Consider the following 144179-nt stretch of genomic DNA (forward strand, 5'->3'; position numbering starts at 1 on the left):
TGACGTAACCGACTTGAGTGGGCAAATGCTCAACTTCGATGGCCACTGGCACACTGGAGAAGTGTGCTGTTCATGGATGAATCCCGGTTTCAACTGTACCGGGCAGATGGCAGACATCGTGTATGGTGTCGTGTGTGCGAGCGGTTTGCTGATGTCAACGTTGTGAACAGAGTGCCCCATGGTGGTGGTGGGGTTATGGTATGGGCGGGCATAAGCTACAGACAATGAGCACACTTGCATTTTTCTGATGGCAATTTGAATGCACAGAGATACTGTGACGAGATCCTGAGGCCCATTGTCGTGCCATTCATCCGCCGCCATCACCTCATGTTTCAGCATGATAATGCATAGCCCCATGTCGCAAGGATCTGTACACAATTCCTGGAGGCTGAAAATGTCCCAGTTCTTCCATGGCATGCATACTCACCAGACATGTCACCCATTCAGCATGTTTGGGATGCTCTGGACCGACAGCGTGTTCCAGTTCCCATCAATATCCAGCAACTTCGTACAGCCATTGAAGAGGAGTGGGACAACATTCACAGGCCACAATCAACAGCCTGATCAACTCTATGCGAAGGAGATGTGTCACGTTGCATGAGACAAATGGTGGTCACACCAGGTACTGACTGGTTTTCTGATCCACGCCCCTACTTTAAAAAAAGGGTATCTGTGATCAACAGATGCATATCTGTATTTCCCAATCGTGAAATCCATAGATTAGAGCCTAATTTATTTATTTCAATGGACTTTTTTCCTTATATGAACTGTAACTCTAAAATCTTTGAAATGGTTGCATGTTGCGTTTATATTTTTGTTCAGAGTAATATATCTGGCTCAGTCCTCATCCTTTCAATTGTTGTATCTCACAATCATTCCACAAAATATCTGTAGCCATGAACAATATTCATACACTTTTACAATGATTACTCACAATCATAATTAATCGTGACATATTCCATGATGCTTAGTTATAGTAGCACAGTTTTTCTTTATTTCAATATCAACATATTGGCAAAGACTAATCCATACACAGCCATCATCACTAACACATAGACAATACAAAATAAATATACACCAACATCTCCATTTACTTTGTTCTTCATTATCAAATGAATATTAAAAACGTACACATTTCTCCCAGTTCATTGCAAGGTGTCTCAAAATACTTTATGGAATAAAATAAATAATATAAACAAAAGAAAAATCTTTACAAAATTATCAAAACTTGTCGGTTACAAAATATTTGCACTTAAAAAAGATCCCAGTATTTCAAATAAATAATAAGATATATAAAACAATTTATAGTTGATATTTTAAAATATTTCCTCTTTTTCAACAATGCAGAAGAAAACTCCTCTTAATCGCTGTTTAAAAATGTCTTCAGTATCATTTTGTTTGGTAAAAATAAATAAATAGGTCAATAAATAAATGCTGAATAAATAAGCTAAATTAACACAACATGAATAAATAATATATTAAACAGACATTTTTAAGACTCAAATTCATACACAACAATAATAATGAAACTAAAAACGATTCCTGGAAGTGCAACATCTATGCTCATAAATACTATCAACATTACTCAATGGGGTTGGAATAGACTATTTAGGAGAGTATTGTATGATGGGGTATTGGAGCCAGTATACTGCATTCTTAGTCCGTTCTGTACCATTAAAGTGGCTCTCTTTTTTTTGTATTATACCCCTCCAAACGTTCCTAAACAACCACACTAACACAGTTTTACTCCAATGCACTCAAGAACACTCAAGACATAATTGAAACTTCTGTACTCATCCATACACAAGTGTGTCCATTGATCCTGATAACCTTCATGCAAACAGGGAGGGGGAGCAACGTGAAATGGACACATTTTCTCCAAAACTAATAAGAGAAAAATCAAGTCTACAGTATATTCCAAAAGCAATGGATTTATGGATAGTTTCTGGGTTTTGTATACCCACACACCATGTCACCCCGCTCTCTTTCCTCTTCTCCCTCTCTCTTTCGTATGTTCCATTTAGCCTCTTCATCTCTCTTTTAGAGACTACACTTCGATACCTTTTACCGCTTGGTTGATGGACTCCAACAGAGCGCGGTTCTCCGGGTTTTGGTAGCAATCTTTATTGGAGAACATATGGGTCAAGGTGTCCACATATGTATCAATGTTCTGCTCCGACATAGGTTCCTGCTGAAGTAAACACAAGTAACGCGTTAGAGAAAGACAAGCTTGTATGCGTTAATCTGTGCATTTGTGGAGATTTGTGTTAGATCATTTGTAATTAGAAAATGTGCATTTATGCATGTAGGTGTGTAAAACTGAGGTTATGTCAAAATGTTCTCTCTAAGATAAAGTGTTTGTGTGTGCGTGCGTGTGTGTGTGCATGCTCTGAGTGATCCATCCCTGTGTGTAACTCACAATGTGTGGCAGCTGGATGTTGGACAAGCTGCGGATCAGAGCTTGGCTCAGGCCAGACAGCTCCATGTACAGGGCATCGTTTCTCTCCTCGATCTGCTTGTTCTCCTCCTCCATACTCTTCAGGTTCTTCTCCATGGACGAGATCTGAAGCAGAGAACCACAAACCAATCAACAACAGCTTATCAGTCAGCCACAAACTCTCTATACAATCAATGTTTTTATTTCTAATTGAATTAGGAACATCAAGACAGTATTTAGTGGTTATTGTTAACAAGTGGCAGACTCACCTGTGTGTGCAGGTTCATCATGTCATCCTCCATCTCTGAGTTGGACTCGCTCAGTTCACTGATCTCATTGTTCAGCTGCTTGATATCTTCATCATTATCCAGAACTGAATAAATAATAGCAAACCAGATAGAACCAATAAAACAACTAGCAACAGTCAAACATAATTGAAGATCATCCAGTTTTACTGGACCAGACTTGACCCACCTTTTCATGTTGGGACAAATCCTAACTTCCACTTAAGTCGAATTTTCACTTAGTCTCCCATTGACATCAATGCATGACTACGTGAAAATTTGATTTAATGGAAATTAGGATTTGTCCCATTATGGACAAACTGTCACATTAATTATTATTATTGAAAACACTACATATATTGTATGTGGACACCTGCTCATCGAACATCTCATTCCAAAAGCATGGGTATTAATATGGAGTTGGTCCCCCTTTTGCTGCTATAACAGCCTCCACTCTTCTGGGAAGGCTTTCCACTAGATGTTGGAACAATGCTGCGGGGTCTTGCTTCCATTCAGCCACAAGGGCATTAGTGAGGTCAGGCATGGATGTTGGGCAATTAGGCCTGGCTCGCAGTCTGCTTCCAATTTATCCCAAAGGTGTTCGATGGAGTTGAGGTCAGGGCTCTGCAGGCCAGTCAAGTTCTTCCACACCGATCTCGACAAACCCTTTTTGTATGGACCTCGCTTTGTGCACGGGGACATTGTCATGCTGAAACAGGAAAGGGCCTTCCCCAAACTATTGCCACAAAGTTGGAAGCACAGAATCGTCTTGAATGTCATTGTATGCTGTAGCGTTAAGATTTCCTTTCACTGGAACTAAGGGGCCTACTAGCCCGAACCATGAAAAACAGCCCCAAACCATTATTCCTCCTCCACCAAACTTTACAGTTGGCACTATGCATTGGGGCAGGTAGCGTTCTCCTGGCATCCGCCAAACCCAGATTCATCCATCGGACTGCCAGATGGTGAAGCGTGATTCATCACTCCAGAGAACGCGTTTCCACTGCTCCAGAGTCCAATGGCTGCAAGCTTTACACCACTCCAGCCGACGCTTGGCACTGCGCATGGTGATCTTAGGCTTGTGTGCGGCTGCTCGGCCATGGAAACCCATTTCATGAAGCTCCCAACGAACAGTTATTGTGCTGACGTTGCTTCCAGAGAGTTTGGAACTCGGTAGTGAGTGTCGCAACCGAGGAGAGACGATTTTTACACGCTACGCGCTTCAGCACTCGGTGGTCCCGTTCTGTGAGCTTGTGTGGCCTACCACTTCGCGGCTGAGCCATTGTTGCTCCTAGACGTTTCCACTTCACAATAACAGCACTTACAGTTGACAGGGGCAGTTCTAGCAGGGCAGAAGTTTGACGAACTGACTTGTTGGAAAGGTGGCATCCTATGACAGTGCCACGTTGAAAGTCACTGAGCTCTTCAGTAAGGCCATTCTACTGTCAATGTTTGTCTATGGAGATTGCATGGCTGTGTGCTCGATTTTATACAGGTGTGGCTGAAATAGCCAAATCCACTAATTTGAAGGGGTGTCCACGTACTTTTGTGTGTGTGTATCTATATATATACACAACCCAGTCAAAAGTTTGGACATACCTACTCATTCAAGGGGTTTTCTTTATTTTTACTATTTTTTACATTGTAGAATAATAATATAATAATAATAATATGCCATTTAGCAGACGCTTTTATCCAAAGCGACTTACAGTCATGCGTGCATAATTTTTTTTTTTTGTGTATTTGATTTAATGGAAATTAGGATTTGTCCCATTATGGACAAACTGTCACATTAATTATTATTATTGAAAACACTACATATATTGTATGTGGACACCTGCTCATCGAACATCTCATTCCAAAAGCATGGGTATTAATATGGAGTTGGAATAATAGTGAAGACATGAAAACTATGAAATAACACATGTGGAATCATGTAGTAACCAAAAAAGTGTTAAACAAATCAAAATATATTTTGTATTTGAGATTCTTCAAATACACAGAGTTCAAGTCACAGACACATCTCAACATCAACTGTTCAGAGGAGACTGTATGAATCAGGCCTTCATGGTCGAATTGCTGCAAAGAAACCACTACACCAATAATAAGAAGAGACCTGCTTGGGCCAAGAAACACGAGCAATGGACATAAGACCGGTGGAAATGTGTCCTTTGGTCTGGAGTCTAAATTTGAGTTTTTTGGTTCCAACCGCCGTGTCTTTGTGAGACGCGGTGTGGGTGAACGGATGATCTCTGCATGTGTAGTTCCCACCATAAAGCATGGAGGAGGAGGTGTTATGGTGTGGGGGTGCTTTGCTGGTGATTTATTTAGAATTCAAGGCACACTTAACCAGCATGGCTACCACAGCATTCTGCAGCGATACGCCATCCCATCTGGTTTGGGCTTAGTGGGACTATTATTTGTTTTTCAACAGGACAATGACCCAACACACCTGCAAGCTGTGTAAGGGCTATTTTACCAAGGAGAGTGATGGAGTGCTGCATCAAATGATCTGGCCTCCACAATCCCCCGACCTCAACCAAATTGAGATGGTTTGGGATGAGTCGGACCGCAGAGTGAAGGAAAAGCAGCCAACAAGTGCTCAGCATATGTGGGAACTACTTCAAGACTGCTGGAAAAGCATTCCAGGTGAAGCTGGTTGAGAGAATGCCAAGAGTGTGCAAAGCTATCATCAAGGCAAAGGGTGGCATTTGAAGAATCTCAAATATAAAATATATTTTGATTTGTTTAACACTTTTTTGGTTCCATTTGTGTTATTTAATAGTTTTGATGTATTCTACAATGTAGAAAATAGTAAAAATAAAGAAAAACCCTTGACTGAGTAGGGGTGTCCAAACTTTTGACTGGTACTGTATATATATATATATATATATATATATATATATATATATATATATATATATATATATATATATATATATATATATATATATATATATATATATACACAGCATTCACCTGACAAAGATATAAATATCTTTATATAAATATCTTTGTCAGGTGAATGCTGTATATTAAAGTACCATTTATGTAGTATGTAAAATATATGTATACGTAACAAAAAAGCTGTATAAAAAAAGCTATTTTTGTCCTCCGAAGAGGATGGATTGATTTGTTTTAGATTTGTTGTTTTACTGTCAGATGAAACATTTAAGTTATGTCCAGACTTACCATCGCTGGCCCTGAACTTTGCTGTAATGTACTCATCTCCAGGAAACCTGGTTCTCTTCTTATTAGCGGAGGCTCTGGGACAACCAGAGAGACTGGGAACAACAGAAGAGGAAAAGAGAAATAAGGCTAGTGATGGAGCGCTGCTAGAATAGGGCCAATGTGACTAGATACTAGTTAGTTTAGTTTATTTTAATATGCCATCAGTTTTCTTTACACAGCATGTTTTGCCATGCTTTAAAAACCTGTCTAGATGTAAACATCTGCTTAGAGCTGTCCGTCCGACCAAACTGAGCAACCGGGCAAGAAGGACCTTGGTCTGGGAGGTGACCAAGAACCCAGTGACCACTCTGAGAGAACTACAGAGTTCCTTGGCTGAGATGGGAGAACCTGCCAGAAGGACAACAGTCTCTACAGCACTTTACCAATCTGGACTTTATAGGAGAGTGGCCAGACGGAAGCCACTACTGAGAAAAAGGCACATGACAGCACGCCTGGAGTTTGCAAAAAGGCACGTGAAAGCATAAGGCAAAATATTATGTGGTCTGATGAGAAAAGAATTGGCCAAAACTTTTTGGCCTGAATGCAAAGCACTATGTCTGGAAAGAACCAGGCACAGCTCATTACCCGTCTAACACCATCCCTACTGTGAAGCATGGTGGTGACGTCATGCTATGGGGATGCTTTTCAGTGGCAGGGACTGGGAGACTGGTAAGGATAAAGGAAACAATGAATGGAGCCAAATACAGGCAAATCCTTGATGAGAATCTGCTTCAGAGTGCAAATGACCTTAGACTTGGGGCAAAGATTTACATTCCAACAGGACAATGACCCGAAGCATACAGCCAAAGCAACGCTGGACTGGCTTCAGAACCAGAATGTGTAAGTCCTTGAATGGCCCAGCCAAAGCCCAGACTTGAATCTCATTGAAAATCAGTGGAAAGACTTGAAGATTGCTGTTCACCTCCGCTCCCCATCTATTTTAACAGAGCTAAAGAAAATCTGCAAGGAAGAATGGGAGAAAATCCCCAAATCCAGATTTTCAAAGCTGATACAGACATACCCAAGTCACGGGGTATGAATACTTTCTGAAGGCACTGTAGGTTAATAATATTTCAGGTTTAGGCCCAGCTGTTTGTATTATGTTTGTAAGAACACAAACAAAAACCTTTTTTTGAATTTGATGAAGTGTAATACCTGCGGTGTGTGAGGAAGCTGCCATTGGCGTGTCCTGATCCGTCACAGCCGGGGGTGGGACAGGTGGGTCCCTCAGTCTTAAAGGCCTTCCAGGAGAAAGGAGAGCCGTTAAGGAGCCCCTCCTTCTGACGCCGCGCTGCCAGGGGGCACCCGTAGGCACTGCGGTGGGTGGCATACTTCCCACTGATGTGGCCTAGGCTGTCACAGCCGGGCACCGGGCATCTACTAATGGAGGGAGGGAAGCCAGGGTCAACGGTGGAGGAGAGGGGAACGAGAGAGAGAGAGGAAAGCAATCAGTATTCGTTTGAGAGCTAGAGGCGTTTGAGAGCTAGAGGGCCGAATAAAGGGCAATCCGTTGTGTGGATCGTAAAGAAAAGCAAACAAATGGTTTGCCGCGGACCAACCTTAGAAGCTCAGAGTCTTCCTTGTCATCCTTGGTGGGTGTTGTCTTGACAGCACCTTTCTTAGCACGAGGGCATCCAGACAAACTGACAGAGACATAGAGAGGAAAATAAGGATTCTAATACAGTCCTTTTTAGACTATCTTCCAGTAGGAATGACTAGGATGAAATAAAAATAGAAACAAAAGCAATAAACTATCTGTGTATACCTTCTATGGGAGGCGTAGTTTCCAGTGATGTGACCTGATCCATCGCATCCAGGGGTCGGACACCTGGGGGTCAACCAGACAGAGGTCAGAGGTCAGCACAAGTCATGTCAGCATAGCATAGCAAATGTAAAGATCATATGAACGTTTTTTCTCATAAAAGTAGCTAACATTCTTTCTCTATAGGATAGCAATTTGTTTGATACAGGAGATCGCAGCAGAGGGAAGACTCATCCCTGCACATTGCAGTGACAATACAAAGATCAGCAGGGTTCAGTCATGTCAGTATAAAGTAGGGTTAGAACAGGGATAGGGATCTCTGGTCCAGGAGGCCCACAGTGTGTGCAGGCTTTTATTTCAGCCCAGCACTAACACACCTAATTCAAATCCTTGACTAATCATGATCTTCAAGTCAGACAACTGTTAGGTTTGTAGATGTGTTGGAGCTGAACTGGAACCAATGCCTGCACACACATGCAGCTCTCCATGAGCAGAGTTGCCCCTGGGTTGGAAGGAAGGATGGAAGGGGGAATACAAGCACAGACATACTTTAGTTCAGCAGAGTGGGCAGCCATGAGGGTCCGAAGAGACTTATCAGCAAGAGGACAGCCTGACAGACTGGAAGATATGGAAAATATAGAGAGAGAAGGAGGGAGAGAGAGAGAGAGAGAGGGAAGGAGAGCGATGGAGAGGATATTGTGAAGTAATTTAATAAGGGGCAGAATAAAGGAAAGGGCTCGATCCCAATCACAACAATGAATATTGTTTACAGGATTCATCGTAGCACAGGATAAGAGAGCAATAGAGTATAGTAATTATTGAAAGTTCTGGATTTGTAATGCAGATTTGTAGATTAGTTGACATTCAGTATCAGTGCCTGAAAAACACTATAAATGCAGTTGTATGCAGTTGTAAGACGGAAAATGTGAAACAGCGCTACCGACTGCATTGGTTGAAATGCAGGGGAGTGGGGCTGTGTCATACCTCCGATGTGACGCGTAGTTTCCAGTGATGTGCCCACTGCCATCACAACCTGGGGTGGGACATCTGGAGATAATTGGAAATTAATTAATTAATTGAAAACATAGTGACGGTGGATGGCAGTACTACTTTGAACTATGTCCTTTATAATAGTTATGTGTCAGCCTTGTGATTAGAGTACTCCATAGATAGAAAATTTAAAATTGGGATTATTTATCTCTTATAATGTTGTTATGAATGCTGGACTGAAGTTATTTTATAGCAGACTTACAGTAGAACTTCTTTTTTGCAGTCTTTGGGCGAGAACTGAACCTTGAAGCTGGACGTGGTGACCTCGCCTGGGTACTTCCTGTCCTCCATGCTCTCCTGAGTGATGTCATCATCCTCTGCATCAGAGGAGGTGTAGGAGTGGGCCACAAAGTCCATCTGGGGGAAGGTCAAACAAACACAGGTAAGGATGGAGAGAGATTATACCTTATAATTTCATCCATCCCTTATTCAAACCAGGATGTCCCATTGAGACAAAAAAGCAATTTTACAAAGAAGACCTGGCAAAGATGGCAGCTCCAGCATAAAAAATCATGCAATCAGAACATAGTCACACAAGTCTCGCCTTAGCATATTTCCAATTGTTGTTCATCACTGGAAGCTGGGGCTAGAACACACACTACCCACTGGGCACACCACATCATTTCAACGTGGAGAATTGGGTAATAGTTAGTAGATATGTTGATCAATGAGATTCCAGCCTATTTTCACCCACTCAAAAAGACAGCCAAACGTTTGTTGAATTCCCAATGTGTTATCACTATGCTTTCAACCATCTAAAAGCACAACCAAAGTTCAAATGGGAATACAATGTCAGATATTTTGTTTATTTATACAACTTAATGTGTTATCACTGTGCTTAACTAATCTAATAGCACAACTAAATGACCTGGATTGCAGTTAGTTGAGGTTACATTAAAGTACATGGTGCAAGTGATCAATGCTGTTTGAGATTCTGTGCAGATTATTATAGCAATTGTGAAGATTTCCACAGACCTGCAACCCTGAACATGCACACTTTCTATGATTACATAAGAATACATGTATTGTTACAGTAACCTCAAAATGTGGCCATGGATGTGTTACTAATTTTAAGGTTTAATAAATACTGTTACATTAGTTCGTAAGATAGCCTTAACATTAGGTTATTTACTGTCTTACAAAAGTAATATTGAATTGTGTTTGGTTGACAACGCAACCAAATATCAACTTTTGAAGGAGATGAACAATGCCTTGCAAAAGTATTCTTCCCCGTTGCCGTTTTTTTCCTATTTTGTTGCATTACAACCTGTAATTTAAATTGATTTTTATTTGGATTTCATGTAATGGACATACACAAAATTGGTGAAGTGAAATAAAAAAGATTAATTGTTTCAAAAAATCTAAAAAATAAATAACAGAAAAGTGGTGCGTGCATATGTATTCACCCCCTTTGCTATGTAGCCCCTAAATAAAATCTGGTGCAACCAATTACCTTCAGAAGTGACATAATTAGTTAAATAAAGTCCACCTGTGTGCAATCCAAGTGTCACATGATCTGTCACATGATCTCAGTATATATGTACACCTGTTCTGAAAGGCCCCAGAGTCTGCAACACCACTAAGCAAGGGGCACCACCAAGCAAGAGGCACCATGAAGACCAAGGAGCTCTCCAAACAGGTCAGGGACAAAGATGTGGAGAAGTACAGATCAGGGTTGGGTTATAAAAAAATATCCAAAACTTTGAACATCCCACGGAGCACCATTAAATCCATTATTAAAAAATGGAAAGAATATGGCACCACAACAAACCTGCCAAGAGAGGGCCGCCCACCAAAACTCACGGACCAGGAAAGGAGGGCATTAATCAGAGAGGCAACAAAGAGACCAAAGATAACCTTGAAGGAGCTGTAAAGCTCCACAGCGGAGATTGGAGTATCTGTCCATAGGACCACTTTAAGCCGTACACTCCACAGAGCTGGGCTTTACGGAAGAGTTGCCAGAAAAAAGCCATTGCTTAAAGAAAAAAATAAGCAAATACGTTTGGTGTTCGCCAAAAGGCATGTGGGAGACTCCCCAAACATATGGAAGAAGGTACTCTGGTCAGATGAGACTAAAATTTAGCTTTTTGGCCATCAATGAAAACGCTATGTCTGGTGCAAACCCAACACCTCTCATCACCCCGAGAACACCATCCACACAGTGAAGCATGGTGGTGGCAGCATCATGCTGTGGGGATGTTTTTCATCGGCAGGGACTGGGAAACTGGTCAGAATTGAAGGAATGATGGATGGCGCTAAATTCAGGGAAATTCTTGAAGAAAACCTGTTTCAGTCTTCCAGAGATTTGAGACTGGGACGGAGGTTCACCTTCCAGCAGGACAATGACCCTAAGCATACTGCTAAAGCAACACTCGAGTGGTTTAAGGGGAAGCATTTAAATGTCTTAGAATGGCCTTGTCAAAGCTCAGACCTCAATTCAATTGAGAATCTGTGGTATGACATAAAGATTGCTGTACACCAGCGGAACCCATCCACCTTGAAGGAGCTGGAGCAGTTTTGCCTTGAAGAATGGGCCAAATTCCCAGTGGCTAGATGTGTCAAGCTTATAGAGACATACCCCAAGAGACTTGCAGCTGTAATTGCTGCAAAAGGTGGCTCTACAAAGTATTGACTTTGGGGGGGTGAATAGTTATGCACGCTCAAGTTTTCAGGTTGTAAGGCAAGCCACTGTATCTTCTGCTTAGATAGATCCATCTGTGCCACTGAGTCTGGCTTAATTCCAGTTTGTCTATATATTAATAATTTACATGTTTGATTCACGTCTCCATTTCAACCAAAAATCTAAGTTAGAGAATAGGACTAAATCAAATCAAACTTGAAATGCACTTTAAATACAGTTTGATTTGATTTAATCACAATCTTTAACTTTTATTTTTGGTTGAGATGGAGACGTGAATCAAACATATTTTTTTATCAACTTGTAGATTACATTTGAAATCAACCAAAGCTTGAAACCCTAGGCCTATATATATTGTCTATTTAAAAAAAATCCTGTGCTGAATTTAAACAATAGCTGTTGATGACTTCCCAAATGCTATATAGGCCTAAATACAGTGGGGAAAAAAAGTATTTAGTCAGCCACCAATTGTGTAAGTTCTCCCACTTAAAAAGATGAGAGAGGCCTGTAATTTTCATCATAGGTACACGTCAACTATGACAAACAAAATGAGAAAAAAATATCCAGAAAAACACATTGTAGGATTTTTAATGAATTTATTTGCAAATTATGGTGGAAAATAAGTATTTGGTCAATAACAAAAGTTTCTCAATACTTTGTTATATACCCTTTGTTGGCAATGACACAGGTCAAACGTTTTCTGTAAGTCTTCACAAGGTTTTCACACACTGTTACTGGTATTTTGGCCCATTCCTCCACGCAGATCTCCTCTAGAGCAGTGATGTTTTGGGGCTGTCGCTGGGCAACACAGACTTTCAACTCCCTCCAAAGATTTTCTATGGGGTTGAGATCTGGAGACTGGCTAGGCCACTCCAGGACCTTGAAATGCTTCTTACGAAGCCACTCCTTCGTTGCCCGGGCGGTGTGTTTGGGATCATTGTCATGCTGAAAGACCCAGCCACGTTTCATCTTCAATGCCCTTGCTGATGGAAGGAGGTTTTCACTCAAAATCTCACGATACATGGCCCCATTCATTCTTTCCTTTACACGGATCAGTTGTCCTGGTCCCTTTGCAGAAAAACAGCCCCAAAGCCTGATGTTTCCACCCCCATGCTTCACAGTAGGTATGGTGTTCTTTGGATTCAACTCAGCATTCTTTGTCCTCCAAACACGACGAGTTGAGTTTTTACCAAAAAGTTCTATTTTGGTTTCATCTGACCATATGACATTCTCCCAATCCTCTTCTGGATCATCCAAATGCACTCTAGCAAACTTCAGACGGGCCTGGACATGTACTGGCTTAAGCAGGGGGACACGTCTGGTACTGCAGGATTTGAGTCCCTGGCGGCGTAGTGTGTTACTGATGGTAGGCTTTGTTACATTGGTCCCAGCTCTCTGCAGGTCATTCACTAGGTCCCCCCGTGTGGTTCTGGGATTTTTGCTCACCGTTCTTGTGATCATTTTGACCCCACGGGGTGAGATCTTGCGTGGAGCCCCAGATCGAGGGAGATTATCAGTGGTCTTGTATGTCTTCCATTTCCTAATAATTTCTCCCACAGTTGATTTCTTCAAACCAAGCTGCTTACCTATTGCAGATTCAGTCTTCCCAGCCTGGTGCAGGTCTACAATTTTGTTTCTGGTGTCCTTTGACAGCTCTTTGGTCTTGGCCATAGTGGAGTTTGGAGTGTGACTGTTTGAGGTTGTGGACAGGTGTCTTTTATACTGATAACAAGTTCAAACAGGTGCCATTAATACAGGTAACGAGTGGAGGACAGAGGAGCCTCTTAAAGAAGAAGTTACAGGTCTGTGAGAGCCAGAAATCTTGCTTGTTTGTAGGTGACCAAATACTTATTTTCCACCATAATTTGCAAATAAATTCATTAAAAATCCTACAATGTGATTTTCTGGATTTTTTTTCTCTCAATTTGTCTGTCATAGTTGACGTGTACCTATGATGAAAATTACAGGCCTCTCTCATCTTTTTAAGTGGGAGAACTTGCACAATTGGTGGCTGACTAAATACTTTTTTCCCCCACTGTAGCATCATTGATGATATATGATTGATAAAGTATGGTTACATTTTATTTGTTCTGTTGAACCAACCTTTTGGAATGACTTCGATAATCATTCTCACGATAGCACAACACGATAGCAACAATCATTCTTGCGATAAGACATTGGTACTAGTCAGTGACAAAATCAAAGCTAAGCAAGGTTGGACTTCGTTAAAACCCTGGATGGGAGACCGAAGAGATAGCTGTAGATAGATCAACTCTCCAGTAGGAGGTGCTGTCCAGCATATAGTTTTTTCTTATAGTGGATATTACATTGAAGATCTGACATTCTTTCAAAGGTACAACTTCAACATATTTTATACAAGGTTTGTCTATGTTGAAAATTGGTTACCATGATGATATAATCCTGTGGTTGAAATGTTTTCCTCAAAACAACAGTTTAGGTTGATAATTTTTTTCGAATCCAATGTATTTTCCACGTAGATTCCACATCACAATACGTTGACAGATTACGTTGAAACAACGTTGATTTAACCTCTCTCAAGACTATAACATTATCATAATTCCAATGGTTTGGTGTTATTCACGGACATGGCGTAATGCAGTTACCTCATCTTGCTCCTCCTCCTCTTTGGGACAGTTTGGCTTGGTGAAGTCCAGAGGCCCTTCCCACTCCTCCTGCAGGTGGGCCTGGGACAAGGGAACACCTCCCGGTTGCTGCGAGGAAGAGGAGGAGGATGAAGAGGGGTCTGGTGATTGCATCCCTTCCCTCTTGATGGGCTTCTTCATGCTCAGGTCCAGTGTCCCATTCTCATCCACTTCAATATCAATTTCCTGAAGGTACAAGGACTATGTTAGCGTGAGTGTGAGTGTGATTGTGTGTGTGTGTGTGTACCAGTGGAGGCTGCTGAGGGGAGGACAGCTCATAATGTCTGGAATGGAGTAAATGGAATGGCATCAAACCCATGGAAACCATGTGTTTGATGTATTTGATAACATTCCACTGATTCCGCCCCAGCCATTACCACGAGCCCATCCTCCTCAATTAAGGTGCCACCAACCTCCTGTGGTGTATACATATGTAGGATCCTAATTTGATCACTATTTTGCAGATTAGCTTCTTGATTTACATAAATTCACACACAAAAAAACACTAACATACGGTTATATTAGCAGTATTGCACTTTTCATGTAGCCTACTTTTGGCCAGCTAATAGCCTAACAACAGATCAAGCAACATTATGGACTAAACGTTCAAATCCTGTTATTATTTTTGCTGTGACAATATAGGTCAAATTAAGATACTACACCTGTATATTTGTGTACATTGATGATAAAAGTTAGAAGCTCTATCAAGATCAGATTGATTCACCAGAAAGTGCATGGTCAAGTAATGCAGTGTGTCCAATAAATACTTTAAGAGGGAAAGACATTGTAAAGTCAACTACTAAAGCATGGCGCTTGCAACGCCAGGGTTGTGGGTTCGATTCCCACAGGGGGCCAGTATGGTAAATGTATGCACTCACTAACTGTAAGTCGCTCTGGATAAGAACGTCTGCTAAATGACTAAAATGTAAACTACCAACACCAAAAGGATAGGCTGGGCTGAGCTGGGTAGCAGAGAGGCCTACCTTGCCGGCTGGGTCCTGCTGTTTGGTGCTAAGGTTCTCGGGCCTTTCCCAGCAGCGAGTGGACAGGTTCAGGATGGCAGTGGCAGCCATGTGAGCAGCCTCGGCATCATGGGAGTAATCGTAGCCGCTGGAGGACGAGGAGGAGCTGCTCTTTGCATATCCCCCTGACAAGCTATGGCTTGGGGACGAGGCCTTAGGGAATGGTTTAGCTGTGGAGGAAAGAGAGGGTGGGAGTCCAAATGAGAATTCATCCTCCCAGTAGAACATGCACCAAGATACTATTACAGATCTCCCTATTACCAGCAGGGTTGTGATCCAAGACTACCGACCAATTTCTCTCATGAACACTAACGTGACAAGTGTAAGTTATGTTTTGGTAAGAATGGTTTCCAACAGAAATTCAACAAATGCCAAGATCATATTTTCTTTATATAGGGGATTGATCAGCTATGAAATTAGCAGATAGAATTGGATTCTATCAAATAACATTACTTGCATCATTTCTAATCCCCTGGTTGGTGGACTTGGTGGAAACATAAAAATTAAATATACAGTGCCTTCTGAAAGTATTCATACCCCTTGACTTATTCCACATTTTGTTGTTTTACAGCCTGAATTCGAAATGGTTTAGATTTTTTTTTGTCACCCATCAACACACAATACCCCATAATGACAAAGTTAACTTTTTTTGTTGTTGAAATTTTAGCAAATGTATTGAAAATGAAATACAGAAATATCTTATTTACATAAGTATTCAGACCCCTGAGTCAATACTTTGTAGAAGCACCTTTGGCAGCGATTACAGCTGTGAGTCTTTCTGGATATGTCTCTAAGAGCTTTCCACACCTGGATTGTGCAACATTTGCCCATTATTCTTTTCAAAATTCTTGTGTTTTAGGTTATTGTCCTGCTGAAAGGTGAATTAATCTCAGTGTCTGGTGGAAAGCAGACTGAACCAGGTTTTCCTCTAGGATTTTGCCTGTGCTTAGCTCTATTCTGTTTAGTTTTTTTATCCTGAAAAACTCCCCAGTCCTTAACGATTACGAGCATACCCATAACATGATGCAGTCACCATTATGCTTTTGACAATATATAGAGAGTGGTACTCAGTAATGTGTTGTATTGGATTTGCCCCAGACATAACACTTTGTATTCAGGACAAAAAGTTAATTGCTTTGCCACATTTTTTGCATTATTACTTTAGTGCCTTGTTGAAAACAGGATGCATGTTTTGGAATATTTTTATTATGTACAGGCTTCTTTCCTTTCACTCTGTCAATTAAGTTAGTATTGTGGAGTAACTACAATGTTGTTGATCCATCCTCAGTTTTCTCCTATCGCAGCCATTCAACTCTGTAACTGTTTTAATGTCACCATTGGCCTCATGGTGAAATCCCTGAGCGGTTTCCTTCCTCTCCGGCAACTGAGATAGGAAGGACGCCTGTATCTTTGTAGTGACTGGGTGTATTGATACACCATCCAAAGTGTAATTAATAACTTCACCATGCTCAAAGGGATATTCAATGTCTACTTTATATTTTTACCCATCTACCAATAGGTGCCCTTCTTTGCGAGGCATTGGAAAACCTCCCTGGTCTTTGTGGTTGAATCTGTGTTTGAAATTCACTGCTCGACTGAGGGACCTTACAGATAATTGTATGTGTGGGGTACAGAGATGAGGTAGTCATTAAAAAAATTATGTTAATCACTATTATTACACACAGAGTAAGTCCATGCAACATATTATGTGACTTGTTAAGCAAATTTCTACTCCTGAACGTATTTAGGCTTGCCATAACAAAGGGGTTGAATACTTATTGACTCAAGACATTTCAGCTCTTCAAATTAATTTGTAAAAATGTCTAAAAACATAATTCCACTTTGACATTATGGGGTATTGTGTGTAGGCCAGTGACATAAAAAAAAATATATATTTTAAATGTAGGCTTTAACACAACAAAATATGGAAAAAGTCAACGGGTGTGAATACGTTCTGAAGGCACTGTGTGTGTGTGTGTGTGTGTGTGTGTGTATGTGTATGTGTGTGTATATGTACAGTGGGGAGAACAAGTATTTGATACACTGCCGATTTTGCAGGTTTTCCTACTTACAAAGCATGTAGAGGTCTGTAATTTTCAGAAAATCCAGAAAATCACATTGTATGATTTTTAAGTAATTAATTTGCATTTTATTGCATGACATAAGTATTTGATCACCTACCAACCAGTAAGAATTCCGGCTCTCACAGACCTGTAAGTTTTTCTTTAAGAAGCCCTCCTGTTCTCCACTCATTACCTGTTAACTGCACCTGTTTTAACTCGTTACCTGTATAAAAGACACCTGTCCACACACTCAATCAAACAGACTCCAACCTCTCCACAATGGCCAAGACCAGAGAGCTGTGTAAGGACATCAGAGATACAATTGTAGACCTGCACAAGGCTGGGATGGGCTACAGGACAATAGGCAAGCAGCTTGGTGAGAAGGCAACAACTGTTGGCGCAATTATTAGAAAATTGAAGAAGTTCAAGATGACGGTCAATCACCCTCAGTCTGGGGCTCCATGCAAGATCTCACCTCGTGGGGCATCAATGATCATGAGGAAGGTGAGGGATCAGCCCCGAACTACACGGCAGGACCTGGTCAATGACCTGAAGAGAGCTGGGACCACAGTCTCAAAGAAAACCATTAGTAACACACTACGCCGTCATGGATTAAAATCCTGCAGCGCACGCAAGGTCCCCCTGCTCAAGCCAGCGCATGTCCAGGCCTGTCTGAAGTTTGCCAATGACCATCTGGATGATCCAGAGGAGGAATGGGAGAAGGTCATGTGGTCTGATGAGACAAAAATAGAGCTTTTTGGTCTAAACTCCACTCGCCGTGTTTGGAGGAAGAAGAAGAATGAGTACAACCCCAAGAACACCATCCCAACCGTTAAGCATGGAGGTGGAAACATCATTCTTTGGGGATGCTTTTCTGCAAAGGGGACAGGACGACTGCACCGTATTGAGGGGAGGATGGATGGGGCCATGTATTGCAAGATCTTGGCCAACAACCTCCTTCCCTCAGTAAGAGCATTGAAGATGGGTCGTGGCTGGGTCTTCCAGCATGACAACGACCCGAAACACACAGCCAGGGCAACTAAGGAGTGGCTCCGTAAGAAGCATCTCAAGGTCCTGGAGTGGCCTAGCCAGTCTCCAGACCTGAACCCAATAGAAAATCTTTGGAGGGAGCTGAAAGTCCGTATTGCCCAGCGACAGCCCCGAAACCTGAAGGATCTGGAGAAGGTCTGTATGGAGGAGTGGGCCAAAATCCCTGCTGCAGTGTGTGCAAACCTGGTCAAGACCTACAGGAAACGTATGATCTCTGTAATTGCAAACAAAGGTTGCTGTACCAAATATTAAGTTCTGCTTTTCTGATGTATCAAATACTTATGTCATGCAATAAAATGCAAATTAATTACTTAAAAATCATACAATGTGATTTTCTGGATTTCGTCTCTCACAGTTGAAGTGCACCTATGATAAAAATTACAGACCTCTACATGCTTTGTAAGTAGGAAAACCTGCAAAATCGGCAGTGTATGAAATACTTGTTCTCCCCACTGTATATTATTTTAAAATCATACTGGATTCCAAGTGTATGGGCCAATCACTATTCTTAATTACAACCCTAAGATGTCGACAGACTAACTAATCTTTCCCAGTACACTACCATTTTACTATTTACTTCTGCAATACATCCTTCTATTTTACTGTGATGTCTTACGAGGGTCTTGAACCTCTCTATTTGTACCATTTCTACCGAGATTGCCCTAAAAATAAATACCTTTACCTAAGAGTATAATTATATTTCCCATTGATTGATTGATCGTGGTTTTTCAGATCTCCTAACAGTACTGTTTGTAGGTCCATCTGAACAGACATTATGACTTAACAACCACTCATGGACCTGACTCCAAAAGCGAGCCACCGAAAGACCATCCCAAAAGAGATGATCTATTGATTCTGGTTCCTCGAGTCCGCAGAGGGCTGACTGTTCAATTCCCCATATATTAAACATGATTTTTGTAGCGAGAATTTTATATAATAGTTTACATAGAAAATCATTAATTGATGTGTAAATTGTTGTTTTGTATATCAGTTCATAAACCCGATGCCATGGAATTGGGACATTGAAAATCTGTTTGCAACTATCTTGAATTTTACGCGGTATAGTTTTCAAACCTCTCGACCTTAAGTGAAACTGATACATTTTACTATTTATACTAGTCATACTAGGCCATGCATGGTTTTTCATTGGAGGCAGACAAACATGCATTCCTTTCTCTTTTGAGTAATTGCCTCTTCCATTTTTGAGGCAGAGCTGCAATGAGTTGATTATACTTTTGTATTGAGCATACATCTCCATACAACTTTGTTCATTGCTTGCGCAACATAATTTTACTGTCCTTATTTACAATATCAGTCATAAACATGATACCTTCCTTATACGTTCCCTCTATCAGTACATTGGAGTTCAGCCATATTATTTACTGTAATATTTATTCTGACTCTTCTGGAGGATGAAATTGGAATTGTAACCAACTCTGTATGGCTTCAATTAAAAAGGAGGATACTTTAAACAGGGTTCCATTGTCAATCCACTGGAAATGGTTGGCTTTAATCTGTATAACGGCAAAAAGCCCCCTTTTGAACATTGGATGTGCCTCTCTTAGTAGCCTGCTGGAAAACCAGTTTGGATTTAGATATAACGGAGGCTTTAAAAGGTTAATGCCTTAATATTTAATCGTTTTAACCCTCCACACTTTCTATCAAAGTTAATAGTTGCAAGATCGTTCAACGTTTCCAGGATATGTACACCAAGTACATCAACTTCACCATCCGCCCATTTCATCGCTAAACCACATCGCAATTTAAAGTTTGTATCTTTTAAAGACCCAATCAGTAATATAGTAAGTACACTTATTGTGGTTGGGTTTTAGTTCAGAGAAACTGGAGAAATTATCCAGGTCCTCTGATGGTGACATAGACCTTCTATCCAACAGCGTTGCTGACTATATCAACTTCTGTGTGGACAATGTTGTTCCACAGAGAGCTGTGAAGTGCTTCCCCAATAACAAACCATGGATTACAAGAGACATTCCTGAGACAAGAAACATTCCACCCATACGTAAAAATGTATGCGCACATGACTGTAAGTCGCTTTGAATAAAAGCGTCTGCTAAATGGCATATTATTATTATTACATTAAGAGCACGCTCAATATGAAAAAACAAGCATTCCTGAGGGGTGACATGGTCAGTGTGAAAGGGATACAGAAGGAATTAAAACAAATGATCCAGGCTGGTAAAAGGGACTACAAGAACAAGATTGAGCAACAGTTTGCTCGCAACAACATCAGGGAGGTGTGGAAGGGGATGCAGCTCATTGATATGGTGGGCATTCAGCTGAGGGAACTGTGGAGGCACCAGCTAATGAGCTCAACCAGTTCTTCGCACGCTTTGACAACTGTGATTTCTCCACAGAACGACAGGTGGTCTATGGAGAGGTTACAGCAGCGGGGTCTGGGACCAGTCCTGCTATTACTCTGACTGTTGGTGAGGAAACAGATAAAACTGACCAATGCCAGGAAGGCTGCAGGACCGGCTGGATTCAGACCCTGGGTGCTCAAGGACTGTGCTGAGCAGCTGTGCAGGATCCTGCACTTTATCTTCATGCAGTCACTGTCTACCTCTACTGTACCTACACTATGGAAATCCTCCTGCATTGTGCCTGTTCCCAAAAACACCAAGGGGCAGGGCCTAAACAACTTCAGGCCTGTTGCACTCACTTCCCAGCTGACAAAGTGGTCCTGGCGCAACTAAAGCAGCAGGTGCAGGGGTTTCTTGACCCCCTGCAGTTTGCCTACCAGGCCAAGATAGGTGTGGAAGATGCACTGCTATTCATGTTGCACAAAGCGTATGAGCACTTGGAGAGAGCAGGGAGTGAGTGCAGTCCGCATCATGTTCTTTGACCTTCCTAGTGCCTTCAACAACATCCAGTCCCATCTTCTAGCCTGCAAACTCCAGGTCATACAGTTACATCCTTCTACCATCACCTGGGTCATGGACTACCTCACTGACAGGCCGCAGCGGGTCAGACTACAGAACCATTCAGTCTCAGACACCATCATCACGAACACAGATGCCCTACAAGGGACAGTTTTGTCACCATTCCCCTTCACCCTCTACACAGCAGACTGCTGGCACGCCCAAGCCTCCTGTCACCTACAAATGTTTTCAGATGATTCAGCCATTGTAGGCTGCATCACGAAGAATGATGATTCCCTATACAGGGAGGCAATATCCTCATTTGTGGCATGGTGCAGCCAAAACCACCTGGAGCTGAATAGGTCTAAAACCGAAGAGCTGGTGATAGACTTCAGGAGCAAGAAGGAGAGCGCATCTGCTGTGGTCATCAATGGGGTCACACTGAAAAGGGTGGACTCGTACAAATACCTGGGGGTGGTGATTGATGATAAGCTGCAGTGGAAAGAGAACACCATGGTTTTTAAAAAGGCTCAGCAAAGGCTATTATTTTTAAGGAAGCGCAGATCCTTCAATGTCTGGGGGGGTAACATCACTAGGGAGGATGCAAACAGGCTAAACAAAATCATCAAGAAGGCTGGCTCTACCATCGGCACCAACCAGGACAAACTAGAGCCCATCCTAGATAAGCGGAACCTCAAGAAGCTCAGGAGTATAGAGGCCAACACTAGCCAGGTATCTACCTGGAGCAGACAGATTTATTTTTCCTAAAACAGAACGTTTCCGCTGATCCTTTTTACCATATGCTATGAGGCTTTTAACACAAACACTTAGTTTTTTATATCCATTGATGATGTGCTGGTTTAGTGTGTGTCTGTTGTGTTTTTATGGCGTATTTATTGGTAATGTATGTATTGGCTGATGCAATCAAATTTCTACTCTGGGGGATTAATAAAGTACTATCTTATCTTAAGGCCCTTCAAGGTTGAAGATTGAGGACTCGAGAACTTGAATCATCAGCATATATTGATACTTTTGTCTCTGATCCATACATTTTTAGCCCCTTATTGTTATCAGATCTGATGACAGTTCAATGGCCATAATAAATAACCTTGTTATTAATCTGCTATAAAGATTATAACTGGTTTCCCTGCATTCTCATAGTTTTTCATTATTTCTGCTAAGATCGTCTTACATTTGATGGCTTTGGGTGAGGGTTGACTGGTGGCGGGCATCTTTGGAACCAGCATAGGCTTCCCAAACACCTGGACGTCGAAGCTTGCATAGTCAAAGGAAACCTTGGAGTATTTCTCCAGCTCTTTGGCCAGGTTGGCGCGGGGTGTGGCAGGCACCATGTTGGGTCTGTAGCCATACTGAGGGATCTCCAGCTGCTTCACAAAACACATAGGTCTGTAGGAGAGAGCAAGAGAGAGTCAGAACATTTTGTGCAAGAGAAAGGGTAAAATATGAGTAAAATGCATCAGAGATGGACAGCTTTTGTAGTAAGGGGAGAATGGGAGGAGGAGAGAGGGCTCACCTGAGAACTCTGTCTGAGTGGGGGCTCCCAGTTGGGGGCTCGCTGACTGAAGGCTGGGGGTGACTGGGGGTGAATTGGCCCCCCTTGGCGAGCTTCTCTGCAGCTGCGATGGGACAACCAGACAGACTGAGATGGACAAAGAGAGATAATTAATCAATTGTTTCCCTTTTGATTGACTAACTTTGTGACTAGAACTACAGCTCATTAACAGCTCATTTCCCATATACTCAATTAAGTGTAGGGATAAAATGTAAATGTGAGGTTATAATCATTGGACAGTATAATACCTGCGGTGTGTGTTGCGATTGCTGTTGACGTGACCTTGGCCTGTGCATCCTGGAGTTGGACACTTCAGCACGTTCTCGTGCATGGCCAGGACTAGGGAGATGGCGGGAGAGAGACATAGACAGAGAGATATATGTTTGTGTGACAGGTCTGAATATTGTTCAAAGCAGTAATGTTTCCCTGTTAGCACTTTGGTAGTACCGTGTTAGTACTCTGCTAGTACTACAAACAAGTACTCACTCTCAGGTGGGATCCTGTCTTTGTGAGGGCATCCAGAGAGGCTGCGGTGGTGGGGGTAGAGCCCAGTCACATGGCCCGTCCCATCACACCCAGGGGTGGGGCATTTCACCTCTTTCTTGTCTGGATGGAAAGGGGAGAGAAGTTGAGTGAGCAGGATAATAATTGGAAGATTAACCTATGGTGGGTTAAAAGATATCCTGATAAACCATAAACTGTCCTACCTTTGCTGTGGTGTCCTCTGTGTCGAATGGCTGGGTCCATGGGTTTGCTGGCCCTGTCGTCGGGGCTTTGGTAGCGCTGGTCCTCAGGAGACTGTTGGTCGTCGTGCGGCCCTCTCACCTGCTTGGCCTTTAGTGCGATGGCTTGCTCCAGCAGCCCTAAGTTCCCCCGGGTCATATCCCAGGTCTCCGAGTCATCTGTCACGCCCGAACCCTGTGAGAGACAGTCATCTTCCTCCTCCTCTTCCTCCTCCTCAGATCGTATCTCAATGACCACTGTGGTAGGTGAGGCTTTGTGAGAATATTGGTCTTCTTCTTCCACCTCCCCTGCTTCTGTCTCCTCCTCTCCTTCCTCCTCCTCTTCCTCCTCTTCTGTCAACAGGGTACAAATGTTTATCTCCTCCGGGGCCACTTCTTTATCCTCACATTTCTGAGCAAGCGTACTAGAGGCAAGAGAGATGGCAGGCTCCACGTGGATCACCTCCTCCTCCTCCTCCTTTTCCTCCTCTTCCTCCTCCTCCTCTTCCTCCTCATTATCTTCCTCCTCCTTCTCTTCCACTACCTTCTTCTCCTTCTCCTCTCCCTCCTTCTCTTCCTCTTCTTCTTCCTCATCTCCTTCCTCTTTTGCCTGATGCCTGCTGTAGTCGCCACTGGAGTACTGATGATCTGAGTTCTCCTGACTCACACATTGCCTCTCCTCTTCTTTCTCTTCCTCCACTCCCTCCTCCTCCTCTTCTTCCTCGTCTCCTACCTCCTCCTTTTGCTTCTCCTCAATCTCTGCTCTCCCTGTTTTATCGTTGCCTTTGGGCTGCTCTGTTGTTCTGTCTTCATCAACTGTCCCCTCATCTTCCTCCTCCTTCTCCTCCTCAGCGGCCTGTATCTCTGCCACTACTTGCACCTCCTCTTCGCGTCTGTATGTATCTGTCTCTGCCTCTGTTTCTGCTTCTGCCTCTGTTTCTGCTTCTGCCTCTGTGGAAGCCTGCTGTTGGGTTGTGGTGGCTGCTTCTGTGTCCTCCTGCGGAGCCTCTACTTCAGGTGCAGCTATGGTGTCGAACTCGACAGACGTCACTTTTTCTGTGTCTTCGGGTACCACCTGTGTGCAATCGGCTGTGTACAGTGCAGAGTTGATAGGTTATTGCTAAAGAAAGAGCTGTTCCCTGTATTTGTCTTTCCATCATTACTTACTTTAGTATCATTATCAATATTTACCACTGTAATAGCCAATAACAATCCATGATAAATGTGATATTTTCCTTGGATTCTAGTCTTCTCTTGACTCACCTTTCATGGACTCCAGTGGGTTTGGCGTTTTGTTATTTTCTTTATCCTCCTGCTCCTCCTCCTCTGACTCCTCCTCCTCCTTATGCTCCGCCTCACTGCCAGCATCACTGTCTGCTGCGTTGAAACCCTCGTCCATGGCCAACTTCAGGGACGGGGTCTTTTTCTTAGGGGCAGGCTGATTCTCTTCTGCCTCTGCCTCCGCCTCCGCAAGTTTCCTCTTCTTCACTATTGGGCATCCGAGAACGCTGTGGGTGCAAGGTGAGGAGATGGGTGTTATTAAGACACTATTGAATTCCCCTTCAAATGTATATTTTACACTATACGTTGTATTTGTAATGGAGCTTTTTTTCAATGACCCAAAGTTGAGATGTATTTTACAAACTGTGTTAGCATAGGAACTTGAGCGCTAATAGTTGGCGGTGGTTAGTATAGTTAGTATGTCGTACCTTTTGTGTCGTGAATATCTCCCACTGACATGGCCTGAACCATCGCATCCGTGGGTGGGGCAGCTACTTAGTGATACAAACAGAAAACAAACATGTGTTTTCTTCATGTTGCACAATGGATACGTTCAAACTCTGTATGTGCTTTTCAGTTCATCGTCAGCCCAGTTTATTTGCTCTGAATATCTGCATGCTCTGGTTTTAGTGTACTGGACCCATATTGCAGTTATCAGGAAAGGGCTACATGTATACAGTAATAGGAAAAGTGTGTGGGTGGATTTATACAGAAAACATCATCCTCTCTCACCTTAACTCTGTTCCCACCAGTTCAATGGGTACTGGGGAGTAAAATGACAGACAGTGAACATCAAAAGACACACTTATCCTAAATACACGCCAAATGAAGCTGTTTCCATTAATATCACGTGTTTGTGTGTGCATGTGTGTGGCCCCAGCTCACCTCGGATGCCTTTTGAGCGGGTCCGTGTTCTTGTGTCTGATGCTTCCTGACTCATCTGAAACACACAGTGTCATGACAGTGAACTCACTATCTCTCTTTCTCGCTCTCGCTCTCTCTCTCTCACACACACACACACACACAAACATATACTGCATAGACGCACAGGTACACATATTGATGCTCATACACACACACATACACAGCTTCACTTTTTGAGTGACAATTATTCTGCATCATCAATGCATACAGTGCCTCATTGCAAGTACCATAGCACTATCAATGTATATTTCCCCCTGTCTTCCTCTTCCCACACACAGATACACCCATAACCTAACACATACGCATAACATTCATACTGATTTCAAAGTGAGGTGGAACCTTCCCTCATCCTCAATGGAGCAAGATCTGGTTACAAAAGCAGAGCCCTTATCAAATCTAATAGAATCTTTTAAAAGGAAAAATGAATGACCTCCTTCCGTTTAGGGAGGGAAGGAAGAGAGAGAGGAGAGTGAGATAGATTTTGTGTGAAATGGGAGGGTCACTGTTTCTGACACTACTCATCGGTATCACGAAGCATTAACTCTCTATTTCTCTCTCGCTCTTTCTCACACGGACACAGGTACATGTGTGCGTGCACACACACACACACACACACACACACAACCACACACACAACCACAAACACAGCTTCTCACTTTGATTCGCAGGCTCCTCTTGACCTCACAGAATCTGCTTATTCTGTCCCCTCGTGTCCACCTCTGGTTCAGCAGCTGGCCTCTGAACTCATTTTCTATTGGAGAGGAGAGACATTGGACACAAAGTCATGGTTATACATCACTACCTATATTGTCTGCACTGGTGACATCCTAACCCGTTAGTGATTTAAGTAATGACTGTGTTACGTACTATATTTTTTCCATGTATGGCAAGTTCATTTTATTACATCATGTAATTTTGTTTGTTGGTGTTGTTAATCTTATTTGTGTACAGAATGTTTATTTTTTTTAAACGTGTACCCAGAAATCATTTCATGTTCAATCTGGACAGAGCTACAGGTAAAACAGGTTGATGGTTCATAAATAACCATGACTGTTATTATATTATTATACCCATTAGGCTATAGAACTGTATTCTAATTCTACAATGACACAGCGTTTCACCCGTGAACAATGTATAGCATGAGCGCGTGACCCAGCTGTTTCATTTTAGGCCTACTATACATTACGAACTACATCCACACAGCTATTGCCTCATGTGGGCACCTGGTCCCTTACATTTTTTACATTTTTTGTCATTTAGCAGACGCTCTTATCCAGAGCGACTTACAGGAGCAATTAGGGCTAAGTGCCTTGCTCAAGGGCACATCGACAGATTTTTCACCTAGTCGGCTCGGGGATTAGAACCAGCGACCTTTCGGTTACTGGCACAACGCTCTTAACCACTAAGCTACCTGCCGCCCTAGACCCTTGGAGCTCCCCATACATTAGGACTCTCCAACCCTGTTCCTGGAGAGCTACCTCCTGTAGGTTTTCACTCCAACCCTAATCTAGCGCACCCGATTCTAATAATTAGCTGGTTGATAAACTGAATCAGGTTAGTTACAACTGTTAGTTACAACCGTGTGGCTCAGTTGGTAGAGCATGCTGCTTGCAACACCAGGGTTGTGGGTTCGATTCCCACGGGCGACCAGTATGAGAAAGTACGAAAATGTATGCATTCACTACTGTAAGTCGCGTCTGATAAATGAATGAAATGTAACGGGAAAAAAATGTCTAAACTACAGGAGGGTAGCTCTCCAGGAACAGGGTTGGAGAGCCCTGCCATAGACAATCGGGTTGTGTGTGGGATTCTCCCAGAGAAATATAAGAGAACAATACACAAGGCCTGCCCGTGTGTTATCACTAGAGCTCTCAATTAAGCAATGATGTTGAGGCAACGCGTACAGTGTTCATGTTGTGTAAAACATTCAGCAATGTGCAAAAATAATGTATCATTTTATACCATATTAGGCCTACCTATGATTACGCCTACTATATGGATGGACGGTTAGCCCTATAACTGGTGGTAATTGTATTATTTGAGGAATAGCCTTTAATAAACTAGCCATGAATCATATATCCTGAAATATTAAACTGTACAACAGAAATGCATATCTGCTCACCAGAGCAGCTAGCCTACCCAAAGCAAAGGCCTCGACCATGCTATTTTTATAATGTATTACACATAATGGAATTAGACCTAAAGGCATACTGTAGGACACATTTGAATAGATTCAAATGATTTATGATTGTGGGTTTAAAGAGAACGTGCTTCGTGTCTTTGTTTATCGGCTTTGCACAAAAACACCACGGCGCTCGCTGTCCATGGTGCTAACACGACCTAACACACTCACTCTGTATGAGAGGCTATGGCACCACGCCTTCGATTTAATCAGTCCTTGCTGTAGAGAGAGAGAGAGCCTTCAAATATCAAGCTTGGGTGGGTTTTTCTAGTGCTACTATATTAATAAACTCGTTATAAATGGCACTCTGAGCGCACATAGCCCCGGGAGATGGTGACATTTGAGGGGCGCATTGGCTCTCGGAAATGTAGCTCCACCCCCCCCCCACACACACACAGACTCCTACCGACACACTTTACAGTCATCGACACACAACCTCCTGCGAGCCGAGTAGCAAAGCACTAGGCAAATTATTTAGTAACGCAGCAGTAGGCCCATTGCAAAGCCACTTTGTAACAAAATAAACGTGCAGGTTTAGGCCTTAATTGGTCATCGAGTGAACATCCACAACTGAACTACAAAGACAAAAAACATAGAAGACGAGATAGGAACAAGAAAAGTAGGCAACATTGCGTTTATTAAAGGCCTATGCCTCTCTTGGTTGCAAAAACATAAAGGACTTTCACAATAGCACCCTAAATCGAAACAAATATCCCTAGCTTCAAATATTATCTGATATCTCCTACTTTTTCTATAGGCTCTTCATAATGTAAAGAAAGGGTAAACCATAAAATACAATGACATAGGCTACTGTACAAGGCCTAAAGCTTTCAAACTTATCAACATTATGCTTTTCTTCAAGTTTCAGTAACCCTAAGCAACACTAAATCGGCTACAAATCACACATTCATGTTTTTACAAACTGTGAACATTAGAGCTTATTCTGAAACTCATATCAAAACGATAAACGTTTTTTTCAAGGGGAATATACAAAAGAGTTCCGTCATTTGTCCGAATTGACATTCTCTGGTCGTTTGGATTACCTTTGGATTACCTTTGGATTAACAGAACTGTGTGTTCTGCTTTTTCAGTCCATAATGTCTATGATACTGAAGGTTATGTGAAATAAGATTAAATTGTGTTTTATATGAATGAGCAGCCTAAAGAGACTGCATCTTTAAGAATTAAGACCGGGACGTCCATTATAGAAACCAAAAGATATTCGCGAAAGGATAGGTTTACAATCTGATTTCAAACGAATTTGGGGAACAAAATAATGTAACTATATACTGCAGAATTGTAAACGTAATATGATTTATAAATAGCCTACCATTCTTGAATGGCTCTGGTTGCTTCGTTGTTTTCAAGTAGGTAAGACGGGCTTCCTGATCCCTATTTCAACAACTTCTGCTCAGCATTGAATACAACGTACACAATATCCCCGCACCGCCCTCATTGACCGTTAGAGACATCAAACATAATCCAGAGCTGAGTGCTCTTCCGCCAGTCTCCAGTTTACAAAAGCGGCATTACTCCAACTTTAAATTTAGAATAGCCTACTCCAAAATGCATAAGCAAAAAAACATGGCTTCATTTGCCTTTGTCAGCCAGAATACGTAATATTGCCTTACCTTTCGCTCATGGGCCATTGTTCACCCCTCCCCCATACTCTGACATCACCATAGCAAACCCCACAACATAGGCTAAGAGGGGCAGGGCTTCGGGTACTCCGGTAATTTTTTTAAATCAGTTATCATGCTACATCAATCATAAAATATCTGTAGACTCGACACCCTCAATCAACATCAGCATCGAGGTAAATCTAAGCACAGTGCAAGGATCTTGAAGAGTTCAGCGTCCCGGACAGCGCTCGGGTGGCGCGTGCCTTAGTTTCAGCACCATGGACAGTAGCTAGACCACTGCTAAAACGGCCGTCCATGAACATGACATTTGGCCTTATAAATGTGGTAATTACTCTCACAGCTCAATATAAACCACTTTCCAATGCACACCGATAGAAAACTCTTCAAAGTTAACTTCAAAAGCCGATGTTTTGTTCATTTAACAATTTATTCGAATTGCATGGCGTCTGTTGTAAACAAACTCTTCGTAGCACTTTGTGTAGGCCTACATCATCCAAAGTATCAAACGAAAAACTTTTGTTTTGATGAAAATAATATAATGTAACGCAAAAAAATAATAAATTAGAACAAGGTTTAAATATTTGTTAATAAATGCTAACATAACCATGAATATATGACCATAATCTAATTCTAATAATTAAATCATGCAGCCTATGCCTATACAAATGTGGAAACCCAATCAGTAACTTAAACAAAACGAATAGGCTATAATAAATGACTAGTATACACTTTTGAGTGAATGTAACTAAATGTTTTTACTTATTGGGCATAGGTCTATAGCCTAGCAGGCCTAGTCTATACCCATCAGACGTCCGGTTGCAAAACTAGAAACAATTATCCAAATTTTGGCACTGTTAAAGCTGGAGCAACTTCGAAAGAGTTTTGCATATTTAAAGAGACACCTCCTCTTCGGTTACCAGCTGGGACCTTTTTCTCCCCCATCTAATCTCAGGCACTTCTTAAAGCCCCAGTGCAGATGGACAGCCCTGCTCTGGAATACAATTAGCTTCGGATCTGCTGTGACTGGGACGGGCTGTATAAATATTACATAGGGGGCGACCGACGAGAGGGTAGGCTACACTTTCGACTCCCCACCAACAGATGGACCAATCTGACAGACTCCCCCACCCCGCACAAAACTTTTTTAATACGCCTGCAGCCTGACGTCTCCTATACAGAGTTAAGAACCACTAATCCCTGAAGGGACACAACTTTCCTTTGTCTAACAAAGTGTCTGGACGGAATGTGAGTTCAGGAAATCTTTGGTCAGCACAAAGGGCCTTGTGTGGTTAGGATTCAACATTGTTTTTCTGTTGATATCATTTCGGTCATGCAGGCTACAGAAACACTTTTCATAAACAACTGAAAATCAGCAACTGTGCAATAAAAAATAAAAACATTTCATTGACCTTGTCGACTAGTTTATAGAGTGGTGAGGAGACGTAGCTCAGTTGGTAGAGCATGGCTCTTGCAACGTCAGGGTTGTGGGTTCGATTCCCACGGGGGCCAGTATGAAAAATATGATAGTCAGTTTAAAAAAGGTTAAGGGTACAAGCAGTGGTGTAGTGCAATTTTTATTTATTTATTACATCATCATTTCTCAATCAAAGTTTGTACTGACAGATGTAGCATTGAATATTATCAGCCTATAGAATATGCATAAAATGTATCCTCCAATTGCAATGTCTGCCTATACCCCCACATATTGTCTCAAGAAATGTTCTATGTTTAATACCCTCAAACACCAAGTTAGGCATACCTACCTAATTTCAAAATAGGACATCATCACTGTCAATTATAATTATTCACGTTTGCCCAAACTGCGTCTGCACCATCAGTTTCATGGGAATATGAATTTACATTACTGTTTCGTGAGCAAGTTAGAGAAGATGGTGTTAACAAACAAATCAAAGCATGTATCTTATCTACTGGCGTGCGCTGTTGAGCTTTGGCCGCATGAGAAAAGAAACTCAGCTTCAGTTAACTATCCTAAAATCTCACTAGAAACGAGGAGGTGCTTTTGGTGTAACAGTAATGTTACAGGCCTCCTATGCTATTATTATATTCGGTTCTGTTATGTAAAATACTAATTCATCATTAGCCTACGTGATCAAGCGGGACATTGATTCAGCTTCAGAAATAGGCTAATTTTCCAGATTTTTTTTTTACCAGCTCGGGGTATTGTCAAATTGAAAAAGGTGAGGGTCGCGCTCTGGCCGCGCTTCATCCCTGGGTACAAGACTGTGTAGGCATACATAGATGGATGTGTTGGCAAAATCACTACATATCCCATCGAGCCAAGCGGGGAGAGGTTGCCCGTTCTCACAGTTCCTACAGTCAGAAACGCCGGTGGATGTCAAAACTGAACTTGGATCCGCTTTAAGTACCAACGATATCCTTCGCCACCGTCGTTTTACAACAAACAATACAACAATAAATAATTTAAGTTTACTTCCAGCGAATTTTTTTGTTACATGACTGTATAAGTGTATGAAGTTTGGCAATGAGGACGAAAACTAGCATAGTTCAGCTAGCCAGCTAGTTTAGCCAGGGAAAACGGACGTCACTAGTTACCACAGCCACAAAGTCATAAACCCTATTTACAATGTATCTTCTTAAAATCTGATTTCAAACCTAACCCCAACTTTAACACTAAACTCACTGCGTGTTAACCGTATACCTAACCCTAACCTTAAATTAAGACCAAAAAGCAAATTTTTGTTTTCCTGAATATTTACGATAGAGCCAAATTTGATTTTGTGGCTGTGGTAACTATTGGAAACCAGGGAAAAGCAGAGAAATGGCTCGGCCTTAGTGCACATGTGTGCCTAGCTGGGCTAATTCAGGAGACAGATTGTAGTTGTTATGCCCTGATATCAGGAGCTGGAGGCGAAAAGTTTGATTAAACAATTCAGACACTGAAACAAATATATCAGATTACTTATATTATTTAAGGCAAGTGAATCAATATACAATCCTGAACTGTAACTGTCAATACTAAAACAAAGCTTAAAACATGTTTGAGTGAACCCTGAATACAGAAACTATAAGGTCAAGTCGCTTCCTGACATGGTAGACTCCTCCTCCTCACTACTCTATTGCTGCCATACATTTTGGGTGAAAATTACATTGTGTAAATAGAGTTCATGAGTTATTGCAAATAAAATACAAAGCAGTCACCTGGACATAATTAGACTATGTTTAAATAAAGTTGATGCCACCTGTTTGTGTCTAGTATGCCTAGTGGCTGGAAGATGCTAGCCTATAGATGGGTTAGCTGACAACATCACGAAATTGATGTGCAGGCTTCCATGGGGCAGAAGTCAGCATGTTGTTGTGATTCTTGGATGGCCAAATTGCTAGCAAGAATGACAAACTGCCATGTGGGGAATTGGCTCGTTTCCTCTTGTTCTTGATATCATCATGTCTTGTTTTGAGGTGTTATGACTGAAAATCGCTAGGTAGCTAACCAACAGCTGTAACGTATTCGTGAGACTACAAGTGCCCATTGTGCAAATGTATTTAGGTTTTCAATAAATATTGGAGACTAAATATAGGCTAGTTTACATGTTGCCAACATTCTAAGCCAACCCCGTCTTTTTTTCCCCCATAGTTCCTCACAAGTCGGTTTTGTTGCTAAACAACCAACCCGTTTATCTATCCTAGTGATAAGCCAATGCAAATACTGACACTTTCCTTACAATCAATGGGCTACTGTGTCTTTAAATTAGGCACTTGGCTACACAGTTTACGAAATTAACAAATTAGTATAGGTTTAAACATCTATAGCCTATATCAAATAATGCAGCATAAACAGACTATAACATAATTCAAATTCTTGAATAAAAGACATGCAAAAGAGCAAGTCCTATCCTAACAGACAAATAAGTGAACGATGCTCAGACCGTCACTTCTGCTCCTAACCTGAGTTCAGTTAGCCATCAACACATAGTTTACCGAAGAGAGAGAGAGAAACAGATAATCCATAGGCTACTCACCTAAAAACGTTTTACACAGCTTCATCTTCATCTTTGCGGTGAAATGTCGCTTTGCACACCGCTTCCAAACACAAGCAACTTTACTTCATACTAGATAAAGTTGGGTAGAGAAACGTATCAGTCGGAGAGGGGGTATTGGGTAGCTGTCGGGTTGAACCAATCAGAGGCCACCGGTCCTGTTATTGTTTCCTAAAACAGCCAATGAGAGCGGCGCACACTGTCAGCGTTCCAAAACAATGCTCATTGAAAAGGAACACAAAGGGGTCGCGGACCACATCAAGTCACAAATCTAATCCAACTTCTTCCCTTTCTCTCATTGCAACTCCTCAAATATGCTTGAGCTTTCAAAGTGTCACTGAAAACAGTGGTGTAAAGTACTTAAGTAAAAATACTTTAAAGTACTACTTAAGTAGTGTTTTGGGGTATCTGTACTTTACTATTTATATTTTTGACTACTTTTACTTTTACTCCACTACATACCAAAATAAAATTGCATACATTTTACCTGACACGCAAAAGTACTCGTTACATTTGCAATGCTTAGCAGGACAGGGAAATGGTCCAATTCATACACTTATCAAGATAACATCCCTCCCTGGTCATCCCTACTGCCTCTGATCTGGCAGACTTACTAAACACACATGCTTCTTTTGTAAATTATGTCTAAGTGTTGGAGTGTGCCCCTTGCTATCCGTAAATTTAAAAAAACTACCAAAATGGTGCTGTCTGGTTTGCTTAATATAAGGAATTTGAAATGTATACTTTTACTTATGATACTTAAGTATATTTTAGCAATTACATTTACTTTTGATACTTAAGTATATTTAAAGCTAAATACTTTTAGACTTTTACTCAAGTAGTATTTTACTGGGTGACTTTCACTTTTACTTGAGTCATTTTCTATTAAGGTATCTTTACTTTTACTCAAGTATGACAATTGTGTACTTTTTCCACCACTGACTGAAAGGAAGCTTTCATTTCTTAGAATGCCTTCCTCAGAATCGTATTAGCAGGTGACCCTACCAATTTTTTTGCAATATGTAATGAAACTGATGAATATACTGTAGTGTGCAAAAATGCACAATCAGATTAATTTAGTCAATAAAATAATGTTGGTAGCACTTGTGGTTATAACATGGCAATAGTGTGGAACAAGTTATAGGTAAAGTAGGCCTACTCATAGGTTAATACAAATTCAGATAGCCTGCCCTATACCCTTAAATTCAGTGTAGTTATGTTCTTCTTTCAAGGTTGTTGAAATTAGGGATGACAAACCTCAATCACTGAGTTCTAGTCAAGGTTTGAAAGGTATATCAATCAGTTACTGACAAATCAATCAAGGACCTTTCTCAGACACATGCCTACCATTTGAAACACTGTAGCCTGACTGTCATCTACAAACGCCATCTCTTTCTTACTTGCTTTCCATTCTCTCGTTGTTTTCAACTCTCTCCACACACCTCTGTCTGTCATCTCTGTGTCTTTTTGGTCCTTCTCCTCTCCCTGTAGGTGCAACATATGTCCTTCTTCTGTGAGTTGAGACAGAGCGCCCCCCCCCCATAGACCCCTATGACAGATGGCCTGCAGATATTGATGACTGCAGGTTGCAGCCCCCCTTCCCCCACCTCCTTTCTGACAGGGCTTCTGGTTGTTATCAAGGCATTCTGCCGGCTCAAACTTTTGAGAGTTGAGACATGTATTGCTGAGACCTGATTATGATTACCTTGAAATCAACTTTTTAATATTTAGCGTTTTTCATAAATTGTTTTATTTTGTAGTAAATAAACTGTATTTATGTTTTTCATTAATATACTTTTTTTTTTTTAAACCTGATGCTGTATGGGCTTATGGATGGGAGCTGTGAGGAGGCTTGATGACTGATGGCCAAGTCCTGTTGTACTGCACGCACATGCACCCCCTGCCCCATGCACACACACTCATGTTAGAGTCTGATTACAATAACAAAGGCTGCTCACACTTTGGGGTGGAGCCAGCAGGATGGTTTCCAGGCCATTGAGCATGAGGCTGCTTAATGAGCACCCTGTGTGTTTGTGTGTGTGTGTGCGTGTGTATGTGAATAGTGATAAAAAGGCCCTTTGCCACAGCTGTCACTCTTCAGAGTAATATCATTCTAGTCTTTCTAAATTTACTGTAAAAAGAAGGACTGCATCAATATCCCTGCAACAATTCAATAATTATTTTTAAAAAAATAAAACAGAGTATTTTAAAATGTCTGTTTTTGGATTTTGTGCATAGGAATCTATGAAGTGACTCAAAGTTGGAAGACTGTTCAAAAAGGTACCATGTGGTAAACACAAACCTACATTCGGATAAGAATATAACAAGAATGTCAAATGTTCTGTTCGTAAAAAATGCATCACACTTAAAATGCCAAAATATTGATGACATATTTGGAGTTGTTAGAGAACCACAATCAAGAGGAGTGTTCACCTATGGTTTTGCTCTCAAAGCTTTAGTAGTGTGTGGATAGTATTTTGCCAAGCCTTGCCAAATAAGCTTAGCAGATGTCCAAAAGTATAGGTTCACTTTTTTGGGGGCCATGAATATGACAACGTGCCAATAGTCCTCTTTTTTTTTATTTTTATTCATCCCTCAACTTCCCAATAAGACAATTTGCCTTCTTCTCTAGTCTAGATGTTCATGCCACCTGCCCTCATACACCCTTCCACCCAGCTCAGTACCCCCCTCCCCCGACCCCACTCTGCACCCCAATTCACACCCCCCTACTCACTTTCTGTTCTCCTGATCATTTTTGTTTCTTGCCCCCGGCAATACAGCAGCCCCCATTCCCCCCCTTAAGGAAAAATATAAAATCTACCTGCAGACTGCTCAAGCCCAGACATTATGACTGTTGGACTAGACATCCTCAAAGATTGATTGACACCGGCCCACCCTCCGAAGTATCCATGGTAATTTGAATTCCACATTCCTGTCGCCATGGCGCAGGACCAAATTACTGGGTGTATAGGCCATCAGGCACCCGTAGCTCGGTAACCAGGGGTGCTGATACACCCCCCCCCCCCCCCCCCCCCCTCTCATCCAACTAGCTGGGCTGAGTTGGCATCTGTATGTATCCAAATAACCTTAATGGTATATAGATCATGTATGGAGGGTGAGGGGATGTATGGACTCCCCCATACTTATGCACTAAGAGGTCAATTGTGTGACATTATAACCAGCTTTCTATGGCTGTCATCCAGAGTGGCAAAGCCCTTGCAATTGAAATTTTTAAGATATTGATTATGAAATTGTTACAAATGAAAAAAATACTTAAATGAGTCAATCTGCGTACATTACCCAGTGAGAACATCTTTGAAACAGTAGTTCATAACTGGAATTTCTGTGCGTTTGTTATTAAGTTGTTTCGACAGCAGGTAGCCTAGCGGTTAAGAGCGTCGGACCAGTAACCGAAAGGTTTCTGGTTTAAATCCCCAAGCCGACTAAGTGAAAAATCTGTCGATGTGCCCTTGAGCAAGGCACTTAACCAAAATTGCTCCTGTAAGTCGCTCTGGATAAGAGCTTCTGCTACATGAATAACATTTATGTTTCCCCATGCATGTTCCGAATTTTTTATAAATAACACAATAAAACAACACAGTATTGCATACAATGTTTTCATATACAGGATTATAATGGGTGGACAAATGTTTGTCTAGACTCGCACAGATTGAGGAAATTAATTAATGCTTTCAAAAATGTTTAATGTTATACAATAATGTACCATTTGAAACACTGTAGCCTGTCTTCTGATCATAACTCACTTTCCACAATTTCCTGATGTAGTTTTTCCTCTGGTTTGACCCCTTGAGGTTACAGGGAAACAGTACACTTCTCCCAGAGTGCTGGGGGCACTGGGCAGCACTTCCAGGTCATGCTCTGGTTGAGTAGAGAGAAGCACTGTCACGAAGGGCAGCCGCACTGGTATTTCTTTGAAACCTGCCTGACCACACAGAGGTGCATGGTAACAGAGGTTGCCACCCCGGGGGGCTTTTCTTTCTCCTCCAGTGTGAGCTCAGGTGTTGGAACAGGGCTGACCTCTTGAAGAGAATGAAAGGGCTGCTTGATTATTTACTGGAGTTGAATGTGCCACATGTGCCTCTCTCCCAAGGGGTGAGGGAGACACTGCCAACATAGAACAACTCAATTAAACAACCCTAATAATCACATATGGCCTGCTTATAATTGATTACATATTGCATGAGCAACAGGCTTAAAGATATATTATTTCAGTATACACTACCGGTCAAAACTTTTAGAACACCTACTCATTCAAGGGTTTTTCTTTATTTTTACTATTTTCTACATTGTAGAATAATAGTGAAGACATCAACACTATGAAATAACACATATGGAATCATGTAGTAACCAAAGAAGTGTTAAACAAATCAAAATATAATATATTTGAGATTCTTCAAATAGCCACCCTTTGCCTTGATGGCAGCTTTGCACACTCTCTCAACCAGCTTCACCTGGAATACTTTTCCAACAGTCTTGAAGGAGTTCCCACCTAGTGCTGCTTGAAAGTATGTGAACCCTACAGGGCTGGTCATTATTTTGCTATAAAATATAAAAAAATAAACATATAAAATCCTTATCTAAACCCCAATTCGTAATAAAGACATTCCAAGTAAATGACAGAAACAAAAAAATATGATTTTGTCATTGTTTATTTAACAAAAGTGGTTTATTTAACAGAAACTCAGATTTGATATTGTCACGATCGTCGACTGAAGACACCATACGAACAAAACAAACGATACGTGAAGTCCTAGGTTAATACAAAACAAACCTTATGGAACAAGATCCCACAAAGACTAGTGCAAAACAGGCTGCCTAAGTATGGTCCCCAATCAGAGACAACGAGCTACAGCTGCCTCTGATTGGGAACCACCCTGGCCAACATAGATCTAAACGATCTAGAACAAAACATAGAAAACTATAACATAGAAAATCCACACCCTGGCTCAACATTTAATAGTCCCCAGAGCCAGGGCGTGACAGTACCCCCCCCCCCCCCCCAAAGGCGCGGACTGCGACCGCGCCACACAAACACAAGAGGGTAGGGGCCGGGTGGGCGTGACCACCACTCTCTCTCCACCCCCCCGTTGCGCCCCTGGTCTGGTCTGGCCCCGCTGGCCGGAGCTGGACTGGACACCGGTGGAGCGGATTGCTCTGGCTCCGGAGTGGAGCAGCTGACCGGTGCCGGACCAGGCACTGGTGGAACAGGCACGGGCCGTGCCGGACTGGACACACGCACCACTGGCTTGGTGCGGGGAGCAGGAACGGGCTGGACCGGGCTGACGACGCGCACCACTGGCTTGGTGCTGGGAGCAGGAACAGGCCGGACCGGGCTGACGACGCGCACCACTGGCTTGGTGCGGGGAGCAGGAACGGGCCGGACCGGGCTGACGACGCACACCACTGTCTTGGTGCGGGGAGCAGGAACGGGCCGGACCGGGCTGACGACGCGCACCACTGGCTTGGTGCGGGGAGCAGGAACGGGCCGGACCGGGCTGGCGACGCGCACCACTGGCTTGGTGCGGGGAGCAGGAACGGGCCGGACCGGGCTGACGACGCGCACCACTGGTTTGGTGCGAGGGGCAGGAACAGGCCGGACCGGGCTGGCGACGCGCACCACTGGCTTGGTGCGGGGAGCAGGAACAGGCCGGACCGGGCTGGCGACGCGCACCACTGGCTTGGTGCGAGGAACAGGAACAGGCCGGACCGGGCTGGCGACGCGCACCACTGGCTTGGTGCGAGGGACAGGCACAGGCCGGACCGGGCTGGCGACGCGCACCACTGGCTTGGTGCGAGGGACAGGAACAGGCCGGACCGGGCTGGCGACGCGCACCACTGGCTTGGTGCGAGGGACAGGAACAGGCCGGACCGGGCTGGCGACGCGCACCACTGGCTTGGTGCGAGGGACAGGAACAGGCCGGACCGGGCTGGCGACGCGCACCACTGGCTTGGTGCGTGGGACAGGAACAGGCCGGACCGGGCTGGCGACGCGCACCACAGGCTTGGTGCGAGGGACAGGAACAGGCCGGACCGGGCTGGCGACGCGCACCACAGGCTTGGTGCGAGGGGCAGGAACAGGCCGGGCTGGCGACGCGCACCACTGGCTTGGTGCGAGGAGCAGCAACAGGCCGGACCGGGCTGGCGACGCGCACCACTGGCTTGGTAAGTGGGACAGGAACAGGCCGGGCCGGACTGTGGAGGCGGACTGGAGGTCTGGAGCGGAGAGCTGACACAGCCCGTCCTGGCTGAATGCCTATTTCCACACAATATGTGTGAGGCATCAGCACAGGACGTACAGGGCTGTGCACTCGTACTGGCGCTACAGCACGTGGCACTGGCGCAGGATATCCGGGACCGAGGAGGGGTACTGGAGGCCACGATCGTTGAGCCGGCACACCCCGTCCTGGCTGCATGCCCACCTTAGCACGACACGTGCGTGGTGCTAGCACAGGACGTACAGGACTGTGCCGGAACACTCGCGGCACAGTACGTGGCTCCGCATAACACGGAGCCTGCCCACTCTCACGCTTCCTAGCCTGAGTACGGGGAGTTGGCTCTGCTCTACCTCTAGGCTCCGCCAACCACCCTTTTAGCCCCCCCAAAAACATTTCTTGGGGCTGTCTCTCTGGCTTCCTCCTCGGCCGGTACCCTCTGCGTTGCCGCTGCTCCTCTCTGTAGCGCGCCTCCACAGTCTCCTATCCTGCCTGGGCATTCACCTTTGCCCATGGCCCTTTGCCCGCGAATATCTCCTCCCAAGACCACCATTTGCCCACCTGCGACATCGCCATCTTCTCCTCCTGGGCACGCTGCTTGGTCCTCTTATGGTGGGATCTTCTGTCACGATCGTCGACTGAAGACACGGACCAAGGCGCAGCGTGATAAGCGTACATTTTATTTGTAGTACACCACACGAACAAAACAACAAACCAAACGATACGTGAAGTCCTAGGTTAATACAAAACAAACCTTACGGAACAAGATCCCACAAAGACTAGTGCAAAACAGGCTGCCTAAGTATGGACCCCAATCAGAGACATCGAGCTACAGCTGCCTCTGATTGGGAACCACCCTGGCCAACATAGATCTAAACGATCTAGAACAAAACATAGAAAACTATAACATAGAAAATCCACACCCTGGCTCAACATTTAATAGTCCCCAGAGCCAGGGCGTGACAGATATGTGCAAAAATATGTGAACCCCTTCACTCAATAGCTTGTGGCACCTCCATTAGCAGCGATAACTTGGACTAAACATCTCCTATAGCCAGTAATCAGTCTCTGACATCTGTTTTGAGGGATTTTTGCCCACTCCTCCTTACAGAACTCGGCCAATTGAGTAAAGTTTGAGGAGTGTCTGGCATGAACTGCTTCAGGTCCTGCCACAGCATCTCAATTGGATTTAAGTCAGGACTTTGACTTGGCCAATCCAAAACACAAATCGTCTTTCTCCTGAGCCATTCTTTGGTAGATTTGCTTGAATGCATTGGGTCGTTGTCTTGTTGGAAGACCCATTTTCGGCCCAGCTTTAGCTCCTTGACTGATGGCCTGACGTTCTGTTCAAGAATCTCCTGGTATACCTCAGAATTCATGGTTTGCTTAATGATGTGGAGTCGTCCAGGTCTAGAGGAGGAAAAGCAACCCCAGATCTTGACATTCCCACCACAATGCTTGACTGTTGGGATAAGGTTATTTTGGTGGTAGGCAGTGTTGGGTTTTCGCCAAACATAGTGGTGTTGATTGTGACCAAAAAGGTCAATTTTGGACTCCTCGGTCCAGAGAATGGACTTCCAGAAACCTTCAGGTTTGTCCAGGTTGTCTCTGGCAAAGTTAACAGCAGAGGCTTCTTCCTAGCAACCCTCCCATGAATGGCATTTCGATTCAGTGTTCTTCTTATTGTTGAAGCATGCACAGTTACCTGAGATGCATCAAGTGAGGTCTGCAAACCTCTAGATGTTATGTTTGGGTTGGCTTTTACCTGATGTATTATTGTTCTTGTGGCTGTTGAGGATATTTTGGAAGGGTGTCCACTTCTAGGCCGAGTTGCTGTCATGTTAAATGCTCTCCATTTTTAAATTAAGTGCATCACAGTGGACTGATGGAGCTACATTTTTTTGGAGATGATTTTACAGCCTTTCCCAGACTGATGTGCTCTCACTACCCTCGTCCTGAGGTCCTTTGAGATCTCCTTTCCTCTCGGCACGGTGTGATTGCATTCTCCTGGATGGGTAACGCCAAACTATATGTGTTCCAACCGCGTCTCACAAAGACATGGCGGTTGGAACCCAAAATGACAAATTTCCACTGGTCTAATGTCCATTGCTCATGTTTCTTGGCCCAAGCAAGTCTCTTCTTCTTATTGGTGTCCTTTAGTAGTGGTTTCTTTGCAGCAATTCGACCATGAAGGCCTGATTCACACAGTCTCCTCTGAACAGTTGATGTTGAGATGTGTCTGTTACTTGAACTCTGTGAAGCATTTATTTGGGCTGCAATTTCTGAGGCTGGTAACTCTAATGAACTTATCCTCTGCAGCAGAGGTAACTCTGGGTGTTCCATTCCTGTGGCGGTCCTCATGAGAGCCAGTTTCATCACAGCGCTTGATGGTTTTTGCGACTGCACTTGAAGAAACGTTCATAGTTCTTGAAATGTTCCGTATTGACTGACCTTCATGTCTTAAAGTAATGATGGACTGTCGTTTCCATTTGCTTATTTGAGCTGTTCTTGCCATAATATGGACTTGGTCTTTTACCAAATATGGCTATCTTCTGTATACCCAGCCTACCTTGTCACAACACAACTGATAATTGAAATGCATTCCAGGTGACTACCTCATGAAGCTGGTTGAGAGAATGCCAAGAGTACGCAAAGCTGTCATCAAGGAAAAGGGTGGCTGTTTGAAAAATCTCAAATATTTTGATTTGTTTGACACTGTTTTGGTTAATACATGATTCCATGTGTTATTTCATAGTTTTGATGTCTTCACTATTATTCTACAATGTAGAAAATAGTACAAATAAAGAAAAACCCTTGAATGAGTAGGTGTAACTTTTGACCAGTAGTGTATATTGAATGTATATTATATACAAGTGCATCTGTGTGAATTTGAAGTATTCATGACAAGGTTACATGTCCATGTTCCCTCTTAACTCTCACTGACAAACTTCTCTCACCAGGAAAGAGGTGGTAAAAGGTGAAATGTGGACCTCTTCAGGGCCTGACTGTTCTCAACACAGAACAAACAAACGTGCAAAGGAGTGGGTCTACAGGGCTGACCACCCGGAGGTAAACTCATTAAGAGTCCTATAAAAACCTTCTGCCAGCACAGCAAGCCTTGCACTGTTCCCCCACCAACACAATTATAACAAACACTACTACTGCAGTGAAAAGAGAAACCTGCCACAATAGGAGCCTCTAATTAGTAGAGCACTGCCTAGTCTCAGTGACATATGCTCCTAGAATAAGAAGAAAAAGAAAGAAAGAGGAAGGAGAGAGAAGAGGAGGATCGGCCCCTGGGCATTAAGACAGAAGGCCTGGTGAATTACTCCTGAGACAGAAAAACGACAAAACAAAAAAAAGGGGAAAACAAACCAATACTGCCCAGGGCTCAAAGAAGGAAAGAGGAGATGATGGGGACATTTGTATTCTCTCCTCTTCTGTATCAGTTCCAATCTAATTTCTCTATGACAAAAAAAAAGTCTGAAGCTTACAGTGGTGAACACTGGTATAGAAATGATGCATTTACAGTCATCTTTGTTAACATACTAACAATATTGTTTTTCATTGTTTCTTAGGTTGGTAGTGCAGTGCACAATTGAATAGAATATTTCATGCAAAAACATTTCATAAATCTGTCATGAAGGGAAGAACGTGAGTTAAGAGAGAATGGTTTTATTTCAATAAGGCAACATTACCTAGTATCAATAGCAGCTAAGACTGAATTATTTGAAACAAATTTAGAATTTTCATTAAAACACAACACACAATAATTATCCATCAACAAAATGAAATCTACACATTTAAAATGCATATTTTCTGGAAAGACCGCCAGTGCTGTGGGTATGGTACACACAGGTAAAATGGTACATACAGGTAAAGGTAACATTAGTTCGAAAAAAGTGGCAGTCCATAGCTCACAGGTTGAGCAGCCTTGTCATGTAGGGCAGGGATGGGCAACTGGCGGCACGGCCCCACTTTTGTAGGCCCGCGGACCAATTCCCCCAGACTCAGTCTGGGTCTCAACTTACTGTTGGGAGTTAGAATAGTAGAATAAACAAATTTGGTTGTGCATCAGCAGTTTTTCTCTTGTTATGTCAGTCACTGACAGTCACTCACCCATGTCAGCAAAAAAAAAAAAAGATTGGTAAATTAGTCTAGCCAGCTATCTAAACTTGTAGTAATCATGGTCGAATTACCGACCGGGGGGCCCCCATTGATTTTGTTAGTCACTCTCACTTAGATATCATATTAAAAACTGCAAAAAAAATTCTCCACCCTATGGCAAAATGTGTAGAATTGTAGCAAACTTGCTTTAAAACTGCAACAATTTCTCTACGCCCCATGGCAAAAATGTGTAGAATTGAAGGAAATGAACTCTTAAAATTCCATTTTTGTTTAGGGCCCCCAAAAGTCTAGGGCCTGCTCTGACTGCATGTGTGGGTATGGATGTAGGTATGCAGACCCGCGAGCCACTGCGGCCCCATCAAAGTTGCCCATCCCTGATGTAGGGTGTGTCACGATCGTCGTAATGAGTGGACCAAGGCGCAGCGTGAAATGCGTACATATTTTATTGAGTACTATTAACAATAACAAAACAACAAAACGAAACGTGAAGTCCTCGGTCATAAACACAAACCTACACGGAACAAGATCCCACAAAAGACAAGTGCACAACAGGCTGCCTAAGTATGGTTCCCAATCAGAGACAACGAGCCACAGCTGTCTCTAATTGGGAACCACCCCGGCCAACATAGAAACACATAAACTAGAACAAGAACATAGAAAACGAAACATAGAACCTAACACCCAGAAACTAACACATAGAAACTAACACCCAGGCTCAACATATAAAAGTCCCCAGAGCCAGGGCGTGACAGGGTGTTATGCTGTTTTGATCAAAAGTAGGCTCAAAGGTTTTGGTGCTGATGCAAGGAGGGATAATATTAATCCTAATGTATTTCTGTTTATCAGAGCAAATTTGTTTTTTTGCACTGTGGGCCATGTATTTTCTCAGAAAGCAAAATCTCTAAATCATAAAAATGGCAGTTCACACAATGTGTTATCATGGCAAAGCATGAAATCCAATCCCTGTTCAAAGTGTTAGTTGCATCTTAACCCCCTCATAACCTAATTAAAGCAGCAATCTGCAGTTTAAACAATAACAAAGCTTATTCCCCGCCCCTCTTTCGGTAAAAAGCTGAGGAATGGGGCTGGAGATATGTAACCAGTCTCAAATTCATAGACAGAGCTATGGATACAAGAACAGACCAGCCATAAAAAATAAAATAAAGGAAAGTGTATTTTTTCTGTATCTCTCTAAATTCATAACACTCCAAATGCCTCTGTAGCAAAAATAGAAAAGGCCTATTTACAGTGGGGAAAAAAGTATTTAGTCAGCCACCAATTGTGCAAGTTCTCCCACTTAAAAAGATGAGAGAGGCCTGTAATTTTCATCATAGGTACACGTCAACTATGACAGACAAAATGAGGAAAAAAAATCCAGAAAATCACATTGTAGGATTTTTAATGAATTTATTTGCAAATTATGGTGGAAAATAAGTATTTGGTCAATAACAAAAGTTTCTCAATACTTTGTTAAATACCCTTTGTTGGCAATGACACAGGTCAAACGTTTTCTGTAAGTCTTCACAAGGTTTTCACACACTGTTGCTGGTATTTTGGCCCATTCCTCCATGCAGATCTCCTCTAGAGCAGTGATGTTTTGGGGCTGTCGCTGGGCAACACAGACTTTCAACTCCCTCCAAAGATTTTCTATGGGGTTGAGATCTGGAGACTGGCTAGGCCACTCCAGGACCTTGAAATGCTTCTTACGAAGCCACTCCTTCGTTGCCCGGGCGGTGTGTTTGGGATCATTGTCATGCTGAAAGACCCAGCCACGTTTCATCTTCAATGCCCTTGCTGATGGAAGGAGGTTTTCACTCAAAATCTCACGATACATGGCCCCATTCATTCTTTCCTTTACACGGATCAGTCGCCCTGGTCCCTTTGCAGAAAAACAGCCCCAAAGCATGATGTTTCCACCCCCATGCTTCACAGTAGGTATGGTGTCTTTGGATGCAACTCAGCATTCTTTGTCCTCCAAACACGACGAGTTGAGTTTTTACCAAAAAGTTCTATTTTGGTTTCATCTGACCATCTCCCAATCCTCTTCTGGATCATCCAAATGCACTCTAGCAAACTTCAGACGGGCCTGGACATGTACTGGCTTAAGCAGGGGGACACGTCTCGCACTGCAGGATTTGAGTCCCTGGCGGCGTAGTGTGTTACTGATGGTAGGCTTTGTTACTTTGGTCCCAGCTCTCTGCAGGTCATTCACTAGGTCCCCCCGTGTGGTTCTGGGATTTTTGCTCACCGTTCTTGTGATCATTTTGACCCCACGGGGTGAGATCTTGCGTGGAGCCCCAGATCGAGGGAGATTATCAGTGGTCTTGTATGTCTTCCATTTCCTAATAATTGCTCCCACAGTTGATTTCTTCAAAACAAGCTGCTTACCTATTGTAGATTCAGTCTTCCCAGCCTGGTGCAGGTCTACAATTTTGTTTCTGGTGTCCTTTGACAGCTCTTTGGTCTTGGCCATAGTGGAGTTTGGAGTGTGACTGTTTGAGGTTGTGGACAGGTGTCTTTTATACTGATAACAAGTTCAAACAGGTGCCATTAATACAGGTAACGAGTGGAGGACAGAGGAGCCTCTTAAAGAAGAAGTTTCAGGTCTGTGAGAGCCAGAAATCTTGCTTGTTTGTAGGTGACCAAATACTTATTTTCCACCATAATTTGCAAATAAATTCATTAAAAATCCTACAATGTGATTTTCTGGATTTTTTTTCCTCAATTTGTCTGTCATAGTTGACGTGTACCTATGATGATTACAGGCCTCTCTCATCTTTTTAAGTGGGAGAACTTGCACAATTGGTGGCTGACTAAATACATTTTTTCCCCACTGTAATTGATTTGTTATGTTGTCCGTCCTTACGTGAGACAGTGTAGTTAACAAAAAATCTCCAATAACACCCGACAGGGCCCTCATCCCCGTCATTCGCATTAGAAAGAAAATAAGATATTGCGGAAGGAGATCTGGGTGCCTGGTAAGGAGGTTTTGCTTGCCTGAGGTAGAGTATATCATGATAAGCTGTAGACCACACTATCTACCAAGATAGTTTTCATCTATATTCTTCGTAGCTGTCTATTTACCACCACAAACCACTAAGACCGCACTCAATTAACTGTATACGGCCATAAGCAAACAGGAAAACACTCATCCAGAGGCGGCGCTTCTAGTGGCCGGGGACTTTAACGCAGGGAAACTTAAATCCGTTTTACCTCATTTCTACCAGCATGTTTAAATGTGCAACCAGAGGGATAAAAACTCTAGACCACCTTTACTCCACACACAGAGACGCGTACAAAGCTCTCCCTCACCCTCCATTTGGCAAATCTGACCATAATGATATCCTCCTGATTCCTGCTTACAAGCAAAAACTAAAGCAGGAAGCACCAGTGCCTCGGTCAATAAAAAAGTGGTCAGATGAAGCAGATGCTAAGCTACAGGACTGTTTTGCCAGCACAGACTGGAATATGTTCAGGGATTCTTCCGATGGCTTTGAGGAGTACACCACATCAGTCACTGGCTTCATCTATAAGTGCATCGATGATGTCGTCCCCACAGTGACTGTACGTACATACCCCAAATAGAAGCCATGGATTACAGGCAACATCCGCACTGAGCTAAAGGGTAGAGCTGCCGCTTTCAAGGAGCAGGACTCTAACCCGGAAGCTTATAAGAAATCCTGCTATGCCCTCCGACGAACCATCAAACAGGCAAAGCGTCAATACAGGACTAAGATCGAATCGTACTACACCGGCTCTGATGCTCGTCGGATGTGGCAGGGCTTGCAAACTATTACAGACATCAAAGGGAAGCACAGCCGCGAGCTGCCCAGTGACACAAGCCTACCAGATGAGCTAAATTACTTCTATGCTTGCGTCGAGGCAAGTAACACTGAAACATGCATGAGAGCATTAGCTGTTCCGGACGACTGTGTGATCACGCTCTCCGTAGCCTATGTGAGTAAGGCCGTTAAACAGGTCAACATTCACAAGGCCGTAGGGCCAGATGGATTACCAGGACGTGTACTCCGAGCATGCGCTGACTAACTGGCAAGTGTCTTCACTGACATTTTCAACCTCTCCCTGTCTGAGTCTGTAATACCAACATGTTTCAAGCAGACCACCATAGTTCCTGTTCCCAATAACACTAAGGTAACCTGCCTAAATGACTACCGACCTGTAGCACTCACGTCTGTAGCCATGAAGTGCTTTGAAAGGCTGGTCATGGCTCACATCAACACCATTATCCCAGAAACCCTAGACCCACTCCAATTTGCATACCACCCCAACAGATCCACAGATGATGCAATCTCTATTGCGCTCCACACTGCCCTTTCACACCTGGACAAAAGGGGCCAGTATGAAAAATGTATGCACTCACTAATTGGAAGTCGCTCTGGATAAGAGCGTCTGCTAAATGACTAAAATGTAAATGTAAATTTGAGAATGCTATTCATTGTCTACAGCTCAGCGTTCAACCCCATAGTGCCCTCAAAGCTCATCACTAAGCTAAGGACCCTGGGACTAAACACCTCCCTCTACAACTGGATCCTGGACTTCCCGACGGGCCGCCCCCAGGTGGTAAGGGTAGGTAACAACACATCCGCCATGCTGATCCTCAACACGGGGGCCCCTCAGGGTTGCGTGCTCAGTCCCCTCCTGTACTCCCTGTTCACTCATAACTGCATGGCCAGGCACGACTCCAACACCATCATTAAGTTTGCAGATGACACAACAGTGGTAGGCCTGATCACCGACAACGACGAGACAGCCTATAGGGAGGAGGTCAGAGACCTGGCCGTGTGGTGCCAGGACAACAACCTCTCCCTTAACGTGATCAAGACAAAGGAGATGATTGTGGACTACAGGAAAAAGAAGACGACTGAGCATGCCCCCATTCTCATCGATGGGGCTGTAGTGGAGCAGGTTGAGAGCTTTAAGTTCCTTGGTGTCCACATCACCAACAAACTAACATGGTCCAAGCACACCAAGACAGTCGTGAAGAGGGCACGACAAAACCTATTCCCCCTAAGGAGACTAAAAAGATTTGGCATGGGTCCTCAGATCCTCAAAAGGTTCTACAGCTGCACCATAGAGAGCATCCTGATTGGTTGCATCACTGCCTGGTATGGCAACTGTTCGGCCTCCGACCGCAAGGCACTACAGAGGGTAGTGCGTACGGCCCAGTAGTACATCACTGGGGCCAAGATTCCTGCCATCCAGGACCTCTATACCAGGCGGTGTCAGAGGAATGCCCTAAAAATTGTCAAAGACTCCAGCCACCCTAGTCATAGACTGTTCTCTCTGCTACCGCACAGCAAGCGGTACCGAAGCGCCAAGTCTAGGTCCAAGAGGCTTCTAAACAGCTTCTACCCCCAAGCCATAAGACTCCTGAACATCTAATCAAATGGCTACCCAGACTATTTGCATTGACCCCCCTTTTACGCTGCTGCTACTCTCTGTTTATTATCTATGCATAGTCACTTTAATAACTCTACCTACATGTACATATTACCTCAATTACCTCGACTAACCGGTGCCCCTGCACATTGACTCGGTACCGGTACCCCCTGTATATAGCCTCGCTATTGTTATTTTACTGCTGCTCTTTAATTATTTGTTACTTTTATTTCTTATTATTTTTGTATTTAATGTTTTTTGTGTATTTTTTGGGGGGTATTCTTTCTTAAAATTGGATTGTTGGTTAAGGGCTTGTAAGTAAGCATTTCACTGTAAGGTCTACACCTGTTGTATTCGGCAAATGTGACAAATAAAATGTGATTTGATTTAGTAGCTCATATCCCACTCATGTGTATCCCTTTACCATGAATAAACAGAATATTCCTCAATGAAGTTCATATGGGTTAAATGGAATAGTAACTGAAATATGGACACTGACTATAAGCCTTTAACCTCTACGGGATCAGTGTTCGATACACGGGACGGTTGAGCTAACGTGCGCTAATGTGATTAGCATGACTGTTGTAAGTAACGGCAAACTTTCCAGGACATAGACATGTCTTATATTGGCAGAAAGCTTAAATTCTTGTTAATCTAACTGCACTGTCCAATTTACAGTAGCTATTACAGTGAAAAAATACCATGCTATTGTTTGAGGAGAGTGCACAACAACAAAAAAACGTATCACGGCAACTGGTTTGATACATTCACCTCTGAAGGTAAATAATGTACTTACATTCAGTAATCTTGCTCTGATTTGTCATCCTGATGGTCCCAGAGATAAAATGTAGCATAGTTTTCTTTGATAAAATCAATTTTCACATTCAAATGTAGGAACTGGGTTCTACAGTTTGAACCCTTGCTGTCTCTGGCTCCACACCCACCCCGCCCGGCCATATAGATGTGTTAAAGTTATAATAATAATAATAATAATATCATGTATGACATTCCTGGGAGTGTGTAAACTTACATTTTGTATTACCATATCATTTTTGTATGTTCTCTATAGTTATGTACTTGAAAATGTATCAATTGACCAATTCGGCACATTTGGGCAGACTTGATACAAAATAGTCTAGTCTTGCAATGCTTCACTGGATCATTCTGAAACTTTGCACACACACTGCTGCCATCTAGTGGCCCAAGTCTAAATTGCGCCTAAACTGCAATATTATATTGTGGTCTTTCTCTTGCATTTTAGTCATTTAGCGGACGCTCTTATCCAGAGCGACTTACAGTTAGTGAGTGCATAATTTTTTTTTCTCTTTTTTTCCATACTGGCCCCCCGTGGGAATCGAACCCACAACCCTGGCATTGCATGCTCTACCAACTGAGCTACACGGGGCCCATTTCAAAGATGATGGAAAAATAGAAAACGCATGTTTTTTTTTTTTTATTATCTTTTACCAGATCTAATATGTTATATTCTCCTACATTAATTTCACATTTCCACAAACTTCAAAGTGTTTCCTTTGAAATGGTATCAAGAATATGCATATCCTTGCTTCAGGTCCTGAGCTACAGGCAGTTAGATTTGGGTATGTCATTTTAGGCGAAAATTGAAAAAAAGGGTCCAACCCTTAAGAGGTAACCTCTCACATGTAGCGTAATATAACATTAACTATTGCAGTGAAATTATACAACAAATGTTAATTTTGTCTCGGGAACAGGAGTGGAGAAATATATATATATTTTTTTCAGCATCTCTTGAGAAAGTGGGAATAAGCATGTAATGTGTTATTTTTGACACTGTTGTGCAAACAGATAGTATTTCAACCACATAAAATGTGCACCCATGACTAACTGAAGTCTTATCAGAAATGTGTTTCATGGTTTTCTCAGCTTTTCATTTCCTTAAAATTGTCAAACTGATGACATTTGGACATTTTGCACAGGACCAATCTTTCCACTGTTGTGGAGTTATTTCATTTTGTCCCCGGTCCCTAAACGAAACAGACAACTTTACAGGTGTTAACTAGATTACTAATGCATTCATTCTATCGATTAAATACATTATTCTGGTGAGCACTACTTTATTTAGTATTCTGGGGCAACAAGTTATGACAGAATAGAAGCTGCATGTATTAAACTATAGTTGACAAAGATGAAAACATCATCACACAACACCCATGATATGCGAAACAGCCTGTGCAGACCGCAAAAACAGTAAACGGGATAATATGTTTACATGCCACAGTATCCCGTCTTAGATCAGCATATCCCAGGCATTTTATCAGGGTTTCTCATAACCAGCATACAAGCTTTTCGGGGTATTGTAAACGGGATATGACGTTTATATGCGTCAACTCAAAAACCACGTGCATTTGCTTATGTCTGATTTCGAGACATGTAACAGATGAAATACCTCCCAAATTAACTGTTACTGAGGTTTATATATTGTAAAACAAGAGGGGGGATTTGTTCATTTGACACTCGTTTTATTATTTAAAAGTTGAACATAAATTGCATCATTCAAGTCACGAGTGAAGTTTATGAGTTTATTGATCCCTTAGGATTTATTGATCCCCTCGCCACTCCATGGAAGTCGCCTTCAGAGTTTTGTGAGCAACACGTGACAACGGAGGGCCCTCGGAGCGAGTTAGTAGGGGCAGTTTGGGATTCAAAAAGCATGTTGCTGTTCTGTAATTTGTGACACTGTCCCCTGGTGGACAATGTAGCCAGTGTACGGTAAATGATTATGAAGAGTCGAAAAACAAATGTCTTTCAAGGTGATGCTTTGCACGAAATGTTCCATTTCAAAACATGTTTTTGAAGATATTTATTCTAAAATAGCTTCATGTTCAGAAGGAGACGAGTGAACGCGGACATTGCTGGCTTAGTACATAGCCTACAGGACACGAATCAGACAAGTGAAAACCTTTCAGGTGAACTCTGGCTGGCTAGCTACGCTAGCATTCCACTGCGTCTGCATGTTTTATAGCCAATGTAGTGGTAAATATATTATGTTAAAGCTTGGTCTGACTAAAATCTTGTGCATAACCCATCTTGTGTTGGGGCCTTGGGACTTAATACAATGCACAAAGACTTGTATCCTGTCGGCCTTATCAGCAGGTGGCCATGAGCAACACCCAGGCCATAAGTCTCTCAAGTCCTCCCAAACTCACGAGATATCTCCTGAGGACACACACACACACACACATACACACACACACACACACACACATACACACACACACACACACACATACACACACACTTACACACATACACACACTCACACACATACACACACATACACACACATACACACACATCATCATTGTTAAGCACACACACACAAAAAACCCCTTCTCTTAGGCCGGAGACAGAGAACCTGACTCAGAGCCAATGAAATGGAGATGACCTCGACCAACTCATCAGGACCAATGGGGAGATCGGAACTACTAGAATCAACCTACTTTATTTTATTGTATAAAATGTCAGCACACAATGGTTAGGGGCGCGCTCTCAGATATCTCCCTATGAGGTTGACGAAACGCGTCCGTGCACGCTGTTTTCAGATATCTTTACCTCTGAATAAACTGCCTTATATCATACAATCATCCACCTTGTCCGAAAGTCTCTACTTGGTCTCCGTTCTCCAGTAAACTTGTTTTATCAACACCAACCGCCAGCCATGTTAGACAACTCATTCAAGGTTAAAGTTGGCGATTTTTAAACTTGTGTTCAGATATCGAGAGTTGGCTGGTGCACCCCATACAGAACCAATCAGTCGATATAATCGAGAACAATCATCAGAAATCACGCGATATGAATCAGACAGTGGGGCGCCGCCTGACCCACTAGTTGGTCAGAAGGTTCAAATCAACGTTTCATATTGTGGTGTACATGTACTGTATTGACAATGACACAATAACGCGAGATCACATTTCCAGCATGGCCGACAACCAGACCTCCCTTGCCCGCCATAGGAAGCAAAATGGCAATTAATAAATATAAGAATTTGTTCTTAACTGACTTGCCTAGTGACGATCACCACATCGCTAGCCCGCGGACGCGTTGCAGGTCGACACGGGTGCGTTCATTGCTAGGCTGCGGTTGCAGGTCGACACGGGTGCGTTCCAGGTAGACTTCATGGCTTCTTAATTTATGGGTGTATTACAACGTGTGATAGTTAACATAACATATTAGCATAACTAGTTCAGATTATTTGGTGATTTATTGGCCTCTAATTTAATTATATTTTGTACAAGTCCCAAATCACTATTGGAGGGCTTACCACCTCTGTTCCTGTAGAGCTACCATCCTGTAGGTTTTCGCTCCAAACCCAGTAGTAACTAACGTGATTCAGCTTATCAACCAGTTAGTTAGGTGCGCTAGATAAGGGTTTGAAGAAAAAACCTACACTCCCATTCAAACCCAGAAGCCTATACTGGATTTCTCAAGATTTCCAACATGATTCAACGAGACAAGATTTGGAAGGATGGCCACATGAGGCTAGTGTTGAACATATCAGCTAACCACATATTGGTGGTGTTCCTGACTGATTACGTTGAAGACGTTGCATTGCATCAACCAATGGTTGTGCGCCACGTCATCGACTGTCAGACATTACATTGCTATATCATATGATGTGGTTAGCTGATATGTTAAACACCTATCCAAGCTTTGCGAGATCTGGCAGCTGTCTGCAATGTAGTCAAGCAGGAATGCGACCCATATGATATAGCGGTATAGCAATCTAATGCCCGACTGCGCAGTCGATGGCGTGGCATGCAAATGACGTGCTATGCAACTATTGGTTGATACAATGCATTATCTGCAATTTGGTCAGGGCCTGGAACATGACCCTCAACTAGCTGAATCAGGTACAGTTGAAGTCGGAGGTTTACATACACCTTAGCCAAATATATTTAAACTCAGTTTTTCGCAATTCCTGATATTTAATCCTAGTAAACATTCCCTGGTTTAGGTCAGTTAGGATCACCACTTTATTTTAAGAATGTGAAATGTCAGAATAATAGTAGAGAGAATTATTTCTTTCAGCTTTTATTTCTTTCATCACATTCCCAGTGGGTCAGAAGTTTACATACACTCAATTAGTATTTGGTAGCATTGCCTTTAAATTGTTTAACTTGGGTCAAACGTTTCGGGTAGCCTTCCACAAGCTTCCCACAATAAGTTGGGTGAATTTTGTCCCCTTCCTCCTGACAGAGCTGGTGTAACTGAGTCAGGTTTGTAGGCCTCCTTGCTCGCACACGCTATTTCAGTTCTGCCCACACATTTTCTATAGGATTGAGGTCAGGGCTTTGTGATGGCCACTCCAATACCTTGACTTAAGCCATTTTGCCACAACTTTGGAAGTATGCTTGGGGTCATTGTCCATTTGGAAGACCAATTTGCGACCAAGCTTTAAATTCCTGACTGATACCTTGAGATGTTGCTTCAATATATCCACATAATTTTCCTTCCTCATGATGCCATCTATTTTGTGAAGTGCACCAGTCCCTCCTGCAGCAAAGCACCTCCACAGCATGATGCTGCCACCCCCGTGCTTCACGGTTGGGATGGTGTTCTTCGGCTTGCAAGCAACTCCCTTTTTCCTCCAAACATAACAATGGTCATTATGGCCAAACAGTTCTATTTTTGTTTCAGACCAGAGGACATTTCTCAAAAAAGTACGATCTTTGTCCCCATGTGCAGTTGCAAATCGTAGTCTGGCTTTTTTATGGCGGTTTTGGAGCAGTGGCTTCTTCCTTGCTGAGCGGCCTTTCAGGTTATGTCGATATAGGACTCGTTTTACTGTGGAAATAGATACTTTTGTACCTGTTTCCTCCAGCATCTTCACAAGGTCCTTTGCTGTTGTTCTGGGATTGATTTGCACTTCTCGCACCAAAGTACGTTCATCTCTAAGAGACAGAACGCGTCTCCTCCCTGAGCGGTATGACGGCTGCGTGGTCCCATGGTGTTTCTACTTGCGTACTATTGTTTGTACAGATGAACGTGGTACCTTCAGGCGTTTGGAAATTGCTCCCAAGGATGAACCAGACTTTTGGAGGTCTACACATTTTTTTCTGCGGCCTTGGCTGATTTCTTTTGATTTTCCCATGATGTCAAGCAAAGAGGCACTGAGTTTGAAGGTAGGCCTTGAAATACATCCACAGCTACACCTCCAATTGAGTCAAATGATGTATGAGTCCCCTGTAGCTCAGTTGGTAGAGCATGGCGCTTACAACGCCAGGGTTGTGGGTTCGTTTCCCACGGGGGGCCAGTATGAAAATGTATGCACTCACTAACTGTAAGTCGCTCTGGATAAGAGCGTCTGCTAAAATGACTAAAATGTAAATGTAAAATTAGCCTATCAGAAGCTTCGAAAGCCATGACATAATTTTCTGGAATTTCCCAAGCTGTTTAAAGGCACAGTCAATTTAGTGTATGTAAACTTCTGACCCACTGGAATTGTGATACAGTGAATTATAAGTGAAATAATCTGTCTGTAAACAATTGTTGGAAATATTACTTGTGTCATGCACAAAGTAGATGTCCTAACCGACTTGCCAAAACTATAGTTTGTTAACAAGAAAATTGTGGAGTGGTTGAAAAAACGAGTTTTAATGACTCCAACTTAAGTGTATGTAAACTTCCGACTTCAACTGTACATGTATGGTTTGATTTCTAATTTAAAATACAATAACTACCTTCCAGCATGCATTGGATTTATGGAAAGGTAATCCCCCTTAAAGACACCCCACACTCCAGCTGCAGGGCTGCAAACTGGCGCAGGAGGTCCACTGAAATTGCTGTTTGCGGCAGATGGGGGGTGGCAGGCCAGAGTCTGTAGTGGATCTGGGTGACAGGTTCCAGCTCACAGCTGCAAAATTGCAGCCAGACGTGATGAGCTCTTCCTGAAATGAGGACATTCCTTAGATTGCATTGCTAAACATTACATCCGATGTTGGTGAGATGCATGTCTCTTAAGAACTTTCAAAATGACACCATATTTTCATCATAACAACAGAGTGAACAGGGTTATGGTAAACTAGATCAAATGAAATCAAAGTCAAAGTTGTCATTTGCACAGGAATACAGCGTAGTGTGCACAATACAATGAAATAAGTAGATAACTACAGTATATTAAGTACAGTACAGTAGTTGTCATAGCAGCAAAGAGTCAGTTCAGTTTTCATCAACAGTCTTATGGCTTGGAGGGAGAAACTGTCTCTGAGCATGGTGCTGCTCCACTTGATGCTCTGATACAGTTTGCAAGATGGTAAAAGAGCCAGATGTCTTAGTTTCCAATGTTGATATAAGGCCTACCTCTAACATCAACAACTGTCAGAAGACGGTTGTACTGGCTGTGACAGTCATGGTCATCTTGTCTCCTCCATTCCCATCGTAGGCCCACCGGGACACATGGGATGAACTGCCCTGACTAAGACAGACAGACAGACAGACACAAAGTTGTTGTAGAACAGACTACAGTATCTGCAGATTTGAACGTTTGATATTTCACTGCATAAGTTGTTAGAAAACCCCAAATCAACTCTGTGCTTGGCACGACAGATTTAGCCACATTTACTGCTGCAGGGAACTGTAACTTTTATAGAAACTGAACTGTATGTACATTATCAACATTTTTGACTGGTATGCAATTTTCTTTGCCAGAAGTTGACAGGTTTGTTGACATAAGATAAAATACATTACCTTCCATAACTCCAACTGGGGGACAATGTTGGGAGTGCTGTGTGTTCTCACAGCACATGTGGCACAGAAATATTTATCTGAGCCACAATCCCCACAGCGCCATAGCTCAGCCTCCTCCAAAACTCTACACACACTGCAGATGGCATTGGGTGGAGGACATTCCAGGTCCACTGCAGGCATGTGGAGTAGCTCCCTTAACCCCTTCCAGGCCTCAACATCAGCTGCCTTCCTTTTTTAAAAAGCTGGTGGAGGAGGTGCATCACTGCAGCTGGGCACAACTGCTGCTGCAGAGGGAACCGGCTCTGATCTCCCAGTACTCCCTACCGAGTAGTGACAATTGTTACTGAGTGGACTATCCTGGTTAAATTAAGTTCAACAGAACTGAACAGAGAAACCTTCTCACCGATCCAAGTTGATGGCAGGATGGCATCTGTACTGAAAAACAAGACAATGACAACTAAGGTTGATTTATTCTAAATGAAGATATAATATGAATTACATTTAAATGATCTGATACATTATCTACTGTATCATAATGCATGACTAGTGGAGTTACTTTGCTTTCACTAAATTATTTTCTTATAGGGAATCTAAATACAGTTATGGGTAGTTGTGATTCACATGGACATTATGTAGTCTGAAATTCCTCCAGACAGGTGATGACACATCTTTGGGCTTCAACAAGCATGGGACAGGAATTATTTGGGCATCTTGGCTAATGGATTATTATTGTTGGAATTGTTCTAATGTACAATCTAATACTTGCCTAGTCCAGTGGTTCTCAACCTTTTTTGGTCATTCTAGGCCCATTCACATCTTGCTCTGCCCATAGTGCCTCCAAAGTACTTCCTCATATGCGTTTTAAATGTAGGCATATCATATTAAATGAGTCTTTCTAAGTCCCCACTTTGGATATTGGTTCCTGGTTATATGAATGGTGTAAGCATTGGCTAGAGAGTTTAAATCCATGCGAGAAAGTGTACTATTGCACACTTCGGGAATTATATTTAAGACAGAGACAGGAAACGCAGCCTAGCACTGAAAACACGATGTCACGCCCTGGCTCTGGGGACTCTTTTATGTTGAGCCAGGGTGTTAGTTTCTATGTTGTAGTTTCTATGTGTTTATTCTAGATCGTTTAGATCTATGTTGGCCAGGGTGGTTCCCGATCAGAGGCAGCTGTTGCTCGTTGTCTCTGATTGGGAACCATACTTAGGCAGCCTGTTTTGCACAGTTATTTGTGGGATCTTGTTCCGTAAGGTTTGTTTTGGTGTTTAACCTAGGACTTCACGTATCGTTTTGTTGTTTTTGTGATTGTGTATAGTACTCATTAAAAGATGTACGCATATCACGCTGCGCCTTGGTCCGCTTCCTGTAACGATCGTGACACACGAAATGACACCATGACATGGTTCCTGGGAAATTTAAGCCGAAAAGACTGCTAATGCAAAATTGCAAATCCCTTTAAATAGATTATATATTCAAATCGAATTGTACTCAAGACATGTTCTTCCCTACTATGGGTCATATTAGCAGGCTATCCCGGGTTAAAAACACTTCATTAAAATCCATTACATTAGCTTTTTAAATCACAGTTTAAAAAATAATACGATTAAGTACCTTTGACGAAGGGAAAGGACATCAGAAGATCTTCTTCTAGTTTTAGTTACAGCACAATAAATGGTAATTACCGCCACCAACGTATATGGGGTGTAATAACAGCCGTGGTTTATGCTTTTTGCCTACTCACAAATTACGATAGGCGGCGCTCCACTGTCTGATTCATATCGCGTGATTTCAGATGATTGTTCTCGATTATATCGACTGATTGGTTCTGTTTCGGGTGGGCACGAATAAATCTCTACTAGCTAGCTACTTTTCAATGGGTTGCACTCTTGCTGCCTCTGCCTTGCAACATTGTCTCGAGAAATATGCTCCAAGTCAGAGCAAGTTTGCTATTTTTGCCGACCCTGCCTCAAACTAGCAGCCACTGACTGCCATAACAGGAAAAAACCTCGTAACAAATGACCATGTTTTAGAGGAACAATCTTTTAATTTCAACAGTTTGACCCTGACACTTTCGTAACAGGAATGTGGCTGGGAAAAACAAACATTTTACATTATTGACAACATAAAATAATGGAGTAGCACATGATTATACAACCTATATGGGCAGTTGTATCTTGCCTAATAAATCAGACTGTGCTACCAATTATTGGTATACAGCTCTGGAAAAAATTAAGAGACCACTGCAAAATTATCAGTTTCTCTGGTTTTACTATTTATAGGTACAGTGAGGGAAATAATTATTTGACCCCCTCTCAATCAGAAAGATTTCTGGCTCCCAGGTGTCTTTTATACAGGTAACGAGCTGAGATTAAGAGCACACTCTTAAAGGGAGTGCTCCTAATCTCAGCTTGTTACCTGTATAAAAGACACCTGTCCACAGAAGCAATCAAACTCTCCACCATGGCCAAGACCAAAGAGCTCTCCAAGGATGTCAGGGACAAGATTGTAGACCTACACAAGGCTGGAATGGGCTACAAGACCATCGCCAAGCAGCTTGGTGAGAAGGTGACAACAGTTGGTGTGATTATTCGCAAATGGAAGAAACACAAAAGAACTGTCAATCTCCCTCGGCATGGGGCTCCATGCAAGATCTCACCTCGTGGAGTTGCAATGATCATGAGAACGGTGAGGAATCAGCCCAGAACTACACGGGAGGATCTTCTCAATGAACTCAAGGCAGCTGGGACCATAGTCACCAAGAAAACAATTGGTAACACACTACGCCGTGAAGGACTGAAATGCTGCAGCGCCCGCAAGGTCCCCCTGCTCAAGAAAGCACATATACAGGCCCGTCTGAAGTTTGCCAATGAACATCTTAATGATTCAGAGGAGAACTGGGTGAATGTGTTGTGTTCAGATGAGACCAAAATCGAGCTCTATGGCATCAACTCAACTTGCCGTGTTTGGAGGAGGAGGAATGCTGCCTATGACCCCAAGAACACCATCCCCACCATGAAACATGGAGGTGGAAACATTATGCTTTGGGGGTGTTTTTCTGCTAAGGGGACAGGACAACTTCACCACATCAAAGGGACGATGGACGGGGCCATGTACCGTCAAATCTTGGGTGAGAACCTCCTTCCCTCAGCCAGGGCATTGAAAATGGGTCGTGGATGGGTATTCCAGCATGACAATGACCCAAAACACATGACCAAGGCAACAAAGGAGTGGCTCAAGAAGAAGCACATTAAGGTCCTGGAGTGGCCTAGCCAGTCTCCAGACCTTAATCCCATAGAAAATCTGTGGAGGGAGCTGAAGGTTAGAGTTGCCAAACGTCAGGCTCGAAACCTTAATGACATGATCTGCAAAGAGGAGTGGGACAAAATCCCTCCTGAGATGTGTGCAAACCTGGTGGCCAACTACAAGAAACGTCTGACCTCTGTGATTGCCAACAAGGGTTTTGCCACCAAGTACTAAGTCATGCTTTGCAGAGGGGTCAAATACTTATTTCCCTCATTAAAATGCAAATCAATTAATAACATTTTTGACATGCGTTTTTCTGGATTTTTTTGTTGTTATTCTGTCTCTCACTGTTCCAATAAACCTACCATTAAAATTATGGACTTGTCACGGTTTCGGCCGAGGCTGCCTCTCTCCCTTGTTCGGGCAGGCTTCGGCGTTCGTTGTCTCCGGAATACTAGCTGCCACCGTTGTATGTTTCATGTTCGTTTGCTTTTGTCTGTTTGTTGTCACACCTGTTCTCATTTAGCCTAATTAGTGTTCTATAAGTTTCTCGTTGTGTTTGTCTAGTGTTGTGTGTTATTGATTTTGGTCAGTCGTGTGTAGGGCTTCATTCTTGTATTTCGCTCGGTTGAGCTTCCCTCCACTGCGTTGGAGTATTTACGCACCTGTTTTGTGCGCTTTTGTTTTGTTCGCCTTTGTGCGTATTTCGCCTTCGGGCAAGAGTTGTCCTATTTCCGTGTTTGGCGATTACTAAAGTCTGTTGGACTATCCGTCGGTGTCCTGCGTTTGATTCCACCACTGCACCCACCTACAGCACGCGTTGACAGAATAACACACCAACAATGGAATCAGCAGGAGCCGCAGCAGCCCAGGCGACGCTGGAGGACAGGGTCCGGGAACAAGGTGACCAGATCCTGCAGATGGGGACCGCACTGCAGGAGGTGATCACCACCATCCGAGGCTGGGGGACGCCTCCACCGCCACCCTCCCTGCCAGCACCATCGGCCAGTCAGCCTATTCCCGCACCGGAACCCCGAGGAGTCCGACTCTCGCTCCCGAGGGCTTACGATGGGACCGCGGCCGGGTGCCAGGGTTTCCTTCTCCAGGTGGAGCTGTACCTGGCCACCGTGCACCCGGCGCCCTCGGGACATGAGAGCGTGTCCGCCCTGATCTCCTGCCTGTCCGGGAAGGCGTTGGAATGGGCCAACGCGGAGTGGAGGAGGATCGACGCGGACACCATAACTTACGACGAGTTCTCCCGCCGCTTCAAGGCGGTGTTTGACCATCCCCCAGAGGGGAAAGCGGCGGGGGAGCGTCTGGTCTTCCTCCAGCAGGGGAGGAGGAGTGCTCAGGAGTTCGCCCTCGAATTCCGTACTCTAGCGGCAGATGCAGGGTGGAATGATCGGGCCCTCGTCGACCACTACAGATGTAGTCTACGAGAGGACGTCCGTCGGGAGCTGGCCTGTAGGGACACCAGCCTCACGTTCGACCAGTTGGTCGACATGTCCATCAGGCTGGATAACCTGCTAGCTACCCGCGGACGTCCCGAGGGGGGTCCGTCCATTTCACCCTCCAGCGCCTCCGAGCCGTGCCCCATGGAGCTCGGGGGCGCTGGCGCTAGAGAGAGGAGGGGTCGGCTTACTAGGGGGTCCATCCCCTGCACCAACTGTGGTCGGGGAGGACACACCGCGGCTAGGTGCTGGGGATGGCCTCCTAGGGGAGAAGACGACAGGTCCCGCACTGGGGATTCCTTCCAGGTGAGTAGGCGCCCCACTCACCCAGAGCTCTCTGTTGCACATTTCTGTATACCTGTGCGTTTTCCACAGGTAGCACCTCATTCCCAGCATAAGGCGCTGGTAGATTCAGGCGCGGCTGGGAATTTTATTGATAAGAAGTTTTGTTTAGCTTTAGGGATTCCCCTTCTTCCTGTTGATGTCCCTTTCCCCGTTCATGCCCTAGATAGCCGTCCGTTGGGTGCGGGCTTGATCAGGGAGGTCACTGCGCCACTTAGGATGTGTGCGCGGGGGGGTCATCAGGAGATGATTCAGCTATTTCTGATTGACTCTCCTGCGTATCCGGTGGTGCTGGGCATGCCCTGGTTGAGTACCCATAACCCATCTATTTCGTGGCAGGAGAGGGCTCTGATGGAGTGGTCTGCCCAGTGTGTGGGTAGATGTTTAGGCGTTTCCGTAGGGGCTACCTCGGTGGAGAGTCCAAACCAGGTGCCCGCATTGCACGTTCCCCCTGAGTATGGGGATTTGGCTATTGCGTTTAGTAAGTCGAGGGCGACGCAGTTGCCGCCCCATAGGCAGGGAGATTGTGCGATAGACCTCCAGGCAGGAGCTGCGCTCCCACGGAGCCATGTGTATCCTCTGTCTCAAGAGGAGAAGAAAGCTATGGAGACTTACATAGACGAATCTCTGAGACAAGGATACATACGGCCTTCCACTTCCCCTGCGTCCTCGAGTTTCTTTTTTGTGAAGAAGAAGGATGGTGGTTTGCGCCCGTGCATCGATTACCGTGGTCTCAATCAGATTACGGTGAAGTACAGTTATCCACTCCCGCTGATTGCGACCATGACTGAGTCATTGCATGGGGCGCGTTTCTTCACTAAATTAGATCTCAGGAGCGCGTAGAACTTGGTGCGCATCAGGGAGGGCGATGAATGGAAGACAGCCTTTAGTACCACCTCGGGCCATTACGAGTATCTGGTCATGCCATACGGGTTGATGAACGCTCCGTCAGTTTTCCAATCATTCGTGGATGAGATCTTCAGGGACATGCAGGGGCAGGGGGTGGTTGTGTACATAGATGACATTCTCGTGTACTCGCCTACCCGTGTCGAGCATGTGGCCCTGGTGCGCAGAGTGTTGCGGAGGCTGGTGGAGCACGACCTGTATGTTAAGGCAGAGAAGTGTCTGTTTTTCCAGGAGTCGGTCTCCTTTTTGGGGTATCAGTTGTCTGCGTCAGGGGTGAAGATGGAGGTAGACCGGGTGTCGGCCGTGCGTAATTGGCAAACACCAACCACTGTGAAGGAGGTGCAGCAGTTTTTGGGGTTTGCGAATTACTACCGGAGGTTTATCCGGGGTTTTGGACAGGTGGCAGCTCCCATCACGTCTCTTTTGAAGGGGGGTCCGGTGCGTCTGCAGTGGTCGGCCGAGGCGGACAGGGCGTTTGGGAGGCTGAAGGACCTGTTTACCTCGGCCCCGGTGCTGGCGCATCCGGATCCCTCTTTGCCGTTCCAGGTAGAGGTGGACGCGTCAGAGGCCGGTCTAGGAGCCGTGCTTTCACAACGGTCTGGCGCGCCACCTAAACTCCGCCCCTGTGCCTTTTATTCTAAGAAGCTCAGTCCGGCGGAGCGGAACTATGACGTAGGGGACAGGGAGCTGTTAGCCGTGGTACAGGCCCTAAAGGTGTGGAGGCACTGGCTTGAGGGGGCTCAACACCCTTTCCTCATTTTGACGGACCACCGTAACCTGGAGTACATCCGGGCAGCGAGGAGGCTGAACCCTCGCCAGGCAAGATGGAATATGTTCTTGACCAGGTTTACATTTAAGATCACGTACATCCCTGGGTCACAGAACGGTAAGGCAGATGCGCTGTCTCGGCGGTATGACACGGAGGAGAGGTCCGTGGAGCCCACACCCATACTGCCGGAGTCGTGTCTGGTGGCACCGGTAGTGTGGGAGGTCGATGCTGAACTCGAGCGGGCGTTACGCACCGACCCTCGTCCACCGCAATGCCCTGAGGGTCGGAAGTACGTTCCGCTCGAGGTTCGGGATCGATTGATCTATTGGGCTCACACGTCACCCTCCTCTGGACATCCTGGTATCGGCCGGACAGTGCACTGTCTTAGTGCCAAGTACTGGTGGCCCACGTTGGCGAAGGCTGTGAGGGTTTATGTTTCCTCCTGCTCGGTGTGCGCCCAGTGTAAGGCGCCTAGACATCTGCCTAGGGGTAAGTTACTACCCCTGCCCGTTCCACAACGACCATGGTCTCACCTCTCGGTGGATTTCCTTACTGACCTTCCTCCTTCACAGGGGAACACCACTATACTGGTCGTTGTGGACCGGTTTTCTAAGGCCTGTCGTTTGCTCCCCATGCCGGGCCTTCCTACTGCCCTGCAAACCGCCGAAGCACTATTCACCCAGGTGTTCCGGCACTACGGGGTACCCGAGGATATTGTGTCTGATCGGGGTCCCCAATTTACCTCCAGGGTCTGGAGAGCCTTTATGGAGCGGTTGGGGGTCTCGGTGAGCCTCACCTCGGGTTACCACCCGGAGAGTAATGGGCAGGTGGAACGTGTGAACCAGGATGTGGGTAGGTTTCTTAGAACATACTGCCAGGACCGGCCGGAGGAGTGGGCAAGGTACGTTCCCTGGGCCGAAATGGCCCAGAATTCCCTACGCCATTCCTCCACTAACCTAACCCCTTTCCAATGTGTGTTAGGGTACCAGCCGGTTCTGGCACCTTGGCAGCAGAGCCAGATCGAGGCTCCTGCGGTGGATGAGTGGGCGCGGCGCTCGGAGGAGACATGGAACGCTGCACACGTCCACCTGCAGCGGGCCCTCCGACGTCATAAGGCGAGCGCCGATCTCCACCGCAGTGAGGGACCGGTGTACGCACCTGGTGATCGAGTCTGGCTCTCTACCAGAAACCTGCCCCTCCGCCTGCCCTGTCGGAAACTGGGTCGGCGGTTTGTAGGGCCATTTAAAGTCCTGGGAAGGTTGAACGAGGTGTGTTACAAATTACAACTGCCTGTTGAATATAAGAGTATTAACCCCTCGTTCCATGTGTCCCTTCTCAGGCCGGTGGTAGCTGGCCCACTCCAAGAAAGTGAGATCAGGGAGACTCCTCCGCCCCCATTGGACATCGAGGGGGCACCGGCGTACACTGTGAGGTCCATCTTGGATTCGAGACGTCGGATGGGGGGTCTCCAGTATCTAGTGGAGTGGGAGGGGTACGGTCCGGAGGAGCGGTGCTGGGTGCCGAGGAGAGACATTTTGGACCCGTCTCTCCTGACGGAATTCCATCGTGGGCACCCGACGCACCCTGCTCCGCGTCCTCCGGGTCGTCCCCGAGGCCGGAGTCGGCGCACGTCTGGAGCCGCGCGTCAAGGGGGGGGTACTGTCACGGTTTCGGCCGAGGCTGCCTCTCTCCCTTGTTCGGGCAGGCTTCGGCGTTCGTTGTCTCCGGAATACTAGCTGCCACCGTTGTATGTTTCATGTTCGTTTGCTTTTGTCTGTTTGTTGTCACACCTGTTCTCGTTTAGCCTAATTAGTGTTCTATAAGTTTCTCGTTGTGTTTGTCTAGTGTTGTGTGTTATTGATTTTGGTCAGTCGTGTGTAGGGCTTCATTCTTGTATTTCGCTCGGTTGAGCTTCCCTCCACTGCGTTGGAGTATTTACGCACCTGTTTTGTGCGCTTTTGTTTTGTTCGCCTTTGTGCGTATTTCGCCTTCGGGCAAGAGTTGTCCTATTTCCGTGTTTGGCGATTACTAAAGTCTGTTGGACTATCCGTCGGTGTCCTGCGTTTGATTCCACCACTGCACCCACCTACAGCACGCGTTGACAGGACTGATCATTTCTTTGTCAGTGGGCAAACGTACAAAATCAGCAGGGGATCAAATACTTTTTTCCCTCACTGTATGTGTTTGGGTAAAATTAAAAAAAAATTATATAAACTACTGACAACATTTCTCACAAATTCCAAATAAAAATATTGTCATTTAGAGCATTTATTTGCAGAAAATGACAACTGTTCAAAATAACAAAAAATATGCAGTGTTGTCAGACCTCGAATAATGCTTGAGAAAATAAGTTCATGTTAATTTTTAAACAACACAATACTAATGTTTTAACTTATAAATAGTTCAGAAATCAATATTTGGTGGAATAACCCTGATTTTAAATCACAGCTTTCATGCGTCTTGGCATGCTCTCCACCAGTCTTTCACATTGATGTTGGGTGACTTTATGCCACTCCTGGCGCAAATATTCAAGCAGCTCAGCTTTGTTTGATGGTTTGTGACCATCCATCTTCCTCTTGATCACATTCCAGAAGTTTTCGAATGGGGCTCAGGTCTGGAGATTGGGCTGGCCATGACAGGGTCTTGATCTGGTGGTCCTCCATCCACACCTTGATTGACCTGGCTGTGTGGCATGGCACATTGTTAGAAAAACCAATCCTCAGAGTTGGGGAACAATGTCAGAGCAAAATGAAGCACGTTTTCTTCCAGGACAACCTTGTACGTGGCTTGATTCATGCGTCCTTCACAAAGACAAATCTACCCGATTCCAGCCTTGCTGAAACACCCCCAGATCATCACCAGTCCTCCACCAAACTTCACAGTGGGTGTGAGACACTGTGGCTTGTAGGCCTCTCCAGGTCTCCGTCTAACCATTAGACGACCAGGTGTTGGGCAAAGCTGAAAATTGGACTCATCAGAGAAAATGACCTTACTCCAGTCCTCTACGGTCCAATCCTTATGGTATTTTGCAAACCTCAGCCTGGTTCTTCTTTGCTTCTCATTGATTAAGGGCTTTTTTCTAGCTTTGCACGACTTCAGCCCTGCCCCTAGGAGCCTGTTTCGAACCGTCCTCGCCGTGCACTTCACCCCAGCTGCCATTTGCCATTATTTTTGTAGGTCACTTGATGTCATCCTACGGTTGTTGAGTGACATTCAAATGAGTTGGCGGTCATCCCGGTCAGTAGAGAGTCGTTTTCGCCCTCTGCCGGTCTGTAGCTTTGTTGTCCCCAATGTCTGCTGCTTGACCTTGTTCTTATGAACCGCCGTCTTTGACATTTTAAGGACGGAAGCAACCTGACGCTCACTGTATCCCTCTGCCAGTAAAGCCAGAATTGAACCCTTCCTTTCCTCACTCAAAACTTTCCTTTTCAACTCTTTTAGCATGGTCCATAGTTATTTTTTGATTAATATTACTTTTGAGGTACTATTAGCACTGTTTTTGCCATCCAGCTGGTCCTATTGCAAGAGGATAGTGATGACCACAGCAGTGGTTTTTATACTTTTCCTCGTTAAATAAGATTTGGTTCAGGTGATCACCTAATCAGTACCTAATTCAGTAGAATGAGGTGTGCCTGTGTTGGAATTCAACAGACACTGGAATGGCTGTCATACATGTAGAGATGCTGATTTAAGAAACATTTGCAGTGGTCTCTTAATTACAGTCTAAAACAAAGCGCTGCAAAAAGTTGGAAAGTTACCTTACAAGCCAGAATGTTGAATAAAATTGCATTTGAACTTACTCTACCGGTTGTCTGTGCGGTTGGTCCTTCAGCTGGTTGAAATTCTAGACAAATAATAATAATAATAATACTTTCCTGTGGATATTTTGTCTCACATTTCAACCAGCTGAAGGACCCACCCCACGGACAATCGGCAGAGTAAGTTCAAATATAACTTTATTCAACATTCGTGACAGACAAGGGACTTTTAGTTTTTTCTATGTAAATGTGCATGGATATGCTGTACACAATGGAAAGCATCGCCACATTCGGGACTATACCAACTCATAATGCATAATAAGTTATACACAAGAAAGCCAGGGCATTAATTGAAATTACCTTGATAATTGAACATTAGGAAATCTTACATATTGTACCTTTAACATTGATCACTCACTTAGAGCTACATTGTTTTCATGTTTCTCCACTCCAGTGAGAGCCAGGCAAAGTTGAGGCGACACCATGGAGTTCAGCAGGATGGAGTTCTTCCAAGAGCTAGGGGAGAGCTGTGTTCTCCCTATGGCCAGCAGGGAGTGGAACAGGTCTGGCAGCTGCTGCTCCTCTGCCTGCTCTGTCGACTCCTCTGTAGGCTGGGTGAGTTCACTTGAACACTTGACCAATAACATGATACAATACATGACCAAAAGTATGAGCATTAATGTGGAGTTGGTCCCCCCTTTGCTGCTATAACAGCCTCCACTCTTCTGGGAAGGCTTTCCACTCGATGTTGGAACATTGCTGCGGGGACTTGCTTCCATTCAGCCACAAGAGCATTAGTGAGGTCGGGCACTGATGTTGGGCGATTAGGCCTGGCTCGCAGTCAGCTCTAGCAGGGCAGAAATTTGACGAACTGACTTGTTGGAAAGGTGGCATCCTATGACGGTGCCCCGTTGAAAGTCACTGAGCTCTTCAGTAAGGCCATTCTACTGCCAATGTTTGTCTATGGAGATTGCATGACTGTGTGCTCGATTTTATACACCTGTCAGCAACAGGTGTGGCTGAAATAGCCGAATCCACTAATCTGAAGGGGTGTCCATAAACTTTTGTATATATAGTGGATAATGGAGAGAACACAGAGGATGTGCCAACTTTGGAGACACAGTTCCTCTGCCTTGGCATTGCAGACGCATGCCAGATCTTACAACGCCTGGATAGGTATTTTACGTATCAGCTAACCACATCCTATGTTATAGCAATCTGGTCCCCAACGGCACAGTCAATGAAGTGGCATGCAACCATTGGTTGATGCATGCAACGTCTGAGCGGGGGAACACAACCAAAGACTGAATCATGTCATTTATACTTTGCCATGAAGCCATCTGCTGTGTATGGGACACATGTAATGATGACAGATAAAGAAGTCCCATACCGAGACCTATAAGCACCCCAATTCCTACAAAAGCCTTTGGTGGTGCCGGCCTGGTATAGCTGTATTTAGTATTTCCTGTCCTCCAGTAGGTCTCTCGTCCTCTGTGAAACATCTGGGCTCAGTTGCAGTGGGTTTATGTGCCCTCTACCTGTTCTTTGAGCAGTCCATGGTGTGGGTGTTACTGTTCAGTCTGCTCTGCTACACTGCCTTGTTCCTCAACCGCCACTCCAGCAGCCGAGGAATCTTCCTCTCCGCCACCATCCTCATCTATCTACTCATGGGGTAATGAATAATGAACTCCACTATAGTAAATGCTGTATCATAGGCATTGGTGCTGGCACCATCCTCCACTTAACCGTTTTCTCCTATTGTTTTCTTCCAGAGAGCTGCATATGATTGAAACAATGACCTGGCATAAAATTAGAGGTAAATGTTCTGCACAGACATAATTTGTCACCATATCTGAGTTTATTTTCCTGCATTTCTATGAAGCATTACATTTGAAAACACCTAATTTAATACATTGAACAATGTTGAATGATTGGATGGCAAGGCAGTGTAAGACATAAGCATAATTGTATAGATTCAGCTACAGACATCCTCCTGTAGCATTGTATTCGAGGCCTTAGTGAAGGAACCATTGTGCATGCTTTGCCTGTCATCCCCACTTCCCCAGGTTCTCAGATGGTGGTGGCCATGAAGGCCATTTCTCTGGCTTTTGACCTGGACAGAGGCACCGGGCCTGCTGTACCCAATCCTCTGGAGTTCACAGGCTACATTCTCTTTGTGGGCACTGTTGTCTTTGGGCCCTGGGTCAGCTACTCAAGCTACAAAGAGGCCATTGAGAGCCACAAGCTGGTAAGCCACAGATGAAGAGGCAAAAAAATGTGTTCTCAGTGAACTTGTTGAAAGAAAGCTGAATAGATGCCTGGATAGTATCTAAGTTTACATTTGACATATAGGCCTATAACATATTGGTCCATATTTACTCATTGTTTGCGCTGGTGCAAAAAGTTTACACCACTTTTCACTGCAGTTAGATCAATATAGCCAGGCTGCTAAAATCTGTCATTTCTTTAACATGGTCTCTCTGTCCCCCAGAAATGTTCAGTCAAATGCCAGGTGTGCTTGGTGATATCCAACTGCATCGCCCCATACCTCTTCCCTTACTTCATTCCAATCCACGGGGGCAGAGGACTGTTCCTTGGTCATGCCATCTCTATCAGTGCTGTGAATGTGAATGTAGAACAACTTTGTTAGTGATTTCCATTTATTTTACTTTCTCTGCTTCCAAGAGGCACAAAAGCAAGGTAAGGGTTATGCCAGGTGTGCTTGGTGATATCCAACTGCATCGCCCCATACCTTAGTTAGTGATTTCCATTTATTTTACTTTCTCTGCTTCCAAGAGGCACAAAAGCAAGGTAAGGGTTATTGTGACGAAGAACGTCAAAGTTCTTTAGACAAACACTGGTAGTAGCAGTAGTTAAGTCATAGCCTAGTAGTTCACTCTTCAAGATGGCGTCAGTGCATAATGCTATTCCTTGCGTTATTGCTGAAATAAGGAAAGGCTATAAACAGTATCTTAGAGCTATCTTGTCTGTTTTCCCTGTGTGCAGGTGGCTCCACACCTATGAGAATGCTGTATCCTTCCACTTCAGTAACTACTTTGTGGGCCACCTTAGCGAAAGTATTACTGTGCTAGCAGGAGTAGGTTTTACTGAAGACAAGGACAATGTCAAATGGTGAGTCCAATTCATAAAATCTATGGTTCAATCAGTATATTATCAATTTGCCTTTTTAACTGTAAGTGTATGTTTATAATTGCAATATTGTGATTGCATAGTAACACAGTGTATAGGCGCCTACTGTAATATTAGTCTAGGGAAGTAATGTGAAAATATTGTGTGCATGTGCATATCCATGCATGCACAAAATGTTTATTTAGGGATTATTTAGGGATCTGAAAGTGGTTAAGCCTCTGAATGTGGAGTTGGCCAGGTCCATGGTGCTGGTGGTGACCTGGAACATCCCCATGTCTCGCTGGCTCAACACATGTAAGCATCAATACACCCTCAATTTATTATAAACAGATTAGATAGAAATGTTAGAACTATAGGCCCTGTTTAACCAAACCAGTATCATCAAAATGTCAACTGTTTACTGCGTCTTTCCCCCATTTTGGTATACAGATGTTTTCAAAAGTGCTTTGAAATTTGGCAGATTTCCTTCCATCATTGTGACTTACACAGCCAGTGCCTTGCTACATGTGAGTATGAGTCAACCAACTCAGTGAATTAATGTTACGTGAGGATTCAGAAAAGGTCACCATCACACTTTAATGCTGTTCTGTATTTTAGTATGATTTTTATCTGATTTTGAAAATGTCCCTGCCTGATCCCTCTGGCTGAGGCCAAAGTGAAGTGCTGGTTGATCTGCTTCCTCTGTTGGGTAGCCAATCGAAATTTGTTTTCTCTAGGGCCTCAGTTTCCATCTTGGGGCCGTGCTGCTGTCTCTGGGCTTCATCACCTACGTGGAACATGGTAAAGTTACCTCTCCTATCTGCTTTTCACATTCATCTGCTCACTTGTTTCATGCGAGTACTGTTTCTAAGGTTGTACTCACCTTATTGTCTTGCCATCCTCTGTCAATTCTGAGGAAGAGGCTGGCAGCCATCTTTAGTGCCTGTATCCTGTCCAAACAGTGTCCCACCGATTGCCATCATCAGCACCAGAAGATACATGCTTGTCACATCCAGGACTGTTTAACACTCATGTTTGCATTCCATAAGAAACCCTATTGTTAATTGCATGTTGAATTGGTCCAAGTGGGGGAGTGAGCTAGCTAGTGCACATTGCGTGGAGAAGGTTGGGGATTCAGAACACAGCCCTGGTGCAGTGAATGGTCTGTGTTTCTCTTGTAGGAGCTATGGGTGTATGGGATCAACATGGCCTTCAGTGCCATGGCCATCTTCCACCTGACATACCTGGGCTCCCTGTTTGACGCTGACGTAGAAAACTTGGCTGCAGAGGAGGTAAGACACACCAATGACATGCTACTGCTGGCTGGGGCCAAGTTAATGGAGAACATAAGAATTAACAGTGGTCTGCATGAACGTATTACTTATACACATTTAGTCACCATTGCCGTCCTCTTCCTCCACAGGGTTATGTGGCCAACCACACCATTCAGAAGTGGTCAGAGTTGAGCTGGGCCAGTCACTGGCTGGTGTTTGGCTGCTGGGTATTCTACCGCCTCATTCAGTGATCTCATTGGACGGAAGGTTTGGACTGAACAGAAGACAATAGCCTGGTCCAAAAAGAACCCTTAGCTCACGGGTGGGCCATCTTACCTGGTAAGGGCTGGTGTGGGTGAAGACTTAATTGACACGGAGTAGCGAAGTGTGGGGCCAGGACGATTGTCCCACTCCATCATGATTGGAAGAATGCTGCTTTGTTTACCGGGGTCTTGCTATATTAGTTTGTTTGGTAAACACTAAAGAACCAGTCACTCACTAGTTAATTGCTATGATGTATCACACTGTTGAGATTGAGAACCAGCGGTAGGCTGAAGATTTATCAGTGGCCTCTGTAAAGGCTACTGTTCTTTCAGGGCTTTGTAGTTTGATCACACACAATCATTATATGAATATTTATGTATCTGTGTATATCAGTAGCACTATGATTTTTTTAATTTTTAATTTACAGTATATTGGGCCAGTGATGTTATATAATACATTATGTTCTCGATGGATGTACTTTTTTCTACTGTATGTGTATCTGTTTTAAAGGCAAAACAAAATTCTAGTTCTGTTGCCCTACTTACACAAGGGTTTATTTGATGATGGGCAGTAAAACACACCTCACTAGTTACATTATTTATTAATCAAGGCTCAGGCAGATTGTGAAGTATTGTACTGTCTTTTGCTGCAAATTGTATAATTGAAAATGGCAGATGAATACTATGGTTAGTACATCAAGAAGATGAAGCTGCACTGTGCAGAAATTCCTGGTTGCTAAAATTCTAATAACTCACCTAATTTCAGGTTATGTGACAAAACAAGCAAATATAGTGTAGATAATCATTGTACCATCTAAACTGCTGTGAAATATATTTTCCATAACTAAAAATATTGTATTTTCAGCTGTTTGAAGCTGGTGTACAAAACTGAATGTAAAAGACGCAAAAACTAAATTTAAGACTGGGAAGCATAGAAATAGCGCACATAGAACAGATCTACAGCTTCTTAGACTTGCTTTCAATGAGAATGACAGATCTACAACTCACATTTCTGTGTGAATTTGGTCAGGTTGCCGAAAAAGTTACATATTGCAGCTTTAATCTTAACTATTTAAAAGAGTATTATGCTTATTATAACAATTAAGTGTCGTGCAAAAGACTATTTACTATAATTTCTTGTCTTAGACAGTATTTTCACCATGTAGCTTGTTTGGATCCCCCTCATGGTCGGTTCAGAAACAACACAAGTTGACACATTCCAGAGTGGACTTGGCTCCCTACCTGTCAGCTTACCTGTGTTTAGGCAATCATTAATCACTGCTATCGGAAATGAATCGTTCAGACAACAAGATGCCACCACAACACGGAACTAACAAGACATTCACCAAGTGTCCGTCTTCGAGAGAACAGAAAAACAATCAGTCTTTCTATAGGAGGTCAGTTAGTTCAAATGTAATTGTCCCTCCTAAAATGTGACAGATATCTGGTTTTATAGAAGGCCTACTCTAGATTCTGTTCTATTCATAATAAGTCTGGCGTTTGTGATGTTTGTTGGTAGTAGGAACTGTCCTCCCTGAGAAGATGAGGAGAGGAGGCAACTGCAGCTGGTTAGGAGCAGAGATCCCACTGTCATGGGAATTCTTCAGTGGTAAGACCTGCATTTATGCGTTCACACAAACTATATGGGTTATATTATTGACTGGCCAGAGATTACCTTTAATTTTTTGGTCATTGGATCTGACACACATTAGGTTCTGTGTGATAGAGGTCTGTGCTTGAAGGCACGAGAATGTGAAAAAATGCCCAAAACTGCACAATGCTTTTTCAATGCTTTGTCTATGTGCAATATTAATGTTTGCCGTCTTAGAATCTATGTGATGATAACTTAGCCATCTGCTGCTACACCAGCCTTTCTAGTCTGTGTTGTATATGATCTGTTCCACCACTAGCCCTTGTATTGTGCGTTTGTCCTTAGTGGTCAAGGATGAGCTCTGGTTGTTTATCATTCCTGCCGGTTTTGCTGTGATCATCCTGGCCCTGTTCCTAGAAGAAGTGGGCTTCTTCCTGCGTCACGTGCCCTCCTCCAGACGCTGGTGCCTCTACCTGTGGATACTGGGCATGTACCCGGTAAAGGGACCTCTCCTTTTTGCCACACATTTCAATTGTTTTCGGATAAGTATTTGTAAATTTTGTCTAACTTCACTCATTCTCTTTCGGTCAGGTCTTTGGCTTAACCTCCATCATTGCGCTGTATGTTCCTCGCTCCTCCTCACTGTGTAATTTCATAGCTTCTCTGTAAGTATCGAGTACAACGTATTTTTCACCAGCACTATGTTTGTGTACGAACTTAAAGTTGACGGTAACATTATTCACATCATTCTGTGCTAAAACCTCCAGTAAAACTATCTCTCTGTCTGTTGCTCTCTCTCCCCCTCTCTCTCTCTATCTCTCTCTCTCTCTCTCTCTCTCTCTCTCTCTCTCTCTCTCTCTCTCTCTCTCTCTCTCTCTCTCTCTCTCTCTCTCTCTCTCTGAAGGTACCACTCAATCACTCTGCTAAAGTTTATGGGGCTCATCACAGACTTCTTTGGGGGAAAGGCCCGAATGCTGGAGATCTTAGCTGGAGAGCAGGTGTCTCCAGATCCATTCCCATGTTGCTGCTGCTGCTGCCTCCCTATGATAGCGATCAACAGGTACTTTACCAATGGATGTCCTCCTCCCCAGTGTGCACATCTTATCGCGATAATGATAGATTCATAAGATATTGCTGTACCGTGATAATGATAGATACACAATATATTGCTGTAACTGCCCCATATCGCAATATTGGTAAATGCACAATATATTTGCCATAATCGGCTGTATCGCGATAATGATAAATACCGAATATATCGCGATAATGATAAATGCATAATATATCGCCAAAATCACCCACCCCCCCACTATCCCTCCATAGGACCAGCCTGGGATGGATGATGGCTGCTGTGCTGCAACTGTCTGTGGTCAGAACCATCCTGTTCTTTGTCACTCTGGTCCTCTGGACAGATGAGCAGTATGACTATGGAGATGTGAGTGGCAAGCATATACCGCAAGATATATTTGCATTGTAACCAATCTCTGTTTGTCCTTAATTTAACCAGGTGAGTCTGTGGTTAATAAGTCAATTAGTTAATTATACAAGTAGATGCTGCTATTTGTTAAACCATACCCATGTCATTTTTCACAGGTGGATTCTGTCAATCCCAATATGTACGTGAATGCCATCATAGGCGTGTCTACCTTCCTGTCTTTCTATGGCCACTTGCTGTTTTACAAGGCCACCAAAAAGGCTCTGCCTGGCTATGGGCTGAGGGCCAAGTTTATCTGTGTCATTGTAGTGTTGGTGCTGTGTGGCCTTCAGGGTGGAATCCTGGAGACCATGGGGGCCCTGGAGGTGGTGCCCTGCTCCCCTCCCTTCTCTGTTCTCATGCGTTCCCAGCGTAAGTGCACCGTGATGGAAGTTATCCCCCATACATCTCCCTCCCAATATCATCTCCATGTCAATATTGTAACAGTGGAGAGAAATGCATATTATGAAATGATCAATGTGGCATGTATTGGTGGTAACCTTATCTCTTTTATTCTCTTCCTCTGTCAGTAATTTACCACTACTCTGTGATTGTGGAGATGTTCTGCATATGCCTCTTTGCCCGCCACACATTCCGTAAGGTGGAGCCCAGTCCGGAGGAGGCCTTTGGGCTGGAGGAGAGGCCCCACAGAGGCATGCTACTGGAGAAGGCAGTTCAGACTGAGGACGTGGTGCCACTCAGGGAGAACCCCTGGCCTGGCTGGTGCGGCGCCGGAGTCTCCAATCCCGACTATAACAGTGACAGCAGTGAGGACAGCCTCTGTAAGATTGAACACGCACCCCTGGATCGCTTCCCTTTCCCTCTTCAACCCAGACGTCAAAAGATGGTGAGGCAAGAGAAGGTAACTGATGAAAGTGCCACTTTGGAGCTGTCCAAACTGACTGTTACTGCTGACATCAACTTTGTGGAGTCTAGGGATGTTGCTGTTGTATGACAATATGGAATGGACTGTCCTGGAATCTCCTAACAGGAGAGCAACATGGGTCACCTCCAGGAAACGGAAGAGACACCACACTGCTTGAGGTACTACCTTACCCAGTTTTTATTTTTATGTATATTGACAGACCCTGCATCTATCCATTCTATTAATTCCTCAGCTGAATGAAGATGGTAGCTAATGGTGTGGAAGGCGATTTTTTTTCCTACCCATAATGTTTGCCTACATTTTAAATCGAGCATGCTCTGTACATTTTGTTTTGCAATGTTATCTCAAAAAGCAAATAAACATATATATATTTCTAAAGCCTATTGCACAATAATTGCAGATGTATTCATCAGTCTCTCATGCCCTCTCTCAAAACTTACAATAAACCTTTGGAGTTTGGGTATATTTCATGTAATATTCAATACAAAGTAAACACTAATAGAATCTGTTATCATAAAAACTGTCCCTTGGGGTAGATGGTATTTGCTCCATGAGCTTCTCAAACCACACATATTGTACGCCTCTGGCCTAGCCTTCCCTCTGAAGTGCATTGATACCAAAGATAGGTCTCATATTGTAAACTATTTATAACGTAAAAAAATATTTTAAGTAGTTAACTCTGGCTCAGTGCTTGACTTGGGCCGGAGCACTGTACCAGCACTTCAAATTTTTGGGGAATTGCATACCGGATCTGCGTTGAATAGCAATAGAGTACCACAGTATGAGTCATTAGACCCATAGTCATGGGAAGTAGGGGTGCTGAGGGTGCTGCAGCACACCCCCACTTTGGTGAAAACATTTGCAGAACCCCCATCCCCAAACTAGTTCCGGCGGCTATGATAATACCCAGAAAACCTAGCGGTCAAACAGGGAAATGGTTCCAATCGTTTTTCCACCATTTGTTTTTCCCATAGGGGATTGTAGAAACACTTAAAATAAGGGCAAGGTGACCAATATCAATATATTCGCCTGAATTTACACCCAAAAAATGAAATGTTAATTAGCTGCTAATGTGGCTATCATAAAGAACTACAAATGCCATGATGATCTTGACGAGACTGCCGTTGCCCGAGGAGAGAGTTCAACATTTCAGCAGCAGGTATAAAATAATGACAGACTAACTAGATAGCCAATTCAAAACATAACTTGTAGCAATTCTCGCTAGTTAACTATAGCTAACTAATCATTAAAGTAGTTGTCGCCTTTCCACCGGCCTAAATAAATCTGCACTGTTGGAAAGCTGGGATTCCCCTCTAAACAATAGCCATGAAATTGCGACAACGTTAAAAATATTCTAGGAATATCATAATTGACAAATAACATGCTGTGCATAGATCACCCCTGAAACATGAAAAATTGTGCCTTATATATCAACATATCTAGTTAGATACCTTGCTTTATCCATTTGATCCCTGATTCATTGAAAGAGGGAATCATTTTATAAAGACAAAAGTATTTGGTTGTAATGCAATATTTTATATCAAGGGTGGCAACCATCCTCCAGGATAGCTACTTTGTGTGCAGGCTTTTGTTGAAGCCCTGGTCTAACTACATTGTAGCCTAAACATAATCTGCTCAACAGGACCTTGATAAGCAGACTTAGGTGTTTCAGGGCTGGATCAAAAGCCAAGCCTGCACACCCAGGAGTTCTCCAGATGGAGGGTTGGCAACATGTGACTAACAGTGCAGTTCTACTTTGTGGGGGGTTAAGTGCCTTGCCTTGATCAAGGGCACAACGGCAGGAGATGGTAGGCCTACATGGGATCAGACGCAGCAGCCTTCCAGTGTCAATTATGTTTATTTAATTTTTAATGTAGGCTATAATAGTCATGGAAAATGTGTATGAACCCTTAACATTGAATAATTAGAGGTCTCTATAGCATAATGGCATTTGCGAATTTCGGTGAACATACTCTAATAGACCGACTTGGAAAAAGACAGCTCCTGCACTTCTTTCATCCCAAATCAAGCACTGCTCTGGCTACTGTTAACTCCCCCATGCATGTAGTAGAGCCAATTTTGAAATTGTGTGTCTACTGCACCATCTAGTGTTACACATTTCAAATGGTTGAATTAATAAATAAGGATATAAATGTTTTATTTTTTTGCCCAATATTCTCTGAACATTAGTGAGAATATGCGTATTATTCTGTTTCCATACCTTGCTGATCTCGCAAAAGGATTACATATTTGCAAAGTTTTGCAGTCGCAGAGCTTTTTGTGCTCCAATCGAAATACCGCTAGAATTTGCTGCATCCAATCAACAGCATGGAACAGCTGCTTCCTCGAAAGTTTTTTTTCCCCGCAATCGAAGGATTGTTCAATTTTGGCGGTGCAGTAAACATGGCGGAAGAGTTGGAAGGTAAGGAGAGTGGGACGTTAATACGTATATATGTGCTGTGTTTTTGACATATTGTGGCTGTTTGAAATTAAAACGTTACGCTTAATTCAGCGACCTTTAACACACGCTTGTCATGGAATACCTAGCCAGGTTACAGCAAGAACAAGGAAGTTGAGTTGGCAGTTCTATCTGCGCATTTCGATTGTGTGGTCTTTTTTTACTAACAGCTTGTAGTTGCAACCGGTAAGCCAAAATAATGCATACGGATATGGAATAACTACTAGTTAACTAAACTAGCCTAAAAACTAGGTAGTTAGCAAGCAGCGTGGCATTAGGATGCGTCAATTTGAGGAAAATTCGCGTGGTTTTATGACACCCCTATTTACTTACAAACAACATAATTTAACGCGCCAAAACGCAGACCTTATTCAGGAGAACCACAGAGTTTCTAAAACCAGAGGCGTAACATCGCAAGACTTCCAGGAATGCATGCGAAACAGACCAAGCAGACCAGGATGGGGTTTGAGAAGTGAAGAATTCTTCCTTAGTAGTTCATTGTCTCGAAATCTAAAGGCCCAACCTAGATTCGAGCAAATGTCTTAAGTAGTTGAACATTTTATTACTCCAACCTCGTGAACGTGACAAACTGACACGTTTTCATTTTCGTTAAAAACAACTATATCTTAGGCGTGCCTTTTGATTTGACGGCTTGCACATGCTCAGTTCCGCACGAAACAACCGTTAGACCCGGTGAAGTGTTTCTGCGCATGAGTTTAGCTAGCCAACGTCGCCATGACATCGCCTACAAGCGATATCGGGGATTTCTATTGGATAAGCAGTTTCTGCCTATCTTCGGTAGAACTGTCTGGCAGTGTCTGCAATTAGAAATAAGAATACTCAAGCTGAATATATTTAATTTTGTCTCGTTTATTTGTAACTTAGCTGGCTAAACATGGTGGCTACAATTACTACATTGCAGGTTGCAGCGTATCCTGCAAGCTGTCTTTGGACGATCTGCAGGCTGTCTGCCGCCGTGAAAGGCTCCACTGTAAACAGCTACGGGTGAACAAGCATAACATCGATGACTATGAGGTTGAGTACCTCTGTGACTACAAGAAGTCTAAGGTGAGTCAATTAATTCTCTATGGGACTATGAAGGCTGAGGCAAGTCCTGGAGTTATCAAGAATTGCAACCATCAGTTGGTGATTCCTTTTAACATTTGGTTTCATAAAGCCACAGTCCATAAAGCAGTCCATGGAAACTGAGAAAGAGATCATCAGTCAGCATTTACAGCTAGGGGCATGTGACCATACATTCTGTAATTTAATAGGATCTCTATTAGTGATGGGGGGGAAAAATCGATAGTTACAAATCAGGATATTCTTTTGGCAACATTGCAATATTATTTTTCCGCAAGTTAGCTGTACCTGCACCAAAATGCCAGTATTTTTCCTTCAAACTTTGTTCTCAATCTTCTTTTTAAATAGGGAGCCAATTTGTTTTCAGCACATTTATTGCCATGACTGATCCAAACTCGTTTTCTCATGGCTCTCTCTTGTCCCTCTGCAGACATATGGTGAGTAATATGTTTGGAACATCGAATCGCAATAAAATAACAGTATCGAGTTTCTGCCTATAGGAAGGGAGAAGCAAAATGGAGTCATGGTCAGATTTGCTGAAAGGAGGGCGGGGGAGGAACTTGTAACCATCCCGGAAGTTTGAATAGCAATGGTCGAGGATTTTAGCAGCGCGATTACAACAGTCGATATGTTGATAGAACTTCGGCAGCGTAGTCCTCAAATTTGCTTTGTTAAAATCCCCAGCTACAATAAATGCAGCCTCAGGATATGTGGTTTCCAGTTTGCATAAAGTCCAGTGAAGTTCTTTGAGGGCTGTCGTGGTATCGGCTTGAGGGGGGATATACACGGCCGTGACTATAACCAAAGAAATTCTTACATTTACATTTTAGTCATTTAGCAGACGCTCTTATCCAGAGCGACTTACAGTTAGTGAGTGCATACATTATTTTTATATTTTTCATACTGGCCCCCCGCGGGAAACGAACCCATAACCCTGGCGTTGCAAACGCCATGCTCTACCAACATCTCTGCCGGCCATTCCCTCCCCTACCCTGGACGACGCTGGGCCAATTGTGCGCCGCCCCATGGGTCTCCCGGTCACGGCCGGCTACGACAGAGCCTGGATTCGAACCAGTGCCTTAGATCTTGGGAGATAATATGGTCGGCATTTGATTGAGATATTCTTGGTCGGGTGAACATACATACATAAACACACACACTACCGTTCTAAAGTTTGGGGTCACTTAGAAATGTCATTTTTTAGAAAGAAAATCATTTTTTAGTCCATTAAAATAACATGAAATTGATCAGAAATACAGTGTAGACATTGTTAATGTTGTAAATGGCTATTGTAGCTGGAAACGGCTGATAAATGTAAAATAATGGAATATCTACATGGGCGTACAGAGGCCCATTATCAGCAACCATCAGTCCTGTGTTCCAATGCCACGTTGTATTTGCTATTCCAAGTTCATAATTTTAAAAGGCTAATTGATCATTAGAAAACCCTTTTGCAATTATGTTAGCACAGCTGAAAACTGTTGTGCTGTTTAAAGAAGCAATAAAACTGGCCTTCTTGAGACTAGTTGAGTATCTGGAGCATCAGCAATTGTGGGTTCGATTACAGGATCAAAATGGCCAGAAACAAATAACTTTCTTCTGAAACTCGTCCGTTTATTCTTGTTCTGAGAAATGAAGGCAATTCCATGCGAGAAATTGCCAAGAAACTGAAGATCTCGTACAACGCTGTGTACTACTCCCTTCACAGAACAACGCAAACTGGCTCTAACCAGAATAGAAAGAGGAGTGGGAGGCCCCGGTGCACAACTGAGCAAGAGGACAAATACATTAGGCTCCAGGCTCTGTCGTAGCCGGCCGCGACCGGGAGACCCATGGGGCGGCGCACAATTGGCCCAGCGTCGTCCAGGGTAGGGGAGGGAATGGCCTGCAGGGATGTAGCTCAGTTGGTAGAGCATGGCGTTTGCAACGCCAGGGTTGTGGGTTCGATTCCCACGGGGGGCCAGTATGAAAAAATACAAAAATAATGTATGCTCTGGATAAGAGCGTCTGCTAAATGACAAAAATGTAAAATTAGTGTCTAGTTTGAGAAACAGACGCCTCACAGGTCCTCAACTGGCAGCTTCATTAAATAGTACCCACAAAACACCAGTCTCAACGTCAACAGTGAAGAGGCGACTCCGGGAATGCTTACCTTCTAGGCAGAGTTGCAAAGAAAAAGCCATATCTCAGACTGTCCAATAAAAATAAAAGATTAAGATGGGCAAAAGAACACAGACACTGGACAGAGGAAGATTGGAAAAAAGTGTTATGGACAGAGGAATCGAAGTTTGAGGTGTTCGGATCACAAAGAAGAACATTTGTGAGACGCAGACCAAATGAAAAGATGCTGGAGGAGTGCTTGATGCCATCTGTCAAACATGGTGGAGGCAATGTGATGGTCTGGGGGTGCTTTGGTGGCGGTAAAGTGGGAGATTTGTACAGGGTAAAAGGGATCTTGGAAAAAGGAAGGCTATCACTCCATTTTGCAACGCCATGCCATACCCTGTGGACGGCGCTTGATTGGAGCCAATTTCCTCCTACAACAGGACAATGACCCAAAGCACAGCTCCAAACTATGCAATAACTATTTAGGGAAGAAGCAGTCAGCTGGTATTCTGTCTATAATGAAGTGGCCAGCACAGTCACCGGATCTCAACCCTATTGAGCAGTTGTGGGAGCAGCTTGACCGTATGGTACGTAAGAAGTGCCCATCAAGCCAATCCAACTTGTGGGAGGTGCTTCATGAAGCATGGGGTGAAATCTCTTCAGATTACCTCAACAAATTGACAACTAGAATGCCAAAGGTCTGCAAGGCTGTAATTGCTGCAAATGGAGGATTCTTTGACAAAAGCAAAGTTTGAAGGACACAATTATTTCTATTCAATGTCATTATTTTTAACCTTGTCAATGACTACATTGCCTATGCATTTTGCTATATTTCCTATTCAAACTAATTTCATGTATGTTTTCATGGAAAACAAGGACATTTCTAAGTGACACCAAACTTTTGAACGGTAGTGTATGTGTATATATACAGTATCTCACAAAAGTGAGTACACCCCTCACATTTTTGTAAATATTTGAGTATATCTTTTCATGTGACAACACTGAAGAAATTACACTTTGCTACAATGTAAAGTAGTGAGTGTACAGCTTGTATAACGGTGTAAATTTGCTGTCCCCTCAAAATAACACAACACACAGCCATTAATGTCTAAACCGCTGGTAACAAAAGTGAGTACAACCCCTAAGTGAAAATGTCCAAATTGGGCCCAAAGTGTCAATATTTTGTATGGCCACCATCATTTTCCAGCACTGCCTTAACCCTCTTGGGCATGGAGTTCACCAGAGCTTCACAGGTTGCCACTGGAGTCCTCTTCCACTCCTCCATGACAACATCACGGAGTTGGTGGATGTTAGAGACCTTGCACTCCTCCACCTTCCGTTTGAGGATGCCCCACATATGCTCAATAGGGTTTAGGTCTGGAGACATGCTTGGCCAGTCCATCACCTTTACCCTCAGCTTCTTTAGCAAGGCAGTGGTCGTCTTGGAGGTGTGTTTGGGGTCGTTATCATGTTGGAATACTGCCCTGCGGCCCAGTCTCCGAAGGGAGGGGATCATGCTCAGCTTCAGTATGTCACAGTACAATGAACTGTAGCTCCCCAGTGCCGGCAGCATTCATGCAGCCCCAGACCATGACACTCCCACCACCATGCTTGACTGTAGGCAAGACACACTTGTCTTTGTACTCCTCACCTGGTTGCCGCCACACACGCTTGACACCATCTGAACCAAATAAGTTTATCTTGGTCTCATCAGACCACAGGACATGGTTCCAGTAATCCATGTCCTCAGTCTGCTTGTCTTCAGCAAACTGTTTGCGGGCTTTCTTGTGCATCATCTTTAGAAGAGGCTTCCTTCTGGGATGACCGCCATGCAGACCAATTTGATGCAGTGTGCGGCGTATGGTCTGAGCACTGACAGGCTGACCGCCCCACCCCTTCAACCTCTGCAGCAATGCTGGCAGCACTCATACGTCTATTTCCCAAAGACAACCTCTGGATATGACGCTGAGCATGTGCACTCAACTTCTTTGGTCGACCACGGCGAGGCCTGTTCTGAGTGGAACCTGTCCTGTTAAACCGCTGTATGGTCTTGGCCACCGTGCTGCAGCTCAGTTTCAGGGTCTTGGCAATCTTCTTATAGCCCAGGCCATCTTTATGTAGAGCAACAGTTCTTTTTTTCAGATCCTCAGAGTTCTTTGCCATGAGGTGCCATGTTGAACTTCCAGTGACCAGTATGAGGGAGTGTGAGAGCGATGACACCACATTTAACACACCTGCTCCCCATTCACACCTGAGACCTTGTAACACTAACGAGTCACATGACACCAGGGAGGGAAAATGGCTAATTGGGCCCAATTTGGACATTTTCACTTAGGGGTGTACTCACTTTTGTTGCCAGCGGTTTAGACATGAATGGCTGTGTGTTGAGTTATTTTGAGGGGACCGCAAATTTACACTGTTATACAAGCTGTACACTCACTACTTTACATTGTAGCAAAGTGTCATTACTTCAGTGTTGTCACATGAAAAGATACTCAAATATTTACAATAATGTGAGGGGTGTACTCACTTTTCTTGACTTTCACACAGGTCATCACGCAACAGACGTCATCAGAGCGCGCAACAGAACCGTGTACTGCCTACACTCGGTTTGTTGTTTTTATGAAATCGTTTTAAAATCATAGCTAAAGTTTGCATTGCTACTGATTCCGCGACGCGGTCAGCCTTTGCGGCTGGGACCGCAAGTTTGTGTCCCAGATTCCTGGTTACCAACAACGACGAGACGACCTACAGAGAGGAGCAAGTTGGATGTCTCTCATGGCTTCGCTCACCCCTGGATGTACCTGAGCCAGAGAGTCGCTGAGCTGGAGGGGAGAGTATCTGTCTTGGGCCAGATCAAGGAGGACGAGGAACTCCTGGACTCCATGGTTGCACAAACCACCTCCAAAATCGACGACGTCACCTGCCCCTGGCTCGGCACCTCCACTTCTGGGGAGCCTGTAACGGAGAAACTCTATTCGGTTCCCTTAAATGAGCCATGGCCCAGGCTAGGAGCTAAACCGAAGGGCCCGGTCTGTTCCACCCCTTCTGCTCCGCCTCAGGATGCCTGGATTGCTGTCCGGGGAGTAAAGCACTCCAGGAAACGGAATCCATCAAATGTTTCGGAAGTGCTACAATTGGGGAGGAGATTCAAGGTCCTGAAAGACCTGGAAGTGCATTCCAATCATACTGTACAGGGTCCCTCCGCTACATCTCTACTGCTGCCGTCTCACTCTCAGGTGGAAGTGCCCAAGCACACTCATCTGCACTCCTTGCCTACCGCTAGGTCGTCAGTCTCAGCTGCTAGCCACCCTCAACCTGCTAGGAAGCAGATCACCCGGGAGAGGCCCCATCATTTACCCAATAAACCCATCTGTAGTCCTTCCGTTCTCGTGGTGGGTTCATCCATGGTCCGAAACGTTTCAATCCGGAAAGCTGAGACTTTCTGCTACCCTGGCGCTAGGATCCCTGACCTAAATTCCATGCTACCGCTACTTATTAGCAAGCACTCCGCCGCTTCAACTGTCATTGTCCATGTTGGGTCAAATGACATTAAACTCCAGCAGTCAGAGAAATTGAGAGACGATTTTAAAACATTGATAAATACGCTGCTGGAATCTGGGAAGCAGTGTGTTGTTTCCGGTCCTTTTCCATCCCCACGCTACACGGATATGGTTTTTAGTCGTATACGCCAATTACACCTGGCTTAAGGGATACTGCTGCACGATGGGAATTCCTTTTGTGGATAACTTTGCAGCTTTTACAGACCGACCAGGTCTATTTCTTCGGGACAATTTACATCTAAACGGGTATGGCTCCAGCATCCTCTCCACCAACATGTCTCTTACTCTTGCCTCATGTAGAGCCTTTGATACCTGACGTTGTGTATTTTCGGGGGTTGACTTTTGAGATTGTACGCTCCCCTATCAGACTATGTTCAATGCTCCTCTCCCAGTTTCATTAATTAGTCCCTCAATTGCAAATATGGAACAAACTTCAGCTAACAACCGTTCTGCAATTCCTAGATTATTGTCCAATCACCGTATTGCGAATACTACTTACATGCAGAGAGGTATTGTTAGTAGTAATCTTGTCCCCATAAAATGGAGCTCTGTCAATAGCCCGAAAAATGGTTTATTGCTCAGTCAGTGCAGCTTCAGGTGATACCTTGGATACATCTGATATGAATTCCCGTAGCAATGGCATTAGAATAATTCATTTGAATGCTAGAAGCCTGATCCAAAAGTTGGACTTGATTGAAATTTTGGTCTCACAATCAAATGTTGACGTACTGATTTGTATCTGAATCGTGGCTGTGTGATTCTGTGCCTGATTCAGATGTTCAGTTGATTGGGTACAATATTTATAGAGCTGATAAAGTTGGTAGAGGTGGTGGTATCGCGATTTATGTAAAATGCTGCTTAAATGTTTGTGTGTCCATATCAACCTCTGTCCCAAAGCAATATGAATGTCTAGTTTTAAATGTGGTACTTGTTAATAATGCTCATTTAACTCTAGCAGGGGTATATCGCCCCCCCTCAACTCCTCCTTGTACTCTATGCAAATTATCTGATATACTGTCTAACTATGCAAACTCTGAATTACTGATTTTGGGAGATTTTAACCTGGATTGGCTTTCACCAGTATCCGATAAATTAAAAGATATTTGTACTGAGCTAAATCTAACTCAGCTGATAACTAAACCAACCCGTCCCAACTTTAAGAATCCAGTAAAATCTACTCTACTAGACATTATTCTAACAAATACCCCCCATAAATACACAGCCAGTGTTTTTTTTTTTCAAATGATATCAGTGACCACTGCTCTATTGCTTGTATTCGAGATACCAGGCTGAAACACTCTGATCCCTGTATAATCTCTAAGAGAAATTATAAACATTTCTCACAGCAAGCTTTTATCCTTGACTTATATCACTCTGAGCTTTTATCCACTTGCTGCTTTCTGGACCCGGTTTTAGCCCTTGCTTTTTTCTCTTCTATTGTTACCTCTATGTCTGATAAACATGCCCCGCTTAAGAATCACAGAGTAAGAAACCGAACCAGTTCTTGGTTCTCTCCTGAATTGTCAGGTCTTTTTCTGCAAAAGAATCGGGCCTGGGCCTTGGCGAGGAAAACAGGTACTCCAGCTGATTGGCTGTTTTTTTTGGCAATTGAGAAATAAATGTACTGCAGCTGTCAAAGTCAAAATCAAATTACTTCCTTAATGCTATGACAGATTCTGCAGAAGATCCTGCAAATTTTTGGGAAACCGTTAATTCACTGAAACAGGGGAATTATGCTGTTTCTCTTCCTAAGCAAATTATCTCAGACTCCTGTATTCTAAGTGGGAAAAAATGATATTTGTGATGCTTTTAATAAGCATTTCATCTCTGCTGGTTTTGATTTGAAAATAAAAATGACCATTGTGGTACTGGCCAGTTAGTTGATTTTTCGTCTTGCTTTTCAACTGTTACTCTGAAAAATGGTAACCCTGTCTTTAGTTTCCAGAAAATAACTGAAGCAGAGGTTCTAGCTGCCCTGTCCATTGATACTAAGAAATCCTTAGGCGCTGACAATTTAGACCCGTACTTACTTAAGTGTGCTGCACCTATCATTGCTGGTTCAGTGACACACATTTTTAATCTAACATTAAGCACAGGAAATATCCCTAAGGTGTGGAAAGCAGCTTTTGTTCTGCCATTACATAAGGGAGGTGACTGTAGTGATTTGGATAACTATCGACCCATCTCTAGGCTCCCTTGTCTGGCAAAGATCCTAGAATCTATAGTCAACAAACAGTTACAATCTTTTCTTTCTGTTAACAGTATTTTTAGCCCCAATCAATCTGGTTTTAGATCTAAACACAGTACCACATTGGCCACTATGCTTGTTGTAAATGATATTGCAAATGCCTTAGATGATAAAAAACACTGTGCTGCGTTGTTTGTAGATTTGTCAAAAGCTTTTGACACTGTAGACCATGCTATCCTTTTGAGTAAGCTGTCATCTATAGGACTGGGCACTGATGCCTGTCGATGGTTTTATGACTATTTTAAAGATAGAACTCAGGCCGTCATGGTCGACGGGGTCAAGTCTGACCCCTTACAGTTACTTAAAGGGGTCCCTCAGGGTTCAATAATTGGCCCACTATTGTTCTCACTTTATATAAACAACATTGGTGATGTCAGATATTGTAAATTCCATTTATATGCAGATGACACAGTGATGTACTCTATTGCTCCAACAGCAGACCAAGCTTTAATGCAGTTGGAGTCTGATTTTAGGATATTACAGGGGTCTCTTTTACAGCTTAAACTTGTTTTAAACGCTAAGAAAACAAATGTCATGTTTTTTTCTAGGTCTAAACTCAATTAGAAACACTTTTGTAATCACTAGCTTGGATGGTACTCAAATCAAACAGGTCTCTGCATATAAATACTTAGGGGTATGGTTAGATGATGGGCTTTCTTTAAAAAAAAACATGTTACTGAATTGGGAAAAAAGCTCAAATTAAAGATATGGTTCCTTTACAGAAACAGGGCTTGTCTGTCCTCCGTAAATAGAAAACAAATTGTGCAGGCTACTTTTATGTCCGTTTTAGATTATGGTGATATTATCTATATGCATGCATCGGCAAACACATTAAAACCACTGGATGCTATTTACCATTGTGCAGTCAGGTTTATCACAGGTGACAGTTTCAAAACTCATCACTGTATCCTATATCAACATGTGGGTTGGGCCTCTCTATCTGTGAGGCGAGAGCAACATGCTCTCTTGTTTATTTATAAAGCACTTCTTTTAAAACTACCTCCATATATATCATAATTAATTTCCACTAGATATACTAATTTTAAAACCAGATCACAGATGTGGATTACATTAGAGACTTCTGTGGTCTCCACAGAGTTGGGTAGGACTGCCTTCAGTTCCTTTGCACCTTATTTATGGAACAAACTGCAGATCCAACTTAAGTTAGACACTCTGGTGTCCCTTGCCCATTTTAAAAATGTTATGGAGGATCAATATGATGTTGTCTGTGATTGTTTCTGTTGAATTGTGTTTTTGTTTTGTATGTTTGAAATGTTCTTGTCTGTATGTCTAAAACTGTACATGTCAACATGTTTACACAGGGCACAGCCGTAAAAGAGATCCAGGTCTCAGTCTGTTTTTCCCTGTTAAAATAAAGATATTTTAAAAAAATACTGTATGTGTGTATGTATACAGTGAGGGGAAAAAAGTATTTGATCCCCTGCTGATTTTGTATGTTTGCACACTGACAAAGACATCAGTCTATAATTTTAATGGTAGGTTTATTTGAGCAGTGAGAGACAGAATAACAACAACAAAATCCAGAAAAACGCATGTCAAAAATGTTATAAATTGATTTGGATTTTAATGAGGGAAATAGGTATTTGACCCCTCTGCAAAGCATGACTTAGTACTTGGTGGCAAAACCCTTGTTGGCAATCACAGAGGTCAGACGTTTCTTGTAGTTGGCCACCAGGTTTGCACACATCTCAGGAGGGATTTTGTCCCACTCCTCTTTGAAGATCTTCTCCAAGTTAAGGTTTCGAGGCTGACGTTTGGCAACTCGAACCTTCAGCTCCCTCCACATATTTTCTATGGGATTAAGGTCTGGAGACTGGCTAGGCCACTCCAGGACCTTAATGTGCTTCTTCTTGAGCCACTCCTTTGTTGCCTTGGCCGTGTGTTTTGGGTCATTGTCATGCTGGAATACCCATCCACGACTCATTTTCAATGCCCTGGCTGAGGGAAGGAGGTTCTCACCCAAGATTTGACGGTACATGGCCCCGTCCATTGTCCCTTTTGAGGTGAAGTTGTCCTGTCCCCTTAGCAGAAAAACACCCCCAAAGCATAATGTTTCCACCTCCATGTTTTGACGGTGGGGATGGTGTTCTTGGGGTCATAGGCAGCATTCCTCCTCCTCCTCCAAACACAGCGAGTTGAGTTGATGCCAAAGAGCTCGGTTTTGGTCTCATCTGACCACAACACTTTCACCCAGTTCTCCTCTGAATCATTCAGATGTTCATTGGCAAACTTCAGACGGGCCTGTATATGTGCTTTCTTGAGCAGGGGGACCTTGCGGGCGCTGCAGGATTTCAGGCTTTCACAGCGTAGTGTGTTACCAATTGTTTTCTTGGTGACTATGGTCCCAGCTGCCTTGAGATCATTGACAAGATCCTCCCGTGTAGTTCTGGGCTGATTCCTCACCGTTCTCATGATCATTGCAACTCCACGAGGTGAGATCTTGCATGGAGCCCCAGGCCGAGGGAGATTGACAGTTCTTTTGTGTTTCTTCCATTTGCGAATAATCACACCAACTGTTGTCACCTTCTCACCAAGCTGCTTGGCGATGGTCTTGTAGCCCATTCCAGCCTTGTGTAGGTCTACAGTCTTGTCCCTGACATCCTTGGAGAGCTCTTTGGTCTTGGCCATGGTGGAGAGTTTGGAATCTGATTGATTGATTGTTTCTGTGGACAGGTGTCTTTTATACAGGTAACAAACTGAGATTAGGAGCACTCTCTTTAAGAGTGTGCTCCTAATCTCAGTTCGTTACCTGTATAAAAGACACCTTGGAGCCAGAAATCTTTCTGATTGAGAGGGGGTCAAATACTTATTTCCCTCATTAAAATGCAAATCAATTTATAACATTTTTGACATGCGATTTTCTGGATTTTTGTTTTGTTATTCTGTCTCTCACTGTTCAAATAAACCTACCATTAAAATTACAGACTGATCATTTCTCTATCAGTGGGCAAATGTACAAAATCAGCAGTGGATCAAATACTTTTTTCCCTCACTGTATATATACATACATCTTTGGAAAAAATTAAGAGACCACTGCCAATTTTTCTTAAATCAGCATCTCTACATGTATGACAGCCATTCCATTCCAGTGTCTGTTGAATTCCAACACAGGCACACCTCATTCTACTGAATTAGGTACTGATTAGGTGATCACCTGAACCAAATCTTATTTAACGAGGAAAAGTATAAAATCTACTGCTGTGGTCATCACTATCCTCTTGCAATGGGACCAGCTGGATGGCAAAAACAGTGCTAATAGTACCTCAAAAGTAATATTAATCAAAAAATAACTATGGACCATGCCAAAAGAGTTGAAAAGGTTTGAGTGAGGAAAAGAAGGGTTCAATTCTGGCTTTACTGGCAGAGGGATACAGTGAGCGTCAGGTTGCTTCCGTCCTTAAAATGTCAAAGACGGCGGTTCATAAGAACAAGGTCAAGCAGCAGACATTGGGGACAACAAAGCTACAGACCGGCAGAGGGCGAAAACCGGGATGACCGCCAACTCATTCGAATGTCACTCAACAACCGTAGGATGACATCAAGTGACCTACAAAAAGAATGGCAAACGGCAGCTGGGGTGAAGTGCACGGCGAGGACGGTTCGAAACAGGCTCCTAGGGGCAGGGCTGAAGTCGTGCAAAGCTAGAAAAAAGCCCTTCATCAATGAGAAGCAAAGAAGAGCCAGGCTGAGGTTTGCTAAATACCATAAGCATTGGACCGTAGAGGACTGGAGTAAGGTCATTTTCTCTGAGTCCAATTTTCAGCTTTGCCCAACACCTGGTCGTCTAATAGTTAGACGGAGACCTGGAGAGGCCTACAAGCCACAGTGTCTCGCACCCACTGTGAAATTTGGTGGAGGATCGGTGATGATCTGGGGGTGCTTCAGCAAGGCTGGAATCGGGCAGATTTGTCTTTGTGAAGGACGCATGAATCAAGCCACGTACAAGGTTGTCCTGGAAGAAAACGTGCTTCCTTTCGCTCTGACATTGTTCCCCAACTCTGAGGATTGGTTTTTCCAGCAGGACAATGTGCCATGCCACACAGCCAGGTCAATCAAGATGTGGATAGAGGACCACCAGATCAAGACCCTGTCATGGCCAGCCCAATCTCCAGAACTGAACCCCATTGAAAACTTCTGGAATGTGATCAAGAGAAAGATGGATGGTCACAAGCCGTCAAGCAAAGCCGAGCTGCTTGAATTTTAGCGCCAGGAGTGGCATAAAGTCACCCAACATCAATGTGAAAGACTGGTGGAGAGCATGCCAAGACGCATGAAAGCTGTGATTGAAAATCAAGGTTATTCCACCAAATATTGATTTCTAAGTTAAAACATTAGTATTGTGTTTAAAAATGAAAATGAACTTATTTTCTTCGCATTATTCGAGGTCTGACAACACTGCATCTTTTTTGTTATTTTTGACCAGTTGTCATTTTCTGCAAATAAATGCTCTAAATGACAATATTTTGATTTGGAATTTGGGAGAAATGTTGTCAGTAGTTTATAGAATAAAACAAAAATGTTAATTTTACCCAAACACATACCTATAAATAGTAAAGAGAAACTGATAATTTTTCAGTGGTCTCTTAATTATTTCCAGAGCTGTGTATTGTGTGTGTGTGTGTGTATATAGAAGGAAGCCACTCCTCTGTAAAAGGCACATGACAGCCCCCTTGGAGTTTGCCAAAAGGCACCTAAAGACACTCAGACCATGAGAAACAAGATTCTCTGGTCTGATGAAACCAAGATTGAACTCTTTGGCCTGAATGCCAAGCGTCATGTCTGGAGGAAACCTGGCTGGGAAGGATGGTGGTGGCAGCATCATGCTGTGAGGATGTTTTTCAGCGGCAGGGACTGGGAGACTAGTCAGGATCGAGGGAAAGATGAACTGAGCAAAGTACAGAGATCCTTGATGAAAACCTGCTCCAAAACGCTCAGGACCTCAGACTGGGGTGAAGGTTCACCTTCCAACAGGACGACAACCCTAAGCACACAGCCAAGACAACACAGGAGTGGCTTTCGGGACAAGTCTCAATGTCCTTGTGTGGCCCAGCCAGAGCCTGGACTTGAATCTCTGGAGAGACCTGAAAATAGCTCCCCATCCAACCTGAGAGGATCTGTAGAGCTGAATGAGAGAAACTCCCCAAATACATACCCAAGAAGACTCGAGGCTGTAATCGCTGCTAAAGGTGCCTCAATAAAGTACTGAGTAAAGGGTCAGAATACTTATGTAAGTGTGATTTTTCTGTTAAAATTGTTTAAACCTCTTTTTGGTTTGTCATTATGGGGTATTGAAAAAAAAATCTATTTTAGAATGTTGTAACGTAACAGTGGGAAAAGTCAAGGGGTCTGAATACTTTCCAAATGCACTGTATGCATGCATAATGTATCAAATGTACCACGTTTAATATTTTGTGGCATAATGCGTAACTCAAGTCATATCTCCTTTTGTGACTCAGGAGCAGGAGTTCTACCTGGTTAAATGGAAGGGCTACCCCGAGTCGACCAACACATGGGAGCCCCGCAAAAACCTCAAGTGCAGGAAACTAATGATGCAGTTCCACATGGACATGGAGCGAGAGCTTAGTCGGCTGAAGAGGCGGACCACCTGCCCCAAGCGGCTGGACAAGGATGTGGCCTGGACCCTGGTGCAGAAAGCCAAGCTCCGCAAGAGGCTCCAGTGCTGGGAGGCCGACCTGAACAAGACTCGTAACCACCCGGGCCGCATCTTTGTCCTTAACGAGGTGGACCTAGACGGCCCGCCCAGGAACTTCACCTACATCACCAATTATAAGGTGGGCGAGGGCATCGTGCTCAACGAGATGGCCGTGGGCTGTGAGTGTAAGGACTGCTTTAGTGATCCGGTCGGAGGCTGCTGCCCCGGGGCCTCCCTCCACCGCCTGGCCTACACTGACAAGGGCCAGGTGCGAGTGCGGGCCGGGGAGCCCATCTACGAGTGTAACGCCCGCTGCAGCTGCGGGCCTGACTGCTCCAACCGCTTGGTCCAGAAGGGCATTCAGTTCGACCTGTGCATCTTCAAGACTGGGAACGGCCGAGGCTGGGGCGTGCGTGCGCTACAGCACATCAAAAAGAACACCTTTGTCATGGAGTACGTTGGAGAGGTGAGTAGTATAAAGTATTGGCCAATACTTTAGGTAAGAAGTATTGGCCGATCATGTCAGCTGCTTTTACCAGAATGAGCTATTCTGTCACGAAACTAATGTTAAAATTGGATTAGAGTGAGGCGTGCCTCCCTGGGGGGTGCCAGAGTTTCAGTAAAAAAAAATATTTTGTACATTCTAGTCATTTAGCAGACGTTCTTATCCAGAATGGCTTAGTGCATTCATCTTAAGATAGCTAGGTGAGACAACCACATATCAGTTATAGTAAGTACATTTTTCATCAAAGTAGCTATCAGAAGTTAGTGCTAGTAGGAGAAAGTCAAGTGCGAGTGTTAGTTCACGAAAGGCAAGGGTGTTAGTTATTTTTATTTATTTTAAAGAAGCTTTGATGGCTACATTTTAAAAGAATGGTATCCCAACTTTACAGTGCTGCCATGTTTATTTCTAAACTCCTAAAATTGCGCTCGTGGTAAAAAAAAATATGTTTGGAGCATGGTTTAGGTCCAACTGCGCAACATAATTATTAAAGGGGCAATGGCGTCTTAAAAGGGCAATGACATGCCTTGTAATAGATTTAAAAAATCTGATTTGAATAATAATTAATTATTTATAATAGCTAGCAATCAGGATGGAGTGGCCAAAAATAAAAAGTGGTTTTCTAACAGTTTCATTACAACTATTTATTTTACAACTGAAAAATAAATAGTTGCAATGGGGGGGTTGTCTTGAAGTTCTCTGAAGGGTGGCCCACTGTCTCAGACTTTGAAAACGCCTGGATTAGAGTAATTGACAAAGAACATTAGACACATGTAGTATGTGTCTGCGTCTGCTTTTTGAACACAAGCTTTAACTTAAATTTGTATTCGGGGTGTTTGTGAGCGGTTGGTTAAGTGGTTTGTGCATCTGCCTCCGTCAGATCATCACATCGGACGAGGCGGAGAAGAGAGGACACCTGTACGACCGGCAAGGCGCCACCTACCTGTTTGACCTGGACTACGTGGAGGACGTTTATACGGTGGATGCTGCTAACCATGGCAACATCTCCCACTTTGTCAACCACAGTGTGAGTGGCACATTTGTCATATCATATGAGTTAACCTTTCAGAAACATGAGACATACCTGCAGAGGAGCCAAAGCACCATGTCGTACCTTTCGGTAGTAGTATATTTTGGTATTCTATGCCCAAGTGAAAGCAGTCGCATCGTAGACACAGCAGAATAGAAGCGGTTCAAAATGCCTCTTGAGTTCCCATGGACGTGTTCTAGTATTGCCCTGTAATAGGCTTTCTCATACGGAACAAGAAGTGCACCAGATTTGTCAAACTGAGTAAGAGTTATAGTGAACAGACTTTTTTTCTCAATTGTATGAAAATCATAATATAATTGTATTTTTATTTATGTATTATAAGCAGTAGGCTATTCTGAAATATATCATTGATTGCTGTAGTTGTGCTTTGACCTTAAAGGCCCACTGCAGTCAAAAATGTGATTTTCCTGTGTTTTATATATATTTCAACACTGAGGTTGGAATAATATTGTGAAAATTATGATAATGCCCTTTTAGTGTAAAAGCTGTTTGAAAAGAAACACCAGAAATGTCAGACTGTTTTGGCGGGATGGAGTTTTGGCCTTCCATGGTAACAACGCCATGCTATAAATTAGTTAATAAACCAATAAGAATGAGTTCCAAACCTCTCTGCCAATAACCACTAATTTTCAGTTTTCCCCTCCCCACTCAGACCTCTCCCAGACAGTCTTAGCTAAATTATTGCTTGAGAAATTGCCCTTTGCTAAGAAGCTATTTTTCTTTGTTGACCATTTTATTTGAAAACAATCACAGTAAGGTACTTAATTATTACCCAGAAATGATTTGGTATTGAGATACAAACGGCTGCATTGGACCTTATTATTAACCTTGAAGTTGTCTCTGTTTTGCAGTGCAACCCCAACCTGCAAGTATACAATGTGTTTATAGACAACCTGGATGAGAGACTCCCGAGGATAGCTTTATTTTCAACACGCTCCATCAGGGCAGGAGAAGAGCTCACTTTTGACTACAAGATGCAAAGTAAGTGTGGTGTTTCACTGCCTAACATGACCACAACATGACAGTTTAAACTTTAAAGGAATACTGAGAGATGTTGGCAATTAAGCTGTTTTTCTACTTACCCAGAGTCAAATGAACTTGTGGATACCATTTATTTGTCTCTGCTAGCGTATGCTACCGTACATGTAGACTTTGAAGTCATTGCGCTAACGCTAGTTAGCATTGACTCAAAAAACTAACTAACTTTCTTCATACTGCACTCATCCCTCAAATTCAACTCTGGACCTCAAAGCCAGTTCCACTGCATTTTTTAATTGTTCCCCTCTAATCAGGGACTGATTTAGACCTGGGACACCAGGTGGGTGCAATTAATTATCAGGTAGAACAGCAAACCAGCAGGCTCCGGACCTCGTAGGGTAGGAGTTGAATAGAGACATAAAAATGGTATCCACAAGTTCATCTGACTCTGGGTAAGTGGAATAACTTACCAGAATCTCACAGGATCCCTTTAAAGGTAGATAATACAGCTGCTGTTACTAAGAGTGACTAACGGTTGATATCAGCTGAAAGTCACTTGATTTTCCAACAGTTGATCACCATGGTGTTTCTTTCGAGCAGCAAGCACACAGCGTGATAGGTAGTGAATTTATCAACCTCCAATACAGCACTGGCTGGAAGCTATCCTGAGCCTCAATTGTAAATCTTGCCGCACTATCGCTGGAGATTTGCATAGAGTTCATCAAAAAAGAAAAACATTGCATTGCTTTCTTTGCTTTGCATGTTTCACCTGGCTCATTTAGGCGTGTCAATTTCCTTCCATTGAAAATGAATGGGCTCTGTTACTTTGTCATCACCAATCGCTGCTAGTGGACATTGCAGGTGACTAACTACATAGGTGGGTGTGGGCAGTGGACACCAAATGTGTCATATCACCTACTCAGTTCTTTCAGGGTTAGGTAGGCAAGTGCAATTGGGTAAACCCACTGTCTTTTCGGTACCACAGTAACACACCTTGAAATTGTATAATGCAATGGAATTAGTGAGCACTGGAAATTTAATAATATAATATGCCATTTAGCAGACGCTTTTATCCAAAGTGACTTAGTCATGCGTGCATACATTTTTACGTATGGGTGGTCCCGGGGATCGAACCCACTACCCTGGCGTTACAAGCGCCGTGCTCTACCAATTGAGCTACAGAGATCAAAATAGCTTTTTAGTCTTGAGTGTGTTTGATGCTTGGGCAATACTGTTTTCATATGTGGCTTGTTAAACAGTTTGACAATTATGTGGTGCAGGTGAGCTAACCATAACACATGTTTCTCAGTTGTTAGGCTATCTTGGCTGAATTTTGCTCTTGACATTGTCATTGCAGTTGATCCAGTTGATGCAGAGAGCACAAGGATGGACTCAAATTTCAGTTTAGCGGGACTCCCAAGCTCTCCCAAAAAGCGGATTCGGGTGGAGTGCAGGTGTGGATCTGACACATGTCGAAAGTATCTCTTCTGATGTAGATTGGAAACAGAACATCAAAACTTGATCAGACACTATGGAATATTTGGGGGAATTCTGAAAGTTGTACAGCGTTTACATGCATTTTTAGTTGTCTATTTTTATTTTACTTTCATTAACTTTTAAGCCACATTGGCAAATGGGTGATATCAAAACTGATATGGTGATTTATTTGTTACACTACCGGTCAAACGTTTTCAAGGATTTTTCAATATTTTTACATTGTAGAATAATAGTGAAGACATCAAAACTATGAAATAACACAAATGGAATCATGTAGTAACTAAAAAAGTGTTAAACAAATCAAATTATATTTTATATTTGAGATTCTTCAAATTGCCACCCTTTGCCTTGATGACAGCTTTGTACACTCTTGGCATTCTCTCAACCAGCTTCATCTGGAATGCTTTTCCAACAGTCTTGAAGGAGTTCCCACATATGCTGAGCACTTGTTTGCTGCTTTTCCTTCACTCTGCGGTCCGACTCATCCCAAACCATCTCAATTTGGTTGAGGTCGGGGGATTGTGGAGGCCAGGTCATCTGATGCAGCACTCCTTCACTCTCCTTCTTGGTAAAATAGCCCTTACACAGCCTGGAGGTGTGTTGGGTCATTGTCCTGTCGAAAAACAAATGATAGTCCCACTAAGCCCAAACCAGAGGGGATGGCGCATCGCTGCAGAATGCTGTGGTAGCCATGCTGGTTAAGTGTGCCTTGAATTCTAAATAACTCACAGACAGTGTCACCAGCAAAGCACCCCCACACCATAACACCTCCTCCTCCATGCTTTACGGTGGGAAATACACATGCAGAGATCACCCTTTCACCCACACCGCGTCTCACAAAGACACGGCGGTTGGAACCAAAAATCTCAAATTTGGACTCCAGACCAAAGTACACATTTCCACTGGTCTAATGTCAATTTCTCATGTTTCTTGGTCCAGCAGGTCTCTTCTTCTTATTGGTGTCCTTTAGTAGTGGTTTCTTTGCAGCAATTCGACCATGAAGGCCTGATTCATACAGTCTCCTCTGAACAGTTGATGTTGAGATGTCTGTTACTTGAACTCTGTGAAGCATTTATTTGGGCTGCAATTGCTGAAGCTGATAAATCTACTGAACTTATCCTCTGCAGCAGAGTTAACTCTGGGTCTTCCATTCCTGTGGCGGTCCTCATGAGAGCCAGTTTCATCATAGCGCTTGATGGTTTTTGCGACTACACTTGAAGAAACTTTCAAAGTTCTTTACATTTTCCGTATTGACTGACCTTCATGTCTTAAAGTAATGATGGACTGTCGTTTCTATTTGCTTATTTGAGCTGTTCTTGCCATAATATGGACTTGGTCTTTTACCAAATAGGGCTATCTTCTGTATACCCCCACCCCCCCACATTGTCACAACACAACTGATTGGCTCAAATGCATTAAGAAGGAAAGAAATTCCACAAATTAACTTTTTAAGAAGGCACACCTGTTAATTGAAATGCCTTCCAGGTGACTACCTCATGAAGCTGGTTGAGAGAATGCCAAGAGTGTGCAAAGCTGTCATCAAGGCGAAGGGTGGCTATATATTTTGATTTGTTTAACACTTTGTTGGTTACTACATGATTCCATATGTGTTATTTCATAGTTTTGATGTCTTCACTATTATTCTACAATGTAGAAAATTGTACAAATAAAGAGAACCCCTTGAATGAGTAGGTGTTCTAAAACTTTTGACCGGTAGTGTATGTCCCCAAACGTATCTAGTATGTTGGTTAACCATTTTAGTGAAACAATGACCAATATGATCTAAATTAACCTGCTAAAACATCCACAAATCTGCGTTGTTAGAATTTATTCAGAGCTTATACACTGAGGGTACAAAACATTAACAACACCTGCTCTTTCCATGACATAGACTGACCAGGTGAAAGCTATGATCACTTATTGATGTCACTTGTTAAATCCACTTCAAGCAGTGTAGATGAAGGGGAGGAGACTGGTTAAAGAAGAAGAATTGAGACATGGATTGTGTTTGTGTGCCATTCAGAGGGTGAATGGGCAAGACAAAATATTTAAGTGCCGTTGAACACGGGGTATGGTAGTAGGTGCCAGGCGCACTTTTTTGTGTCAAGAACTGCAACACTGCTGGGTTTTTCAAGCTCAACCGTTAACTCTGTGTATCAATAATGCTCCACCACCCAAAGGACATCCAGCCAACTTTACACAACTGTATGAAGCATTGGAGTCAACATCCCTGTGGAACGTTTTCGACACCTTGTGGAGTCCATGCCCCAACGAATTGAGTCTGTTATGAGGGCAGAAGGAGGGGTGCAACTCAATATTATAAATGTTCTTAATATTTTGTACACTCAGTGTATGTCTGTAGTGCACTGTTGTCAGTCTGTCAATTTTCTCAATGTTTGAGAATTCAAAAGTTTGTAGGCTGCGTTTACACAATAAGACAAATTCTGATCTTTTCCCACTTATTGGTCTTTTGGCCAATAAGGTCAGCTGATAATTGGGCAAAAGATCAGAATTAGGCTGCCTGTGTAAACACAGCCATTGAGCTGTAAAAGGTGTACTTTTATACTGATATACTTTCAATGGCCGTAGAGAAAACAATTAACGGTAAGTGCAATTTTTCCACACTTGCAAGTAGTGCTGTATATTCTTGTCCTAAAATAATCTGTATGAATTAGTTTACCCCCAAACTGTCCCGGTGCTTATTGGTTTTCAATCTGCCTACTTTTTCTTAAATGTGAATGATTCTGCTCTGACGCTCCCATTTTGTTGTCTTGCAATTGGTTCTTTGTGAGCTGCAATATGAATTCACGGCAAGCAAGCACTACCATGAAACCGCTCTCCATGCTTTAACCTATTTTTGTGTGAAGCAGGTGGGAAATGTCCTTTGTGTAGTTGAAAAGTAATTTTTACTGTTCATGTAGCTCTGTGATGGCCAACGTAAACAACACTGTTCTCTGTTTTTTCCTTAGTCATTTAAAGTACTTTTTTTATTCACATAACCTTAAAAGATTTACATTGTTAAAATATATACTACCAGCAAAAACATTGTAAGTAAATGTTTTAATCAGATTTATTCTTCTGGAAAATATTTTTTTAATGATGCATCACTAACAATGTTATGTAAATGTACCTGATATAAAATGTAGTTTTACAAAAATTAATTTGAGTACAACTACAACACCACTAGATGGTGCAACTGCATTCCTATGTACACCTTCCGTTTATACTTGTCCTGACATTATGGCTGCGTTTAAACAAACAGTCCAATGCTGATATTCTTTTCACTAATTGGTCTTTTGATCAATCAGATCAGCTATTTAGCCAATAATTGGGCAAAATATCAGAATTGGGCTGCCTGTGTAAATGCAGTGTAAGTATTTGCAAAAGCTCAAATGGCAAAAATATGACATGTCTCTGGGTAGACATTTAGACAGTAATACCTGTATTATCTTTCATCCCAGTCTTTCAGTAAAGAGTAATGCTTGTCCCTCTGTTACCCACACACACACGACACTCTCTCTGTCCTTGTCCCCTCCACTCTGCCTGTTCTCACCTCCCACTCGCTCAGATGAAATCACCAGGCCACAGCTGCCTCCGCTCTTGGCTCAAGGATATGTACTGGAGCTCTTTAGTCATGGCTGCATAGGCAGTAACTGGCATTAGTGAACACAGCACAGCCCCCCCCCCCCCATGTCAATGCAATGGTACCAAAACACGCCATTTTTCTATTGACACGTTAAGAGTCAGGAGGCAGCTCCCTGTTAGTTAGCAATCAGGGACTATCATAGCTCAGCTGGTAGAGCACAGCACTTGTAACGCCAGGGTAGTGGATTCGATCCCCGGGACCACCCATACACAAAAATGTATGCACGTATGACTGTAAGTCGCTTTGGATAAAAGCGTCTGCTAAATGGCATATTATTATTATTATTATCATACTATCTCCGTGCTCTGAATCCTCTGGTCAGGCAATTGGCTCTGGTTAGCATTAGCTTTCCTTAGGAGGTCAGATGGTGTGCAGGAGCACCAGAGCCCGGGGCAGCAGGGGACCGATGGGTGGTCGCGCTAGGGTAGGTTAGGTGTGTGCTGGGACCCTTATTGAATTTGCTGGATTTCTGGAGGATCAGATATGCTAAGCACAGGCAAAGAAACACGAGGCTAAGGAAATGGAGCATAAGCCAAAGCACCCAGATGGCCCCAGTGTGGAACGGCCATGTGTGAGAACAGGGATTTTATTATATGAATAGGCTGACTAGAGCGTTGTTTTCAGGTTGCTGAGGATATACAGTTCTCTAAAGAACTATTTAGAAAGATCTTCATGTTTTTTATACTTTGGTCATATTGAAGAAAATATGTATTTCTATGTACAGGTATGACGATTTCACCTACAGCATGTGGGATAGCATCAAATTAAAATACACTGAACAAATATAAACGCAACGTGCAACAATTACAAAGATTTTACTGAGTTACAGTTCATATAAGGAAATCAGTCAATTGAAATAAATAGGCCCTAATCTATGGATTTCACATGATTGGGAATACAGATATGGATCTGATGGTCACAGATACCTTAAAAATAGTTAGGGCTGTGGATCAGAAAACCAGTCAGTATCTGGTGTGACCACCATTTGCCTCATGCACATCTCCTTCACATAGATTTGATCAGGCTGTTGATTGTGGCCCGTGGAATGTTGTCCCACTCCTCTAAAATGGCTGTGCGAAGTTGCTGTATATTGGCGGGAACTGGAACACGGTGTCGATCCAGAGCATCCCAAACGTGCTCAATGGGTGACATGTCTGGTGAGTATGGGGCGGCATGTAGCTTAGTGGTTAAGAGCGTTGTGCCTGTAACCGAAAGATCGCTGGTTCTAATCCCCGAGCTGACTAGGTGAAAAATCTGTCGATGTGCCCTTGAGCAAGGCACTTAACCCCAATTGCTCCTGTAAGTCGCTCTGGATAAGAGTGTCTGCTAAATGACTAAAATGTAAATGTATGCTGGCCATGGAAGAACTGGGACATTTTCAGCTTCCAGGAATTGTGTACAGATCCTTGCAACATGGGGCCATGCATTATCATGCTGAAACATGAGGTGATGGCGGCGGATGAATGGCACGACAATGGGCCTCAGGATCTCGTCACGGTATCGCTGTGCATTAAAATTGCCATCGATAAAATGCAATTGTGTTTGTTTTCCGTAGCTTAAGCCTGCCCGTACCATAACCCCACCAACACCATGGGGCACTCTGTTCACAACGTTGACATCAGCAAACCGCTCGCTCACATTATGCCATACACGCTGTCTGCCATCTGCCCGGTACAGTTGAAACCAGCATTCATCTGTGAAGAGCACACTTCTCCAGCATGCCAGTGGCCATTAAAGGTGAGCATTTTCCCACTGAAGTCGCTTACGAGGCCGAACTGCAGTCAGGTCAAGACCCTGGTGAGGACGACGAGCATGCAGATGAGCTTACCTGAGACTGTTTCTTCGGTTGTGCAAACCCACAGTTTCATCAGCTGTCTGGGTGGCTGGTCTCAGACGATCCCACAGGTGAAGAAGCCGGAAGTGGAGGTCCTGGGTTGGCATGATTACACGTGGTCTGCGGTTCTGAGCCATTTGGACGTACTGCCAAATTCTCTAAAACGACGTTGGAGGTCGGCTTATGGTAGAGAAATGAACATTACATTCTCTGGCAATAGCTCTGGTGGACATTCCTGCAGTCAACATGCCAATTGCACGCTCCCTCAAGACTTGAGACATCTGTGACATTGTGTTGTGTGAAAAAACTGCACATTTTAGAGTGGCCTTTTATTGTCCTCATCACAAGGGGCACCTGTGTAATGAACATGCTGTTTAATCAGCTTCTTGATATGCCACACCTGTCAGGTGGATGGATTATCTTGGCAGAGGAGAAATGCTCACTAACAGGGATGTAAACAAATTTGTGCAAAAAATTGAGAGAAATACGTTTTTGTGCATATGGAACATTTCTGGGATCTTTTATTTCAGCTCATGATACATGGGACCAACACTTCACATGTTTCTTTTTTATATTTTTGTTCACTATATGTTCGAGGGGAAGCTTTGCAAGTTTGATGCTGAAAGTTAGTATAAAGGAAAGATTGCATCACAAGTTGAAACACAGCATATAGTAATGTTACGGTTCTGCAAGTTGATCATGAGCCTCTTTCTACCCACAAGTGGGGCTAAACTCTTTGCAACTTGGTGACCTTATGAAGATGGATAACAAGGCATGAAAAAGGAAGACAGTATCTTTACTGCCTTTAAATTAATTCACTGTACAAGATGGTATCTTGTAACCTTGTGACATCATTATTTTGGGGCGGGGTTATGTCCTCTTTCTGTTGCGTGGGCTAAAAACAATTGTGAGTGCAATACACACAATAAATGTTATCAATAATACCCCAGGTGAAGAGCAACATACAGGTAACTGCCAAAATAATGGAGACACTTGAGTAAATGAGGGATTCAAAGTGTAAGGAAAGCAGGTGCTTCCACACAGGTGTGGTTCCTGAGTTAATTAAGCAGTTAACATCCCATCATGCCTAGTAAAATCATGTATAAAAATGCTGGGCAGGCCATTATTTTGGCAACCATGGCGATGCCTCCATTCACAGGGCACGAGTGGTCACTGAATGGTTTGATGAGCATGAAAACAATGTAAACCGTATGCCATGGCTGTCTCAGTCACCAGATTGCAACCCAATTGAACACTTATGGGAGATTCTGGAGCAGCGCCTGAGACAGCGTTTTCCACCACCATCAACAAAACACCCAAATTATGGAATTTCTCATGGAAGAATGGTGTCGCATCCCTCCAATGGAGTTCTATACACTTGTAGAATCTATGCCAAGTTGCATTGAAGCTGTTCTGGCTCGTGGTGGCCCAACTCTCTATTAAGACACTTTATGTTGGTGTTTCCTTTATTTTGGCAGTTACCTGTAGCTGACAATGTTTTATAACCGGAGTCATGTCTCGACGACTGGTTGTGAATTTGGGTGTCTTGTGTTTGCATTCACAGCATAGAATAACTTCATTACTTGCTCCTAACTTTTAGATATTGTGTCCTTATCTGCTGCACGTAAGGAATGTGTTACATTTAGTCATTGCAATCTGTCAATAGTTTCAAAGGAAATTTATTTTTCATTACAAAACCAACGACAAAAATCAAAAATGGCCAGAGACATGCTTAACAGCTCAGCCAGTTTTTTTACGTTTTTTAAAAATATAATACAGAAAATATATGGAAACCACACCCTCTGACTTGCTGTTTCCATGATATTTAGGGGCCCAAAGACATTTACATAGGTATCCTTCAAACCTCTGCTATTTTAAGTTTGATATTCAACTGCAGATTTTTGTGTGAGCTTTGACATTTTGTGGTTCAGCTTAAAGGGTAAAGTCAAAAGTATTTCAGTTCTGAGATTCAGGATTTGTTCCACTATTCAGAGACATACAGTACTAGTCAAAAGTTTGGACACACCTACTCATTCCAGGGTTTTTCTTTATTTGTTTTACTATTTTCTACATTGTAGAATAATAGTGAAGACATCAAAACGATGAAATAACACATATGGAGTCATGTAGTAACCAAAAAAGTGTTAAACAAATCAAAATATATTTTATATTTGAGATTCTTCAAATAGCCACCCTTTGCCTTGATGACAGCTTTGCACATGCTTGGCATTCTCTCAACCAGCTTCATGAGGTAGTCACCTGGAATGCATTTCAATTAACAGGTCTGCCTTCTTAAAAGCTAATTTGTGGAATTTCTTTCCTTCTTAATGTGTTTGAGCCAATCAGTTGTGTTGTGACAAGGTAGGGGTGGGGGGTATACAGAAGATAGCCCTATTTGGTAAAAGACCAAGTCCATATTATGGCAAGAACAGCTCAAATAAGCAAAGAGAAACAACAGTCCATCATTGCTTTAAGACATGAAGGTCAGTCAATCCAGAAAATGTCAAGAACTTTGGAAGTTTCTTCAAGTGCAGTCGCAAAAACCATCAAGCGCTATGATGAAACTGGCTCTCATGAGGACCGCCACAGGAATGGAAGACCCAGAGTTAACTCTGCTGCAGAGGATAAGTTCATTAGATTTATCAGCCTCAGCAATTGCAGCCCAAATAAATGCTTCACAGAGTTCAAGTAACAGACACATCTCAACATCAACTGTTCAGAGGAGACTGTATGAATCAGGCCTTCATGGTCGAATTGCTGCAAAGAAACCACTACTAAAGGACACCAATAAGAAGAAGAGACCTGCTGGGCCAAGAAACACGAGAAATTGACATTAGACCGGTGGAAATGTGTCCTTTGGTCTGGAGTCCAAATTTGAGATTTTTGGTTCCAACCGCTGTGTCTTTGTGAGACGCGGTGTGGGTGAAAGTGTGATCTCTGCATGTGTATTTCCCACCGTAAAGCATGGAGGAGGAGGTGTTATGGTGTGGGGGTGCTTTGCTGGTGACACTGTCTGTGAGTTATTTAGAATTCAAGGCACACTTAACCAGCATGGCTACCACAGCATTCTGCAGCGATACGCCATCCCATCTGGTTTGGGTTTAGTGGGACTATCATTTGTTTTTCAACAGGACAATGACCCAACACACCTCCAGGCTGTGTAAGGGCTATTTTACCAATAAGGAGAGTGATGGAGTGCTGCATCAGATGACCTGGCCTCCACAATCCCCGAACTCAACCCAATTGAGATGGTTTGGGATGAGTCGGACCGCAGAGTGAAGGAAAAGCAGCCAACAAGTGCTCAGCATATGTGGGAACTCCTTCAAGACTGTTGGAAAAGCATTCCAGGTGAAGCTGGTTGAGAGAATGCCAAGAGTGTGCAAAGCTGTCATCAAGGCAAAAGGTGGCTATTTCGAAGATTCTCAAATATAAAATATACTTAGATTTGTTTAACACTTTTTTGTGTACTACATGATTCCATATGTGTTATTTCATAGTTTTGATGTCTTCATTATCATTCTACAATGTAGAAAATAGTAAAAATATAGAAAAACCCTTGAATGAGTAGGTGTGTCCAAACTTTTGACTGGTAGTGTACATGACTATCCTCATGAGTCTCTTTTCATAGACTTAATGTATAATAACACTGTGGTTGCACATGTGTCTGAGGAGACAGCTTTTTCAGTCGTTTTATTTTATCCAGAACATCAGTATGTATGTTGTCTGTCCACATACTGGGTCATAATAACTACAGCCACACTGTAAAATCAGTGAGTTATTAAATAAGACATTCAGATGTCAAATTGGCTAATGACTGGCTTTGGGCTTTTACAAAGCCAAAACTCTACAGAAGAGACAATTTGAATGTTAGTTCTATGACCAACATAATGCAGTGTATTTCAAATTTACACCCCAAGCCAAGATCACATATACAATTATTTTATATGATGTTATTCCTTTCACTGAGACACATTGGAAATTAATAAGAGTGCAATAATCATAGTAGCTGTGTGGGTAGAACCACTCGCCCCAAGCTTACCTGGTTAAATAAAGGTGAAATAAAAAATAAAATAAAGACACAATCTCAAACCGACTTCACCCTTCATATTCACATATGTATGCAAGAACAGCATCTGCATTGAGATAGAAGGCTCTGTAGCCCAATTTAGAGGAACTGCATGTGTAAAAATGTTTATAGGCTACCTCTTGAGGCTCTGCAGTTGAATGGTTTAAGAAGACACTCGCCTCAGGTTTTTGAATGAACCTCATTGGTTTTAGCACATTCAATTCTCTGTGTCAGGAACAGGCTTAGGATGAAAAAGACTGAATAAGCATTTGCAGGAGTGACATTTCAAAATGCAACATTTCTGGCCATTCTATTTCCCACATGTCCTTTGTTTTCATCCCTCTAGCCTCTAACATACGCACATTCATACTTGCATACAGAAACACTCACACACGTGGTATAAATATGATGACCAGGAAACCCTTCCTTCCCCCCCTCAATTCCAAGTTTGTCCATATAATAAACGTTAAATAGTACAGAGGTCATAGATAATTTACAAAAGATAGTGTGCCTGAAGCAACTAAAAAAGCACTGTCAGGCATTTCTGCTTATCAAAAAATCACTCCCGGTCTCCCTCCTTCCCTCCTTTCCTCCCCAACACCAACCAACCCCAAAAAACACATATTTTTTAAATCCTTGTTTTCATAGATCAATACACAACACCAGCCTCATTCCCTCACCTCCTCCCCTCCCACTGACTGATAAGAGAAGAAACAACAACAAAAATAAATCCACAATAATCCAGGAAGGGCTTTTGTTAATTCCATTAATTGTCGGTGTTGGATTAAAGTTTCCTCTGTCCTTTACACACAATTGCACACTCCTGTGTTACAATTTAGCAAATGTTTTTTCTTTATTACAATCCTTGTTAAAGTTTTTGACTGGAGTTTTTTTTAAGATTGCGAGGAGGAGAGGTGTGTCCTCCGAAAGTAATTAATTACACAGTGTTGTGTTTCCCCATTAGTTGGAATAATCCCTTGATGTTTATTACTTCAACACATAGAGGCATACAGCTGTCAACTCTTTCTTGCATTGGTTATAAACAAACCTTTTTTTTGAGAGAGAGCGAGAGAGTAAGGCCATAATGCAGATAATAGAAATAACAATTCAATTATCTGTAGCTTTTTCATTGTTATTGTTCGTTTTTGTTGTTGTTATTGTTTGCAGACAACATTAGAGCATTTAGAAAACCAAAATAAACGTACATTTGTACCCACAAAGGGATAGTATCACATTCCAGACCTCTGCTTGACATTCACTTAAGATATTACAATCTCTGTGTCCCGGCCTACACTTGGTTCGCATTCTGGTTCAAGTCTAAATCATGTTAAGAAAAAAACAATTGATTTATCATCAATTCTCAAATGTGTGCAAAAATATAAATTGGCCATATTTTCCCCTACCTCTCTACCAAGACATTCATGTGAAGTGATGATGTCATCAAAGATAAATAACTTTATCCTATCTGAAGATCTAAACATTCTGGTTTAGCTTTTATGAACATTTACTATCAACTGTCTTTTTAAACAATTTCAGATTTATAAAAGAGATTTCCAAGGTTCAATCATCTGCAACAATACCACATGCAGCAAAATGAATTTAGCAAGAGCATAGAGCATTTTCTGTCAATTTATCATTGTTTTTCTTTTATAAAGTGGTCTCAAGTTCTCAGTTTGTCACTGATTGGGGCATTGGTCTGTTTAAGTTATTCTCAGAAATAAAGGGATAACACATATCAGCTAAACATGTACTTCATAATTCTGTCTGCCTATTAACACTTCACAATTATTATCTGCTCATTTTTGTTAAACGCTAATGAACACAAGATCCAACTGTTCTCGATGGCAGCTCTTTTAACATTTTCCCCATTTCCCATAGTTTATTCATTGGAAGTGTTAGACCAAATTAGAATGTAATAGCAGGTGTTCATAACGTATGTCCGTGCCATATTAACTCTTGTTGTCTTTTCATGATAGCCTCTTGTCAGTTTCTACTTCCGCCGACTAAATCCTGCAAGTTTTCTTTCAAGGGTATTAGTTGTGCAAAGCATCGAAATGAATGTAGACATTTTTTCAAGATATTTCAAGATGGACAAATAAATAAACATAATAATTAATCTGAGAAACCCCAAATAAATCCCAAATGAAGCCAACAGTGCCTGAGTATGCTATTTGTACAAAACTCATAATTTCTCTGTTTGACTGTGTTACTGATGCCTTTGATTCAAGCAGATGAAGGAAGCAGTGCTAGCACACTCTCCTATTAGTCATTCACTAGCAAATCGTCAGAGGACCATCTGACATTTTTGGTCTGAGAGAGAACAGACGAGGGAGTGACTGAGCAAAACGACCAGGTTGTCCCCACAACCTACAGAAATGTTGCCACCCTCACTTCAAATCTCTTTCACAATAGAAGGCCCAGAAGGATAATTATCTTGGCCTCGCCACATTAAAAGTTAGAATACAAACATGCATCTGAGATTGACTGTTTGAGTTGTTGGTTTAGTCTCGTATTCTGTCTGTGTGGAGAAGGAATCCCTCTCTTAAATTAGTTTCCTGACCAAGGCCAAAAAAGGAAAAGCTTTTTTTTTTTATGTCAGTTAGCAATGTAACTGATCTCAAATAAGGCCAAATCTATACGCAGGGGTCAAAGGTGTTTTTGGTTTGATAATAGAATTATGAAATAAAACATTCTTCCTATAATAATTTTAGACCAACAATTGGTTTCATGGTTTCTACACTGCCGCAACCACATGCCTTTTTAAGAAGAATTTAGAACATCCCAAATGAGTTTCAAAAGCTTCTCTGACAAGGAGAAACCTAGATACATCACACGGAGGTGAAATGAAATTCTGAAATTCTCACCACTTCAGCAGTTCCCGATTGAACCCACCACTTTTAAAGCATCTTGCACTGAATCAAAGGCCACAACAACTAAAATGGTCCCTCATGCCATCCTAACCACTCACAGACATCCCTGCCACCGCCCCTCCGCACCCTCCCCAGGTAAAGACCGCCCACCGTCCCCATCACATGACGAAGTAAGGCTCTCGGGGCAGATGAGGTTTAGTCCTACAGCAGGCTGGCAGGTGGGCCAGGAGACCCTTCTTCAGGTCCTTGTTGAGGAAGAAACAAACGATGGGGTTGACCCCTGCCTGGGCAAAGCTCATCCATACGGTGGTGGAGAGGTACCGGTGCGGTATGGTGCAGGCCTTGACAAACACCCGCCAATAGCAGGCCACTATGTAGGGCGACCACAGTACCAGGAACAACAGGGTGATCATGTAGAACATCCTCCCGAGCTGCTTCTCCGCCTTGAACTCCTCCATGCCCAGCAGTCGCCGGTTCTGGTTGTGCAAGTTCTGCCGGATGCCCAGCAGGGTGGGCGGCATGGGGCCCCGGCCGAAGCCCGCGATCCAGTTGGCTGCCGCCTGGCCGGTAGCCCCGGGCCCGTGGAAGGTCCAGTTTTGGCTGATGGCTGGCACCATCTGGACGGGCTTCATCTTGCGGTGCTTGTACTCGAAGAGCAGCAGCTTCATATAGACCACGTGCGTAGCCAGGATCAGCACGGCCAGCATCAGCATAAAGCCCAGTGTGTCGTTAGCCTTGAAGTAGCGGTGCTCGAAGATGCACTGGTCCTCCTCGCGGATGAACTTGTACGTGCCCACATCAAAGACGGGTGGGAAGGCCATTGCCACTGACAGCGTCCACACCATGCACACCACTGCCACGCACGTCCAGAAGGTCATGCGCTTGGTGTAGAAGCGGTGGTGGGCGATGGCCATGTAACGCGTCACGCTGATGCAAAAGAGCATGAAGGCGGCATGGAAGCAGAAGAGCACAGCCATGAAGGCCACCACCTTGCAGCTGAGCACGCTGTAGGTCCAGGCCGAGCCGTTCTTGATGGACACCAGCACGAAGGGGAAGCAGACAGCTGAGCGGATGGTGTCAGCCAGGCACAGGTCCAACAGGAAGTAGTAGGGGGCCTTGTGCAGGGCCCGGTCCCTGAGGACCAACAGCGACACCACCAGGTTCCCCACCAGGCTGATGCAGATGATCAGACCCAGTAGGACCAGTTTGATGTATGTGGACACGGCCGACGATGGGCCCCCGACTGCCATTCCTCCCGTCGTGGCCACCACTGCAGCCAGGGGACCGCCGAGCCCCTCGCTGCTGTCATTGCCATTGGCCATCCCTTTGGATCCCGTGTCAAGCCCTCTTTTCTCCTGAAATCCACCCCTCTTCCTTCTCCCTCTCCTCCTCCGCCACCTCCTCCTCCTCCAGCTGCCCTTTCGTTCGTCCTCGTGGTTGCCTCTCCTCTTGAGCTCACATGGAACCGGAGCGCTTCACTCTGCATTGCCCCATTTTGCACTGAGCCCCTCGTTTCCTGTTGCGCTACCCCTCGATGCCTCTTCTTCTTACAGAGTCAGCTCCTGTAAACAGGAAGTAAGAACAGCAAGCATTAAAAGTTTGGATGGGCATCCTGGTCTGACATGACTGGGGGATAATACAGTGTAAGCGTTTGCAGGGAATATACTGTATAAGGTTAAATATGAGAGGTGTGACTTCAGGTGTGTGACTTGAGGCTTTTCTAAAATTACAATACATTGCTTTTATGATTCCAGAATTAACCTTAGCTGAACTGCAAAAAGCAGCAGTTGTTTTTTTTTATCAGAAATGTCTACATTTCTAGGAAGTGGTGGTTATTATAAGCAGTGATTACCTAACTGTCAATATAACGCTAGGCCAGCATGCAGTTAGTTAAGAGTATGAAATGTGAGAGACGGTCATTCTCTCCAACCATGTAACTACCTATAATTACAGATGAAGTACATGGTAATAATAATGTATGTTATTCTATTTGAGTTATCGCTTAAACATAAAGATGAAATATTAGTTAAGTCTATCCCATCTGGGCTTATCCCCAAAAAAAGTTCTGCCTGTTGTTGTTTACAACATGAATACATTGTACTAAAGCCCCTATCTTCAAACGTAATACAGAAACTATTATCATAATAGTGGAGAAAGACGTTCAAGTCTGAAAACTTCATCCTCAGTATTACACAAATAATTTGTCCCACGGAATCAATCAATTGTTTCTCCAAGGGGTGAAACAGGGCTCACATAGGCATCTGCTGTAGCATGCTGTGGAACATCTTCTCCTTCCCCCTCAGCACGAATCAGATCAGCTGTTTTCTCCACACGCTACATGGCATGCCAGCAACTAGTCTGTCACGGTAATTACCTCGCTTGTTGCTAGGCTACAACACCTTATATCCTTTTTCTGTGTATGTGTGTGTGTGGGGAGGGGGTTCTCTGTGTGTATGAGGGTTTGTGTGTGTGAAGGAGATCCGGGAGTAAAAACAAATCACTTGTGAAGTTGAGATGGGATTTGCTTGCTGTGGCCTCATAGGTGCAGTCACTTTGGGGACCACTGATGAGGCATTTCCAAAAGAGGTTGCATTGCACAGTGACACCTGAGATATACAGTATGTCTGATAGCTCAGTAGTGTGCATGCGTAGGTGTGTGTGCGTGTGTGTGTGTGTGTGTGTGTGTGTGTGTGTGTGTGTGTGTGTGTGTGTGTGTGTGTGTGTGTGTGTGTGTGTGTGTGTGTGTGTGTGTGTGTGTGTGTGTGTGTGCGCACTTATGTATGAGTGTGTGTGAGGGGAGTCAATCTGTATTGACCATGCCACCAACCTCATTTGTATTGATGAACGCTTCGGGAGTGATCAGGGGAATGCACAGGTGATGATTATGGAGTATGACTCAAACAGAGAGAAGGGCTCAGGCCCATTGTTTCAGCGCAGGCATACTAATGTATTTCTGTCACAGTAATTACAGCAGCTTGTTGCTAAGATACAGGACCACTCTGCCTTATGCTGTGCGCGCGTTTGTGTGTGAGTGTGTGTATAAGACTGTAAGAACTGTTGTGCGGAATGGTGGGGGCATTGGAAAGTTTCAGATATGATCAGCAACAAAAAAGACACCCACCATCGCAGTCCTTCCAGCAGTGACATACTGACACTAAACGTAATGTCTGTTTCACAGACACAGATTAAGCCTAGTCCTAGATTCTCCATTGATCATGCTTTTTAGTCCAGGACTAGGCATAATCGTTGTCTGTGAAATCGGCCCAAAATGTCTAGAAGATTGTGTGGAGAATCCTGATGGTTCTTTTTTTCTGGGGAGCACATACCATATGAGAAAACCAATGAAAGTAACACACGATGAACTGAGTTGTGTTCAGCTATTAGTGCAGAATATGAATCAGAGCAGAAACATGTTGTATTAGCTACTCTGTACACGTTGCACATGTCTCCATAGGTACAATACGGGTAGAGGTCAGGTATGAATGTGTATAAGCCTGCTGTATGTATTTATTATTATTATTATTATTATTATTATTATTATATGCCCCCTGTATGTGTTTATGTAGAGTATGGTGTGTCATGCTCATAGTTCACTGAAAATACCAAAGACACATTTCCATCCTTGGATGGACAATTAAGTTCTAGTCTATATTTTCTTGTGGCTTGTATAGCAAATATAGCGTGCCACGTTCAGTGTCTTTCGTCCATTTATGAAATGTATTTTTTTTTTTTATAGTTGTATCAAAATTTGCTTTGACAGAATAACCAGTAAAATACTTGGTAATTATTTTCAAATGAATATTACGGCCTGAAATTTGGCACCCATAGTTAGTTCTCACAGTACAGTCGTGGTCAAAGGTTTTGAGAATGACACAAGTATTGGTCTTCACAAAGTTAGCTGCTTCAGTGTTATGAGATATTTTTGTCAGATGTTACTATGGTATACTGAAGTATAATTACAAGCATTCCATAAGTGTCAAATGCTTTTATTGACAATTACATTAAGTTTATGCAAAGAGTCAATATTTGCAGTGTTTCCCTTCTTTTTCAAGACCTCTGCAATCCGCCCTGGCATGCTGTCAATTAACTTCTGGGCCACATCCTGACTGATGGCAGCCCATTCTTGCATAATCAATGCTTGGAGTTTGTCCAAATTTGTGGGTTTTTGTTTGTCCACCCGCCTCTTGAGGATCGACCACAAGTTCTCAATGGGATTAAGGTCTGGGGAGTTTCCTGGCCATGGACCCAACATTTCGATGTTTTGTTCCCCGAGCCACTTAGTTATCACTTTTGCCTTATGGCAAGGTGCTCCATCATGCTGGAAAAGGCATTGGTCGTCACCAAACTGTTATTGGATGGTTGGGAGAAGTTGCTCTCGGAGGATGTGTTGGTACCATTCTTTATTCATCGCTGTGTTCTTAGGCAAAATTGTGAGTGAGCCCACTCCCTTGGCTGAGAAGCAACCCCACACATGAATGGTCTCAGGATGCTTTACTGTTGACATGACACAGGACTGATGGTAGCGCTCACCTTGTCTTCTCCGGACAAGGTGTTTTCCGGATGCCCCAAACAATCGGAAAGGGGATTCATCAGAGAAAATGACTTTACCCCAGTCCTCAGCAGTCCAATCCCTGTACCTTTTGCAGAATATCAGTCTGTCCCTGATGTTTTTCCTGGAGAGAAGTGGCTTCTTTGCTGCCCTTCTTGGCACCAGGCCATCCTCCAAAAGTCTTCGCCTCACTGTGCATGCAGATGCACTCACACCTGCCTGCTGCCATTCCTGAGCAAGCTCTGCACTGGTTGTGCCCCGATCCCGCAGCTGAATCAACTTTAGGAGACGGTCCTGGCGCTTGCTGGACTTTCTTGGGTGCCCTGACGCCTTCTTCACAACAATTGAACCTCTTTCCTTGAAGTTCTTGATGATCCGATAAATGGTTGATTTAGGTGCAATCTTACTAGCAGCAATATCCTTGCCTGTGAAGCCCTTTTTGTGCAAAGCAATGATGACGGCACATGTTTCCTTGCAGGTAAACCATGGTTAACAGAGGAAGAACAATGATTTCAAGCACCACCCTGACTAATCTCCCAGTCCCTGCTGCTGAAAGAAATCCCCACAGCATGATGCTGCCACCACCATGCTTCACCATAGGGATGGTGCCAGGTTTCCTCCAGACGTGACGCTTGGCATTCAGGCCAAAGAGTTCAATCTTGGTTTCATCAGACCAGAGAATCTTGTTTCTCATGGTCTGAGAGTCTTTAGGTGCCTTTTGGCAAACTCCAAGCAGGCTGTCATGTGCTTTTTGCTGAGGAGTGGCTTCCGTCTGGCCACTCTATCATAAAGGCCTGATTGGTGGAGTGCTGCAGAGATGGTTGTCCTTCTGGAAGGTTTACCCATCTCCACAGAGGAACTCTGGTGCTCTGTCAGAGTGACCATCGGGTTCTTGGTCACCTCCCTGACCAAGGCCCTTCTCCTCTGATTGCTCAGTTTGGCCTGGCGGCTAACTTTAGTAAGAGTCTTGGTGGTTCCAAACTCCTTCCATTTATGAATGATGGAGGCCACTGTGTTCTTGGGGACCTTCAATGCTGCAGAATTTCCCCGGATCTGTGCCTCGACACAATCCTGTCTCGGAGCTCTACAAACAATTCCTTCGTCCTCACGGTTTGGTTTTTGCTCTGATGCACTGTCAACTGTGGGACCTTATATAGACAGGTGTGTGCCTTTCCAAATCATGTCCAATCAATTGAATTTACCACAGGTGGATTCCAATCAAGTTGTAGAAACATCTCAAGGATGATCAATGGAAATAGGATGCACCTGAGCTTAATTTCGAGTCTCATAGCAAAGGGTCAGAATACTTATGTAAATAAGGTATTTCTGTTTTTTTGTTTTAATAAATTTGCTAATATTTCTAAAAACCTGTTTTCGCTTTATCATTATGGGGTATTGTGTATAGATTGATGAGGATTTTTATTTATTTAATCTATTTTAGGATAAGGCTGTAACGTAATAAAATGTGGAAAAGGTGAAGGGGTCTGAATACTTTCCAAATGCACTGTACCTTAGTTATTATAAAGTGCTACCACAGTTTCTCATATCCCAGTGTTCCTTGGTGACCCCAGTCCTCCTTCATTCAAAATAACACCCATATTATTGAATAGTAATACCGATACAGTTGCGGTCAAATATATTGGCACCCTTTCACTTTTCTTAAATAGCTCCCTATTTTTCTAAAATACGTTTAAATAGAAAAAAATCGTTGTCTCCACACCTTGTTATTGGATTTTCAACATTGCAGAATCAATTCAATTTTTTTAAACCTACGTTTATAATTTTAATTTAGAAAATACAGACAAATGACTAGGACAGAATGACTGGCATCCCGGAGCTAGTACTTGGTTGCACAGCCTTTGGCCAAGATAACTGCAGACGAACGCTTCTTGTCGCCATCAATGAGCTTTCTGATGACAATTTGGCCCGCTCTTCAGCAGCAAACTGCTCTACTTCAATATTTGAGGGCTGCCCTCCACCAACTGCTGTTTTCAGATCTCGCCATAGGTTTTTGGATGTGATTCAGATCTGAACTATTCGCTGGCCACTCCAGAACAGTCCAGCATTTCTTTTTGAACATTACTGGGTGCTCTTTTTATGTGTGTTTGGGCTCGTTGTCCTGCTGGAAGACCACAGCCTTCAATGGAGACCAAGTTTTTGGACACTGTGTTGAACATTGGACTCCAAACACCTGATAATCTGCTGATATCAATATGCCTTGCGCACATTCAAGGACCCCAATACCAGAGAGGCAGCAAAGCAACCCCACAGTATTATCCTCTTATTTTTTTAATTCAACTTATTTTAGAAGAACTAGGGAATTATTTAACAAAGGTGCAAGGGTGCCAATATATTTGGCCACAACTATTAATGAATAAGAACTGAAATACCTAGCTAAATGTACATTAAACCAATTTCAATATGGCAATTTCAATACGGCAAAAAACTCAAACAAATCGGGGCCTACATTCTTGTTATTCTCATATGTAAGGATCTAGTTTTAATTTATTGCTGTGTTATATTTCAGTATTTTTTTTTACATGCTCACCAAATCAGTCATGAGGATTACACTCCACGGACTTGTGATTGTTTTTTTCAAAACCAAAGCAATGACACAGTTTTGTGTTGCTAGTTAATGAAAGGATACCTTAACTAGACCTACCCCATTCTTCAAATCAAACAAATATCTTTCTGCATATATCTGATCATCTATTCATATACCTATTTCTCTTCCATACTCTACTTATTTGTGTCTCGAAAATGGTGTCACCAGGCTCCTTTGCGCCTTACAACAGTAGGCCTTCTTACAGCCTTTTCTAATATTCTAGCCACTAAAGGTCCATGTCACATGTAATAGCCCAGAGCCTTAAATTTGGATTATAGATTATGTATCTCATTATAATGCTCTGGAACAGCCTAATTCATTCAAACATCATAGGACATAGGCCTACAATGATGGTGGTGCTTGAATGGGAGGCACCAATAGTGTAGGCTACTATAACAAATAATTCCTCTATTAATTTACCAATTATTAGGCTATAACAAATGTACGTTTCTGCTATTGACACAGACAAGTGACACTCAACAACATATATAGCTATTGTTGATCTAACTCAATGCCTGTTGTAGCTTAGTGGGTAAGAGCGTTGTGCCAGTAACCGAAAGGTCGCTGGTTCTAATCCCCGAGCCGACTAGGTGAAAAATCTGTCGATGTGCCCTTGAGCAAGGCACTTAACCCTAATTGCTCCTGTAAGTCGCTCTGGATAAGGGCGTCTGATAAATGACTAAAAATGTAAATGTAAAAAATGTAATCTATAGTATTCCACAAATGTAAATTTGTGAATGCTATTTTGAAGATACATACAGTGCCTTCAGAAAGTATTCACACCCCTTGACTTTTTCCACATTTTGTTGTGTTACAGCCTGAATTTAAAATGGATTAAATATATATTTTGTGTCACTGGCCTACATACAATACCCCATAATGTCAAAGTGGAATGATGTTTTAAGATTTAAAAAAAAATAATGACAAATGAAAAGCTGAAATGTCTTGAGTCAGTAAGTATTCAACCCCTTTGTTATGGCAAGCCTAAATAAGTTCAGGAGTAAAAATGTGCTTAACAAGTCACATAGTAAATTGCATGGACTCACTCTGTGTGCAATAATAGTGTTTAACATGATTTTGAATGACCACCTCATCTCTGTACCCCACACATACATTTATCTGTAAGGTCCTTCAGTCGAGCAGTGAATTACAAAAACATATTTAACCACAAAGACCAGGGAGGTTTTCCAATGCCTTGCAAAGAAGGGCACCTATTGGTAGATGGCATAGACTTTTAAGCCGATTTGAGTCAAAACTGTAACTAGGCAACTCAGGAACATTCAATGTCGTCTTGGTAAGCAACTCCAATGTATATTTACCTTGTGTTTTAGGTTATTGTCCTGCTGAAAGGTGAATTTGTTGGTTCAGTCTGCTTTCCAACAGACACCAGGAGACATATTCACCTTTCAGCAGGACAATAACCTAAAACACAAGGCCAAATCTACACTGGAGTTGCTTACCAAGACGACATTGAATGTTCCTGAGTGGCCTAGTTACAGTTTTGACTCAAATCGGCTTAAAAGTCTATGGCAAGACTTGAAAATGTCTGTTTGCTGTCTTAAAATTACATCTAAAAATGTATACAATTGTATTTTTGTTCCTACTGATGTGGAAGAAAAATTATGGAATATTTTTCAAATTAATACAAAATAAAAAACAAAGATGTCTTGATTGCATATGTCTTCACACCCCAGAGTTAATACTTGGTGGAAGCACATTTGGCAGCCATTACAGCTATAAAACATTGTGAATAAGATTATACCAACATTGCACAACTCTTAGGGCAACATACTGTATATCCATTGTTTTTGTCGAAATTGCTCAAGCTCAGTAAACTGTGTTGGGAGTCATTGATGGACAGCAATATTCAAATGTTGTCTCTGATTTTCAAGCAGATTTAAGTCAGGACTGAGACTGGACCATTCAGGAACAATGAACACCCATTGGAAAGCCATTCTGGTGTGTCTTTGGCATTCAAATTTGTGTAATTGTCCCTCTGAAAAATAAAACTCTTTCCCAGGAATACCTAAACCTGGGAAAGAGTTTTATTTTTCAGAGGGACAATTACACATATACACACATATCTATATACAGTACCAGTCAAAAGTTTGGGCACACCTACTCATTCAAGGGTTTTTCTTTATTTTGACTTTTTTCTACATTGTAGAATAATAGTGAAGACATCAAAATGATGAAATAACACATATGGAATCATGTAGTAACCAAAAAAGTGTTAAACAAATCAAAATATATTTTAGATTCTTCAAAGTAGCCACCCTTTGCCTTGATGACAGCTTTACACAGTCTTGGCATTCTCTCAACCAGCTTCATGAGGAATGCTTTTCCAACATTCTTGAAGGAGTTCCTTTTCCTTCACTCTGCGGTCCAACTCATCCCAAACCATCTCAATTAGGTTGAGGTCGGGTGATTATGGAGGCCAGGTCATCTGATGCAGCACTCAATCACTCTCCTTGGTCAAATAGCCCTTACACAGCCTGGAGGTGTGTTTTGGGTCATTGTCCTGTTGAAAAACAAATGATAGTCCCACTAAGCGCAAACCAGATGGGATGGCGTATCGCTGCAGAATGCTGTGGTAGCCATGCTGGTTAAGTGTGCCTTGAATTCTAAATAAATCACAGACAGTGTCACCAGCAAAGCACCCCCACACCATCACACCTCCTCATCAATGCTTCACGTGTGAACCACACATTCGGAGATCATCCATTCACCTACTCTGCGTCTCACAAAGATACGGTGGTTGGAACCAAAAATCTCAAATTTGGACTCATCAGACCAAAGGACAGATTTCCACCGGTCTAATGTCCAATGCTCGTGTTTCTTGGCCCAAGCAAGTCTCTTCTTCTTAATGGTGTCCTTTAGTAGTGGTTTCTTTGCAGCAATTCGACCATGAAGGCTTGATTCACGCAGTCTCCACTGCACAGTTGATGTTGAGATGTGTCTGTTACTTGAACTCTGTGAAGCATTTATTTGGGCTGCAATCTGAGGTACAGTTAATTGCCAATTTCTGAGGCTGGTAACTCTATTGAACTTATCCTCTGCAGCAGAGGTAACTCTGGGTCTTCCTTTCCTGTGGCGGTCCTCATGAGAGCCAGTTTCATCATAGCGCTTGATGGTTTTTGCGACTGCACTTAGAGATTTTCAAAGTTCTTGAAATTTTCCGGATTGACTGACCTTCATGTCTTAAAGTAATGATGGACTGTCGTTTCTCTTTGCTTATTTGAGTCGTGACAAGCTGGTTGAGAGAATGCCAAGATTGTTTAAAGCTGTCATCAAGTCAAAGGGTGGCTATTTGAAGAATCTTGAATATAAACTATATTTTGATTTGTTTAACACTTTTTTGGTTACTACATGATTCCATATGTGTTATTTCATAGTTTTGATGTCTTCACTATTATTATACAATGTAGAAAATAATAAAAAAAAGAAAAAAAAACTTGAATGAGTAGGTGTGTCCAAACTTTTGACTGGTACTATATATACGTAATAATAATATAAACGCAACATCAAATCACTTTTTCAAACATGCAACGATTTTATATGGACATCAGTAAATTGAAATAAATTAATTAGGCCCTAATCTAAGGATTTCACATGACTGGGCAGGGGCGCAGCCATGGGTGGTCTGGGGGGGCATAGGCCCACCCACTTGGGAGCCAGCCCCACACATTAGGGAGCCAGGCCTAGCCAATCAGAATGAGTTTTTCCCCACAAAAGGGCTTTATTACAGACATAAATACTCCTTAGTTTCATCAACTGTCCGGGTGGCTGGTCTCAGACGTTCCCACAGGTGAAAATGGCTGATGTGGAGGTCCTGGTCTGCAGTTGGACATACTGCCAAATTTTCTAAAACGACGTTGGAGGCGGCTTATGGTAGAGAAATGAACATTAAATTGTCTGGCAACAGCTCTGGTGGACATTCCTGCAGTCAGCATGCCAATTGCATGCTCCCTCAAAACTTGAGACATCTGTGGCATTGTGTTGTGTGACAAAACTGCACATTTTAGAGTGGCCTTTTATTGTCCCCAGAATAAGGTGCACCTGTGTAATGATCATGCTTTTTAATCAGCTTCTTGATGTGCCACACCTGTCAGGTGGATGGATTATCTTGGCAAAGGAGAAATGCTCACTAACAGTGATGTAAAAAAAATGTGTGCACAAAATTTGAGAGAGATAAGCTTTTATTTCAGCTCATGAAACATGGGACCAACACTTAACATGTTGCGTTCATATTTTTGTTCAGTATATATATTTTTTTGCCTGACAAACTCGATAATGCATTCTGTTTCCAACAAGGCCGTTAAGTAATACTGCAAGTCAACACAGCAAGGAAATTGACTTTTTACCCTAAATGAAAAACTACAGGCTTGGGTCAAATCCAATACAACACAACAGAGTGAAACCCTCTGTTTTCAAGTATTGTGGTGGCAGCATCATATTATGGGTATGCTTTTGAAAGGAGCAAAGCCCAGGTAAAAAGTTATTGGAAAACCTGCCTCAGTCTTCTGACAAGCTAAGCCTGGTATATATTTATTTTTTTGCAGGATAATTCAAAGGTAATTACAAAGGACACACCAGAATGGTTTTCCAAAAGGTGTTCAGTGTTCCTGAGTGGTCCAGCTTCAGTCCTGACATTAATTGGCTTGAAAAGCTGTGGTTTGAATATTGCTGTCCATCAATGAATCCCACCCAAATTTACTGAGCTTGAACAATTTTGACAAAAACAATGGATAAATGTTGCCTACCCTAAGAGTTGTGCAAAGTTGGTAGAATCTTATTCAAAACTATTATTACTATTATTTTATTTTTTTACAATTTCCTTTAACTTTGAAAATGTGGAGTAGGTTGTGTAGATCGGTACGGTGAAAAATCAAATGTATTCCCTTTTGAGATTTCGTTTTAAGGCAGCAAAGTCTGAAGACAGTGCAAGGGGTGTGTAGACTTTCGCGACTGTATCTATCTATTGTTGCTCTATCTACTGACGTGATATATCAGGTGCCACAGTGCCTGTTGTAAATTATAGTATTTCACAAATGTAACCGTAGTGAATGCTAAAATAGAAGACATACTGTGTCTACGTGACCATAATTACATCATGTGAAGTGTCAAATGATAGAACACACCCTCCTATAAACAGGTGATTGGGAAAAGTGTTCAAACGATGGAAAATAGGCCTACAGTAAAACAAAGACATTGACGAGGGAAGATTACACCTTCACTTGTATATAATTTTGATTGCAAAATGAATATACAGCATAGGGATATTTAGGCCTTATCCTATGAGCTTCATGGGAATACCGAGAGGCTATGGATCACGAAGGGAGGGGCCTGGAGAAATGGGAGTTAGTTGGTGGTAGATGGCTGAGCTATTGTCAAGAACTGGATAGCAACAGCAATCGAGTACCGCTGCCGTGGTCGCGGTGGGAGGAGGCGACGCGGAATTCACCAACCAAAGGTTCCGGAATCACTCTGACACTGTTCAAAACCGACCGAATGCAATTATAAACAACGGTATTAGAATATGAATAAACGCATCCGGGTGCTGGGGAAAATACTATTTAATTACAATTGTGAGCAATAGGTTTAGTGTTGTGCTTGACGCGTGTTTGAATCCAAAGAAATGCATGAACAATTGCGTATAGGCCTACAGCATATTGTAGGCTGTGTCATTTGAAGCGTTCAACCAGCTCCGATCCTGTCAGAATTCACAAACAGTTGTTGATGTTTATGATAGTTGCTCAAAGAGGGCTGATGACGGTACCCCAACACCCCAGTTGCATCGCATTTGCAAATAGATAGATGATCTGTATCGATGCTGTCATAATGGACATTCGCCCAGTGAATAATATACAGCCACCGATTGATATATCCTTGTCTCCCTCCCTGCCTGTGTCCATAATGCGGTCCCCTGTTGTAATTTACCATAGGGCCTAGATCACATAAAGGCCACTCAAATCTGCAGTGGTGTCTGTGTCTATAATAACAAGAAGATTATAAGGGCCTACACGTAGCCTACAGTTTGTCTGTGGCATGCGTCATGGGGCTGCCTGAATCATAACAGTATAGGCTATGTTGTAGGCACAAAAAGGGGTTTCACAAGGGTTTCCAATAATTAACCAGGTACCTGAGGGAAAGAACAAGGCAATGTGAGGCCTAGGAGTACTTACAAAAACACAGAAACTAAAAAATGGCATAGGAAGATGAAAGGAAATCTTACCTTATGTATTATACTTGTCCTCGAGACAAAGGCTTACGGTTTTATTCTAGGCCGTTTGGGGAGCTTGTTGCGGTCCACATTATAAGGATTCAAAGATCAAGTAAAGCAACAGTAAATGGCATAGAGGGTTCAACAAAACGAGCGTCAATTCCAAATATAATCCACAATGACAAATTACTGAAAACATAAAGAATAGATGAATTAATTAATACAGGGTATTGTCACCTCCATAGAATCGTCCAGATCTTTTAATGCAAAAATAATGTCGCTTTTTGCAGACTTCTTAAATAAACACAGGTTTTAAAGAACAAAAAGTATCGTTTCCTCTTTTTTCGTGTGCATGTCATGTCTTCAGGTTTTCCATAAAGCTCTCCCAATGTTCACCAATAAATTCCCATCACACTGGCAGAATAGACAAATGAGTAAATTCCAATTGCTGACAATGTTTGCTGTTTTCAAATACGTATATCTCGGTGAATGTCATCAACTGGATCCTATCACTGGTAAATACATCTAAATTCTGAAAATAACGGTGGTCCTATTAGGCTACAGCACAAGACACTTTTATTGAGGGTCTACTGATCTTGCTCTGCTTGTTGGATTCTCCATCAAAAACAGAGACGCATTTTTTCGACCATTCTAGTCTCCAGTGCAAGGAGCTGTCTTTATCTTTTCAGTGATAACACATCCTCTTGCATATCCAACTAAATGTATATGCGGACTCTCTGTTCACAGAGTACAGATCCTATGTGAAAATATGTAGCCTACACCGTGCCTGTAGGCGCCCTATATATTTACAAATGTACCCGCCTTGTTTGGTCTTTAATGAGATTGGAAAAAACATCCTTGTTTGCGGTGATAAATCCCCAAATCCCAAATCTTTCACGGACATGTCAAGTCGTTCGGAATCCAGCCTCAGTCATTGTATAAATAATGAAAACTAGGAAAATGACCAGAATGAAATGGCTGTTATAGCAATGGTGAATTGGAAACAGCGGCTCTCCCCTCGTCTCCCTTCGGATTCGGCGAGGCTAGATTCGGGATCTTTCGGCAGAGGATAGGGGCGTTGTGCAGAGTTCTGGAGAAAAAAAATGAATGCGTGTGATATACACAATCAGTCACATAACTTCAGACTGAAGCAACAGCTGCCGTTGTAGAGAGCTAAAGAAAAAGTCAGGTCCACAGCCATTTCTGTTTGAGAACACCTCATCTTGATTTTGTTTACATGACTATCTGTTTTGAGGCCATGTTTTTTTACTTGATGAATCATCATCCTCATTATCGGCCCATCATCACCATCATCACCCTCACCCCCATCCTCATCCTTATCATCATAATCATCATCATGTCTACAAATACCTCCATAGTATTAGAGGTGGTCAGACTGCATCATTTCTTCACCAGGTGATGTTGGTATTGACATAAAATGCAGTGCTGTAAATCACCTCCCTTGTAAGGCACTTGGTGCCCAATCATTTAATCCTGTTTTGTCTCAGCATGACACAAGACTGTGCCGAGTGCCCTCATACCTGCCTTAACAGCTGTCCAAACCGCTGGAAGCCAGGGGAGCAGATGGCATCTCCTGACAAAGGGAAATGTTCAGGAACGAGAGCGGGACACAGAGTAACTCTCCCAAAAATTATAACAACAACCCATTGGAGGTGTTGCTTTGTTCTGAGTGGCCGGGAAATAATGCAAAACTGTAGAGTATTAGCTTGTTCATCCAAGGTCAACATCAAAAGTAAATGGTGAATATATGAAATAATAATGGACTTCTAGGAACTTGAATTTTCTGTCATTGTCCTCTTCTTGCCATTGTATGTATGGCAAGTGAGGCATAATGTGCACCCCCAACCGGGAAGCCAGGTCATAGGTTTGATCTTGGCTGGGAGGCAGAGTGAACTACAGCCTGTCCCTTCTGGTCATGATTCCTAGACAACTGGTTCTACCTGTCTCAAAGGACCATAAAAAAGAGCTGAATATCATATGGAATAGTCTGGGAACCTACAGTCTATGATGTGTATGGACCTGGGGAGTCTGAGACCCAATAAACAGGGGTTATTACCCCCTATTGTTTTATATGTTATGGTACTAATATTAAGCTATATAGTAGTAAGCATACCAAAACTATGGATGGCAGATTCTGTAGGTTTTTACACTACCTTATTAAAAAGATTTGGTAAATCTGTAATTTGGGTGAACTTTCCCTTTAACAGAGATGATCCAGCTCTCTCAATAGCCTTGTGCTCACATGTTTCTGGTGCCATCTGTTGGTATAACTACTACAGTGTTATCTGAATAAACATGAACTGAATTTAACATGAACTAACTGAAATTTGATGAGAGTTACTCATTAAACTAGGCTGAGTTCTGAAATAAGTTTTAGGACAAAACGAAACGACATTTGGTCAATCTGCATTCTCAGTCAAAGTCTTGAAAAAATGTTTAATTCATTACCAATAGATGTAATTAATTGGTGTTATTTTCCTGCATAAAGAATCAATAGATTTTTACAACACATTATTATTTTCTTTATCTTTATTTTGTGATATCAATGGATACATTTCAGTAATTTTCTGTGTATTTTGTTGCTTTAGTTTCAACATGTAACCAGGAACTGTAGATAAACTATTGGTTTTCAACTAATAGATTTGTGATGATGAATGAACATACACTCCCCTCCATATGTATTTGGACAGTGAAGCTAAATGTTTTAATTTGGCTTCATACTCCAGCCTTTTGAATTTGAGAAACATTTTCATGAGGCAACAGTACAGATTGTCACCTTTTATTTGAGGGTATTTTTTATACATAACAGTTTTACCATTTAGAAATGACATCACTTTATGTGTCTAGTCCCCCCATGTGAAGAAGAAGTCATAAGTATTTGGACAAATTTACTTATAGGGTATTCAATTAGTTAAAAGTTTAGTATTTGGTCCCATATTCCTTCCTTGCACAAATTATTTTTAATGATTACATCAAGCTTTTGACTCTACAAACTATTTGGATGCATGTGCAGTTTTTTGTTTTTTTGGGGTTATATTTTGCCCAAACATTTGCCTTTTGTGAATTAACACTCGCACTTGACTTTTTTCTACTAGCACTGGCTTTGCTGAAACAGTGCCTTCAGAAAGTATTCATACCCCTTGACTTATTCCACATTTTGTTGTTTTACAGCCTGTTTGACACCCCTGAGTCAATACTTTGTAGAAACACCTTTGGCAGTGATTACAGCTGTGAGTCTTCCTGAGTAAGTCTCTAAGAGCTTTCCACACCTGGATTGTGCAACATTTGCCCATTATTCTTTTCAAAATTATTCTTCAAGCTCTGTCAAATTGGTTGTTGATCATTGCTAGACAACCATTTTCAGGTCTTGCCATAGATTTTCAAGTAGATTTAAGTCAATACTGTAACTCGGCCACTTAGGAATATTCACTGTCTTCTTGGTAAGCAACTCCAGTGTAGATTTGGCCTTCTGTTTTAGGTTATTGTCCTGCTGAAAGGGGAATTCATCTCCCAGTGCCTTGTGGAAAGAAGACTGAACCAGGTTTTCCTTGAGGATTTTGCTTATGCTTAGCTCCATTCCATTTATTTTTTATTCGGAAAAACTCCCCAGTCCTTGCCGATGACAAGCATACCCATAACATGATGCAGCCACCATCATGCTTGACAATATGAAGAGTGGTACTCAGTGATGTGTTGGATTTGCCCCAATCATAATGCTTTGTATTCAGGACATAAAGTGAATTTCTTTAGTGCCTTATTGCAAACAGGATGCATGTTTTGGAATATTATTCTGTACATGCTTCCTTATTTTCACTCTGTCATTTAGGTAATTACAATGTTGATCCTTTCTCAGTGTTCTATCACAGCCAATACACTCTGTAACTATTTTAAAGTCACCATTAATGTTTAGAAATGACATCACTTTATGTGTCTAGTCTTCCCATGTGAAGAAGAAGTCATAAGTATTTGGACAAATTTACTTTGGTGAATTCCCTGAGCGGTTTCCTTCCTCTCCGGCAATTTAGTTAGGAAGGACACCTGTATATTTGCAGTGACTGGGTATATTGATGCACCATCCAAAGTGTAATTAATAACTTCACCATGCTCAAAGGGATATTCAATGTCTGCGTTTTAGATTTTTACCCATTTACCAATAGGTGCCCTTCTTTGCGAGGCATTGGGAAAAAAATTCCCGGTCTTCGTGATTGAATCTGTGTTTGAAATTCACTGCTCAACTGAGGGACCTTACATAATATTTGTATGTGTGGGGTACAGAGATGAGGTAGTCATTAAAAAATCATGTTAAACACTATTATTGCACAAAGAGTGAGTCCATACAACTTATTATGTGACTTTTTAAGCACATTTTTACTCCTGAACTTATTTAGGCTTGTTATAACAAAGGGGTTGAATACTTATTGACTCAAGACATTTCAGCTTTTCATTTTTAATGAATTTGTAAAAATTTCAAAAAATATAATTCCACTTTGACATTATGGGGTATTGTGTGTAGGCCAGTGACACAAAATCTCAATTTAATATATTTTAAATTCAGGCTGTAACACAACAAAATGTGGAAAAAGTCAAAGGGTTTGAATACTTTCTGAAGGCACTGTAGCTACTTTGTTGAGAAAAAATGTACTTACTATAACTGAGATGTGGTTGTCTCACCTAGCTATCTTAAGATGAATGAGTTGCTCTGAATAAGTGCGTCTGCTAAATTACAAAAATGTTTTAACATTATTAAATGTAAATGCAATAGTAACTGAATGGTGAATGATGACTGGAGTAATAGATAAGATGTTTCTGACCACTTCTAAATTAATCCTGATAATGCCATGATTCAAAAAATAATGAATTAATCTAGAATAATGATGAGTGAGAAAGTTACAGAGGCCTTGCACAAAACCTCTCACCATTACCAATAATAGGGGAGGTAAGTATTTTTTGGGGGGTATGATCTTTGTGCCTCTGTAACCTTCTCACTCATGATCCATTCATGATTATCCATAATCATGGTAGCGTCCACATAAATGTAGAAGTGTTTAGAAACAACTTCTATTCTTACAATAAAAGTGACTCCAAAATGGCACAATACATTATTCACAACTCAGTTCCTATTGGGCAAAACATAATCCAAAACACAACCAAAACAAACCGCAAATGCATCCAACAAGTTTGTAGAGTCACAAGTCATTGCGTGCAAGGAATATCAGACCAAATACTAAACTGTTGAGTACTTTAATACCCTGTAAGTGAATTTGTCCAAATAATTATGATTTAGAAAAACACATCATGACATGAATTGAAAAAAGTAATGAAAAACCCCCACAAAGGTTTTTGTGAAAGCCTGTGTACATTTGTTTTCTAATAAGGGTCATGTTTGTTAAGATTAAAAAGGAAATAGAGATGCTCAAGCAGACCGCTTCCTTGCAACGTTCTGTGGTGTATTTTAGATAGATGACCTTTGAGAACCTGAAAAATAACTCTTCAGAACAAAGTGTTTTACACCTGCTTAGAATGTCATACTTTACCTCGCGCGGGCTTCCCCGTTGCGTAATGGACTATTTTTTGTTGGTTATGTTAATGTTTCCTCTGTAAAATGCCTTGTTAACAATTTTTGGTGGTGATGCTGGTATTAATGATAATGATGATCATCATCTTTATTACAGAATAAAATAAGTAATGTAGACACAACAATAGCAAAAAAATCAATTTCTCACAAGAAATACACCTTTTGATGTCATTATCACAATTGTAATGTTGATATTTTCATACAATGCTCATGCTATTAACCATTTGAACATATACGTAATAACGAAAAAATTTAACCTTACTTCAGCTAATCACAATTAGGACACACCTGAGGTCAACAACCGCCCCCTCTCAACCCTCAAGAGCTCCTCACCACTTCAAGAGCTCCTCACACACGGAAAAGTTTAATCACAGACAAAAAATGAATTTCATTATGAATGACATCCAAAGATGTAGGATGTAAGGATGCAAATTGACAACATATGACTTTTTGAACATCTTGTCAACAACTATCAGTACAGTATGTGTGGTCAGGAATTACAGAATATGTGGTAAAAGACGGAGCAGTCTGTGTTCTTTCTCTGTTCATTCGCAGAATGAGGTCAGAGACAGTTATGTGAGAAAGTGCATAATTTAATTGTTTTCCCTCAGATGTGTGTTACGTTCACACGAGAAGTATCAGGTGAATGTGTCTTGGTACACATGAGAAATCCTACTCCTCAGAATAGCCAGTCCAAGACTGGGGTAAAGGGGTAAAAGGAGAGCTGGAAAAGTATTTTAGCGATGGAAAGTTATTTAGCGATGTGGTTTGGAGACTGTGTTGGGTAATTGTAGGGTTTAGAGCCTGCCAATATCACTGCAGACTGTGTAGGCCCCTCAGGGTCATGGTGGGGCATTGCCTTTGTAACAGAGGTGGTTCAATGAGCCATGCTTGCATGTTGAGTAACTTTGTCGGAAACCTAAAGACTTGCGCTATCTTCCCAAGCTTGGTGCCAGTCATTCAGTTGATGTCTATTAGCTGCTGGGGTCATTGTGGAGAAGGTGGAGGAGACCCTGAAGACTTGTGTAAGCTCCCCAAGCTAATGCCTAGGTTTCAGACTACCGGGCTAACACAGACTTGTCGCACTCAGTCAACCCAGATTCATTTAACTTACACTAATTCAGTACAATACGGTGGATCACCTAATCAACAATATCACAAAACAAACGATTTCTGTACACTGCCATTGTGGCTTATAGCATTTATTTGTTCTGAAATAGGTTGTGTTTCAGACTATTGAGGGTAGGGTAAATCACTTAAATCATCCAAAACTTATTTGTGTCAAACCTGTCCCAGTTATGTTGTACATTTCCATTTCAATGGTAGGCGCAAACGTTTTTTGAGAAAGGGTATCTTTCCTACAGTAACTTCCAGGTATAAATACAGACTGGATTCTGCAAACACACATTTCACGCATCTGTTCCTTCTCTCACACATTGCTTGTGACATTTTCAGGTGAGTGAAGGGGATCATGATTTTGCATTATTCATGCTCTCTGTAATCCGAGTGATTTGTCTTTATTTGAGCATGTTATTGCGATTACACAACATTATTTCAACAATTCTACTCATCATGGCTATCCATTGTGTTAACACACAGTGAATTATACAAGGCCGCATGATTATGTTAAGTCTGTATCAAGAATTTTTTTTATGTAGCTATTGTAAAAGTTCCCTGAATATGATGTGTTGGAAAAGCAAAAATAAGAAACTATTGGAGGAGATTAGCGTCAATATTAACATTTATTTGAACAAAAGACAAAACATGCTGATAGGTTTTGGTTTACTTGCCTAAAAATTAATAATTAATGATTAAATCAAATATGATTTTTTTTATATCATCACAGAAATATGCTTTTCATAAACATGTTTATATTTATAAACATATTTTAATAAACATTTCATTTTCAACATTTCTTTGCTCTTACCATAACCTGTTTCACCGTTACAGTGAATATTGCTGGTAGTCTGTGTTATTTTAAATATAATAGACTTAAAACATCACTTGTGGAATACTACCCCCTCTCTCTGACATTTGTTTGCTTTTTTTCATTTTCTAGCGTCTCATCCTCTTAAGAACAGGAAGACAGAAAGCGAGCAGGAGATACGGAAGGTGTAAGGTGAGAAAACTGTCTGTTTTAACGTGTGACCTTTATATTTTAGTACTTTATATTATACTTTGCTTTCAGCTAGAGTTGGCAACCATTCTGTGTATCAGAAGGGAGATAATTCAGTGAAGTGTCTCCCAAATTGGGGTGTGTGTCCCCCAGAGGTACGTAAAGTACGCAAAACTCAAGACCATGGTGTAATCTGGTTTGGTGTAGTCTGTAATGGTGGATTGTTTGTAGCTGTGGTGTCTGAGCTATTTTATAGTGTAGTCTAATGATCATGGACCTTACTTCTAAAAGCGTAAAAAGTATCAATACTGTATATCAGTTGGGTAACATAGATTAGCGATTGTAGGCATATAGCAAAATGGTGAAAAGGGCATGTTCTGTGAAAGGGGAATGATAGGTCTTAATATTAAGTAAACACGACTAAGAAAATGACTTAGTTTGTAATGACTGCTTTAGTGAGGAACCTGTTAAAAGGTGTTAACAGGTGTAAAAGTAAGTATTTAAAGCCTCACTAATCATTTAGGCTAAAACAATCCAATCATTCCTCTACACATTTAAAAAAAAATATGTTCAAGATTTCTTTTAACGTCTCAATTAATGGATTATTCAATGACACCCCAGTCAACACAATTCTAACACTGGGCACATTCATTCACAAAATTGAAACGACTTTGGAATGATATCTATCACGGTTAGGGTAGATTCATTTGAATTCACTATTCAAGAAAATAATTGGGGGAAAAACTAAAATAATTGAAACTCAGACATATCTATGCTTTACTAAATAAAATGTACAATCTCATCCAATGAAATTCTTTAAATGATTTGGGTTTAGACCCAAGACCTGATATTCATAACATGATGAACTGTTGATTAATTAAAGTCTTCATTTGCATGGTACTCATGATGCAAAAAGGTATGGGGGCTTGTCCAGAATTTGTCTTTTATCATGAAAGGGTACTGGGATTTTTATACTTATGTCAAGAATGTGTACCGGTATCATCACATGTTGCTGTGTCATCAAAATTATCCTACATACTGATTACTCTGACGGTTGTCAATATCTGTATTTTGTTACCACAAAAAAAGCAAATTATGGAATATGGTATTATTTTCGGTACCACAATGTCAAAGACGATGAATCACCTTACAGGATTTTCACTGTTATACTTTGGTCTTTCAATTGTGTTACTTTTGATCTGTGAGAAAACCAGAAAGCATTTTCTCTCTATGAATTCTTTGTAGTCAATATAAAAATTAGGTATTGAGGCTTACACTACAATCACAACATGCATTTAATCTGCAAATCACCAAAATATTCCAGGTAAATTAGGTTTTTATTCCAATGGACTAACAGTTAACCTAATTTAAAGATCAGATTAGGATGAACAGATTAATACATACACAATTTTTTGTATTGTAGCTTATGGAATAATAAATGTAGGTCAAATTCTGGCGAAAGCCAATAGTGATATACTAGTCATAGTTATAAATGGAAGCTCTGAGTCAGTGTGACATGATTGTAGAGTGTGGGATCTTCTCACTCCAGCATTTACACCCTTCACTTGTTGTAGCTAGATTTATGCTGCACACTAATGCCACATTAGTAGTCATGAGTTGTAGTTCATGTTCTATCTCAATTGCTTTTTATTTGTATGTGTACTATTAGGAACCCATTAGCTGCTGCCAAGCTACTCTTCCTGAGGTCCAAACACATTATGGCACTTACATCACACAAAAAATAACAAAAAATAAAACAGTACATCATATAAAAGTATTACACCACTACATAGCTACAATACAACATGTACAATACCACCATACAACAACATTACAATGTACGTGTGTGTAGAGTGAGTGTGCTAGCGTGTGTACGTATACGTGTGTGTGCCTGTGTGTGTGTGTGTACAGTCACAGTAAAACTGTAGTTTTATCTGTTTTTAAAAATCTGATTTTACTGCTTGCATGACTTACTTGATGTGGAATAGAGTGCCATGTAGTCATGGCTCTGTGTAGTACTGTGGGTTTCCCAAAGTCTGTTCTGGACTTGGGAACTGTGAAGAGACCCCTTGTGACATGTGTTGTGGGGTATGCATGGGTGTCTGAGCTGTGTGCTAGTTTGAACAGACAGCTCTATGCTTTCAACATATCAATACCTCTCGCAAAGACAAGTAGTGATGCAGTCAGTCTCTCCTCTACTTTGTGCCAGGAGAGATTGACATGCATGTCATTGATGTTAGCTCTCCATGTACATTTAAGGGCCAACCGTGCTGCTCTGTTCTGGGCCAACTGTAATTTGCCGATATCCCTCTTTGTGGCACTTGACCATATGACTGGGCAGTAGTCCAGGTGCGATAAAACTAGGGCCTGTAGGACATGTTCTGTTGATAGGAATGTCAAGAAAGCAGAGCAGCACTTTATTACGGGAAGACAACCTCTCCCCATCTTAGCTACCGTTGCAGCAATATGTTTTGACCATGACAGTTAACAATCCAGGGTTACACCTAGCAGTTTAGTCTCCTCAACTTGCTCAATTTTCACATTATTCATTCGAATATTTAGTTGAGGTTCAGGCTTTAGTGAATGGTCTGTCCCAAATACAATGCTTATAGTTTTTAAAATATTTAGTACTAGCTTTTTACTTGTCAGTGCTATCTGGGATCTTTGGGATGTTCCTACCTTAAAGCCTAACCCTAACCTTAACCCCTATCCTTACCCTAACCCTAACCATAACCCTTACCTAACTCTAACCCTAACCCTTACCCTTACCTAACTCTAACCCTAACCTTAACCCTTACCTTAACCATTTAAAATGTAAACTTTAATAGGGTAGGGACGTCTCAAGGAACCCGGATAGCACGGGCCATTCTAAAACGGACTGCAGCTTTTTGTTATGTGTTGCAGTGATTTCACTTGTTGTGGTAGCTGACATTTATAATGTTGAGCCATCAGCATACATAGACACACAGGCTTTACTCAGTGCCAGTGGCAGGTCATTGGTAAAGATTGAAAAAAGTAAGGGCCTAGACAACTGCCCTGGGGAATGCCCGATTCTACCTGGATTATGTTGGAGAGGCGTCCATTAAATAAACAACCTCTGTGTTCTGTTATACAGGTAACTCTCGATCCACGATATAGCAGAGAATGTAAAGCCATAACCCATACGTTTTTCCAGCAGCAAATTATGATTGATAATGTCAAAAGCTGCACTGACGTCTAAAAAAATAGCTCCCACAAGCTTCTTAATATAAATTTTTTTCAGCCAATCATCAGTGATTTGTGAAAGTGCCGTACAGTGGCTTGCGAAAGTATTCATCCCCCTTGGCATTTTTCATATTTTGTTGCCTTACAACCTATAATTAAAATGGATTTTTGGGGGGTTTGTATCATTTGATTTACACAACATGCCTACTACTTTGAAGATGCAAAATATTTTTCTTTGTGAAACAAACAAGAAATAAGACAAAAAAACAGAAAACTTGAGCGTGCATAACTATTCACCTTCCCAAAGTCAATACTTTGTAGAGCCACCTTTTGCAGCAATTACAGCTGCAAGTCTCTTGGGGTATGTTTCTATAAGCTTGGCACATCTAGCCACTGGGATTTTTGCCCATTCTTCAAGGCAAAACTGCTCCAGCTCCTTCAAGTTGGATGGGTTCCGCTGGTGTACAGCAATCTTTAAGTCATACCACAGATTCTCAATTGGATTGAGGTCTGGGCTTTGACTAGGCCATTCCAAGACATTTCAATGTTTCCCCTTAAACCACTCAAGTGTTGCTTTAGCATTATGCTTAGGGTCATTGTCCTGCTGGAAGATGAACCTCCATCCCAGTCTCAAATCTATTGAAGACTGAAACAGGTTTCCCTCAATAATTTCCCTGTATTTAGCACCATCCATCATTCCTTCAATTCTGACCAGTTTTCCAGTCCCTGCCGATGAGAGGTGTTGGGTTTGCGCCAGACATAGCGTTTTTCTTGATGGCCAAAAAGCTCAATTTTAGTCTCATCTGACCAGAGTACCTTCTTCCATATGTTTGGGGAGTCTCCCACATGCCTTTTGGCGAACACCAAACGTGTTTGCTTATTTATTTCTTTAAGCATTGGCTTTTTTTCTGGCCACTCTTCCGTAAAGCCCAGCTCTGTGGAGTGTACGGCTTAAAGTGGTCCTATGGACAGATACGCCAATCTCCGCTGTGGAGCTTTGCAGCTCCTTCAGGGTTATCTTTGGTCTCTTTGTTGCCTCTGATTAATGCCGTCCTTTCCTGGTCCGTGAGTTTTGGTGGGCGGCCCTCTCTTGGCAGGTTTGGTGTGGTGCCATATTCTTTCAATTTTTTAATAATGGTGTTCCGTGGAATGTTCAAAGTTTCTGATATTGTTTTATAACCCAACCCTGATCTGTACTTCTCCACAACTTTGTCCCTGACCTGTTTGGAGAGCTCATTGGTCTTCATGGTGCCTCTTGCTTGGTGGTGCCCCTTGCTTAGTGGTGTTGCAGACTCTGGGGCCTTTCAGAACAGGTGTGTATATACTGAGATCATGTGACAGATCATGTGACACTTAGATTGCACACAGGTGGACTTTATTTAACTAATTATGTGACTTCTGAAGGTAATTGGTTGCACCAGATCTTATTTAGGGGCTTCATAGCAAAGGGGGTGAATACATATGCACGTACCACTCTTCTGTTTTAAATTTTTTATAGATTTGTGAAACAAGTAATTTTTTTCATTCTACTTCACCAATTTGGACTATTTTGTGTATGTCCATTACATGAAATCCAAATAAAAATCAATTTAAATTACAGGTTGTAATGCAACAAAATAGGAAAAACGCCAAGGGGGATGAATACTTTTGTAAGGCAATGTATATGTTGAGTGCCCTTCCCTATAAGTATGCTGAAAGTCAGTTGTTAATTTGTTTACTCTGAAATAGCATTGTATCTGGTCAAACAAAATCTTCCCAACATTTTTCTAAGGGTTGGTAGCAGGCTGATTGGTCGGCTGTTTTGAGCCAGTAAAGGGTGCTTTGCTATTCTTGGGTAGCACAATTACTTTTGCTTCTCTCCAGGCCTGAGGGCACACACTTTCCTGTAAGATTGAAGAGATGGCAAATAGGAGTGTCAATATAGTCCGCTATCCTCCTCAGTAATTTTCCATACAAGTTGTCAGACCCAACATTTCTGCAACTACCTCCCCCTAACAAACAATGTTTGAAATATGTTCTACCTTCTTGTGGCTTTGAGTCAGTAACTCTTGTCATGGAATGAAATGTTACATTCTAGAAGTTAGACAATTATTTTTTCACCTCTTCCACACTCACTTTACAGAATTCTGAGTTTGCCTCTTTGCCCAAAATTCAATTTAAGCTTTTTACTATCATTCTTTTGCAAACTCTGGGAATACAGAAGTTGGGCATACATGTTCAAAAACCTTCCTAACTTTGTAATTTAAACTGCAATATAATTTTAAAAAGTATATATATATAGGCTGTAAGACTGGTATTATATGACCATCAAATTGAAAGTTTGTCTTCATGCTGATTTTGACATTTAGTTAATTCAATAATTTTGGACATACATTTTAATGTAACTCTCTAAGTCACCACTACAGTATAATATTTACTCTAATCTATTTTTATATATGTTTTCTTCTCATTCAAAGAGAAAAGTTGAATTAGAAGAAAACATATGATAAAATAAACATAATATAATATTAGGGGGAAAAATCTAATATTCTGTTTAATTGTGTCCTTTGTGGATCAACAAGAATGATTCCTCTGCTTATAAATGCCTTCCTCCACCACTGTAGTGTTATAGGTCAAAGCGAATCTGCAAATCAATATCACCCACAGGTTCCTTCCAAAGCGCCAAGATCAGACAGATATTTTAGATATGGAAGCATAGTGAGTAATAAGAAAAGTCACTGAGAAAGAAGTTTTGATAATTCATAACTTTCCATATGTAGTTGATTGTAAATTTAGCATTTTGATAATCAAACCCAGTCATAGACTACAGTAAAAGCTTAACGTAATTGCCCTCAGTTGAGAGAAGTGTTGAAAGAATTGTTAATATTTCATAATTTTCTACTTGTAATGTTATTGTAGCACATCCATTCATCAAATCACACTCTACGAACCTGTGTGATATAAACATGTACTGTAGCTCTCAATTCCGAATCAAAAAGATGTGCTTATTCATTTAATGTCTGTTTTTAATGTGACTTGATTCAATTGTCTCTTTGCATTACAACAAATACTTTGCTTTGATCTGAGCTTTCTGTAAAGGAGACATGTTTGGTTTTGCTAGTGAAGTGGAGATAAAAGTGTGAAGCCACAAAGAACTTCAGTACTTTCTCTTTCTACTGAATTCCTGTTTCCTCTTCCTGGGTGAGAGCGTGCATTTGCAAATGTACACAGTGGTCACCCATAGACTTTTAAACATTTGAGGTATAGAGTTATATGAGGTTGCCCTCTTGGGTAGCACTTACCAGATATTTACATATTTACCTAGAAATGACATGATAGAATTACTTATTTGTTTCTTTGGGAGTTTTAACAGATTTTGGTACCAAGTAGTTCTTTCAAGTATACTAAGCACAATAATGTACCCATTGATACCACATTATTTCCTTCTAAATACAAGGTGAATACCACTGAAACAGTACCAGTACCAGAGGTATGAGGGGAGAAAAGAATTGGAGCACCCTCTCCCCTTCCCTCTTTCCTGTGCTATATTTGTGAGATACCTGCTGCTATCAGCTTCATCTCTGTACCCTCCACTGTCTGTGTAGTCAAAGGTTGCACCTGTGCACAACCACAAAATCTCTCAGCCCAGACCGTGTTTGAACTCCTCTCCCTTCATTATGTCTGATAAGGAAACAAAAATACCATGCCTCCAAACCTGTAGCTGTCTAACATTTACCAAAGAGCAAATGTACATCCTCTCTCTCTCTCTCTCTCTCTCTCTCTCTCTCTCTCTCTCTCTCTCTCTCTCTCTCTCTCTCTCTCTCTCTCTCTCTCTCTCTCTCTCTCTCTCTCTCTCTCTCTCTCTCTCTCTCTCTCTCTCTCTCTCTCACTCACTCACTATTTGTATATGATATTGTAGCAATGTGTTGTTTTAATGTCATACATTGAACAATATGCTGGACTGAATACAACATATCCTTACAAATAGGAACATACCTACATAATTGGTGCCTTGTGTGGAGACGATCTATTGTGATGGATGTTTATTTGCAATTGTTTATGTTGTCTACACATTTGCAGTGTGAGAGCCAACCTTTATCCACCACCACCCCTGCAGTCCTAGGGGTAACATGCACTTAGCAATAACCATCCATATCTGCTCTTCTGCACCAGGCCCAGGGATGCCACAGACTGAGAGTGAGTGGTTGAAGAGTGGGCGGCTGAACAGTGGGCGACATCAGCAGCAGCGAGAGCGGCGGGATGAACAGGGAGAGGAGCCAGACGCACGTACCCAGCCCAAAGATTCTGTCTCACCTCAGCTCTATGCTCGTACCTCTGTTACGCAGGTACTGGTTGAACTGTTACTGTGGTTGAAATCAAAATTTGAGCCAGATTTACAAAGAAAAATAATAATACATAATGAATACCAAAATAAACAATATTGAAAGTTAAGACCACAAGCCTTAGTGTACATCAATCGGTTTCATATCATTGCTTTTTCATTTGTTTTTTGGTCTATAATTTTTTTTATAATAATACTAATTTAAAGACTGTTAAAGATAGAATCCTTAAAAATAACAAAGCGTAACCCAGCCTCTGTTTCGATAAAAAGAAAATGGAACCACTCTCAAATTCATAGACAGAGCTATGGATGCAAGGACTGACCATACATTATATCAAAATGACAGTTTTAACCATGTTTTGTTTGAGTGTTTGTTTACATTTACATTGTTTACAAACATTGAAGGAAAACAAGCTTATATTTTGGGTTCTGATGGGGTACGACAGTTGAACTAAACTCATGAGGCATTTATAAGTTATTTTCTTCAAGAATCAATGGGTATATATCATGAATTGTTAAGTCCAAAAATGTATGTTGCAACTAAGGATTCTAGCTTGGAGGCAATATTTATATTTTCCTTACATGGAATATTTTTTGTCCTAATAGTGAGCGGAATGATATAAATAAATGTCCATTATTCATAGATGGGCTTCCCATTGATGATTAGACATGGAGGTCCACTTATGGCCTCATCTCAGCTCCAAAGCATATTGTTACAGCAGGTATGATATTCCTCCTTATACCTCCTATTATAACGTGTTTCAATGCCCTATTCTGACCTGAGATTCATGTAACCCATACATTATTGTTTCAGTTTCACTGACAAGAAAGTTGCTTGTGTTTGCTCATAAAACTCCCTGCTGGTAAAAGGGGGTACTGTAAGTGTGAGTGTCTTGTTGCGTGTCCTCCCCAGTGTTCCAGTGAGGATGAGGGGAGACCGTTCCTGCAGCGGGTGTCTCGGTGCCCTCAGTTGAGCCAGCACAGACCCTCTGTTCTACGCCAGGGTGTCCAGGCTGCCCACGTACGACCACAGGGTACTCTTTGCTCTGACTGACCCTCTGCAGCCCCCTTACGTACACAACTGAACTATCATATCTTAGGAGAAGATAGAACAGAGCTCGCCAGCATGTAGTCCTAAAAAACGGAAATGAGCTACCTCTGGTTCGTTCAGCCATTAATATGGGGAAAATGAATGGGGAAAGAATAGGGTTTTGGGATAAATGCTGAAAATACAGTCTGAGGTTAACACAGGCTTACAAGATCTTATAGGTTTTGTTCTATGATAATATCAGTCAGTTAACATGACATTTATGAATTATGAAGCCTTTATGTGCTTTATGGGCTTTTTTGATTACATAAATGCTTCAAAATTCTAAAAAAGTGACGTTAGCTGGTGAAGATGAACTCATAGAAGAAAACCTATAAGATCTCCTAAGCCTGTGTTTACCACAGACCTATAAAACTCTATTAATTTCCCCATAGACTTTGTTCAACGGACCATAGCGGCTTTAAAATCAAGGTGTCATTACATATGTTGTATACAATTCTATACAGCCATTATACAGTAAGTTATTCAAAGGAGGTTCATGGAAAGTGTATCTAGGTCTTTCTCCATAAAGATCAATTTTTCTCTACCTTCTGCTTCTCCAGCACCATGCACTCTAACAGAGGCCAGTTCAGCTCAGCCCATCTCACTATACAAGGTGGAGGTGGACACAGGGAGCCGTGGACAGTCCTCTCCCCCACACTCTGAGCACTCTCCTGGGCCAACTCGTCACCCCTCTCCCCTGAGGACAGCTAGTGCTAAGCAGAGCTCCATCATTACCAGGCATCATGAGTGAGTTCCGTGTGTGTGATCATCTGAGCGCGTGTGCGCGCATGTGACATAAACAGACACTGCATAAACAATGCCAGTTTGGTTTGATTAAGTCCTACATTTATAATATTCCTCCCTTCATTCTGCAGGCCAGGTCACCCAACCCATGGGGGGTCCAGTGCTCTGTTTCTCAATGGACTCTGCTGCTGGCCAGGCTGCGATGCAGTATTTGAAGAATTTCCAAGTTTTTTGAAGTAAGTCATGAGCACCAGTATATTTCATTGGTCATTGTGATGCAGTTGTGGTGCTGTTCTTTATAGTCATGACTTTGAAACTCTTTATGTTATTTCCAGACACCTCCACTCTGACCATGGCCATGGAGACAGAAGCATTGCACAGTGGAGGGTACAACAAGACATGGTGCAATACATGGAGACCCAGGTTTGTTCCTGTAGTTATACATATAAAAGACAGTTCTACAGAAAAGTGAACACGGACAACTAAGTCCAACTAAGTGAAAATGTGGCCCTTAATGAATCTTCTCTCTTTTTTAGCTGACTGTGGAAAAACAGAAACTCTTCGCAATGCAACTACATCTGCACCTATCTGGACACAAATCAACCTTCTTGGTAACTTCTCAAGGCTTCCCTCTTTTGGCTAATGCCCTCAAGTGACTATAGTAACCAGCCATGCCATTGTCCATTATCCTGTACTTTTTAAGACAATTTCTATGTACCCCAACTTGTCCTTGTTTTATGTCTGTGTTGTCGGGTCACGGTCTCTCTCCCTGTCAGAAGGCGGGTTCAGACTGGCCCTACAGCCACAGCCTGTCTTTAGGCCTGCCTCAGAACCCAGCCCCGGCCCGGGCGCCAGATGGAGTGCCACACTGCGCCAGTAAAGAGCCAGAGGAGCTGGAGCAGCATGAGTATTTTCCCTCTGCTGCTCCCCCCCACCTATGGCCAGGTAACACTGCCCCCGCCCCTTCCATGCTCCTCTTTAACACAGGATAACATTCACATAATGCAACGAGGCATAGCATGACTGCTGATTCGCTCTTCTGAGTGCATTCCTACAAGTGTTTTGCTTGTTTGTTTTGGTGATGTTGCCTTTCGCGTTGCTGTGAAATCTGATCCAAACTCGAGACCTGGCATGTTTGCTTTCTTTGGCCGTCCCACAGATCTTATCCCGAGTGTTGAGTGTTACAAATACAACAACATCAGGCCACCGTACACCTACGCCTGCCTGATAAGATGGGTGAGTTGTCTGATTTTGACAGTAGAGTACCTCTGAACACTTGAGTAAAGGAAAAGGTAGACTGTCGAGAGTCTGGCTGAGTGGCTGAGCAACATACAGTTTGCTCGGTAGTTCATGCATTTTTGTTGGACTGCAAGACAGCGACATTCTACTTTTTCGTCTACACAAGTGTGAAATTAACATCAAATCTGTTGTATTGGACTACATGTGTAGCAAGACTTCAATCTATGTCTAGACTTCATGTGAGTTGTTTCAATTGCACAAGCCTATTGTGAACGTCCACAATGTCTGTCTGCAGTCTATACTGGAGTCTTCAGACAAGCAGCGCTCTCTGAATGACATCTACAACTGGTTCACCACCATGTTCTTCTACTTCCGACACAACACGGCCACATGGAAGGTTAGACTTCTCCTTGGATCATTATGCTCACTTTCATATGAGTCTTATATTTGAGTCTTGAGCTATATTGGCTCCTGAAATCCTTACACAAGCTGTATTCATTTGCCACCACAGAACGCTGTCCGTCATAATCTTAGCCTGCACAAGTGTTTTGTGCGAGTGGAGGGAGGCAAGGGGTCCGTCTGGACAGTGGATGAAATGGAATATCAAAGGAGAAAGGGACAAAAATACCACAGGTAGGCCTATGCTCTGGATGTGCTCTCTAGATTAATTCTTAGTTTTGCAACTTCATTCCAACTCAACAAGTGAGGGTGCTGTTGTTAACCCTGTTAATAAAACAAGCAGCTTACCCCACCCATTAACAAAGGAATGTTTTTTCATTATATTGTAATAATATGAACCATCTTTTCAGGGATCATCATGTGAAATGGCTGTCACCCTACTCCTTATTTTGTCCAGAGGAACCTTGAACATAGCCACCCCTTCAGTGAATGAAAAACTACTGGAAAATGAAGTCACTAGGACCTACAGTGCCTTGCAAAAGTATTCATCCCCCTTGGCGTTTTTCCTATTTTGTTGCATTACAACATGTAATTTAAATTGATTTTTATTTGGATTTCATGTCATGGACATACACAAAATAGTCCAAATTGGTGAAGTGAAATGAAAAAAAATTACTTGTTTCAAAAAATTCAAAAAAATAAGTAACGGAAAATTGGTGCGTGCATATGTATTCACCCCCTTTGCAATGAAGCCCCTAAATAAGATCTGGTACAACCGATTACCTTCAGAAGTCACATAATTAGTAAAATAAAGTCCAACTGTGTGCAATCTAAGTGTCACATGATCTCAGTATATATACACCTGTTCTGAAAGGCCCCAGAGTCTGCAACACCATTAAGCAAGGGGCACCACCAAGCAAGCGGCACCATGAAGACCAAGGAGCTCTCCAAACAGGTCAGGGACAAAGTTGTGGAGAAGTACAGATCAGGGTTGGGTTATTAAAAAAATATCCGAAACTTTGAACATCTCACGGAGCACCATTAAATCCATTATTAAAAAATTGAAAGAATATGGCACCACAGCAAACCTGCCAAGAGAGGGCCGCCCACCAAACCTCACGGACCAGGCAAGGAGGGCATTAATCAGAGAGGCAACAAAGAGACCAAAGATAACCCTGTGTAGCTCAGTTGGTAGAGCATGGCGCTTGCAACGGCAGGTTTGTGGGTTCGATTCCCATGGGGGGCCAGTATGAAAAATGTATGCACTCACTAACTGTAAGTCGCTCTGGATAAGAGCGTCTGCTAAATGACAAAAAAAAAAAAAAAAAAAGCTGCAAAGCTCCACAGCGGAGATTGGAGTATCTGTCCATAGGACCACTTTAAGCCGTACACTCCACAGAGCTGGGCTTTACGGAAGAGTGGCCAGAAAAAAAGCCATTGCTTAAAGAAAAAAATAAGCAAATATGTTTGGTGTTTGCCAAAAGGCATGTGGGAGACTCCCCAAACATATGGAAGAAGGTACTCTGGTCAGATGAGGTTAAAATTGAGCTTTTTGGCCATCAAGGAAAACGCTATGTCTGGCGCAAACCCAACACCTCTCATCACCCCGAGAACACCATCCCCACAGTGAAGCATGGTGGTGGCAGCATCGTTTTGTGGGGATGTTTTTCATCGGCAGGGACTGGGAAACTGGTCAGAATTGAAGGAATGATGGATGGCACTAAATACAGAGAAATTCTTGAGGGAAACCTGTTTCAGTCTTCCAGAGATTTGAGACTGGGACGGAGGTTCACCTTCCAGCAGGACAATGACCCTAAGCATACTGCTAAAGCAACATTTGAGTGGTTTAAGCGGAAACATTTAAATGTATTGGAATGGCCTAGTCAAAGCCCAGACCTCAATCCAATTGAAAATCTGTGGTATGACTTAAAGATTGCTTTACACCAGCGGAACCCATCCAACTTGAAGGAGCTGGAGCAGTTTTCCTTGAAGAATGGGCAAAAATCCCAGTGGCTAGATGTACCAAGCTTATAGAGAAATACCCCAGGAGACTTGCAGCTGTAATTTCTGCAAAAGGTGGCTCGACAAAGTATTGACTTTGGGGGGGGGGGGGGGGGTTAATAGTTATGCATGCTCAAGTTTTCTGTTTTTTTGTCTTATTTCTTGTTTGCTTCACAAAGTGGTAGGCATGTTGTGTAAATCAAATGATACAAACTCCCAAAAAATCCATTTTAATTCCAGAAAAAATGCCAAGGGGGGTGAATACTTTCGCAAGCCACTGTATAACTGAATCAGGTATATTATAATAGGGGAGGAGGGTTGACTAGTCCTGGTCCACAGTATCTACAGGACCCATCATCACCTTCTTTGTTCAGCAGCAGATGGTGCTACAACATAGCACAGCCCATGACTCTTTTGCCTCTAGACTCTGTTATAATGAACAAGTGTGCACGGCTGGAATGGCTATATTTTCTGCAGCATTTGAAATAAAAATATATACTTAACAATCACTTGTC

The 144179-nt window shown here is 42.5% G+C and overlaps 4 protein-coding genes and 2 pseudogenes across 6 annotated transcripts; 4 read left to right on the plus strand and 2 right to left on the minus strand.

Moving 5' to 3' along the window:
* Positions 1-2047: 2047 nt before the first annotated feature.
* On the minus strand, positions 2048-33433 carry LOC311147361 (myelin transcription factor 1-like; the record flags this gene model as incomplete). Its single annotated transcript, XM_084184048.1, has 23 exons — positions 2048-2191; positions 2420-2563; positions 2707-2810; positions 5914-6005; positions 7108-7332; positions 7512-7595; positions 7718-7780; positions 8264-8332; positions 8699-8761; positions 8967-9121; positions 14027-14251; positions 15049-15257; positions 22272-22486; positions 22614-22739; positions 22901-22991; positions 23139-23258; positions 23360-24463; positions 24638-24882; positions 25084-25149; positions 25388-25418; positions 25541-25595; positions 26236-26330; positions 33403-33433. The coding sequence occupies 23 exons, from the start codon at positions 33431-33433 to the stop codon at positions 2048-2050; spliced, it is 3756 nt and encodes a 1251-aa protein (XP_084040174.1).
* Positions 14169-70034, plus strand: LOC311147620 (protein-serine O-palmitoleoyltransferase porcupine-like; annotated as a pseudogene). The gene is made up of 6 exons (XR_014615629.1): positions 14169-14257; positions 67839-67999; positions 68861-69056; positions 69157-69200; positions 69451-69632; positions 69876-70034. The product of XR_014615629.1 is annotated as a protein-serine O-palmitoleoyltransferase porcupine-like (transcript).
* A 2006-nt stretch (positions 70035-72040) lies between these two features.
* On the plus strand, positions 72041-76379 carry LOC311147375 (organic solute transporter subunit alpha-like; annotated as a pseudogene). The gene is made up of 9 exons (XR_014615630.1): positions 72041-72126; positions 73197-73447; positions 73570-73659; positions 73987-74138; positions 74233-74306; positions 74546-74701; positions 74965-75076; positions 75235-75487; positions 75646-76379. The product of XR_014615630.1 is annotated as an organic solute transporter subunit alpha-like (transcript).
* Positions 76380-78404: 2025 nt separating this feature from the next.
* LOC311147621 (histone-lysine N-methyltransferase SUV39H1-like) lies at positions 78405-97213 on the plus strand (the record flags this gene model as incomplete). The annotated part of the gene is made up of 6 exons (XM_084184355.1): positions 78405-78423; positions 79382-79527; positions 92937-93599; positions 94516-94662; positions 95538-95667; positions 97022-97213. 6 exons carry the CDS (start codon positions 78405-78407, stop codon positions 97153-97155), a joined length of 1239 nt encoding a protein of 412 aa, XP_084040481.1. The 3' UTR covers positions 97156-97213.
* A 12522-nt stretch (positions 97214-109735) lies between these two features.
* On the minus strand, positions 109736-110899 carry LOC311147380 (putative G-protein coupled receptor 173; the record flags this gene model as incomplete). Its single annotated transcript, XM_084184076.1, has 1 exon — positions 109736-110899. One exon carries the CDS (start codon positions 110897-110899, stop codon positions 109736-109738), a length of 1164 nt encoding a protein of 387 aa, XP_084040202.1.
* Positions 110900-138030: 27131 nt separating this feature from the next.
* On the plus strand, positions 138031-142131 carry LOC311147379 (forkhead box protein P4-like; the record flags this gene model as incomplete). Its single annotated transcript, XM_084184075.1, has 12 exons — positions 138031-138195; positions 138836-138913; positions 139105-139225; positions 139842-140028; positions 140157-140261; positions 140361-140448; positions 140562-140636; positions 140802-140970; positions 141185-141261; positions 141560-141661; positions 141776-141897; positions 142074-142131. 12 exons carry the CDS (start codon positions 138031-138033, stop codon positions 142129-142131), a joined length of 1347 nt encoding a protein of 448 aa, XP_084040201.1.
* Between the last annotated feature and the right edge of the window lie 2048 nt (positions 142132-144179).

Source organism: Coregonus lavaretus (assembly GCF_964263955.1).
Source record: "Coregonus lavaretus genome assembly, chromosome: 20".
Lineage (NCBI taxonomy): Eukaryota > Metazoa > Chordata > Actinopteri > Salmoniformes > Salmonidae > Coregonus > Coregonus lavaretus.